This window comes from Pipistrellus kuhlii, unplaced genomic scaffold (genome assembly GCF_014108245.1).
Source record: "Pipistrellus kuhlii isolate mPipKuh1 unplaced genomic scaffold, mPipKuh1.p scaffold_m20_p_8, whole genome shotgun sequence".
In the NCBI taxonomy this organism is placed as follows: Eukaryota; Metazoa; Chordata; class Mammalia; order Chiroptera; family Vespertilionidae; genus Pipistrellus; species Pipistrellus kuhlii.
The window spans coordinates 38,297,344-38,419,239 of record NW_023425584.1 but is presented as its reverse complement, the minus strand read 5'-3'; the positions used below and the strand labels follow the sequence as shown (position 1 = coordinate 38,419,239).

Sequence of the window (121,896 nt, the reverse complement as noted above, 5' to 3'; positions counted from 1 at the left end):
GACAGAGCAAGCAAGCTGGAAGTAAACAGTCACTAAGGAGGAGCAAGGAGAAATTAACTTCCAGCCAAACGTATGAAGAATTCGTGTGTAAGAAAAAGACACCGGCCACATCACGACAAAAATTATACCTGAGGGCAGCAGCGCCACCCTGGTGTGGCTCCTGTGCACCCCGGCCTGGGTGAGGATGCAGGACCCACGTCGGCTTGGCTGTCCCCAACCCGCAAAACTGCACGTCACTGAGGCACATGTGTGTGTGTGGTGACTGAATGCTGCTTCAGGCAGGGAGGGCACCGAGCTGGCCATTAGAAGTGGGGCCGAAGCCCAGGCCCAGTGCGGTGACCTCCACACATCTTTGTAGAATGCAGATCATACCTAAGAATGCGTTTAATAAAACTGTGCTCTTAAACGTTATCTTTTTAAAGAGCCTTATAAAATAATCTTCCTGTCACTCAGAAATAACTTTTTTCTTTTTTTTCTTTTTTTGCTTTTGCTTCAGAATGCTCAACAGTCAACAATATGTTGCGGGGGGAAAATCTTGTTCCTAATCATAAAAATAGTCTCCCAGCTACTAAATCCTTCTACAGCTGTACCTGTTACTGGGTGGACTTGCTTGAAGTATCACAGTAACCCCAGTCATACTGTAAAATGTTACCCTCTTCTTACAGAAGGGGAAATTGAGGCTTCTAAAGGCTAGGCGATCTGGCCAAGGTCATGTGACCAGTCTCTCGTACCCTCAGGTCTTAAGTTGCTTCAACAGCTAGTTGTTTTCAGATCTAAGATTGGGATCCGGAAGGAACTCCATTGAGGTAGGGAAGACAAAAATCAAACTGTGACCATCTTTCAGTGTCTCCGCATCAGAGCTGGGCAAGCCCACCACCCAGGGAGGGGTTATCCACCTCTTGTCCTGTTCCCTACAGTTTGCATTCATCATCTAAACCAGGACACACTTGCTACACGCTAAGTCTTGTACATCTTTAAACATTGAGCAACAGCAGATTTCAAAAGACACTTAAGATGTATTGCAAAAATGTACAGCATTTATTCACATACAGACAAAAAGGCACAAATTCTACTAAATAGTTCAACAAAAAAATACAGCTGTCCTCAACTAGTTTTATAAATACTTTCAAAAAGGGGGTAGAAATAAATACAGGATTGGGCCATGTCATATAAAATAGTCATCTCTACATATACTTTGTTTAATTTCTGATTTGTAACTCTTCATGCACCTTTTTTTTTCTTTTCAATTTTAGCTGAATGGACACCAAGCTAGGCACATAGTGAAAAATCCTCTGTACAAGGTTACAAATGTAATGACAAGTTTGTCCATTTGAAAATAATTAAGATTTGTACACAACACATAGAACCCTTCATTGCGATTTTGTGTTTATAGCCTAACAAATGACATTCCAGGCAACTTTACAAAAGTTTAACTAGCCTACATTTTGACATAATACATTGATCATAATCAAAGATATTTCTTGGTCAGGGTGCACAAGGAAAGATAAAGCTAAAAAAAAAAAAAAGAAAAAGAAAGAAAGAAAGAAAGAAAGAAAGAAAGAAAGAAAGAAAGAAAGAAAGAAAGAAAGAAAGAAAAAAAGAAAGAAAGAAAGAAGAAAGAAAGAAAAGAGCAAATGGTAGGTCCCACACTAAGAAGTGTACATGGGGCGGTGGTAGGGGTTGCTGCTGCTGGTGGCCACACAGACATCCCAGCAGGACAGAGAACTGACCTACAAAGCTATCATTACACCGGAGACACCGTACTCTAGCCATTTGCCTCTCAAAGCAGAAATTAAAAGTGAGCTTTTTATATTTTGTGTGACTTGTTTTCCTTGGGCTATTTTTTATTTTTTTCATTTTATGTTTTTGTTTTTTGTTTTGTGTGTTTTTTTTTGGTTCAGCATAACTTGAAACATTTGAAAGCTTTTCAACCTAAATGTGGGGGGGAAACAGGTAAGGCATTATTTTTGCACAAAACTAGCATTCCTAATAGTGCAAATGAATCTGTGAACCTCTTAAAATGGTGAGAGGTCATACGCTTACTAGAATTTAGGTTTTCTTTCTATGGCTTGACAAATCCACATCCTCGAACTCTCACCAGAGCTGTCACTGTAGTCCAAAAGTTACCGGGTAGAGTCCACCTTCTGTGCTCAGCAAAAGGTTTCTGCTCCTCTGCAAAGTCTGCCTTTTCAATTAGGCTATGAGTGAAAGTACAACTTGGATTTGTAAGAAACTTCTATCTGCAGCAACAGCTTATCTGGACAACAGTCTTTTTCAAAAGGAGCCTTTCAGCTCAAAAATAGTCCATCTAAACCTGGGTCATCCTTTCCCCTCTCCTGAATCAGCTACTACAATGTATTCAAAAAGCTTAAGACTTGGTCTGAGAATGTCATACATACAATGGAGATGCAGCTGATCTACTATTTGATCATCTGACAAAACTTGCATAGCAAGATGGAATTCAATAAGCCTTGTTTGGTGTTGACAATCCTCTGGAAGACTTGAAAGTGAACCGCAGGACTCAAACCATTATTCATCAAGTATCAGAACGTCCCTGCCACATGGAAACAGATGGATAAATGAATCAGGAGTCTGAATACCGACACCAGCAAACTAAGGGGCGATTTAGGGGAAGCTGGGCTTGTTCCAAGTGCCCATAATTCTAAGTCTATTCGCTATTTAAACTTTCCTTCTCTGAAGATTGATGCACAACTACGCTGAATTCCAAAGAAAATGAACAGGACCTTAACACTACCCATTGTCTTAACACAGATGCACCGCAGTCAGTGCGAAAACAGAACATTGTACCCAAATTAATGCTAAATTCATTATTGCTGATAACTTACGAGTTATTGCCATTTGCAATTAGGAAGTCCAAGTTCGAATCAGAGCCTAGAACTGACTCCAGAAAAAACCTACTACACTTAAAACTCTTTCCTGTAGAAACTTGGTCAATGGTAAGAGGTTATCACAACTTATTGCCTTTCTATTGTTTCTAAAATATAGCCTATTTCACGCTTTTTTTTTTTCTTTTCTTTTCTTTTTTTTTCCTTTTTCTTTTTTTCTTTTCCTTTTTTCCTTGTTCTTAAGGAATCTGTTCCAGTTGGGGACCCTGGGAAGTATGAGTCACTGGAGTCTGAAAGTTCATCACTTGAACGTGAATGACTACTGTACTGTTGGAGGCCAGCGGACCAGTGATTGCCAGTGGCTAGGGAACCCCGCCCGGGCTGGCCCACAGACGGCAGTTAGGGAAGAGAGTGTCAAGAGGACTGGTCAATGGGCCTCAGCTGCCCTCTCCCACAGACAGAACTTCCCAGTGACCTCGCTCTGCACCAGGCCTCTCCATCCCGCTCCCTCCCAGGGTTGCAGGCCGAGGAGCCACATTCCCTCATATTCCAGCCCCCGAAGCTTCTCCAGGGGTGACCTTCAACACTTCTCCCATCTGGGACATTTGCACAGAAGTCCCCTCGAGCTCCTCGGAGCTGCTGCCTGCAGACTGCAATGCAACAAGAACATGGTTTCCAATCCGCCACCGTCCAGGAAATAAGTTACAGGCTAGCCAACGGTACGCGAGGGTGTCTAGAACCATATCTGACTCCGTGTAGTCGGGTGACCAAGAGTTTGTGCTTTGGGAAGAAAACAGAGCAATAAAAACTCAGGAGGCTTCCGTAGGCCTCTCCCTCTTTAAAAAATGCACTTCATTCATTCATTCTTAGCTTAGTGTTGAAGCTTCTAGTCTCCGCCGTGCCTCACGGTCGCAACCTACGTGTTTCCTCAACCAGTTGCAAATAGCACACCCTCCTCGCGGTTTATAAATGACTTGGGGGGGGGGGGGGGGGGACAAAACATCTGAACAGCGAGTCGGTGTGCGCGCGGCTCAGGGCCGGGCATCAGGAGGCCAGGATGCTCCTGCGGATGAAGTCTGTCCTGCGGCCCATGGCGCCGCCCGCGGCGGGGATGCACTTCTTCTCCGAGGCCTCGCCCTCCGAGTCGCTCATCTCGCCGTCGGGGGCGTAGCCGTCGCTCTCGGGGTCGGCCCTCGGCTTGCTCTTGGCCCTCTCCCTGGCGGGCCCGCGGCCCAGGCCCAGGCAGGGGCAGGCGGCCCCGGGGGCGGGCGCCTCCTGCGGCGGCCGCTCCCCCTTCTTTGGGATCCGGAAGCCCCCCCAGTTCTTCCCGGGGCTGGCGGGCGTGGTAGGCACTTTGGCTGCGGGCGGGGGCTGGCTGCCCCGCGCCAGGGCGCCGTTGCACTTGGGCGGCCCCTCTCTCCGGGCGCCGGAGGCGGCGGCGGCCCGGGGCGCGGGGTCCGGGTGCCGCGGGGGCGCGTCCGGGGCCCGGAGGGGCTTGTGTCGGAAAGGCCTGTCCCTCCCGTCCCCCTGGCCGGGGTCGCAGGGAAAGCGGGGGTCCCTCCTGCTCCCGGGGTCCGGCGCCAGCGCGCCGTTGCGCTGCGGGGCGGCCAGGAGCCGGGCGTCGGCGAAGGCCGCCTTGTCGAAGCCCAGCCAGCCCTGCGGGGCGCCCGCCGCCCGGTGCGGGGCCTGGCCCGCGGCTCGCGGGTGCGGCTTCTTCAGGGCGCGGCCCAGGGAGGTGCCCATCTGCTTCCGGAAGAAGGCCGAGTGCCACTTCAGGTCCTCGATCTGGGGCGCGTCGGGGCCCACGGAGGGGCTGTTGAACAGAAGCATGCTCTCCAGGGAGGCGGCGGAGCAGGAGGGCGAAGGCACACCTGCGGGGGGGAAAGCAGAGAGAAAGGTTACAGCAGGAGCAAGTCCGAGGAGGACAGGCCCGCGCAATGCAAACGTCCCGCAGACAACGCATGGCCGGGCTGCAGAACCGTCAGAGGAGAGGGGTCCGCCTGGGGAGCAGCCCTGGAGCTGCGGACAGCTAGCAGCTGCCTTTTCTGAAACAGCCAGAGCCACAGAGGAGCCCCTGAAGCAGCATCTTTCCAAGGAATGCATGTCCTTCCACACCACAGCTGAGCTGACAAGGACCCCAGGGGAGGGGAGGGGTGTGGCGGGCCTGCCTCCCAGCAGGGCTAAGGCGAGAGGGAGGGGGGGGGGGCGCCAGGGCTGTGATGCCAGGAATGTGAGGAGCTGTGAGGTGAGTAAGCGAAGGTGTTTAAGCGCCTCCCAGACACAGAGCAAATGTTTTTTTAAATGTTTACTATCAGATGTAAAACCCACTTGTGGGATTAAACTGAAAATGTAACCCAACAGGAGATAAGTGAAACTGGTCTTTTTCAAACATTTTTCATGCCAATCACAGTAAGCGCTAAATTTCACCTAACTCAGGAAAAGCCCACTTTTCCTTAAGTCTTACTGTCCTTTATCATCTGATGTGCCCTCTGACCTTTGCCGTTTCACTCGTTTTTGAAACTAGTGATGAACTAACTACTCAACTCCTCTCGCCACCCACGGAGCCCTGCCCCTGGGTCTGGGGAAGCTGGGTGAGCTCACAGGAAGGGCCTCAGAGCCCGTTCGGGCTTCTGTCCCCTGTGGGGTGAGAACCAGCAGGAAAGTGGGTTCCACCGGAGCCCCAGGCCTGAGCGCCCAAAGGAACCTACTGCTGAGCAGACACGGAGCAAGCGTGAACCGGAACAGAGCCAGGGACTCCAAACACAGACCGCCACCACCAGGGGGGGGGGGGGGGGGGGGCGCCATAATCCTCCCACTTCCTCAAACATCGAAGGCTAGGGTCCACCTCCACGCCACACTGGTGGCTGTTTCTCACCTCCCGAGGGGAAACAGAGCAAGGGGGTGGGGGGGGGGGGGGTTCTGACTCAGATTCTCTCTACTTGACCTGGAATCGCGTCTCTCCAGTCTCCGACGCATGACCTCTGCAGGCAGCCCCTCCACTGGGGACTCTCACCCAGCAGAACAGCCCTCCCCGTCCTCAGTCACTCACAGCCTGAGCCGTGGCCCCTGAATGACACGCGAATGCCATGGCGTCCGCGCTGCTCCACCTGGAATCACAGGCCCAGAGCAGGAGAGGGGCCGCAGAGACAGCGCCCGGCTGAGTCTAACACTGGGGAAGGAGCGACACAGGCCCCGGGTGTGCCCCGTCCTGGCCGCGGCTCCCACAGGGACCACAGGCTGCGCCCAGCTCTTCCCACCGGTGTGTGGGGGCCGGTGGGGTTCCTTGTCTGCAGGACTTGCGAGTGGAGGGATGCGTGACGGCTGTTACACACACAGCCTCACCTGGCTCAGGGTCTCCGCCACTCAGCCAAGGAGGAGCCTCAGCCGGGAAACGCAGAGAGCTGCCGGCAACACCATAAAAAAGGACTCGGTGAAACCCGGCGCACATGCTCTTTACAGCTCATTCTCTTTAAACAACAACTTAGCAAAAGTCCCAGGAAGGCCCAGCGCCCCCAGGCGCGGCTGCACTCCGCCCCTGCCCAGCTCCAACGTCCTCAGAGGGAAAACCCGTGCGGAAACTCAGTGAACAGACAGAAGTCCATTTTAAAGAATCTGAATCGAACTGCTGTCACTTGTGACACCCTACTAAAAATTCTCATTTTAAAAGTCTTGATGATACTAGCTTGATACATTCCTGGAGAAAAAAAAAAATCTAAGATAATATTATTAGTAAATCAATGCTATTAAAAGTATATATTACTTCAAGAATGTCACTTAACACTCCGTAGGCTTCCTTCTCTTTCTTCCACTGACCACTCCACAGGAAGTCCTCCCTTCACGCCAACAGGCTCGGCGATGTCCCGAGAAAGGGCGCGTGGGAACCCAGCTTCCCAGAGGCCAACAGAGAGGAACAAGGTGGAGTTCCCACTGGCCTCTCCTCACATCCTAACGAAACACTGTACCTCTGGTCACCTTGATCTGGTTGGTTTGGGGTGAATCAGAATTCGAATTTCACCACTATGGGGCGTAACAACCTTGTTTCCACGCGTCAGAATAATCTACAACGAGCCAGCCGCGACTCAGCGCAAAGCAAGTATTTCAGATGTTGCCGCTCTTAACTTCAAAGGGCAGACAGGCACAGAGATGAGATGAGGCAAGCTCCCCTCAGAGCTGCCTGTGCCCGGGGTCTGCGATGCTGCCTGACCCACGCTCGGCGCATCGCCTTTTCTGAAAGCCGCCTAACCTGCTTCCCTGCGTTGATGCGCGCAGACCCGTTAGCGCCAAAAGGCAACTTTGGTTCTGGACCCGGCTCTTCTGCGAGCCCACAGAGTCCCAGGGAAGTTACACGGCGGCCCAACCACCATGTATTTGATCTCCAATGATTGCCGTGGTTTTTCCTTTCCTCTTTGGTTACCCAGAGCCATGTTAAACTGAAGGCACCGAATGCATAAATACTCGGTGCTGAGTCTCCAAAAGATGCAAATTCCCCCTACACCAGTGGTCGGCAAACCGCGGCTCGCGAGCCACACGCGGCCCTTTGTCCCCTTGAGTGCGGCTCTTCCACAAAATACCACGTGTGCGGGCGCGCACGAACAGTGCGATGGAAACCGCGTGGCCCGTACACAGCAGTCGGGTTTCGGCCTGGGCGAGTCTATTCTGAAGAAGTGGTTCCATCGCCGAGCCACACTCAAGGGGCCAAAGAGCCGCGTGTAGCTCCCGAGCCGCGGTTTGCCAACCACTGCCCTACACCAAAAAGTCCACTGGGAATGTTCTCTAAACAGACATATGCCTCGAGTGCAGTCTTAAGATACACTGAGCGTATGCTTACAGGCAGGTGCCAGGCTAGGTAACCCCCTATCTTTTTAGGTCTCCCAGGATGCCTTCCTTACGTTGATCAAGTTCTTTGCAATAAAGAAGTTACTCTTTCATTTGAGCCTTTGAACAGTTCCCGGGCGGTAGCTGGCAATACCACCACCACCCTCAAGTTCCATCTGAGCAAACAGAGCGGCTAGGAGAACTGGAGACTCGCTTGGGATTGGCCCAGACGTAGAGGATCAAGGATGCAGCCCGTATGTGAGGCCAAATCCTTAGCCCTTCCCCCTGTGCCCCAGGCCTCAGATGCTCAGAGATTTCCTGTAGTCGGCCAGCCTGTGCTTCTGGGGTTATCCTGTCGGGTACAAGGAAAGGAAAGGAACTACTCTTGCTTTCCTCAGCAGAGCGTGAGGCCTGCGGCCCCGCCTGCCGCCGGAGCTGCGAGGCTGATGCATACCTGAAACTCTTTCTTGCTCCAAGAGCTTAGTGTAAAGATTGAATATCTGTTCCTGGACTTTGCACACAGATCGCTTAATCTTTTCCCTGCGGGTCACCATGTAAGTGAGGTTCCGAACCTAGAATGTAGAGAATAAAGATTCTAAGTAAGCAATGCATTGTAACAGTACTTTGGTGGATGTTCTGTTTTTGGTTTTGTTTTGTTTTTTTACCTGAGGAGAAAATTGTCCTACTAGGGCCTTGAGTGACATCTGAAATCAAAATGTACTTTGAATGCGTTATCCAGTCTCTTATCTCGTTGGGGCTGCTAACAAGGCTTCCACATACACCCCTCCACACAGGATGAGATGGGGGAGGAGCTCCTACCGATCGCCCCAAAGTCCCGCCGCCTCCACCACACCCAGCCTTAGACTCATCGCTACGCGACCCCCAAGGACCTGCCCCAGCACCTGCAGGCGAAAGGCTTTAGAGAGCTCAGAAGCCCCTGCGCTGCACTCTACCCAGCACCTTCTGAAGGGGAAGTGAGGTCAACACAGGGTCAAGGGCAATCAGAAGCAAAGCCCATCCCCTGCACAAGGCTCACTAGGTGAATGCCTCAGTCAGCTGGCACTGAACCACAGTTCCACTGTGCCTGACGGTCCACCCCTGGGGGTCACGTGCACACACTCGAAACTAACCAACACAGACTCAGTCCTAAGCCACCTGGGATCAGTCAACACAGAAACAGAACTTAAAAGATTCGTCAATAAAACCCCTTCAATCCTTCAGTCCTAAGACCTATTGGTAAACCTAACCAGACTCCAGGGGCCTGAATGCACAGATCTCAAAACCCAGCAGAGGAGATGCTATTATAGTACAGGGTCCAGCCTCCTGCAGGACGTGGACAAGATGTCTCCAATCCTCCCTGGCAGCGGTGAGCAGTGACTCCTATTCCCCATCAGCTCCCAACTCCCCTCAAAACCTTATGCTTGGCAATCCCTTCCCCCGCCGCCTGCCTTGAAACAGAAGAGGCCAAAAGTCCTCGCCCTTGTGGTTCGCAGTGAGGATGGGGACCAGCCATGCACACAGGACTGCACTGGCTCCTGCAGACACCGCCCCTGTGTCTTCAGTCCATCCCGAGCCCCGTTGGGTTCCAAGTGAGAGGACATGAGACTCTCAGAGGGGCAGCTCTCTGGCTCCTACGTTTACATCCACGTGTAACGTATTTAGCATCTTCCTAACACTTCCCTTCACTGAAAAAGAATATAAATCTTAACATTAAGGACCTGAGAAGACAGTCTCGTTCCCTGAGTAAATATTTTGGTTCCTCTCTCTTCATCTCACAGCCTCAGACCCCAGGCCAGGAAGTAGGTGTCCTTTATAAAACTCTGACCCACTGGGGACAGAGGTGGCGACCAGGCTATTCTCGTTCATGAGCAATCTTCCACCCAGGGGAGATTAGAGAGGAAGCTCAAAGAGGAAGAGGCAAGACCTAGACAGAGGTCACAGATTCAAAACCCTTTGCAAAACAAGCAGGAGGAATCTGGCCTCCGGAAGTGGGAATTACTTCTGGCTCTGGGAACAGAGAGGCGGCCCTTCTGTTCCAGCTGGATGCACGGCAGAGACACATCTCTTTCTTAAAATTACCCACAGAAACAGAGGCCTGGGGAGCCAGAGACCGGGACATTGGGTATTTATTCAAATTTAATTTCAGGGGCTTCAGCCACTCCCCGGGGAAGCCTCCATCCGGCTGCTAGTTGGGAACTCCCCGTCTCTTCCCCACAACCTCTGATGAGAAACATCCAACCGTAACCCCAAGAGCCAAAGGCCCAGGTTCACTGTCAGTTGGGATGAATCGGCCGCTGAAGGCCAGGCTATTTAGAATAGCGAGCAGCCTAAACGGTACCCCCTGGTGCACACACACACTCCTCACAGGACGGGTGCACCAGCAGCCCCGGTGTGTAGAGCTGAGCGGAGGCTCTGCCCTGAAAGCAGACCCTGCCTGGCCCTTCCTGCACACTCCCCACAAACAGGCCTGCAGGGAGGTACCCCGAAACACCGGCTCACGGTACACCCTCACACCACGTGACACCTGAGTGAGGTTTTCATCAAATGCAGTGTTTGCAGGCCCCAGCAGGGTAGCTCAGTTGGTTAGAGAGCACCACCCTGGTTCGCCAAGGTTGCAGGTTCAATCCCGTCAGGGCACTGAAGAATCAACTAATAAATGCATGAAAAGGTGGGACAAATCGATACTTTTCTCTCTCTCTAAAATCAATGTATATATGTGTATGTTTCCCTAGACAGAATGCTGCCCCCTCACCCCAGAATTCTGGAGTCAGAAGTGGGGTCCAAAAACTGGCCTTTCAGGTTTCCAGGTAATGCTGCTGGCTGGGGGCCATCCTGAGAACCACTGCCCTCAGGAACCCGAGTGCTCTCAGGGTTTTCTTGAATCCCAGGCACTGCTTGCCACACCAAAGCCGAACATGCCTTTTGTTCAGGGATAATGGCAGCTCCAGTTTCACAGGTGGCCGTGCCACTGGGCATTGAGTGGACAGGCCCCAGGACCAGCCTCTCCTGACACAGAGGCAGCGTGTCTGCCTGTCTCAGCAGGCACTCAGCTGCCTCTCGCAGCAAACCCCATTGAGGGGGAAGGATCCCTCGGGAGGGGCGGGGCCTGGGGGCCTTGCTGTCAGCAGCCGGCACTCATCAGCAATCACGTCTTCTTAAAGGTGTGGGTCCCCAGCCCCTCCTGAAAGCCATCCCTATCCTTTCTGGTCCGGGTACCAGGAGTGCAACGCCTCCAGCTGTCTTTGCAGGGAAGAGCAGTCGCCATTACCAGGTGTCAGCAGTTTGCATTTCTAATGAAGGCTGCTCAGGGGTCAGTGTGGGACGAACCCCGATTCTCCCGGGTGGCACCTGATCCTGTGTGCCTGCTATGATGTTCTGCTGTGTGAAGTAGGCAGAACAAAGAGAGCGTACGTTATGATTTGTTCGGATGAGCCTCTGGCCTGATATACTTCTTGTTTATGATTGCAAAGAGCCCTGGACTCTCTGGGGCATGACAAAGGTTCCATCTTCTAAAGCCCCACCATCACAGGCCTCATGGCACATTGCGGAAAATGTATTTTTCATTACAATAAGCCCGTTTTAAACTGACACTAAATACCCTAAAATCTGTTAGGCTCTTTATTAAAGTAAATGTAAGTAATGCCACACACACACACACAGAAATCCTGATTTATTCCCTGTTTCTCATACATAATTGGCATCATTCTACTTAAAAAGCAACAGTGATGACTCCAAAAAGATGTTTAGAATTTAATTATAAGTCCGTGTTAATCTGAGTAACTTAAGCACAGAAAAGAGTTAGTACACCACAAACATTTTCTACACTTTTATTTTGTGGTGATTGAGAGACAAACACAGTCCAAACATCAGACTTCTCGTCCTCCCTCCTGAGGACTATCTGACTCCGGGCTCACGCACCCAGGACAGCGGCCGTCACGTACTGGCTCCTCGCCAGGGTTCCAGCTTATCCCTCAAAATACCCTTTCTCAAATTAACAAAAAACGCCACACATCCATGTGGTTGGAGGTGAGGTCTTCTGCACACTCACCACCAGGGGGCGTGTGGGAGCACGAGAGCCTCAGCCCTCCCCCCTCCCTGCTGGCCTCACCTGACCCCAATCCTAACCTGCTCCAGGAAGGAGTGTCACCAGCTGGCCTTGGGTCGTGTGTAGACCAGGCCTCCAATGACCACTTAAAAACACCTGCACACCAATGCCACCTCTCCGGGGGCCAGGCAGGTCCCTCTGGGAGATCTGCATCTTTTGGTTCATTCATCCATTCGCCCTATGCTTGGCCTACACTCTCACTTCCCATAGTCTCTGAGGCAGAGGCTCCCAGGCAGGTGAATCACTTCCTGCTGGGGGCTCAGGGAGGTGCGTTAACTGTTTCAGACCTGGCTGTGGTGCAGGCTGCTTCAGGCCAGAAGCAGAGTCCAGCTGTGCGCTAATGCATTTAATCAGTCGGGAGCTGCCACAAAAGGTGCTCTAAGATGCATCTCCAATTAGCAAGCCTCAGTCAGAAGCTACCTACTGGGAGCAGGAGGCCCTGGGGGGAGACAGCCCTCCTAATTATACCTGTGCAGGAGGGAAGCCCACCTGGGACTCCCCGGTAACGGTAAGGATGGAGGCACAAAGCAGCAACAGCTGAAGGAAGCGGCCATGGTCCCAGGCAGCCCACAGCCGCCTCACCAGCAATGTGCAGCGATACTGTGCGTGCTGAGCGGGACGGGACCCCCACAACCACACAGGACACACCACAGACACACGTGACACGGACACACACATGCACACGTGATATATACACACAGCCTCGGGGATGACGTAGCACCTCACTGCCAGGAGGACCTGTGGCAGACGCGCGTGTGTAAGTGTTCGTACCCGCGCCAGCACCCACAACCTGCCCTGCCCCTCAGCACAGGGCGCCCACGAGCCAGCCAGGAATGGGGTGCAGAGACAGTGCCCCCCACGCCTCTCAGAGCCACGTGACCAGCACCCGGTGTGCCTCAGGCTGAACGAGAGATCTTACCCCCCTGCCTGCACCACTGTTCGGCAAGTCTAACTGGTGTCCTAACTGTTTGCAAACTATTCTGGGCCACTCCCTTGGTCGTTTCCCTGGGGCTCAGATGACTCTAGCTCTAGAATGGAGAGGACACACACCCCATTGGATCTTGCAGAAGAACAATACTGGGATTAACGGGGAAATATTTAAAAGGAGGTCACAGAGAAGCCCCCCGTGTGAGCTTCCCAGCCCGGGGACACTACACGGACACACCCCCATGCTGCAGTGTGTACAGGGTCTGAGCGAGCGACCGGCCGCCACGCTGGCTCTGCGCAAGCGCGGCCTCTGAGCAGTCCTCTTGGCTAAGTCACTACAAGGTGTCAGTGTCAATCATTACCCTCTCCAGGTCCTGCCGCAGGTGCGTGAACAGCTGCAGCCGCCTAAACAAGACATCCTGCTCCCGCTTGGCCAGATTGTCCTCCTCGTCTCTCTTTGGGGTGATGAGCGGCTTGTTGAAGTTGACCTTCCTCTTCAGCTTCCAGTACTGGTACAGGAAGTCCACCACCTCCTCGGGCAGCCGCAGGGCCCTGGCCACGTCCAGCAGGTTGACGAAGGTGTAGAAGGCGTCCTCCAGCTGCTGCAGCTTCTGCTTCCGGACGCTCACGCGGTGGGCCTCCTCCTGCTTCTGCTCCAGGCTGGCGAAGGGCTCCAGCGGGCTCCGGGGGGAGCGCTCGGGGCCCCCGTTCTCCTGGGCGGCCCCCGCCGCGAGGCTCCCCTCGGCTTTCCTGTGGGAGCTGTGCTTCGGGCAGTAGGACTTGAACTTGACCTCATCGTTCTCCGCCAGGATGGTCTTCATCTCCAGGCCCCGGTCGAAAGCGCAGGTCACGTGGAAGGCCGTGCGGCAGTTCTTCACGGAGCACTGGCGAGGAAAGGAGGGGGACGGTTAGGCGGGCCCGTGGCGGACGCCCCTCGGTGCCGGGCCCCCGCGCCCGGCAGAGCTGCGCCCGGCGTGGCCATGACAAAGCCCCGGCGTTCCCGGCACACTAACCCCGGAGTGTGTTAAACAAGGGCAGGCCGGGGCGTTCAGGAAACTTCAAAGGGAAGGTTTCATGGACCAACCCTGCCTCTCGGACGAGCCCGTGGGCCAGGGCCCGGGGCAGACCGCCTGCACGGGGCCGGGTGGCCCGAGCGGGGCTGGCGCTCACGCTCCACGCCAGAGAACGTGTGCCCAGCTGGCAGGGTGCACGCAGAAGCACCGCTGTGCTTTCTCTTTGGGCCTGAGCTCTCTCGTGTTTGTGTAAAAGGCCGGACGACAGGAATCTCCCCGGGAGGAGTGACAACTAGTCGGAGGTTTTCCGGGAACCTGAATGCTCGCACTCACCCGGGGCCCAGCACAAGCGGGACACTGCCTCCCAGCCCGCCACTCCTGATGAGGCAGGCGAACACAAACTCCCACAGAGAAAGGAGAGCGGGAGGCAAGGAAAGCCCAGCCCAGGGAGGTCGGGACGAGTGTCCACACCCGTTGGGACCCCCGCCCGATGCTCCCGGGCAGTGGGAGCGGCACTAGACCACACGTCCTGCCTGGCGGTGCTGGCTGCTCCCAGCGGCCCCCGGGACTGGCTGTGGTGGCAGAGAACCGCCAGGGGCCTGACCCCCGGGTCAGGAGGTCGCCTGGAGGACAGGCGTCATGGCTGCGCCCCCTCCCGGGAGCCTCCCATTCACCCCAGCATCAGGGCTGCAATCTGCAGCTCAGAGGGCTGACGGCCTGGCAGGCGGTCTCCCGTCTGATGTCACCGGGTGAGGGACCAGGGAGGGCAGAGCATGGCGCTGGGGCTCTTCCCCCATCATTGCAGCGTGTAACAGGTCATGCTGTTACAGGTCAGCATGTAACTCACTGCCACTCGGGATTTCTCCCGTTGTTATACCCACAAGTTCGGAAAACCCAGCTCCCTCCGCCATTCCCTCCTTACCAACACTTAACAGCCAAATAAGAGAAATCTGTCTGTAACTTTACCTATAAACCACCTCAATCCCCGGGAACGTGTGAAATCGGCAGGCCGCCACCAGCAGAGCAGGGAGGAGGGCTCGCCAGGTTTGGGCCTGGGTCTGGCTCACACCGCACTTAGCCCGGGCGCCCGGCCGCGGAGGAAGGCGCTGCAGCGCAGGATTTACACAGGACTTTGTAAGGACGCCAAGCAGCCTTCCTTTGGGTTTTCCGATTCAGGTTGACTCAGCAAACAGATGTTACAGAACCATAAACCACAGCCCTCACAGCTGCAGACATTCCGGGGAGGAATTCTTTAATAACATCAGCCCACTCTGTGCAGATATGAGAAATCACCGGCCTTCCTTGGCCTCTTCTCTTCCAAATTAACGTTCTGGGAAAAGAGGTCAACGGCCACAAAATCATCTGATTATCTCTCTTCGAAAGAGAAACAGAGACCCCTACCTCCTGTGCGGACCAGGATGGGAGCTGGGGAGGGCACAGACCCGGCCTCACGGGGACTCACGGCAGGTAACTGGGAGGAAAGGATTTCCATCTTCTTGGGTTAAAGCTTGTTCCTGCAAGTTCTCTCTCTCTCTCTCTCTCTCTCTCTCTCTCTCTCTCTCTCTCTCACACACACACACACACAGAGACACACACACACACACACACACACACACACTAATGCGTTTTTTTTTAAACTCTAGGCTCTTTGCCATGTGTTAGTTTTAAGCAGATTCTATTCAAATACACAACTCTGCACTGCTTTCAAGGTCTGCAGACCGATCCCACTAGCTGTCTCATGCCTCACCCTCTGAATATTTGTTCCATTCTGGATTCTCAGACACCAGTATATAACGACAAATTTTTAAAACCACCAGTCAGTGGGTACCGTAACGAAAGAAATATTTATCAACCACATACAAATCGGTTTTGCCAAATGAGGTCATTTTCTTAAAACCCATGACTGGCAGCTGGACCGAGCTCCTGGAGTGTGTGCCTGCTCGGAGTGTGACGGGGACCGAGGGGGAGCCGAGGGGAAGCCCTGGCCCTGAGCTGGCCACAGGCGGCGTCTGCACACCTCGAGTGGAGATGCCAATAACCTAAGGCCCAGAAATTAACTTCGACTAGTTTCAGACAACATGAAAAAGGATAGCTGTATGTTCTCTCCTTAACTCTATCTACCTGTAGGTTTTCTACACTTGTCGGTGTGCGGACAAAGAAGCCAAGGTTTACATAAAAGCCACAGTGCGTGCTCACGGTGCCAGAGAACCAGGCAGCCAGGCTGCGTTCGGTGCAGCACCGCGTGGTGTCCCTCAGCCAGCTATGCCAGCTGCTGCCACGTCTCACCTGAGACATGACCTTGCACACCTGGGAAGCCAGCAGCCTCAGGGCAGCTGGAGGCGGGTCACCTGCTCAGCCCGCAAACAGGTAAGAGGGTGGCTAGCCCTTCAGGGCCAAGGCTGGCTCTTCCCCGGAGGCGGCTGCCAGGCTGGGAGCAGGGAGGGTGCCCGCAGACAAACTGACCGTCCTCCCTGCTCAGACAGAGCCCGAGTGGCCCTGTGCCGGCCTCGCTGGCATTCTGCTTACACAGAACACAATCTACCCACATCACAGGACCAGTCCAGGCTGGAGCCAGTCCTAGCCTCCCCATAAGAGCGGGAGACCCCCATCCTGCTTCCTGAATTCACCTGCAATTTCCAGAGTTCACAGACACCGCTCCCCCCCAAACTCCATCCTGCTTCCTGCAACACAGGGAAGGAGAAGAAGCCGCTGGGGCTAGGCCATACCTGTATGGAGGCCCCAAACTTCTCGTTGCAGAGGCTGCACACCAGCGCCCACCGACTGCTGGGGATGTGAGACACCTTGGTGATGGGCTCCATCTTCTCGGGGCTGCCGATGCTCACCTAGGGCCCGAGGAACAGCGAGAGTGCGCCGAGGCCGTCAGACAGGCCGAGGCTGGGTGCAGGTGGCAGAACCTGAGAGATGTGCTACCTCCCGTGCTCCACCCCCCTCCGCCAGACGGGGGCCGGGGCACTCGACCTCCATGAGGTGCACACCCCCGACTTGAACGCATCAGGACGGCTCAGGGGACAGTTCGGGGGCAGGAGAGCCCAGAGCCCAGAGTCCATTCCCTCCACCCTGAGCACCTGGGGGTCATGTGCCTCAGGAGCGCCTGTTCCCAGAACGCCCAGATAACCGGGGTGCCCGTCTCAGCGCCCCCCACAGCGGGGCCCATCTGACGTGGTCAGGGCTGGAGGTGGAGCACGTCTACACAGACGGACTTCAGCGTCTGTCTCACTAAAGAGAACCATCCTCTTGCGACTGGAAAGGTTGCTGCGCAGTGGAAAACTACCAAGTCACACAGGCTCCTTGGCATGGGGCCTGGGCGGCTGAACCGGGTCCCCGTTAATAGCAAACCACGCGGCCCGGCGCTGCCGGCACCCGAGGCATGAAGCCGCAGCCCCAGCCGTCCCCAGATAATCGTCCTCCGGAGGGAAATGCACCAGGAACCACACACCAAAAAACGCTGAAATTTGAATCGAAAATGATATTCTCCACAGTGAACCATGCAAATTAAATTAGTCAAGGTCTGGGACTGGAAATAAATTACACCAGACCTGAAATTAAAAAGGTTGAGGCTAAGGGAGAACTCCAATAAAAGTCACAGAAACAGGACCCAGAGCCGTGGCTCCTCACCGTGGTGCCGTCCCATGGACCGGCGCCAGGCGCAGTCCCGGGGAAGGGCTGGGCGCCCGGGCCACCGCCCACAAGCTGCAGGGCTGCCCCGGGGCCCTGGCCCAGTGGGAGGCCTAGCTGTGACGGACACCCGAACCGAAGCCTGACCACCGCCCCACGCACTGCTGCCTGGGTTAGTACGGCCACAGTGTGCACCCCCTGGCTAGCAGGAGGTGCGGGGAGATTCAGATAAAGGGGGAAACAAACGGGTGGCACTAAAAAGGTGTCCTTTTCCTCATCGGCTACCACGGGGCCTGTTTGTGACCGGCCCCCTCCTCCACCCCGGCTAAAAGGCAGAGCCCCCGTGAGACCACACTCACCTCGGGGATCCACAGGGCACAGCTGACATGGACCCACTTGGTCCCGCTGCGGGTGGGCTTCATGGCTCCGCCCTTCTTGGGGCACAGCAAGCACTTGGGCTGCACCCCCAGGGCACAGGTCCGGCACAGCCAGCTGCCCTCGGGCACCTTGAGGATTCCGTAGCAGGCCTGTGAGGCCAGCGCCCCCGGGGAAAGGAGAAGAGAGAGAGAAAAGGATTCATTTTTCTTTCCCATGATACCTGTTACTCTTACAACACCCAGAAGGTTTATATCAGGACAAGTGGCTAAACAGAAGCACTGCTCTGCCCACCACACAGGGTTCCTCTCCCTCCAGGTCAGAGCCAGGCGGCCTCACCCAGCAGCGGGGAGGGGTATGACGTCTGTGGGTGCAGTACGACGTGCTCACCGCCAGGTGACTGAACTCTCCCCGAGGACAGACGGGTCTGGGAAGAGTCTGCTCTGCTGTGTGGCCAGGCCGCCATGGGCCCCCCAGCTCTGAACCCTGACCCGCAGATCCTCAGGGCAGGGCTCGGGGTGAAACGGGGGAAGCTGCCCCCGGCCTCCTGGCGAGGGTGGGACTCAAAGTTAGAAAACAACACAGGGCACCCGGGAGCCGCCCGAAGCGATGAAACGCGCTGACCATGAAACACCAGCTAAGGAACGCTACCGGCTGATCCCAACACTCTCCCAAGTGGACCCGCGGGCCCCGAAAGGTGAGACTTTCTAGACCAAGAGGATCTGGTCTTTTTAACTGACACTTAGAGCAAAACCTGTTCTGCACAAGAAAGCCAACCGCAGAAATCAAGGCTTTTTACCAGCAAAGCCGCCAAGATGGCTCAAAGCTCGAAAAGGCAGAGTGTTAAACAAATGAGGAAACAAAACCATGATGGTAGCAGGTCCAGAGCCTTCTCAACACCACTGCCAGCCGCTGTCCTCAGATGACCCGGGAGTCAGGAAGTCGGGAGCCAGTCGCGGGCTCCAGCCCTCCAGACAGGAAAGCAGCCCAGTGCCGTCTGAGAGCGCAGGACGCAGAGAGGAAACCGCAGGGATGAGAGCGGGCGGAGGCAGCAGCCAGACTGAGCTCAGGGCGCGATGTCAGCGCCATGAATGAGCCACTGTCAACACAGACTGCCGGGAAACAACTTTAAATAGAGCGAAATGACACCAGTAAGGTTTCCAGCACCCAAAGGTTCCTATCAGGCATTCTAGAGGAAGTCACATTTGAAAAGATAACTTTTTTTTTTTTACTAGAAAAGCAAGTCTAAACAAAATTAAAAGATTAAATAAAATATGCCTTTAAGTCAAGCCCTGAAGAATGCTTCAAAGGAAAAATGAACCACAAGGAAAGCTAAGGAAAGACACAGCGTGGTGATGGCAGGAGGAACAAGACCAGGAGAGGGGGGTGGCTGGGGGCCCGGACACCCCAACTTCCAGCTCCAATGACCCTGAGCAACCCCCCTGATATCAGTCACTTATCTATGAAATGGGGTTTGAGAGCTTCCAAGCAGAACCCCTTTTTTTTTTCAAACAAACAGGGGCAAACTAAGTAAAATAGGAAAAAAGCCTGAAAAGTCATCCAGGTTAATAGCACCAGCAACAAAAACAACGATGGCAGTCACGGTGCTCCCGGTCTTGTCACAAGGAGACCCTACAAGGAGTCCCGGTCTCCCCAGGAAGTTCCCCCAACGACGGGCAGCCCAGGGCTGCGGGCGGCTCCAGCGGCCGCAGGGAGAGACCGTGTCGCTCTCGGGAGGAGCGGGACAGGACACGGCAGGCCAGGCTACAGGCAGAGGGGAGGCCAAGAGGCAGCACATCGTTCAGAAAACAATGACCCAAGAAGTCCCAGAGCAAACCTGACTCTTCTACCAAGAAGTCGCCGAGCAATCTCCACCGTCTAAGTTGATGTCGGCATAAACAGGTGAATTCAAAGAAAGGACCTCAGCGTAGCCTTTTAAATCCTAACAGTGTATGTGAGTCCCCACAGAAATCCGAGTCACTGCGTGACTGCATTAAAAGTAAGTAAAAGGTGAGAAAGCCTGAGGTTGGCCCAGTGTCTACCCTTACGGACACCTCCAGATGACCTTTCATAGAAGGCAGCGAGCGACCACCAAACCCTCCCGGAACCCATCAGGGAGGACAGGAAATCAATGTCCAGGAAAGGGAACTCCTTCCTCTTCTTAACAGCTCAGTTTGCACACTAACACATCTGCAAGTGTTATGGGTTAAACCGTATCCCAAAAAGAGATGCCCAAGTCCTAACCCAGTGCCTCGGAAGGCAGCCTTATTTGGAAACAGGGGCATCGCAGATGTGGCCAGTTAAGACGAGGTCACGCTGGGGGAGGGTGGGCCTCGAATGCCACAGGACAGGTGGCCCTGTGAGAAGATGTCAGGTGCGCAGACACCCACAGGAAGACCCACCTGGCGAAGGCAGCGACACCTGTGCAGCTGCAGGTCCAGGAGCACCAATGATGGTCAGCAAACCACACAACACTGGGAGAGTGGGAGCGGGGGAAGGAGCCTCGGGTGATGGCCCTGCCCACACCTGGCTTTCAGACTTCTAGTCTCCAGCGCAGCAAGACAAGCTTCTGTACGTAAGCCACGCAGTTTGTAGCTCTTCGTTATGACAGTCTGGAGGAAACCGGTCCAGCTAACTACCCACCTTTTCAGTGTCCTTAATACCTGAACTCAGGTGCTGGCGCCGGGCAGAGGGGCACGTACATTCTTTCTAAGGGAACCTGACCTCCATGGGCAGGGCTAAGACCATGTAAAGGAGAGAGTCTCACAAAGGAGTCTACGCTTCCGGTTGTAAACGTGTAAGAGATACCTCAAACACGAAGGACGGGGCAGGAACAGCGAGATGCCGGGACTCCCTCGGGATAGCAGGCGAAGGGCCCCGTCAGGAGGGAGACCCAGCCCCTGTGGGCGCCGGGGGGCGGGTGGGCTCAGGCCTTGCCGCGCACACACCTGGTGCACGCAGATGTTGCATTTGTCACAGAACACCATCTCGTTGCCGTCCTCGCCGTCCGGCGACTGGCAGACGTCGCACACGACGTCCTCGTCGTACTCGATGCCCAGGCCCTCCTCCGTCTCGATGGCGTGGTTCATGTTGTCGGAGCAGCGCTGCTCAAACTCCTCCAGGACCCTCTCCATGGTGCCCTCGTCCAGCTCCGGCATGCCTGCGGGCAGAGCCGGCTCAGTAACCCCAGCCACCGGCATCACCCACCGGGCACCGTGTGTTTGCACGTGTGAGCAATGGGCAGTGAACACATAATGTGATAAGTAAATCCATCCTGAGCGCCCCGCACGTTTTCTCTATTGCGTGCCCTCAGACCCTTCCACGGGAGATGCTGTGTTGTAAGTAGAAAACACGAGATAAACCCCAAAAGGGATCGAGGCTGTTCAAGGCACTGTCGTTCAATAGTCATGTCATCGCAACGTTACACATCAACGACCCTGGGAGTGACTTAGAGACCCTGGCCTGTCCCTGTGCTGTGGGGTGTTTGTTTGAAAACTTTCCTTCCTTTACTACTTGTGACGGTGCCCTGACAGCAGGTTCCTCCGTGAGCACTGGATGCTCGTATCCGGTTCATCCCTCTGCACCCTCTGAACTGACTACACCGAGAGGCTCAGTGAATCAGACACACGAGCAGCCAAAACACAAGGACTGTGGGCAGCCCAGGAGACAGCTCGTTGTGAATCAAACTGCATTCTTAGGCAAGAAGGATCCAAAATACATCCCCAGTGGTTCTCGTGGTTATGGCCAGTGGTGGGATGAGCCTTCTATTTTCTTCCACGTGTGGATATAGTCCAAACTTCCTACCATGAAAATACTCACGTAGACAGGAAAAAATAGGCTGCAAATGCTATTCAGATAGAACACTGAAGCAGCAAGAAACAACAGAAATGTCATTAGAGCCAACCACAACTTCTGTGCACTATCGCAAGTTTAAAGCCATCAAATTAACACTTCTTGGGTTTTTATGAAAATCTGAGAACCACCATGATAGAGCTGATGGTGTGATAAGCCTTAAACGCTTATTCAAAAAACAAAAAGCACCTACCATCGCAAACCCTATTTAACTATGAGACAGTCTCTGCGCGGCCAGGCGCTCCCAGTATGCAGTTCTCAAAACACCACTGGTTTTGAAAATACAATCCGATGCCCTGTAATTAATTCTCACCATTAAAAAGACTATTAAAAACATGTGTTCAGTAGCTGCCTATGGACTGGGCACTTCCCTCCGACTGAGGAGTCAGCCTCAAAGGCACCAGTGGCTCTGGCTGTACCGGCCTAACACAGGCCACCTGGTCAGTCAGGGGAACCTGGTCTCTACAAAACTGCTGTGAAGCAGGCGGTGGATGGAAGAAGCTGAAACAGATTCACCCCTGAGAGCTCTGAGAAGACTCCCGGTGTTTTGCACCGAGCTCAGACTAGACTTCACCGTCTTGCTCATCAGGACACCTCGAGAGACAGACCCTCAGCAATCAGGAGTGCGGAGGGCAAACCACAGGCCACCCGGTCTCCACCTGGACCTGGAGATGCAGTGAGTGTGGCGCAGAAGCTCTGCTCTCACACAGCAAACGAGCAAACTCCAGGAAGAGCCGGCTGGGCGGACCTGGGCTTGGGAAGGGGAGGGGCGGGGCAGGGCTCCGGAGAGGACAGATCCCTGAGGAAAGAGGCAGGCGCTCCAGCTCAGGCGCAGGACCTGGTGAGGAGGCATCACTGCGCTGCGGGGGTCTGAAAGGGAGCCGGGCTGGGGGGCTGGAGTGGACTCGGCGCCGGGGCAGATGCAGCACTGGGAAAGGAGTGCCGGCCCTCTGTGGTCCAGGGACCGTCACTTTGTTTCTCAGGCTTCCGTGCCCATGGGGTAAAGAAGATCAGGGCAGGGAAGGTCCCTCACTGGCCCGGTCCCGGAGTCCATCTCAGCGGACAGCGCTCGTTACAGACAGCAGCACGGGCCTCACCCATCTCCTTGAACTCCTCGTTGGTCAGCTCCAGCCACGCCGCGTCCATGTCGTTGAGGTCGTACCGACACACACCATCGGCCAGCGCACGGATGTCCACGTAGCCCAGCTCCGGGGGCTCGGAGCCCGAGGAGACGATGTATTTCTTGGGCCTGATGAACATGAGGGACTTCTCTTCCGACACGACCCTAGTGAACAGCAAACACAAGGCAGACGGGTCATCCTTCCTGCCGCAGCCAGCCAGGCTGTGCCAAGGCCCCAGGGGAGATTCTCCCTCCCCACCCCCAACCCAGGCCATCGCCGGACTAACAGGCTTAAAGGCCTAGCGTTGTCACTGCCAGTAAAACTAAGGAGCCCTAACGCACCCAAAGGGAAAGACATCCAGGTGCAAACCCTGCAGAAGTCTTCAAAGCCTGCTCCTCCCACTCAGCTTCCCCGACACCCTGTCCCTACCCCACCCCACCCCCCACAGCGGCAGGTGTTGTGGCTGCTTAGGCGCCCAGCGTTGCCCATTCAATCCCTTTCCTGCAACCAGAACCACCCATCCTGCTGGGCGCCAGGCACTGGGTTCTCGAGAACATGGAGGAGCAAGAGCAGCCGCCGCTGATGCTGGGAACCAAGGGAAGCCTCTGTCTGACCTCAGCCATCCCTCAGCGGCCCCAGAACCAGAGTGAGCCCGGCCCGGGACTCTCCCAACATCCCAGGACAAGAACCCGCGTTCCCTCTCCTCCTCACCCTCCCCTCTGCCCCCACCTAGCCCCTGAAGCAGTCTCATCCACCATGCCCCCCGCCCCCGGCCCGGATGGCATGAGAGATTGCAGACCCCCGCTGGGAGCCCGCACAGCCCTCCACATCTCTGTTCAGCAGTTGGCAAGTTGTCCGAAGACTGTGTCATGGTTTTCGTCATCACCTTTGTCATTACTAAAGTGATTTCATCTACAGGACACGGAGGTGGGCTAACTAGACAGTTGTTTCTCCTACTCAACCAAGAGCAGGCTTTTATTCATTAAAAAGGTCCATTGGCTATATAGTAACCGTTATGCTGGGCTCCCAAATGTCATGAGCAAATCGGTGGAAAGTTCCTCGCTTGGGGGCTGCCAGGCTGGTGTGGTGCCCCAGGCGTGCACATTGGCAAACACAGTGCTCCCTGCGAGAGCCCCGGGACGGCCCGCCCACAGGCCAGGAGCCCGCCTATGGAGCCGCCAGGCCCATCTCTACACCTGCAGACCTAGGCGGACATTTGTCGCAGAGATCCCGAAGAGCAGGGATCAAACTCGGTCACTGCCAGTGCCTGGAGAGACACCGGGTGGCTAAGGTGAGGTGAGGTGAGGGTGAGGGTGAGGGTGAGGTGAGGTGAGGGTGAGGGTGAGGGTGAGGGTGAGGTGAGGGTGAGGGTGAGGGTGAGGGTGAGGGTGAGGGTGAGGGTGAGGTGAGGGTGAGGGTGAGGGTGAGGGTGAGGGTGAGGGTGAGGGTGAGGGTGAGGTGAGGGTGAGGGTGAGGGTGAGGGTGAGGGTGAGGTGAGGGTGAGGTGAGGGTGAGGGTGAGGATGAGGGTGAGGTGAGGGTGAGGGTGAGGTGAGGGTGAGGGTGAGGGTGAGGGTAGGGTGAGGGTGAGGTGAGGGTGAGGGTGAGGTGAGGGTGAGGGTGAGGTGAGGGTGAGGGTGAGGGTGAGGGTGAGGGTGAGGTGAGGGTGAGGGTGAGGGTGAGGTGAGGGTGAGGGTGAGGGTGAGGGTGAGGTGAGGGTGAGGGTGAGGGTGAGGGTGAGGGTGAGGTGAGGGTGAGGGTGAGGTGAGGGTGAGGGTGAGGGTGAGGGTGAGGGTGAGGTGAGGGTGAGGGTGAGGGTGAGGGTGAGGGTGAGGGTGAGGGTGAGGGTGAGGGTGAGGGTGAGGGTGAGGGTGAGGTGAGGGTGAGGGTGAGGTGAGGGTGAGGTGAGGGTGAGGTGAGGGTGAGGGTGAGGGTGAGGGTGAGGGTGAGGTGAGGGTGAGGGTGAGGGTGAGGTGAGGGTGAGGGTGAGGCGAGCTCCCATGGTGAGGATGCAGAGCCCAGGTTGCCCCCTCCTCTCCCCACCAGCAGCCCAGGGTCGGGGGAGCTGATGAGAGGACAAGCACAAACTGGCTGCAGCTTCTAGTGAAGCTGAGTCACTGAGGAACCTCAGGGGAGAGTGGTTTGTGAGTCAATGGAGACAAAGTCCCACAAGAACTGGGCAAAGTCACCTAATCCATTCTTCTCCCCAAACTCCCCTCCACACCCCTGACCTGGCTGCCCCACACCTGTCCCTCCTCCAAAGGGGGAGTGGCCACCATGGGACCCAGGAAGCCCCCTTTGCAGCGTGAATGTGACCAGGGGTGGAGATGCAAGCTCAGGAAGAGGGACAGCCAGGGGTGCAAACATCCGAACCCCAGCCAGGCCTCCAAGTCACTGTCCTGCGGGCCCCCGTGACCTCAGTGCTGAGGACCCGCCGCTGTCTCTGCACCGGGCTGAGGGGCACACAGGCCCCGCGGGAGAGGCAGAGCCGTCCTCCTCGGGGCGCGTCTACCTGGCCACGGGCTGCGGGATGGTCCCAGGGCTGACTGGCACCTGGACCCCCTTCTCCCACTCCTGTCTCCAGGGGTCTGCCAGCACGTAGTACTCGTCGGGGTTCAGCTGGTAGGAGTCGTGCAGCTTCATGGCGGTGATCAGGTCTGTCCTAAACACCTGGAGAGGGAGAGACGGGGTCACGGACACTTGATATTTGCTTTCCTACTCAGAGCACTGGCAGCTGCAGGGTAACCATGGAGCTGCCCTGGAACAAGGTCACTGGATCAACAGAGAACCAGTCTGGCCTGTGACAGGAAGCCCTGAGCCTGCCGCACCCTGGCCTCGGGCTCGGTGGCTCCACGTCCACGCGGCAGCTGCTGGAACAGCATCATCCAAGCAGCTTCCCCGCACTCTCAGCCCACGGAGCGGAGCGCTGGGGAAGCCGTGGGCGGGGTCCCGCAGGGAGGCGTGCTCTTGGTGGTGTTTAAGAACCACAGCTCCACTGACCGTGTGGCAACTTCAAACCCAAACCTGGAACCCGGAACCACCAGGGCCTCCCCTTCTGCACTCAGCCTCGCCTGCCCCACCGCAGGCCCCAGGGCATATGGCGGGGCGTCTGGGAGGTCCGGGCCCAGCTGGCCTGTGCCAGGCGCAGAGGAGCCTGGGACAGAAGCAGTGACAGGCCTGGGAGCCAGGTCCGAGAAAGGGCCTCGCAGCACGTGCACAAGTGCACACCTTTCCCGGCACAACTGCTGTTTGTGCCGAGTGGGGAGGAGGCAGGAGAGGGAGAGAGGGGAAGAAGACAAGCAAAGCCCTGCCCTCTCCTCTCCCTGCCAGAAACAGAGCCACAGAGTCTCCAAAGGACCCTCAGCCAAGACGGCTCCTCCAGCCTGTGTCGGCCCCGAGGGGACACACAAAGGCGTCCTGCCTCGGGGCCGGAGCCGGCCCCGTCTCCTCGTCCACGCCCGTCTCTGGGCGACAGCGCTGACCCTGGCACCAGCGCCGCCCTTGGCAGGAGCGGGCCTGCATCTGTAGGCCACGCTCTCTGTTTACACAAGTCACAATGCCGGGCGCGCTCCCCCTGAGGAGGACAGGGGGTTCTTTCTTGTGCTGCGGAGCGCGGCTCGCATTCTCTCCCTGCGAATAGGGCCGTGTTTGTTTTTCCTGGTGGCTTTTCAAGCTGGTGATGGCTTTAATACACTTCGCCCCAGCCGAGTCTGAGGCAGTGTCTGAGCTCTCCCCAGCACGCCACTCCCGCCCCAGGAACAGCGAGAACCCCGTGCAGGCCCCACAAAAGCACAGGAAGATCGACTTCCTTATAAGCACTGATCCCAAAGCAGGTGCCCCGCCAGGCCAGGGCCTCCCCGCCTCAAAGAAAAAGTCCTTTTAAACAAAGGGATAGGTCCACAGCTTCAGGAAGACAATCAGACTGAAAACACATTCCAACTGAGTCCTGTAAGTGGAAAAGTCAGGCGTGTTCCGAAGAAGGAGAATCAAACCGCAGTGAAAAAAAACGGCAGCCCACCACCCCCTTACTTAGACAGGATGGGGATGCTCAGAACCAAAGCAGGTGCCCCCGGATGGGCACCCAGGTCCCTGGCAGAAGTCAGCGTCAGTGCTTCAGGTATAAAGATGTCTGAACTCAGAGAAATCTTGGAAAAAATCTGGAACAAAACATGGATCAGGCACAAGGCAGAGTCCAGGTGCCCTGGCGGGGGGGGGGGGGGGGGCTGGTGTGTGTTCCCTAGCCCCCATTCCTGCCCTGAAATCACAGGAGTACAGAGGAGAGACAGCAGGGGAATTAAAAGAGGAGCAGCAGACCTGGCCACTCCAGAGCTACCAAAAGGGAAGCGGGCGGGCAGGCTCCGGGGGACAGCCTGAATGAGCCGGGGGGGGGGGGGGGGGGGGGGGGGGGGGGGGGTAAAACCTTCCCCAAGTTCAAGTGTCTCCTGGGGAGGTTCCTACAATTCCAAAGGATGAGCACTCCTTACTCCCTCTTAGAGAGGGAGTCCCTGCTACACTCACACAGCACCCGCACACCCCATTCAGCCAGAGAAGCAGGCGGGCTGCAGGTGAGGCTGTGGCCAGGCGTCCGTGAGGTCACCCCGCCAAGAGGCAGAACCAGACTCTCCCCCTTATGACCTGCTCGCGTGGACACTGGGATAAACTACGCCTTTTCTCCCAGGATGTCCGTGCTCGGGGGCCAGCAGAGGTTTTCAGAGGAAACCCTCAGGGCTGGTAGGAGCCCCCAGTCAACAAAAGCCGGCAGAGAGACGCCCCAAAAGACAATCTTAAATAGAATGACAGGTGACAGCGAGACAGATGACAAAATGGGGAGCAGGAGAGACGTTAAGATGAGAAACAAACTGGAAAAGAAGGGGAAAGCCTCAAGCATAAGCCCCAAAACAAAACTCCCAGAACTATACTGTTGTTGCCAAGTAAGCCACAGATCTACGGCTAAAACGAACTTGAGGCTGGCAGTGACTGGCAGCCGCTGAACTCGCTTATGTCCTGGCCAGAAGGAAAGTTGCTGGGAGCCAGCAAACAGGGAAGAGAAAGGAAAAGAAGAATATAATCAATGATAATAATAGCTAACAGTAACTGAGCACTTTTTATGTGCTTTGTATGTGTTGACCTCTGTGTAGTAACCCCTTAATCCTCACATAGGTAACCACCTATGTTGTCCCCATCTTACAGAGTTGGAAACTGAGGCACAGAAAGGGGACACAACTTGCCCAAGTTTCACAGACAGACACAGTATCAGCCTCAGGGTTGTATGTCATCACGTGTTCTCATGCACACGTGTCAGACATACACGTGACACGTGTCACGTGTCACGCCAGCATTCGGGAAATACCTCGGAAGGCTTCCGATCTTCATGTCTGGAGCAGGAACCTCTCCTGTGCTGGGACCGAGAATTCTGGGACCAAGTGGTGGACAGGCCTGAAGACACAAACATCCACAGAGGAACGATTAAAAGTGCAGAAATCACCGAGTGCTCAGTTTTATTTAACCAAACTCACCAGGCCCACCTGCACACCCGCCACGAGACAGCCATGACGCTGGGCCAGAGCGCTGGACACGCAGAGCCGCGCCACGCCCAGGGCTCATGCGCTCAGGCTCACCGGCGGGGCCCCGGCACAGCACACAGGAGGACACAGGCGCTGGGCCAGAAGCCTGCACGTTTGAAGTTAAGAGGCTCAGGGTCTCCTGATGCTAAATACCAACTGGGAAACTTCTTCCCGAGTTTTTAGGAAACGTTCTGTATGCGAAGACTAAGATCTTTATGCTAAACCCTAAGGCCAACCTCAAAACTTAAAGCAGGAAGCAGTGGTGATTCTCTCCTGGTGCCCCTCTCCGAGCCTCTCCGCTCCCCAGGCCCAGGCCCAGGCCCTCCCGGCTCGAGCTGATGGTCAGACCTGCACCTCACTCTCCTCCAGGTGCATGTTCACCTCGAATGAAGACATCACCTCAGAGCGCCCCAGAGCTGTCACCTCAGCGACACAAAACTGGGCCCAACCTTTGATCCACACCTGTCCTCCCCGTCCATTCTTAACCTTGTATCACATTTCTACTTGAACTCAGAAATCTAAGCCACCCGAGGCCCTCCTCACTCAGGACAGGTAGAATTCATGGCAAAGTTGTATTAACTCACTGCCCATTGCCTCGGACTCCCAGTCAGCCCCCAATCCCCGACTGCCCATAACGTGCTGTATAGACACTGGCTGCGGCCTCCTGTTTGTGGGTGCTCCACCTACAGTATGTCTCACCTCCACCCTGAACACATACCTACATTTCCCAGAAATTAACAGCCCCTCCCCTCCCCCCCGCCAAAAGCCCAAATCAGAGGGAACTGCCATTCTACTGTCACTCAAACTGGAAGCTCTTATCTCTACGGATCCCAGAGATAAAGGACAGAACCAAGTGCCCATTAGACCTTGGGGACACTAACAGATAAGAATCTGCACGTAAGCCTATCGTCGGATTTGCGATGACGGAGACTGAAGGGGATCCAACGCCAGGCTTCCCTCTGGCACCACCCACACTCATCAGTTCTGAGGCCTATAAATGGGGCAACTGTTAGGACAGCAGAATCAGACCTCCTACAGGTCGCCCCTGTAGCCACGCTCAGTAAAGCGTCTTGAAAATGCTTTTTTAAGAAATAGGGAACGTGAACTAGAATGTTTCACACGCACAGAGAAAGAAATATTCCGGGCCCCTGGGGTGAGCCCAACGTACAGAAGTTTCAAATCCTGTCATCACTGGAAAAAGCAAAGGCAGAAGTCAAGTTAGGAACCTGGAGAGGAGGGTGGGTGGCTCATGCCTTAGACAGGCCTGTCTCACCCTGGGGTCCTGAGGCCCCTCGGCCGGCTCAGGGCTAAAAGGAGACAGGGGACCAGCCAGCAACTCCAGGTAGTGCAGGGCATCTCAGGTCTCAGGAGGGAAAGAGCGGTTAGGGCAGGATCCTTTCCTCCCAGTTACTATGGAAGGGTTTATAATGAAAAGGAACAAACCCAGAAATTTAACAAGGACCATGCATCCCACTGCTATCCTGTAAACCTCACATGGGGTGGAGGGAGGCGAGTCCGTCCTTTCAGAGCTAAGCAGAAGCCACACTCCTGTCATTGGTGGGCTGGGGACCTTGTTGCCTTTTCTTGGGCATCTGTCAGCATCCCTCCAGCGTAGTTTCCAAGGTCCCCAGGAGCCTGCAGCCTTGCTGGCATGGAACAACCGAAGGAGTGACGGTCATACAGAAACTGCCGCTTCTCTATCCTTGAGCAGTGCGTGTCTGCACCACACTCACTTTGTAAAACAGAGAGCCGAAGGCGCTGCAGATCTGGCAGCTGACAGTAATACTGCCCGAGAGAAACACCGGTCCACCCAGAGCAGTCCATTCCTCTTCCTTTTAATGGACGTGATGCGCAAGACGGGAGAGAAGTAAAAGTTAATCCTGTTAAACCCACTTTATAGAAAGTGAGGCTGGGGGGGAGGGAGCTAAATTTCAATTATCACTGATGTGAAAAATGTCCTTAGCGTAATTATAAAGGCCAAAACCCAGAAACTTAATTATGGGCCAACAGACGACATGGATACACAACGGTGGTATATCCACAGTGGAACAGGACCCTGCACCAAGAAAGGAGCTTCCGAGGCAGGCCGTGTGGACAATGTTGGAATAACTACATGGAGAGAAGGAAACCAGACAGTCTGTAGCGTGTTACTCCACTTACAGAAAACTCTGGAAAATTACACTTCTCTCCATCGACAGAAAGTGGATCATCTGATGAGGGGAAAGGTGGAAGGGAAGAATGTCCTTGAGTTTTGAGGCTGTAAACATGTCAGAACTCATCAGCGTATCCACTTGTAAGGTGGGCAGGAGATAGCGGAGGGTTTCCTATCATCCACTAACAACAAGAAGGAGATGCTCGCTTCTACTTGGCACAGGCGGCTGCATACACCCGAGACTCTGCAGCCCACCAGTGGGGTGGGCCGGCGGGCCCCGTTGCTGGTGGTCTCTCCCTCCGGACCTCTGTGACACAGCAGATCCTCAGTAAGTGTGTTTAAAACTGGACAAGAACGTGGTGTCGTTGTTCAGGACTGTCTTACTCAGCGAGAGCCATCCCTGTCATTTCTGAACTGAAGGCACCGGCACCGAGAACACGCTTCCGTTTTGCCTATCAGAAGTTAGGTTTGAGCTCAAGGAAAATAAAGCAATGATACACGTAACGGCAGCCTGGTGGGGCCACTGCCTCTGGGTCAGAATGCAGCGACACCCACAGGTTCCCGGGGAGCCCACAGCGGAGACTCGAACAAGTGTCCGACATCCCTGCCCAGTCCTCCTCCCTCAGCCAGGCTCTCTCCGGATGGCTCTCGGATGGTCAAGAAGCTCCCAGAATATGATCCAAACAAAAATAATTTGCATCCCTTTGTAATTGGGGGGAAAAAACAAAACAAAACAAAACTAGATAATGCTGAATGGGAAAAATTGTGAAACCAGAAATGAGAGTATTTCAAACCCTGAAAGACCAAGGCTTATCTCAGCAAACACCTGCCACTGGCTAGTTCTCAGAAACGGTGGGTTGAGGCCACACTGGGTGGGGCCCCGTTCTGCTTTGCTCTGAGGGCTAACATTTAAAGGCAGACTGAATTTAAGAATGTGATGAGTAAGACTTTGTTTTAATTTCTTTCTGTTTTCAGGAGGAGCTGGGAACTCTCATCTGGTGATGATGTGATTATTTTATTGACCACACACAAGAGAGTACCCGAAGCTAAGTCCACACCGTGACAAATGTAAGCAATTTGAGAAATTCTTATGCTGTTAGCACATGTGTCAAACACAAGGCCCGCGGGCCAAATCCGTCCCGCCAGGCCTTGCAATGTGGCCCGCACCGCGCTGTCATCACTGCACTCTGCTGCGTTTCCATCACAATGACAGTTTATGACTGTTCAGTAAACCATTCGGCCCGCGATTTAGGCTGGATTTTAGATTTTGGCCCCTTCTCTGATTGAGTTCGACACCCCTATGTTAGAGTAACAATATTGTATATTAAATACCGTAAATGATATAAGTAAAAAATGTCTTGTTTTAATATCCCCACCTCCCATTAAAAAGTTACAAAGGCTCGCAGGTGGCAATACCGTGGGCACAGATCCTGTGGGCACCAGCTTTCTGATAGTGCAAGTGTGCTCCTTTGAAATATTAAAAATAGCCACACTGAGTTGCCCTAGATCTCAAATAAGGAAAAAAACCTCAAGAGTAAACCTAATATGTGCTGCACATGACTTTCGCACACAGCAGCTCATGTGTGGCGAGCCTCCCAGGTCGTGCATTGCATGGAAGGTTCAGAAATTATAGAATGAATGGTGGCCTGGGTGTTCACACCACAAAATGCAAATGACAGAAGAACCTCGCCTCGGACCCAGGGGTGCGTCTCCTTGTGTCTCGGACCCTGTGTCTCAGTCCCTGTGTCTCAGTCCGTGTGTCCGGCACTAGCAAACGAGATGCTGGTGTCTCCAATCCGTTAAGCCAGCTTAACAAGGTAAGTCGCTTAGGACTGGCAAGCATGAAGTCCAATGGCCGGCCAGCATCAGCGGACAGTGCAGACCCGAGAGGCCCCATGTGTCACTTCCAGGGAAGGCCAGCCTAGCCCTGTGCAAGTCAGTGAGAGCCATGGACATCCCTATCGGAACGTTAGCTGAGCTAATGCAGTCACTGGCTGTTCACTGTAACGGGACGACAGGAGGCAGCCTCGGATACAGCCGCTGTTTCTGTCAGGGGCTGACCGGATGCCTACCCCAGCTCTGCCTTCCCAGCACAGCTCAGCTCCATCCTCCAAGTCACTGCCACCTTCCAAAACAAGTAGCGTAACACGTACATTCAAAGAACTGGCCCAGGCACGTTCCGACATACTTAGCGCCCTGGGTTCTTCAACCAACCGGCACACACGACTGTCTCCCAGCCCCCAGCCCTCCCGCGGAGGTCCCAGCCCCAAGGCCACAGAGGTTAGTCCTTTCACAGGACCCTTTGTGCCAGTGGCTCCTTGAGCCCAAGCTATTACCCTTTTCATCAATGTCAAAGTCAAGCCACAGCCGGGACCGGTTTGGCTCCGTGGATAGAGCGTCAGCCTGTGGACTGAAAGGTCCCGGGTTCGATTCTGGTCAAGGGCATGTACCTTGGTTGCGGGCACATCCCCGGTAGGGGGTGTGTAAGAGGCAGCTGGCTGATCGATGATTCTCTCTCATCGATGTTTCTAACTCTCTATCCCTCTCTCTTCCTCTCTGTGAAAAATCAATAAAATATATATTTTAAAAAGAATTAAAAAAAAAAAAAGTCAAGCCACAAGTTGGGTTTGAAAAGGGGCAAAGCCACCTGTGGGCCTTGAGGAGACATGGGTACAAGTATACATTCTGCCTTACCTCAAGCCAAAATTCCCACATTTCCCACTGAACTATGCAACTCCTGTGGAAAAGGAGCAAACTAAAGGTACAGTCACCCGGGAGCAGAACTGAGACCGAGCGCACTTTCACGCAGAAGAGAAACCACCGAAGAAGACGTGTGTAGGGGTGACCAAGCACAGCCGGCCAAACACAGAGAATGAAGACAAGCTATCTAACGCTCGATGGGAACCCAAGTGCAGTGATACAGGAAGTATGTTTCCTCCGCTACAAGCGAGGGTGCCTTCACTGCCGCCTGTGCGCTGGAGGGAGCCCAGGAGGACACCCCCACCCGGCGTCATGCTTGCCAGCCATCGGCCTGCATCACCAGCGGCAGCTGGTCGGTGTGAGTCTGACTCAGCAGTCTTTGCCCATTCCTGTGACAGGAGGGGGAGCCGAGCTCAGCGGCAGGACTGACCGGACACGAGTGTGTCCCAGCGGCACAGGTGTGGACCCTGGGGGGGAGCCGAGCTCAGGGCAGGACTGACCGGACAGGAGTGTGTCCCAGCGGCACAGGTGTGGACCCTGGGCGGTGCCTGGCTCCAGACCCCAGCCACGCCGGGCGTTCCGTGGGGAGGTGGACCCAGCCCTGAGACGGAGGACGTCAGACAGAAAAAGGAAGCCTCGCTTCACAATTTTAGGAAAAACTCTGACCTATCAGCACACTTCTTCTCTCTTCGTGGAAAATAAAAGAACCAATTTCATTTCCCTCTGGGTCTCTGAGAGAGAGACACATTTTAAAACAACCAAAACACACACACACACATACACACACACAAAAAAAACAAAACAAAAACAAACAAACAAACAAAAAAAAAAAACACCACTTGGCTCCCTTCTCCTGGCCAAAATGGCCAAAACCGGTTTGGCTCAGTGGACAGAGCGTCGGCCTGCAGACTGAAAGGTCCCAGGTTCGATTCCGGTCAAGGGCCTGTACCTTGGTTGCGGGCACATCCCCAGTGGGGGGTGTGCAAGAGGCAGCTGATTGATGATTCTCTCGCATTGATGTATCTAACTCTCTATCCCTCTCTCTTCCTCTCTGTAAAAAATCAATAAAATATATTTAAAAAATGAAAATAAAATTGGCCAAATGAACAGTCCTCTTTATGTTCTACTATTTAATTCTTGTCTTACTTTTACATGAAAAAAAAAAAAATATGAGGATGCTGATCAGAGCTGTTAACTGGCCTGAGATAATCAGCAACACCTGATTCCTGCCAAAGCCAGAACACGATGTCTTAATGAGCCTCTGCAGCTTTATTACCGATCAAAGGAGATCGCTTTCAGGTTCTGGAAATGCTGAAACTAGCTGGTGGATCCCATTTGCACGTTGGCAGAAACCCCTCAGGGCTGAGGATCCCAGGCAGGAGAGTGGGAAAGGAAGGGCCCATTTTCCCTGGCCACCCTCTGGCACCGAGCACAGCTTCAGAGGCTGGCAGGGCCACCCGGTCCCGGGAGCCCAGCAATTACAGGCGCAGCCTGAGAACACCGCAACGCCGCTCCGGCCAAGAGCAGGGCTGGCCCCGCGGGGCACCCGGAGCGGCTCCGGCAGCTGGAGGGAGGCCCGCACTGGCACGGAGCATGCCAGTCCACTCCCCGCGGTGAATACCACTCTGCTGCTCCCTGACCCGCTCCCGCCCGAGGCCAGCAGCGAGGTGTGGCTGCGGCTGGCGCTGCGGCCCCCCGCCGACGTCAGCGGCTCCCTCTCCTCCACTTGGACACGCTCTGCACTGGGCAGGCGCTGCTGCCAGAACCGTCAGGGCTGCAGGCTGGAGAGCGGCCACTGCAGGCCCAGCCCTCCTTGCAAGCAGCCCTTCTTCCAAGCGCCCAGATCCGCTGGGGCCGGCGCGGGCCTGGGGTCCTGGCTGCAGTGGCAGAAGGCACCTCACTGCACAAAAGGACGGGCGGCCCCAGGGCAGGCAGCTCTGGTGCACAGGGCAGTGGGCGGCAAACGGGGGCTCGAGAGCCACATGCGGCTCGAGAGCCGAGGTTTGCCGCTCTGTTGACTGATGAGTTTGCCGACCACTGACCTAGACTCTCGATTCCAGTAATTGCAGGCTGTTGTTGTTCCTTGTGATGAAGCCCCTATCCCAGTCGTCAGCAAACTCATTAGTCAACAGAGCGGCAAACTTCGGCTCTCGAGCCCCCGTTTGCCGCCCACGGCCCTCGGAGAAGTTGGAAAGGGGTGGTTCCGTGGGTGGCATGCCTGTTTCCTAAGGCTGGGCATGCCAGGGTTCTCACCACTGCCCTCAGGCACCGTAACTGCCCTACACGAGGCCTGGATGGACAGCACGGCTGTGAGGCATCAACGCCTGCTCTACACCAACTACGAAGACCTGCCACCACCTCCCAGCAGCCACTGTCCTGCCCACGTCTAGTCCCGTCCAGCCCGACTCTTGGCTCGAGCAAGCGCTGCGGTGTCTCCAGCTTGCTCGTGTCTCTGGTGAACCCCCAGGACCCTCTGAACTCCGACCTGAACCATCTGCCCCCCACATGGCTATGAGCGCATCAGGAGGAGGAGGAAAGTAGCCCGTCCCCAGAAAGGTGACTTCTGATGGACACACTGTCAGTGGGGCCTCGGCCGCCGCCTCCTTCGTGTTTAACTGGAGTTTGGGAGCGGGGAGGGCTGCATGTTTAGATGAAGGATGCGGTTTTCTGTGGCCACAGTTATGGGCTGAACCGGGTCCCCGGCATTCCCTCAGAATGGGATGTATTTGGAGACGGGGCCTTAACGGGGTGACTAAGTGAAATGAGGTCTACGGGTGCCCCTGGCCCAAGCTCGCTGGTGTCCTTTTGAGAAGAGAACACGGGGGCACACGGACACGGGGGCGCCCGCACACAGAGGGCCATGTGAGGACACGCGAGGCGGCAGGCGCCTGCACGCCCAGGAGCGGCCTCGGAGAGAAAGTCAACCTGTCCACACCTTGACCTTGGATTTCTGGCCTCCAGGACCGTGAGAAAATAAGCCTCTGTTGTTCAAGCCCAGCCTGAGCTGTGGTTACTGCGGAGCAGAGGGTCCCCGCCCAGGGCTGCACTGTCCGATACGGTCATCGCCAGACACACAAGGCTTTTCAAATTGAAATTAATTGAAATTACATAAAATTTTAAAATGAACTTCCCGAGTTACACTGGATTAGGACATTTCCATCCAATTGGGCAGCTGGAGTCCCGAGAGGGGAGGGTCTAGTTCTGGGGGAACATTCCAGAACCTCTGCGAGCCGGGCTGTCCTGGGGGGAGCGGAGGCGGTGACGGGGACGGAGCGAGCAGGAACCTGCTGCCCACAGGAATGGACACAGTGCTCAGCCTTCCACCTGCACGGCTGGTTGGAGGCTGCTCGTAAAGCCTTCCTCTGATTAACTAACCAAAAAGCAGATTTTTAAAACTGCTGCAGGACTGATGCGTGTCCTCCACCAGCATTTACTGAGCTCTGGTAAGTTCCGAGGACCCTTTGATGGGCACCACGGGAAGCAGACAAAATTACCTAAGCATGTTCCTGCCTCAAGGAGCAAAGAGCCAAGCAAACATCACACAGGCAGTGCGGGCTGGATAGCTCAGAAGGCACCGTGCGGGCCGGACAGGTGGCTCACCGCCTGCGCCCGGGCTCAGGCCCTCAGGAGCTCTCCCCGAAATGAAGGAAAGCCCTCTCTCTGGAGCCCGCCTCCTGGTTTTTCCTTCCTTCACACTCACTCCTCCCTGAGCCAGACAGCAGCGTTCCCCCAAGTGCCAATCCCTCAGCTGCTCCCTGATCTGGTCACGGCTAAACTTACCCGTGCCCCCAAACTAGGGCCCCCGCCCGCAGCCGCCAACCTGCTTCCCACTGCCCCACGCCAGGACCAGAGTGCCAACCAGATCGGGTGTGTAAGACGTTTGTATGTTCCTCGGCCCCTCCCTCCACGTTCCCTGTGGCTATCAGTGCAGACCCCTGGCGGCAAAGCCCTGCTTTCTAACATGCAGCTTTTAATCTACGGAAAACTGGGAGACAGAAAACCAAAACGATCCTGTTCGCCTAAAAATTATTCCATCGTTCTACCTCCATCTCCTCCCTGGGCCCCTGCCCCCCCAGCAACCTCCATCTCCTCCCCATGTCCCCTTTGCCCCCCAACCTCCATCTCCTCCCCATGTCCCCTTGGTCCCCCAACCTCAATCACCTTCCCGGGCCCCTGCCCTCCCAACCTCCATCTCCTCCCCATGTCCCCTTGGTCCCCCAACCTCAATCACCTCCCCATGTCCCCTTGCCCTCCCAACCTCCATCTCCTCCCCATGTCCCCTTGGTCCCCCAACCTCAATCACCTTCCCGGGCTCCTGCCCTCCCAACCTCCATCTCCTCCCCGGGCCCCTGCCCTCCCAACCCCCATCTCGTCCCCGGGCCCCTTGGCCCCCCACTCCTGTGAACTGTGCCTGCGTTCACCGTTTGCAGAGGGCACCAGTGATATCTCTGCCACGGCCCAAGATGCCATCTGCCTATCAGAGCTAGAGTCTATGTACCCCTGACTCAGCACGCTGGCCCCATGCCTCTGCCCTCACACAGGAAAGCAAGTGCTCTCTCTGGGTTCCTCTAAGGCAGAACACCTGCCGGCGGGCTGGAGCTCAGGCCCGGTGCTAGGGACAAAACCCCTCGGCATCTGAGGGGCGCTCCGCAGCAGCCTGCTAGCTGCTCAGCACACAGACGCGGTGTGGCATTTATTTTGGCTGCCTGGAAGCCAACTAACTTCTGGTTCTCAGCTGCACTGTGAAAACACGAGGCTGCCAGCGGGCTGCGGTGCAGCGGCAGCCGCATCACATAGCCAGTCACTCTGGGGAGGGGCCCCCACTCGCCCCCTCTGCGGACCCGCACTGAGCACGTCACACCCCGCCGGGCAGGCCTCAGTCTCCCTCCCTATCGGGTTGAGCTCATTAATAATTAACTGGCTTCGGTTAGGTTCCCTTCTCCTAAAGGGCCGAAGTGCCGTCAGTGATGTTCAGGAGGAGCACACAGGCCAGTGACTCCTGGAACTGGCTTCCTCGTCCTGGGGTGGCAGACAGGAGCCTGAGGAGCGCCCGCGCAGCCACGTCACCGGGGAGCTGTGGCTACAGGCCTGCAGCATCACGCCAGGTGCTTGGCCAGGCCTGGGCGTTCGGCGCCCTGCCCGACAGGCAAGACCTGCCTGGGAGGCCCAGGGCCTCGGCTATTTTTAAAGCATTCCATTAAAAAAAACAAAAAAAAAACACCCATGTTTCTGCCCCAAACCCTGGTGGGCTCCGAGAACAACAGAGCAGGACTCACTGCCATTGTCGTCAGAATCCTCACTGCTGCTGGGAAGGCGACCTCGTTTCATGATCTCCCCGGGAAACAGCAGGCGGCCTGCAAAGCAATGAGACAGCACTTAACCCGAGATGATAAGACACAATCATCAAGTTGTGCTTCAGAAGGCAGCCAGGATTTACGGCACACAAAAGCAAACAATCGGCTCCAAGGAGCATCTGAACGGTAACCGGCGAAAAGCCCAAAGATACATAATCAGGTGCAATCATTAACCGAGCAGGTTCAGGACTGAGGGGGGAGGGCAGGCGAGTCACGTAGCAGGAGTCTCCCCGAGGTGCCGGGCTCCTCGTTCATCCCTGTGACAGCATGGCAACTACTCCAGGAGCCTCTTCAGCTGGCAGTGGCAAGCGCTGCAGGAAAAACCCAGGCAACCAACGACCACGGTGCTTCCTCTGCAGACAGGCTCCTGTCTCTGGGAGGGGGGCGGTGTGCCGGAATGTGTGAATATTTACACTGCACTGGGCATGATTATGCTTCTCAGGCATATTTCACTGAAGCAGCCCTAAAAACCGAATAACCTAGATTCCGGGGAAGACAAATGGGGAGGTGGGACTGCAGAAGCCTCCCGCAGCCACCTCCAACCCCCAGCGGTGCACAGCTGGGACAGGAAGGGACCGGAGAGCCACAGGATTCTGATTCGAGCCCTCTCCTGACACATTAGGAAACTGAAGCGAAAAAATAAAAGTAAATAAATAAAAACAAGGTCGCTCTGTGGGTGGGGAGCTCCTAATCCAGTCCATTTTCACTACACGTCACCCCAGCTCCTTCCAGGAGGTCCAGGAGTCCAGCCTCGCGCAGCACACTAAGAAACCAGCTGTCCAGACGCCCAGCCCACTGTGCCAGCTCCTCGGAGACACAGGTGATGGCAGGCCTCAGCCGCATCCGGTAAGAGGCAGGCTGCATTTAGGAGAAAGGGCCATGGATGGAGCCTCAACGGCTGGTCACTGAACTCAGATGGACTCACAGGGCAACTATCGAAAAACTTTCCCAAACTACAACTATTGATCACCTCGATGTATCTTTGGGGCCCTGGTCTTACTGCAGATCAATGGTTCGCAGGAAGGGAGGGGGGCTTTTGAGTCACAGGGAACCGCAGCATCAGAATGTGGTGTGAACAGGAGTGTGGCCACAGGATGGTGTGACCCACAGCATCAGAATGTGGTGTGAACAGGAGCGTGGCCACAGATGTATGGAGAACGATTGTGCTAGTACAAGACCCAAGAGAAAAACCCAGAGCTCTTCTCCAAACGGACCTGTGAAACAAGCAGAGCCCTGACGGGGTTTGGCTCGTAGATCGGGCGTCGGCCTTCAGACTGAAAGGTCCCGGGTTCGATTCCGGTCAAGGGCATGTACCTTGGTTTCAGGCACATCCCCAGTGGGAGGTGTGCAGGAAGCAGCTAGCTCATTGATATTTCTCTCTCATTGATGTTTCTGACTCTCTATCCCTCTCCCTTCCTCTCTGTAAAAAAAAAAAAAAAAAAAAAAAAAAAATAATTTTTTTTTTTAAAGCAGAAATGATCCCAGGATGGCCGTTCCCACCTGCAAAATAGACCTATGCAATTCACACGAATATTGAGACCCCTAATCTCTAATTCCAATATTTTATATTTTCTTTCTGAGACACCACCACAGTTAGGATGTGTGGATATTTGTTTGGCAATGGATTCTTCAAAAAACACTGAAAGAATTTACAGAGCCAGGACATGAGTCCTAATCTGGGTCATGAGTTTTCTTATGGGCCAGGGTTTCATCCTGGGGGGCAGGTCACAGTCCTAAACCCGCCTACCCCCTTGCAGAGCCCCAAACACCCATAACTAACACCCAGCTGCCTTCCGCTGGGCCTGGGGCAGACCCACAAATACCTGTGGCCCACTCCCCCTGAAATGCTCACCTTCTGGCCCTGTCACCACGTACACTAACTGCTCACAGGGACACCCTGCTCCCCTCTGGGCCCCACAGGAGGCAGTACAGGAAGGAAAGGGAGAGAAAGGAGCACTCATCCCAAAAGCTGCAGCTCCCAGAGTCTAATTGTAAGCGAGTTTAAAAAGAAAAGAAAGAAAAAAACAACAACAACAACTAGAAAGTGCTACCTAAAGAGGAATTCCTTAAAGTAACAGTGTGAAGCAGCAGGACACAGTGGGAGCTGGTGTGAGAACTGGAGAGGAGGAGTGGGAGGCTGAGAAGGCCCCTCCAGCCACCCAGCGACAAACAGACAGAAAAACAAAGGCTGATTACACATCCTTGATGCAGACAACTTAAATGTACCTGCACAGGAGAACACGGAGAATGAAGACTCTTTTTGCATCAAAATGCCTTCCTCCTCTCAAACCAGGGGAAGCACTTACTGAACGAACAGTCACTCACTGAAAAATGCAAGCACCGCCCCAAAGCACTGTCACTCTTCTCCTAAACACACATCAACGCTCTCAAGCAAGATGATGCAAAGTAAAGAGTGAAAATAGTACTTTTCTTCTAATGAATTCCATTTTCATTTGCCCTGGAAGATGTTGAGTGATGGAGCTGAGAGCACTGTAATGTGCTTCTGTAGGAACCCCGAGAGGTGACGAGGTGAGTGCTGGGCACAGTTTCCTCCTCACTGGCTCTGGTGTACTTACACACTGACATCAGGCTGCTGTATCTCACCTGGGGCTACTTACGACATCAAGAAGTCAAAATACACGTAACGATCTTTAGGAAACTCGGTACAGTTGTTGAATAAGAGCCGTGCAATAAGAGCCGGTGGGAGGGAGCAGAGGGCCCCTGCACCACTACCTTGCTGCCTCTTTCAGGGCAATGGCTGACTATTATCTGGACGGTAATAGTTTAAGTAATAATCAATCACAGGGTTACTCTCAACACTGCGGAGAGAGCTGCAGGAGGATGGCCACAAGCACATGAATCTCTGGGCCGTCAGGAGGCACGAGAAGAAAGCGAGCGGGACGTCCCGACCGCGAGCAGCGCCAGTGCAGCTGAGAGGCACGGCCACAGGAGCTCAGGATGGGCAGTGGTCAGCGCACGCTGTGGGACAGAGGCCGCTGGAGTCCGGAAGGATTCTGAGCAAGGTCGGGGAGACCAAAGGGGAGGGAACTGGAAGAGGAAGCACAACATTTTGGGCAAAGCACTACCGTATCTAACAACATGTATCCAACCTAGCACATCACTCTGGGCAGTCTCTTCGCACTAAGGACCTTACTATTTCTATACTAATACACGTCCCTTACTTATCCTGTGCTCCATTGCCAAAGCTCGTTGATTCACAATGTATGAATTCTTCAAGTCCACTGCCCCAGAGGTCTGTCATCAACCACTTATACCTACATTGCTGAAAGCACCACCCTTCCATTCTTAGTGTCTACAGTTTCTTACCCTTTCCGATTATTCTAAACTAATCCTCCCTCTGAGTGACCTCATCGAGCCGTGCTCCAAGCCAACCTCTCCCTTTGCTCCACAATGCAAACAGGTCCAGGCAGAACACAGAGGTCTCCTGCCACCTGGCCCTTCAGCCCCGCCCAAGCCTCTCTCCCAACTTGACCAGCTTACCTCGGCTGGGCCAGGCCTCTGCCCTGGAGACACCTCCTCCGCTGCCTCTGCTAATGCGGTTCCTCTGCCCTCTTCTCCTCACCTACCCGCTGTAGAGAGGGACATGCCAAGCAGGGAGGTGTGGTGGCTGCTCAGAGCAGCACCTGCTCAGGAAGCAGGCTCCTCCCCTCACTGGCCCAAGCCTCAATATTACACGCAGATCACTCTCTTTCAGTCTCTTCTGTCACTCAGTTAAAATGCAGTGGTGGGTCAACTAATATCAATCCAATTAAACGTGCGTGGAGTTTGATGCCAGAGACACAGTGAAGATGCGGATGGACACAGCAAGCACACGACTAGACCAGCAGCTTCAGTGTGGCCACTGCTACAGGTTACCGGATTACCGCTGATTGATTTTGGTGGGACGTGGAACGTGTCCATTAGATAGCAATGTACCTGACAACCTTGAAAGTGAAGTTTCCTTTGTGGGGGGAGGAGAGAGACACCAGTACTAAGAGCAGCCATTAGCTGCAGGAACCATCCCGAAGGTGGTTCAGGAATGTGTAAGGGAACAAGTTCAGTGACCAGGGTGCGGTCCCAGGGAGGCATGACTGGTATGTGACTCCAAGAAAGAATGAGAAATGAACTCACAGGGACATGGAGAGAAGGGCTTTCACAAAAGAATTAAGATGATTAAGATTTTGAGGATGTTTATTCAACACTTTTCCTGGGAAAGAGGGACCCATCTGAGGAAAACAAACTTGTCCAGTTACCAGAATTTCTGTGGTTGAACAGGGACCACTTATCCGGCCATAAACTCTACAGCTGTAATAAGAATTATACCCTGGTGATTTTAATTATCTTATGGCTCATACTCAGAAAGGCTAGCTTCTTCCTCAAAATATCAATTTTATCTACTGTTTCCATTCTTATTTATTTCACTCTCAAGAAGTCCAAGAAGGTTCCGTTCAAGACCCCTTATATTTCTGGATTATCCCCAAATGCGACGCTCGGCATCACAGTAACCTTTGGATGAACGACTGGATTCCCGTACGTGAACTGTATCCAATGCTCACAGGCTTTATGGAATGTGAGAAGCTTTCACTTTAATATCTAATTGACCTTTAACTGGAGTAACTTCCATTAAATTACTTCTAAATTTATTGGTGTCCTTCCATGCTTTGTGAAAGTTAATCTAATATCTAAATGTGGTAGATTCAGCCCTGCTGGTGTTGCTCAGTGGTTAAGCGTTGACCTATACTCCAGGAGGTCACCATGCCATTCCCCATCAGGGCACAAGCCCAGGTTGCAGGCTCGATTCCCCAGGAGGGGACATGCAAGAGGCAGCTGATCAATGATTATCTCTCATCATCGTTGTTTCTATCTCTCTCTCCCTCTCTGAAATCAATAAAAACGTGTTTTAAATGCAGTATTTAAAAATGTATTTAGAAAATGTATAATATAAAAATGTTAAAGAATGTATTTTCGGTCACCAAGGAGGGGGGGTCTCACACATAAAGTATTTTGTAATGAACTACTCCTTTCTGTTTGTTTTCTAAGTTCACACAATTTGAATACGGTACTATCTTTAAACACCATGTAATTGGTAATTTGATTCCTAAATTGTTGATCCTAACATATCCACCCCAATGAAAAAAAGACTTACATTTTCTTAATAGGTCACCTTCTAGTTCCCTGCGGAGTACGCAGTACTCAGAATACCGAAGTACCCAAATGCAGTGACCACTACTTCACAGTAATTTCTGGCCCTAAGTGAATGTGAAGGGAATCCCGATGATTTCCTACCTGTCTTTGGTGTTTTTTTTCTCTAATACATTTTTATTGATTTCAGAGAGGGAGGGGAAAGGAAGGAGATAGAGACATCGATGATGAGAGAGGATCGCTGACCAGGCTGTCTCCTGCACACGCCCTGCGGGGATCGAGTTCGCAATCGGGGAATATGCCGGTCGGGAATCAAACCCAAACCGTGACCTCCCGGCTCATAGGTCCAACACTCAACCACTAAGCCACTCCAGCAGGGCTCTTTCCTCAATTTTAAAACAAACATTAATTGCCTAGATAGACGTTTTCAAATTGGCAACATTATCTAATTCATATGCTCTCAGAGTCTAAAAATAGTAATGTGACTATAATTCAAACCCAGATTTCTCACTTCAATCAAAGGATTTATATCCATTCGGAGTGGCACAGTAGTTTCGGTGTTCTTCCTTGCACAGGGAGGTCACCAATTGATTCCCAGTCAAGCCACACGCCCAGGTTTCAGGCTCAATCCCCAGTAGGGGGCATGCAGGAAGCAGCCCATCAAGGATGTGTGTCTCTCCCTCCCTCCCCTTCCTCTTCTCTGAAATCAATAAAAACATGTTTTAAAACAATAATATAGATTTGATTGAATTGACAAACTGCTTAGACCTTAACTGTTAAAAGTTTTAACCTTGTCTAAATATTTCAACCCCAGCCCCCCAAGTGGAACTTTAAAATATGTGTCCTTTATGTCATACATCAAAATTTGTTTAAGGAGCCGAAACCGGTTTGGCTTAGTGGATAGAGCATCAGTCTGTGGACTGAAGGGTCCCAGGTTCGATTCCGGTCAGGGGCATGTACCTTGGTTGCGGGCACATCCCCAGTGGGGGGTGTGCAGGAGGCAGCTGGTTGATGTTTCTCTCTCATTGACGTTTCTGGCTCTCTATCTCTCTCCCTTCCTCTCTGTAAAAAAATCAATAAAATAAATTGATTTAAAAAAATTTTTTTTGTTTAAGGAAAATGCTGCCCAAGCTACTATTGTAAGCCTTTGCAAAGTTGTCACACTTGAAAATATTCAGCTGAAAAGAGTTTATGTTAGCAATAAATAACCATCTCTCCCCAAAAAGTAAAGATTTTAAAAACTGACCAGATAAGCATCACTACAACATTTACTCCTAGGAACATTACTAATAAAACCCAAGTACTATCATTAATTAACTGCAAATTCTTCATAAATTATTTTGAAACTCAGACTTTAAAAGTCAATAAAAGTGTTTTTCAAGATTTTAAGGAATTCATAAATTTGAGTGGTTTTAAATGAATCACCAGCAGCCACTGCCTGCCAATTTATAAATAATCCAATTCCTGCTTATGTGCCCAAAACAATCTGTTAACCCCTCCCAGGCCTCTGTAATTGCTGACTCAATCAGTGTCAACAACTGAAAAGCAGCTACAAACATTCTAATCATTTGTATTTGGAATGTTTTTTGTTTGTTTGTTTGCTTTCCTGGACAGAAAAATAAATGAATTCACACCCAACCGATGAAGGCAGTCACCAAGGCCTCCAAGCTGGAGCTTCTATTCCTGGTTTCATGTACTCAGAATCCTTTCTGTTAGGTTTATATGCTCATGTATGGAAAGATGCCAAAGACATATTAAGAAAGAAACACAGGCAAACTATAGGGGGGGTGGGGGGGCCAGAGGGGGAGAACCTGAAATATAATATGGATTAATTTATCCTTAAAAAGGGAGGAAGGAAGAGAATACGTACACCAATTGCTTGCATAATCATGAAAAATCACTGGAAGACCATAAAGACTAATAGTGTTTAATCGTTGAGAAATATGGCCAAAGTGTTCTAGACAGAACGGGTTGGGAACTTTTACGTCTCGTTATGATCATTATAAAATTTCTCTTTGTTACCATGATCCTGTGCTACACTTAAAATAGTAAAGATTTAAAATCCAAAGCCTTTCCTCCCTGCTCCTCTCCATGTGGAGAAGACCCTGGGGCACAGCTTCTTGGCCCCATGCAAGGCACCAGCCTAAAATGAACAGCCATCAATAAAGTATATATTCCACCTCCTTCCTGGGATGGGTATCAAAGGCTTGTCTTGCTTCAAAAGAATACCCGATGGAACAGTGCAGAAGGGAAAAAATTGAAAAGGTAATAGGATAAGGCTGTAAAATGCTACTCTCAGCCATTCATTATGTAGTTCAAAAGCAAAAGTTTTCAAAATAGAAGAATAGCCAATGCCAGAAGCAAGTCCCTAGAAATGTCTGTCATAATAGGAAAACTAACCCAGACTGGAAAACTGGGATATAAACTACCTTTAAAGAATAAACACTCAACTTCTTATGCATTTTAAGAGTAGTACTATTTGGAAGGAAAAATAAACGTAAAAAAAGCTATGTTCTAGAGTTGACTACCAACCACCATTTCATATTAAGGTCATTCTTTTCAACAATTCCAGACGTGACTTCAGAATCCTACTTAACACACAGTGCTCCCACTTCAGAATTCATAGGAGATATAATCCTACTCCTCCTTGCACACTTTTTGGACCGTTTACCTGGTAAGACCTAGCTCTTCAGAATAGATGAAAATAAAATCTTTTCTAAAGCATTTCACTGAAATCAGAAGTTTGTGTTCCATTCTGTGTTTGAGTCTGAACAAGGCCTAATTTACATAACGCATATGTACACATCTGGAAACTAAAAGTTCACTGAAAAATAACACTTTAGCCCTAGTCCATTTTTCTCAGTGGAGAGACGTCGGGCCACAGATGGAAGGGTCTCAGGTACCTCGGGCATGTACCTCAGCTGCAGGCTCGATCCCCAGCCCCGGGTGGGGTGTGTGTGGAAAGCAACCAATCAATATGTCTCTCTGACACTAATGTTTCTCTCCCTCCCACCCTCGCCCCATTTCCTCTCTCTCAAACTCAATGGAAAAAATATCCTCCGGTGAGTATTAACAACAAAAATAAAACTTAAAAAAGAAAAAACTAAGTGTTCAGAGGAGATGGTTTCTGAATGAACACAGTTAAGGGTGCGGATAGGAAGGCATCGACAACCCCTATTCCACCCTTGGAAGAATAAGTCAATAAATGCAAAGTGTCTACAGGGGAATTTTAAAAGATTTTTAAATGTTCAAACCAGATGTTCTTATACAGGATATACAAAGCAGCTTCTGCGGAAACCAGATTCAACCAGCTAATGACAATTACACTGCACACAGATTGAAATACAGCTGTTTTTGAGGAACTTTGTTCCTTGATTATAGCCGGGTGTCAGAAACTATCAGTTACCACTAACAATGTTAAGTCTCCAAAAATTTTAAAGTACTGTTTTAAAAACACACAAAAGTCTCTCCGTGTATGAACTGGAAGACCTAGATGGCACACTGAACAAAAATTGCATTTATACCTCATCTGAGTTGCGTATGAAAAGAAACATGTCATCACAATGCACAAATCTTGTTATGTTCATAGAGACAGACGCACAAGGTGGACTCAAACTCAGCAGCCGGGTCTGGGAAGTATTCTCTGGGTTGAAAGCTGATGAGACTGCCCCATGGATTGTATCTACAGGAAAACTTCCCAAAAGAAGCCCATCAAGTCAGCACTGTGGTGCTAAAGAACATTCCAAGGATAATTAAACCTGCCTTTCCGAATTTTAAAGACAAGCGCACTGAATTCTGGAGAGGTGAAGCAGCATGAGTCAAGACTCAGGTCCAGGGCAAAGCCAATCCCCGAACCAAAGACCAGCCCCCAAGGTGAGTGGGTGCCCGCCCCTTGGCTTCCTCCCCCTGGAGGCCTGCTAGGATTTAGGAAGAAGTTACCTAGAAGACGGAGGCCATGCCCTGTCATGTTGTTGGGGAGCAGACAACTAAAATGTAATCCGTGAACAACAGCCTGTGAACTTGGAAATGCAAACACAGTTTCCTGGCAGGCTGATGTGGCGAGGGTTGCAAAAGCCATGCTGCCTGTGGAGCTGGAGGAGTGTGCAGCCAGAAGTTCCTGAACACGGTCAGGGGGGAGTCCCCTGAGCAGCAGGCACTAACTTCTGCTGGGCACACACACACACACTCCCTGCTGGAGAGAGGGTATCTCCCTCTGCAGGAACTGCTTCATAGGGCATATCCCCTTCCGCGGATCCTTGGCCTGGCCCCCTTGGCGGTGCAACTACCCAGTGAGCTTTCTCTCCTAAGTACACAGGGTCCCTGTGATACACCCTATCCTCAAGGGGGATCCTGGGACCAAAGGGTTAAAAGCCTCCGTCCTCGGACTAGCCAGCTCCCTCCATATTTATCACACTTCTGATTTCAACTTCTGATCTCAGGTCCCTGCCGGAAAGGAAACTGAGCCCTGACAGAGACAATCCGGTGACCAGGTCAGGCTGTGTCTCACTGTCAGTCTGGGGCTGGGGCTGTTTCTGTCCTGCCCCTGAGTTGAGAATGGTTTTCGCATATCAAAACGGTCTGGGGTTGGGGTAGAGGGTATCAAAAGCACATTTCATGACTCACAGAAATGACACAGAATTCAAATTCCACTGACAGTAAATAAAATGTTACTGGCACACAGCCATGTTCATTCATTCCCCTTTTGCTCACAGGCCTTTGTACTTAGGATGGCTGAACAGTTGTAACAAAGGCTGTCAGGCCCACAGCCTAAAACATTGACATTTACTATCTTATCTGGGCCCTCACACATTAAATAAATAAATAAATAAATAAATAAATAAATAGTTTACTGATGCTTGTTATAAATCAAGAGACTGGGAGCATGATGTTTAGAAACTAGTATTCTACGTGTTCAATGAAATGTCAATTACCAGGTCCTGGACAGCTGACAAATACCTTAATGCTTACAAAGTTAAGGATCAGACACACTTTGTCCTTAAGAAGTCCTTAACTAGAACAGACAGAAATCACAAGGGGAATTGAAAGGGGGAAGGGTGTACTGAGCAACTTAAATAAAGGCCGTGTCTAGAAAACGGAGAATTCTCTCCAAAGGAAATCCCCGCAGCTCGTACTTTGGGGCCAGTGTACACTAAGTTGTAAAAACTTCTAACAAGCTTCTTATCTGATTTTCAAGTCAATAACCAACAAGCAGAAAAATGACTGTTCGAGACAGGGATTTTGACGACAATCCATGGTTAACAGTGATATAAAAGGATCAGGCAGAAATCATAAAAAAGAAGTCCCCAAAATGTAAACACTAACCTGGGATCCAAAGTACCCAGCGAGTCCCTGAAACGACAGGTACATTTCAGTGCCCCTGGCTTTCTTCTGGGGGAGCAGTCCCCACAGGTTTAAGTCTGACTTTTAAAACAGTTACGAGCCACGAGCACTCAGCCTACACTTCATAAGTGCGTCATTATATTTCAACACCAAAATAACTGATGTGCATAAAAAAGCTGGCCATGAGTCATCAAGAAAAATCTTAAATCATGTTTAGAGTACTTTGGACTAAACAAAAGCAAAGCAGGCAGCTCACACTCCAACCGCTGTTAACCTTGCCAACTCCTGCTCCCTGCTCTGGAGGAGGAAGGAGTAAAGGAAACAAATGCTTGTCTCAGTCTTCGGTTTGTACCTTCAGCACTGACAGCTTCCCTGAAAATAAGTGCTTAAAAAGTGTCTTAGAAGCCGTTGTGAAGTTTCAAATTAATAGTCTCATATGCAGACATTCATTGATCAATATTAAAAATATGTTAATGCCAGTTGGGAATGCTTTCAAAACGACAGAAAAATATGGTTTAATTCTCTCAAGAAATCAGTCCAACAGAAGCTACGTTTTTAAAAATGAACTATTCCAAATGTCCTCAGTCACCTTAGTATGTCTTCACCTTAAAAGCCAAAGTCAGTGGTTAAATGCTGGACTGGTTGTAGCGTAACCAAAGGTTTGGTCCCTGAACATTTGTTAAGTGCACATCATATACCACTGGTCTACCGTTAAAAGAGGATTCAAAACGGAAGCACACAATCCCTTCGCCAACAACCACGCTTTCTACTCCACCATGTCTGGCCATCTTTATTTTTGGTACTTTCAGGTGAGGAAAGACATCCTTAGTAATCATTCAAGGTCTAGACTAGTTAAGGCTAATGAAACATAGCCAGAGTCAGGGTGGCTATCCTCTTAAGACTAGATTTTTCTCTCAGTTCCAAGATCCTTCACTATAACTAAACATATAAACAGGCCACTACTTTCACTCAGAGGTAAAAAGGCCCACCAGGCCACTCCTGCATTTATTAGGAATGTGGGTAACTGTCACCATCACAGCCCACCAACTGGGAAAACATAAAAATCTATACTCTCACACTCCCAGGCCAACAGTCCGAGTAAGGACACCACATACTAAGGACACCCCATACTAAGGACACACTGCATACTAGTAAATGGCAATAGATTTTTCAATCAAGTCTCGACTTTCTGAAATATCATGAACTAAAATAATAAACATTAATTGTTCAAATTTTAAGTGCATGATCACATAAAGTGCTGCAACATCTTGAAAATGGGGAATGTATTATAGACTGAATACCAGAACTGTCAAGTAAACAGCTTACCGTCTCAGGAATTAAAATACTTTCCCAATTAAAGTTCCTACCAAACTTTTGATACCACGTAAGAAACAACTCTAAGCAAAGCCGCCCTGTATTTTAACTTTTTTTTTTTTTAACTAGTATTGTTGACTACAGTGCCGATGTTCTAACGTATACGCTTGGACAGGGAGGCGAGGAAGAAGCTTAACACTGATATAATTCAGTGTTTGGACAATCCAGCCAAACTTTTGAATGCCAACCCAAATAAAGAAGCAAGGTGTATTGGCTAAGATGACATGTCTTCCTCCGGAACATGTCTATTTTATTAATCTCGTGGGAAAACTGAGCCTGTAAATTCCAATTCTGACGAACTATTAACTGGGATGGCGTAACAGGTGCCCTTAATACTAAGGAGGGAAGAGCTTCACCAACAGGAAGGAAGGAGCAGAACTGTCAGACTCATATGCTTGCTTCCTCCTCAGGCATGCAAACCCTCCAGACAGAGGATGTCATCGGTGTTTGATGAGGATGTTTGCTGTTCCAGCCAGCTCAGTACTGAAACCAATCCTTTTTCCCACAAGTCTGTGGGCAAATTCATCAGGCACGTTTCTTTAGAGCAGTGTTTTTCTAACAAAATCTCCAAATCTAAGACTTCCAATAAATTACAATAAAATGATACTTTGATTTCCAACTTTTTAAAAAATCCCATCACGATCAATTTCAAAGGCTTGCCTCCTCCATGTCAGAGGTTCTAGCAAAGTCTTTCTGTGGGTGAAAGTCTATGTATGGAGAATAACCAGGCCCAATAAATGAGCCTCGACCAGACGTGTGATAGACAAAGCTGCTGTCGTATTTGGGGGCCAACTGAGGAAATCTAGGTCCCAGTGATGAGATGAAAACTTACCAAGCTGACAGGAAAAAAACAAAACTCCTTACATAACTGTATATACAGTATGATTTCATTTCGATTAAAACATGCACACATATGCATAGACAATTATCTGGAAAGCAATACAATGAAGCTCTGGGTGGTAGAAATAGGTGATTATATTTGCTTCTCTGTGTTTTCTAAGTTTCAACAATGTATGTGTAACACCGCTTCTGTAATAATACTTCAAGCCACCAAGGGCTCATTCAAGTCAAAAATCAGTATTTATGATGTGCCTACTATAGGTGAGACACACAGAGATCTGCTTTTATTCTCACCAAGGCCTCCAAGTTTTTTCAGTTAATCCTTCTCCCCAAGCCTCTGGGCTAAGCAACAGTCGTTTTTAAAATGTAACATTTCCTTAAACTCCAAAGAGGTGTTTTTTTCCTCTCTGTTCTCTCTCAGGCACACTAATAATTTTTCACCGTTTTCCCTTTATAGCTACTCTTTCAACCCTGGCAACAGACATAAAAGCTAAAACACTCTTCTGTAGGCTGAACGCCTGTGACAGAGGAGGAACTGATACAGTGGGGGGGTGGGGGGAGGATCTTTCTCTCCAGCTTATTCAAAGTTAAACATGTCTGTGGCAACTTTACTTACTAGAAAGCAGTGTATGATCTATGATCTTAAGATGGCATCAAGATCAAGTTCTACTGCATGTCAGGCAACACCCTTTATGTCTGACTAGTGAAAGATGAAGATAGATATGGGAAAACCTAGCAAATAACCTGAAAACTGTAATTGTTCTAGATGTGGAAATGGAAGTGCTGGAATCACACACAAAATATATTTGTGTATAAAAAAATACACAGGTTTAAGGAAGAAAGCACAAGGCCAAACAACCAGAAAGTCATCTTATTTAAGTGGCATTACATGAGTCTGAAATACTTGGGACAAAACAATTCTGGGTTGCAGTTATTTGCTAGAAAGTGTCGCCTACCAGAATATCCCAAGCTTCTCTCCAATCCGTGCTGCTGCCCTTTGCAACAAGTTATCCCACCAAAAGTGTTAACTATGGTTACATTTGAAGGCTTCCTTTCTCCACTTGGATGCGATTTAAATATCGATCAGGGGTAATTTGATGAAAATGCAACTTTACTATGGTAACCTCTAACCACTGGTGATCACTACCTACATCAGCTTTCAGGGAAATAATTTTCTCTGAATCTTAAAACTAGTTCATTTATTAGCCTTGAGCTACAAGTAACTAGAGAGCTAGCCTTTCACAGAGGGCTTTCTAAAATATATATATAATTAGATCACATCATAAAAACCTTGGGGTAAGAAAGCCCCAAGCATCCCCATGAATGGAAACCTCAGACTATCTGCCACTTTCCTGAAAACGTAGCTGTCTTAAGTCCTTCAACTGCAGTTTATCACTTTACAAAAAGAAATGTTGAATTCCCTCTTGACTGGGGTAAGCGGAAGACCACAGACCCGGGTCCCCGCGGAGCCGCGGTGCAGCGCCCGCCTCTCGGTTACTAGAAAGCCCCGGCTGCTTCTGAACCATCTCCGAGGGAGGACGCCTTCCTAACGGGTCTGGAGGCAGGTTCAAATCGCCCGCTTTTTTGTCTGCTCGCTGCATTCACCGGCCCCGGGGCCACGGCCACCGCCGTGCGCCTGGGAGGGGCGGCCGCGGGGAGAGCCGGGCGGAGGTCCCGGGGTGGGGATGGGGACACTGGGGGACGGGGCGATGGCGGGGTGGGCTGGGGGCGACCCGGGGTCGGGGTGCGGCCGCCGCCCTGCACGGAGTGCTCACCGCGCAGCGCCCGCCCGCCGGGATGCGCGCAGGCCCGCGCACCGCCTCCTCCCGCCCTCCCCCGCCGTCCTCCTCCCGAGGCGACAGGAACCACAGCGGGGGAGGCGGGGAAAGTCACTCCCGGCCCCTCCGGGTGCGGGGATGACACCTCCTCCCGGCGCGACCGGGCGCCGCTCCCTCTCCCCGCAGCGCCGCGCCCGCCGCCGCCCTCGCCGTTCGAAAGCGGCCGCCCCCGCCGCCGCCTGCGCCCGCCCCCCGCCGCCGCCCCACCAATCGGCGCGGCCCCGGCGGCCAATCACACCGGCCCCCGCGTCCGGGAGCCACTAGCGCCGCCGCAAACGGCCGCGCGGCCCCCGCCCCGCGCGCGGCCCTCCCGGGCGGCACCTCCGGGCCGGGGCGGGCGCTCGGCGAGCGCGGCGGCGGCGGGCGGCCCCGAGCGCGCTCGGCTCCCGCTCCCGCTCCCGCTCCGCTCCCGCCCCCAGGCAGTTCTGGAAACTGTGATCACCTCTGTCACTGGAAGCCATCCGGCGGCGAGGGCGGCGCGGAACCAACAAACACACGCCCGCGGCAGCCGCCGGAACCGGCGCGGGGACAGCGTCGCGGGCTGCGGGCCGGTCCCGGGGCGGCGGCGCGGCGGCGGCCCCCACGGCGCGGGCTTTGTGCGGGGCTCCCGCGGCGCGGGCGCGGCGGGCCGGGCATCCCCGTCCCCGAAGCCCCCACCTCCACCCCCGACCCCGACCACCGCGACGCCGCTGCTGGGACCGTTAGGTGACGTTCCGGCCGCCGCGGCCGAGGAAGCAGCACCCCGGCCGCCCGCCGCCCCCATGTCCACCCCGAGCCGCCGCCGGAGGCGGGCTCCAAAAGTTGGCCCCCGGGCCGCCCAGCACCTGCCCACGTGCCGCCGCGGAGGCTCGCTCGCGGTTCCCCCGGCCCTCTTTCCCCCCCCCCCACCCGCTCCCGGCCGCCAGGTCACCTATTACCGGAGGGAGGGGAGCGAGGCTGCTATTTAAACGCCCGCGGAAGTTGAGGCACCCCCACCGGCGGGTGCGGTGCACCTGCCTCCCGCCGCCGCCGCGCTCCGCCACTTTGAGCAGCAGCAGCCCGGTCCCCGGCCCCGCCTCCTGCCCGCAGGGGGAGGGTGAGGTGGGGGGGGGGCGGGGAGCGGGAAGGAGGTGGAAGGGATCGAATTTCTCCAGCAAATGGGACCGTTCCGACAGGATTCGGTTCCCAGGTCAACATTCCACATTCCATCCCTCTCCCGAATTTTGCAAGCCAGCGCCAACAACCCGGAAAGCCTGCCTGCTGGCTGCCAAACATCAGCCCCCCAACTCACACACACACACACACACACACACACACACACACACAAGCACAGGACACGTGCACCGAAGGGCTTTGCAACTTGCAGTCCCAGGGTACACACACTGCACGTTCATTTAAGGCAGCGAGTACTCAGCGACCCCACCCCCACAATTTGCAGATGGTGCCAAAGGTTGCAATTTGCAATCCCGCTGTAAGTTCACGGTTAATCGGCACTTTGCTCTCCGCCAATGCAACTCCTTCCTAATTTCACCGAGGAAGGGGTTTTTACACTTTAACAGGCAGTCTCGCTGTAAAGTAAAAGGTCTGATCGCTGGAAACCCAATTTGGAAGGATCTAATTGCCAAGCTGTCCCTCCACCCCCCTGCTCACTGCCCTTGAATTGATGCAATGAATATTTTGGACATGTGGTGACGCGGTGACAAGAGCCGGGGCTGTGGCCACCCTACACAATGTACCTCTACACACACACACACACACACACACACACACACACACCTATATTTAGACAAACATAGTCGTCCCCCTCCCTCCCCGGTCACACACACCCTGGATTCATGTATGTATGCGAACCTGCGTTCTGCCATTGCCATCTGTCTACCAAGTTGCTACTATGCTTTCCACTTTCATGCAGCCCTAATGCACTTTGGGGCCAACTATACTCGGCTTCTTGCTCCTGAAACGCGTTTCATTGATGCTTCACCTGAAAAACCGCATGTTCTTCACACATCCCAAAAGGGGAGGGGGGGGGGAGCTCTAAGTGTTCGCCCCCCCAAAAATTGAAAAAAAATAATAATAATCATAGTCAAACTTACTGATCCAACATAAATCAATCCTCAGGCTCCAAAAACCATCTCCTCCTCTCCTCCTCCTCCTCCTCCTCCTGCTCCTGCCCCGGCCCCCGCCCCGGCAATGCCCAAGTTGCTGGTGGGATAGTAAGGCTGCGCTCGCCGGCTGCCTGCCCGCCCTCCCTCCCTCCTCGCTACGTATCGAGAACCCAATCTTTTGGCGCCATATTAATGACGTACTATATTATTTCCACTAGGCAGCGACCTTCGGCATTCAATTACTCCCGAGAACTCCCGAGCGAAGCAACAAAACCATCAAATATGGCTGAGCCTCCCGGCTCGTCCTGCAGCCGCCGCCGCCGCCGCCGCCGCCGCCGCCGCGGGCCCGGGACGCGCACACGTCCCCACGCGGCCCCGCGGCCACGCGCCCCTCGCCCCCCGGCCGCGCGTACCTGCTGCGGAGGCTCCGCCGGCGCCGGCTCCGCCGCACGAGTTGGGGCCGCGGCGGGAGGGGAGGGAGCCGGGCGGGCCCCTGCGTTCGCCGGCGCGCACACACCCGGCGCTCGCGCGGGGAGGCACTCTCGGACGGGCGTTGGGCTGGTTATGGAGGAGGAAGGACTGTGTGAATCGAACTCATTTCTGGGTCACTGCTGCCACAGGGGGGAGCACTCTAATCCCTTGCCAAAACGAGAGGGTGGGGACAGGGGGCCGGGCGGGGGGGGGGGGGGGGGGAGGGAGCGCGGGGAGCCCGCGGCGGCGCGGGGGGCTCCGCGTCCCCGGTTAACTCTTTGCGGGCCTGCAGACCTGCGTCCGCGGGGCGGGCCCTGCGCGGCCGGGAGAGCCTCCTCCGTCACCCCGCCTGCGAGCCCAGGAGTTCTGGAGGTGTCTCCCAGCAAAGGAAGTGGGTGTTGACTTTGTCCCCTTCTAACTGCCCCAGTCCCGACTCTTGTCCGACATCACAGAATCTGGACACGGATTCTTTCACATTAGTTTAAAAGTGGCCCTGAAGGCACAAAATTTGGGTGAAAGGTTCTATTTTTAGACTCAATGGTAAAATAAATAACTCTTTTGTAGTAACAGTTTCACATTAGAATGACATGTTTAAATACAGAGGATCCCATGTTGGAGCCGGAACACGTCTTTCCCTAAGTTAGTATCAAACTGATCATTGCAGATGAGCATTCATTCATTAGAAGAATGTTATAAACCGACACCGCCTTTCTGTTACACAGCACCACATCCCTGGGCATCGCCTTCCAAATGTGAGAATTGAGCCCAAAGCTAAAACTGGAGTTGCGGACAGATACAAAATTAGTCATCAGAGATTCATTTTGGGGGTAAAAATGAGTGGTTATCAATTTTCCACCGAATACAGACTTGCTTTTCCATGGGAAGGTTGACATATTTGTTTCATGGACCCCCGCCCTAAAGACATATGAGGCTGCATATTATATTCAGCCTCAAAAGGAAAAAGACCTCCGTGGGGATTAAAATTCCCATTCAGTAAATAGGAACACTGATCACTAATTACAAAATTTAGTATCTAACCCAAAGGGCATTGGATGCATACTTCTGAATATATCGGGTTTGACCTCACACAGTCACACACCAACCCATCCGCCCACATGAGGAACCTAAGAACTGATGAACGAGGCAAAACTAATTGAGCCTTTCCATTATTTTTCAGAAAACAAAGTAAGCCAAAGGAAATCGTAAATATAGACATAGCCGTTTCACTGGCAAGAGTAAAAGACACCACATCGGCCCAATTCATGTGCTCACTTAATCCTGTTCAAAGTGGTCTCGGATGTGAAGGACTAGGCTACCATTCTTACTATTGTAAGTACTGCATTGCAGTTATTATTTTCACTGGCTCACCTCACACAAACTCTACTGCAGAAGTGAAGTACACAGGTTCAGAGTCAGACAAACTCTGCATTGGCCTGCCTCTACCTGTTACCAGTGTGTATCTGTTGGGTAAATAACAGTACTCTGAGCCTCAAGAGTAATAAAATGAGGGTCACAACCCCTACCTAAAGGGTTGTTAAGAGGAATGAGATAAACCCATAAAAGTGCCCAGCAGAAGCCCTGGCAGTAGGAGGTTATCGATTCCCTCAGCCATCTCTCCAATATCCCTTTCTTGGTCTTCTCTCCATGGAAAATTGCAACTTCTAAATTCCAATTAGACTTACTTCACTCATCCCCCCTAAAATATCTAAGTTGCACTCGCCACTGGTATTTTACATGTCTTTTACTGACTGTCTCCAATCCCAAAACATCAGGCAACAAAATCAAAGAAGTGAATAAAATGGACAAGAAAATTAAAGAAGTAAAACGGCACCCAAACACCCCATGCAGACAGATACACTGATCAGGACGGATGGTTCCAGAACATCCTTTCAATTATGCCAATTCTTCCGAATGGTTATGGCTGAGGCAGTGTCATGCGCTATAAATAACGCTGGACCAGAAGACCCTGGACAAATCTCTTTGCGTCTTAGTTTTTCCATTGAGATGATAGACAAGATCAAATTTAACTCCTAATTTCTGATTGCTCTTACCTAGCTTAAAAAGTGATTATTTAATGAGTAGAAAACAACTTGAATGGAGAAAAAATATGTTAAAAAAAAAACAAAAAAAAACTCATTAAATCACTAGCTGCTGACATTTTTAAAATAATAGGTGTCTTTTGCCCTCAGACCTCCAAAGAATCTTATTTCTAAAATAGGAAAGGTGGTGACATGGTTTGCCTTCTGGCAGCACAGACAATACATGCTAGAATAAGAGGTACTAAGCTGACAGTTAGGCAAACGAGCTGCTGGTTCCACTCTGTCACTTAGTGTCTTACCTTACCAAATCGCTGAGGATTGCCATTTCCTGATCTCTCAAATGGTTTTGTTAATTCATATTTTATTTTCAGAGATGAAAAGATAGTTAAGGAAATAGCTACTAGGTAGTCAGTTTAGTTGAAATATTAAGATTCTAGTCTTTTCTGATCTGATCAGTATTCTTGGTGATAATTACAATCCTATATGTTCCATGCATTTTGCTGCAGACATACACAGTTTAATTATTTTCTTCCATATAATGGATTTTTATGGAATATAAATTTGGATATTCATATCAATATTTCTGACTGTGAAACCATTCGTAATTACACTTATAAATGTTTACTTACTAATATCCTTTGTGTCTACTCTATAGGTAAAGAATTATAAGGTCTTGACAAGAAATTCAGAATTACTTACACTTGAAATGAAGTAGATTCACATGCTAAAGTACTATCTCATTCCTTTTAGAGAAATGAGCAAGAAATTCTTACTGACAAATACCATTGCCAATTGGTATACATTACATTACATAGAGAGAATTTTCTATTGCACAAGTACTCTCCTGGATAAAATGGGTTGTGTTCTAAGAGTTTATTTGTACTTTGATTGTAACTTTGAATTTATGCCCCAAATAAACCCTGTTATGAAGAGAGCTTAGTTTGTTAAGTAATTTTAAAAAAACAGTAATTTTTATAACTGAATGACAGAAAAGAATAACTTTATTACCTTTTTTAGATGATGTTATTCGGTTGGGAGGGGATCTAATTCAAGGAAGAATACATGGGTACTCTGAACAAGAAGAGTGAAGTTGGGAACAATGTTCAGCCTATGCCTGAACCACATGAGAAGAAACAGGAGGTCACAGGTAGGCGATCAGGACCAGAGCTCCCTGTCAGACCAGTCCGTGAGGTCACCGATCCCAAATAGCCAGGTAGGTGGTTACAACATTCAGTTGTAAGAATGATTGGAAGGCCAATAACCAAGATACCTTTTTGTTGATGTCAGTACCAACTAAATTTTTTTTTTTTCTTGAGGTTCTTTCTTCTTCTTTTTCTTCTTTTGTCTGCTTTGGATTGTTTACATTTTGTTGGTTTCCATACTTTTAGCACAAGTTAAGATATCAAAGACAAGTCTCACAAGTGGACAGGAGAGAAGATAAATTAGTTCAACTAGATGAAGTGTCCAAGACATTGGACATTTGAGGAGGTTTTAATCAGGAAAAGATTTTCCCTAATATTGAAAATAAAAGATGATAATGGAGAGAATTTTGAAAATTTAGAAAGGCGAAGGAAGGAAATAAAACTCATCTATTATAAATATTGCCACATATAATATGTTCAGTCTTTTTCTAGGCATTTTTAATAAAATCGCAATAATTTCACACATTCCACTTTACAATCTTCCTTTTCACTTACCTCTTTCATTATTTTCATCTCAGGCCTGTACTTCATTAAGTAAACATTATTTATTTATTTTTTTAACTTTCAGGTCTTTGCCTGCATAACACACCTTCCTCCACTGGCCATGTCAGCCCCACGCTCTCATACTTACTCGCTGGGCCTTGTCAACCATTGGAAAGTGCCGCCATCTTTAACATCAGATTGAAGTCTCTCATTTTACTCTCTTTGAGACTTCTTCCAAAGCTTAGGCTTCTCACTCGACCTTTCCTTTTATCGGAATGGTCACTGCAATTCAGCCCTCCAGTCTGCTCCTCTGACTGGATACAGAGCTGTGTGAACTCCAAATATGGTCACCAGGAGCTGCACCTGAGAGCGTGGGGAGACACATTATTTCCAGCCCCACCCGAGGCCTCCCAAATCAGAAAGGGGGACCCAGCAATCTGTGTTTTAACAAGCCCTCCACACCCACATCTGAGAGCCACTCATGTGGATCTCACTCCCGTCCTCCACACGGGAGCACAGAGTCAGGCACCCGACAAGGTGGCCAGTCCCTGGCCCACCTATTCTCTGGCCACAGGCCAGTTGAAACATAAACAAGTTTTACGGTAAACCACAGGGTTCTGAGGAAGTGAATACGTGGGCCCTAAACTTATATGTGTGCGCAGTGGGAGGAGGGTGGTCAGAGATGACGGCTCAGAATAAATGACCTGAACCTGAACCCTGGAGGATTATAGGTGAGGAAGGGGGTGGGAGACCAAGAGTTGGTTTTTGTTGTTGTTTTTTTTAACAAAAATTCTGGCTTCTGTGTGGAGAATGGATGGGTGGGGGTGAGACACAGGTGGGGAGGCTAGATATTAATAGGAGGCTTCCACAGGGACCCGGTGAGATAGGGGCTTAGACGGCAGACACTGACTGTGTTGGAGACGGCAGGCACACCAGCCTGTGATGGAGGAGGCACAGCTAACTCAGGCCCAGCCCTCCAGAGGTCTCCAGCTTGCTCTGTTCAACACGTGCTTGGGGCGGGGTGAGAGCTCCTTCAGGGATGCCTCTGGGACACCTCTGGAGGGCTCCCAATAAGTAGAGGCCATGGTGCTGGGCAGTGAGGGAATAAAATAATCGGTCTGCCTGACCGCACCTTGCTGGAGCCTGCCCAGTTCCCATCACAGGTCAGTTAGCGACTTTTGCTTAGACCTGCACACAGCGATGCTAATCACTAAAGGAATCCAATCGGTAGCCTAGGAATGACTGAAACTGCCTCCCCCGGGAGATAAGGAAGGTATGTGCAAAATGATGACTGTTCATCAAAAAGACTTACAGAGTTTGTTGACCAAAAGCAAAGAAGTCTCGCCACCACCCTGGGCCCCTGCTGAAATCCAGGTGTCCTTGGTCATAAGCCACCTCCTGACCTCAAGCCCCTCCCGCCCCCCCCCCCCCTGCGCCCCCGCATGAAGAAGCCTGAATTCCGTGGTTGTTTTTTTTTAAGATGGTTCTTTAGGATGCTAGCCTGCCATCATCTCAACTTGCTGGCTTTCTGAATAAAGTCGCTTTCTTTACCCCAACTCCTTGTCACTTGACTTATTAGCAGTTGGAGGTCTCACTGATGACACCGGGCAAAGGTTTGGGGGGGAAGGGGGCTGGGCCTCTGCAGGTCCTTCTGGGCCCTGGTCTCCCAGCCCCATCCATCCCAGGCCCCTCCTCCCTCACTTCCCAGGGTTGCTATTCCAGTGCCTCTTGATCCCTCCGCTCCATTTTTCCTCCTCTCTTCCGAAACCCCTTAATGGCCCATTATAAGCTGAGCCCCAATCATTAGCAAATGAAAAACTGACTTCCCAATTCTCTGAGGCGAAGGGGGTGAGTGCTGGAGGATGTGGGGGGAAAGGAAGCTGGATGGAGGTGCCCCCCATGGTTTCGTTCCAGTGCTAATGAAGCAAAGAAAAGGAGGGAAAGCAAGCAGTTTCTGTTAGAATTGTTTGAGAATTCACGTTTCCCCCCTGTTCTGAAGCACATTTAGTTGTAGACAAGAAGTGATGGGTTGGATGTCAGAAGTGAGGAAGAAGTTGGAATGAAAGGTGACCCACAACAGCTGGTGATTGCCAGAGGGAAGGGGGAGGGGAGATAGAAGGTAAAGGGGGGGGAAATGGTGGTGGAAGGAGACTTGACTTGGGATGGTGAACATACAGTACAATATCCAGATGATGTATTATAGAATTGTATACCTGAAACCGGTATAATTTTATTAGCCATTGTCACCAAAATAAATTCAATAAAAAAGAAATTAAAAGAAAAAAAAAAAGAAAGGTTTAGAGAACTGAGTGGCATTCGTTGAGCTCTGAGCTCTGGGGTGCATGAGTGAAAAAGACAAGGAAAGACCTGTCCTCCTGCAGCTTATATTCACTTTCACAGTGAAAGAAATGAAAGAGTGGGGACATTGCTGAGTTCGATTTGAGGAGACACCCCATTGAAAATGCCTAAAAAGCAGAAGGGAAAGGCAGGCTACAGCTTACAGATGAGCTGAGGCCATGGGAGTGGAGAAGATCACTCAGAAGTGACTACAGAGTTCGAAGCAGAGCCTGCCTGAGCTGGAAACGAAGGAGTTGTATGAAAAGGATGGGCAGAGGAAGCTGCAAAGCTTCGATCTGAGGACAGTCCAGATTAGCTGAACTATTTTAGCCTTCTTCACGTCCAAATCAGGATTTCTAAGCACCATTCGAGAAAGCCATAGACTTATCGGGTCCACTATGTGCTCGGCCTCGGCCGCCTCCGGGATGTCCTGAAATCACCATTTTCCCGGCCAGTAATCTCCCACTGTGCTCAGGATCTCTCCCCGAGCTTCCTCGTGGTCCTCAGCCTGCCATCCTTCCTCTTCCGCAGCACCATTAGCAGAGCTCCCGACTCCTTCGTCACAGGAGTGACAGAGGCCATCGCACAGGCCCAGCTTTGACCTTCCACATGTCCCCTTCTTTCCTGTCACAAAGGCTGAGAGATGACCTTCCGCGGGCTGAGAATGCCCTGGGACTGGCTTACTTTCACTAGCCTCTAACTCAAGTCTAGCTCTTCTTGCCCTGGCTGGTTTCCCTCAGTGGATAGAGTATCTGTCTGCAGACACTGAAGGGTGCCAGGTTCTGTTCTGGTCCAGGGCGCTTGCCAGGGTTGTGGGCTCAATCCCCAGTGCAGGTACATAAGAGAGTCAGCCGATCAGTGATTCTCTCTCATCATTGATGTTTCTATTTCTCTCGCTCTCCCCCTTCCTCTCTGAAATTAATAAAAATATATATTTTTAAAAAGATTAACTCTTCATTCAGGTGGGTACCTCCTTCTCTGGCAACTGAGTCCTTCCCAAACATTTAAATGTACTCATAGAAACCCTCTTAGAGCTCTCTTCCTCTTTCCTCTTCCTTCCTCCTTGCAGTCACACGTGTTGAAGAATGGTCTGCACTCATTCTTGGGCCCACTGCATCCTGAATTATGCTCCCAATCACTCCAGAGAAATTGCTCTTGCCAAAACCACCACTGACATTCTTGGTGCTAAATCCTGTGGCGATTTGTCACCTTTGTTGTCCTTAACATCCCACTGGCACGTGACATGGCTGTCCACACATGCCCTGCTCTCACCTGGTATCCATACACCAACAGACTCTGCGTTCTCTCCTACCTGCCTGCCTTTTCTTACCCTCTTCCAGGTTTCTCTTTCTCTTTGGCTAAAGCAAGGCCTCAAATAAATTGTTTTTGAGTACCTGAGAAGAAGCATTTTTTGGGGGAAAAATCAACTGAAAGAATAATTCTGGTTGAGGCATTTTATAAGGAAAGAAAAAAAAAAAAAAGAATGGTTCACCAACCATGTTTAGAATGGAACTTTAAAAAAGAACATCTGGTTAAAGATTATTAGGCTAGTCAATCAGCTGGATGGGTAACCCTAGCTTCCCAGAAGGAGTTCTCAGTCTTATTAAAGTCTGTCAGAAAACTGTTCACGCACTTTATCAGGAATGCTAATTGCTTCCCAGAAGGAGCTGTAAATTACATCACACACCAAATTTCTGTCCCAGACCAGGTTTGAGCCCATTTTCTTTCTCACTTTCCGTCTCCTAAAGATTGGTTTTCCTTAGGGTCCTGTCCTCAGCCCTCTTTTTGCTTTCTACATACATCTCTTGGTGATCTCCTCTAACCTCATTATTGCCACACACACACCACCCCCACAACACGCCTGTCTCTATGGCCAGTGTCACGCCTCACCTTTAGACTTGAATCTACCCAACAGCTTCCTAAACACCCCATTGGATTTTCCACAGGAAGTTCGGAGCTCAATGTCCCTCCCACTTTGCACCTCCTCATCTGTCCCATATCTCAATTAGCGGTATCACCAGACACAATGGCCAACCCAGGAGCCAAAACAGTCCTTGACACTTGCTTTACCTTAACTCCTCCTCTACCACCATCACCAATCAATCACCAAGTCACTTCATCAGGTCTCACCTCTGCATCCCCACAGCCCTTATCATCGTCACAGTGATTCATGCTATTGCCTAACAGTCTCCTTGCCTCCAGTCCTCTAATTCATTCCCTACTTAGTAGTCAGTGCGATCTCTTTAGAGCAAAAATATCACATTTAAAACCCATTAAATGCCTTCTCCTCCCCTCCACCCTCCCCCCCTTTTACTCTTATGGATAGAACATGTCATCAACATAACCCATAAGGACCTTCATTTTCCAATTCCTACTTTCTTTTTCTAACTTTCCTTCCAACAGCTCCCTTCCATCCGCCTGCCATGTAACTTTTCACATTTCTTTAGTGGTATGTCCCTTTAGAACCTTTGAAAATGCTTATCCCTGAGCTTGGATCATTCTCCCCTCTCCACACCCTTTCTCTTGGCTCTAAGTCACTTATGTTCTACCAAATAGCCTTATCCTATTCCCTAACCCCCACCCTTCTCCAAGCTTCTATAACATTCAGTACTATCACTGCTAATACACCTTTCTGTGTTTTCTAAGCTTTTGCACCCCTCACTTGAACTGGTCATTAAAGGACTGTGTCAGTTGTGTTCTCTACTGTGTTCCTAGTATGGAGCCTAACAATTGGTAGGCAGTTAATAAATGTTTTGAATGTGATGAATGAATGACCATTATATTTGTATAAATAGTCTCAAAAAAAAAAAGATTATACCTGTCATTTTTATTTTCGTTGCTAAAAGTAATAAATGTTATGTTTTATTTTATTTTTTAAAATACAATATATTTTATTGATATTTTAAAGAGAACAAAGAAGAGGAACATTGATCAGCTACCTCCTACATATCTCCTACTGGGGATGTACCCACAACTAAGGTACCTGCTCTTGACCAGAATCGAACTTGGGACCTTTCAGTCCACAGGCTAACGCTCTATCCACTGAGCCAAACCAGTTAGGGCTAAATTTATGTTTTAGAGAAGCCAAAATCAAAATTAAGGTCCCCAAAAACACTATTACTTAAATACAATCACCACTAAAATGTTGGTGCATATATTTTTATATGATTGTATATATGTCTCTATATACATACATTAAAAAAAGGGTGGGGGGATCCTAGCTTGTTTGGCTCAGTGAATAGAGCGTCTGCCTGCAAACTGAAAGGTCCCTGGGTTTGATTCTAATAAGGGCACATGGCCAGGTTGCTGGCTCGATCCATAGCAGGGAGCCTGCAGGAGGCAGCTGATCAATGATTCTCTCTCATCATTGATGTTTCTCTCTCTCTTTTCCTCTCTAAAATCAATAAAAATATATTTTAAAAAATAATGAAATAGAATAAATAAGGGGGAGTCATAATTCCCCAGGCCTGTTGGGGTGATCGATGTCTTTCTCTCACATCTATGTTTCTCTCTTTCTCTCTCTCTCCTTCCTTCCCTTTCACTCTCTCTAAAAATCAATGGGAGGAAAAATGCCCTCAGGTGAGGATTAACTAAAAAAAATGGTTAATCCTGTAATTCTATTGAAATTAGTAATACTGAAATACTAGAATTCTATTCTGTGACTATTTTTGGATTTAATTTTTCCATATAGTTGGGCTTTCCCATTATTACAAAGAGGTCTTTAGTGAATATCATCCCAGCTATATACTCTATGATTAGGAAAATAGAATTTTATTGACAATATAATATTCCACCATATAAGTGAACTTTTCATGAGTCCCGATTTTTTATTGTTTACACTTTTGTTTTTCTAAATCCTTACTTTTACCAATAAAGCTGTGAGAAATACTCCTATACGTAAAATTTGGTTCAAATATTTAACCATTCTTTGGACAGAATCTGAAAAAAGTCAAATCACTAGGTTAGGAGGTTTAAGGCTCTGATCTCATTTTGCCAAATTGCTTTCTATAAAACATGTTATAACTAAGATCCCACTTTCAGCGCCCAGTGGGCGTGAGGTGTCTTCGCCAGCTGCCCACTACACTCCATGGAGAGCTGGGGCATGCCTTCAAGGAGGCACACCCCACCTCCCTGAAACAATAAAGGCAACCTGAACACATACACGAATACCACGATGGTGTGGAGATAAGGAATTCTATCAGATGCTGAAGTAGGTGGAAAAGGTTTCATAAAAGATGTAGAATAATTAGTACCAGGAGGGGCAAAGAGGAAGAAATGGACACAAGAGAAGGAGACTCCTGAGGTGAGGAAGGTGCATGGAGCATCTCTGCCTGGGGGGTGATCAGGAGGGGCACCAAAATCAGTGAGTGTTTTCTATGTATATGCCAGGTAGTGGGCTAAGCATTTTACATGTAATATTCTATTTACTTCTCACAATCCTGAGAAATAGGTATTGTGATTATTTTCCTTCAGGTGTGAGTGATGTGAAAAATTAATGTTCAGGGACTGAATTACTTGCTAAAGATCACGAAGCTTTTGAGGGGTGGCAACCAGCATGTAAATCAAAAGAATCTGGCTCCAACGTTCATGCTTTTAAGTACATCATTCAACTGACTCATCAGCAAGTCAGAAGCATGTACCTAATGGAGAATGGTGTCCAGGACTTGCTATCAGTGGCTGAGTCATCGCTGACATTCAGTGGATGCTTGAGGAAGGAAATGAGAGCAGGAAGTACTCTACATGCTAGGGCTTGTTTCAGAAAGCTTGTTTCAGACAGAGGTCTAAATAGCTAATTTAAAATATTCGGCCATGACTTAAACGTAAAACTATAAAACTTTTAGGAAAAAGCCTTCATGACACCAACAACATAATCCATAAATAGAAAAAAAAAATGTTTTTTACCCTGATACAATGAAAAAACAAGCTATAGACTGGGAGAAAATATTTTAAGACCATATATCCAACAACAACAAAAAATGGTATCTAGAATAAATGGAGAACACACAAAGCTCAACAACTTAAAACATTATAACAACTCGTTTAGAAAACGGGTGAAGAACATGAACACGTTTCCCAAAGGGGATACGCTGGTGCTAAATGAGCACATGAAAAACTGTTCAACATCATTAGCCATCCGGAAAATAACGCAGATTTAAACCACAGCGAGCTAACCCTGCGCTGTTATCGGAATGGCTAAAATGAAAAAGAGGGGCAACATCAAATGGGAACGAAGATGGGGAGGAGCCTGATCACATTGGATCGCATCGCTGGCGGGAATGTAAGTGGTCTAGCCACTCTTGAAAACAGTTTGGCAGTTTCTTATAAAACTAAACATTGCTACCACGGGACCCAGCGATTGCCCTCTTGGGCATTTATGCCAGAGAAATGAAAACTTGTGTTCACATAAAAGCCTGTGGCAGCTTTACTCAAATAGCCCAAAACTGGACACAACCCAGATGTCCTTCAATGAGTGAATAGTAAGCAAACTGTCGTACATCCGTATCATGAAATATTACTTAGCAATTAAAAAACAAAGAGTTCTGCCTGCTAGCTCAGTTGGTGAGAGTGTTGGCCTGATATGCCAAGGCTGTGGGTTCAATCCTCAGTCAGGGTTGTACACGAGCCAGCCAGCGAATGCACGAATAAGCAGAACAACAAATTAATGTCTCTCTCTCTCTCTCTCTCTCTCTCTCTCTCTCTCTCTCTCTCTCTCTCACTCTCTCTCTCCCTTTCTCTATGTCTCAAATCCATCAAACAATAAAAATAAATAAAGGAAGAAAGAACTATTAATCTATACACAAATCTCCAGGAATTTATGCCGAATAATAATTTTTAAAAAGCCAATACCAAAGGTATTATGCTGTGTCATTCCATTGTGTGGCATTCTCAAAATAACAAAATTTTCAAAATGGAGACTAGATTGGGGGTTATTAAGGATGAGGGAGCCAGGGAAAGAGGAAAGTGCATGTGACTATAAAAGGGCTACATGAGGGATCCCTGTGGTGATGGAATTGTTATGTATCTTGATTATATCAATATTGATGACATTTATTTTGTACATGAAGGCATCATACAATGATACTGTACAACAGTTTTACAAAATGTTACTATTGGTGGAAACTGGGTAAAAAGTACACAAGTTCTCTCAGTATTCTTTCTTGTTTTTCTTTTTTTTTCTTCTTGAGTATTATGCTTTATAACTGCATGTGAGTCTACAACTGTCCCAAAATGAGAAGTTTACTTTAAAAAATATACCACCAACTAGTAGAGAAAAAGAAATTTAAACATTAACATATTCCTAGAAAGTAACCTAATCTAAAAGGTAAAGGGATTTCCCTATGTCATTCAACAGAGCCACGTGAATGAGAAATCCCTTTGGCCCTAAGGTTATGCTCATGTACACATTCCTAAGGTCCCTGCTCTGGGCAGGAAGGCACGTCTTCTCAGCACTAGCAGAAACAAGAGGATGGGCAGGGTTGCAGAGGTAGGAAGAGAAAAGGAGCGTTGTAAATGGAAGAAAAACAAAACAAAACAAAAGAGTGTTTCTTCCTAGAGCCCTTTATAAATAGTCTCTGTCACCTGGTTTTCTGCTTTCTACCCACATGGCCTAAAGGAGTGAACAAAGATGCCCTTTCTATGGTAAATACTCACCGGGGCTCCGAGGGCAGGGGAAGAATCTAAATCTTGCCTCACATCAGCCAAATCTGACCTAATCTCTTGGACACAGTTCTGCACTCTAGTCCCAAGGTTTCACCCTGGATGCCCTCCTGTCCCCCTTCCCTCCCCTCCCCCCCCAACTCATTCCCCTAGCAGCCCCACCACCCAGAACAGAGCGTCCGCGCAGACATCTAATATGTCACTGCCTGACTTCTAATCCTGGGTCGAGCCCACTAGGCCACTCTGTAACATTCATCTCAGCTTTAAAAACACGAGAAGGACGTGGTTGGCAAAAATCCAGGCGTAATGAATGCTATGTTCTAGAAACAGAGAAATTGAACTATTTCCATTTGAAAGTATGAGCTGGCAGGAAATCAACAGAGCCAAATCCTCTGGGAAGGAAAAATAACAAAACCAAGCAGGCTGGTTAGTTAACTTGCAGGTCTGTAAGGTGGGCAGATTTCTTTACGCAGCAGTTTTAGACTTGAGAGACCTGTCATCCAAGGCCAAGAATATGAAAAATCTATAATAATAAATGGGTAGTATGCTAATTAGACTGGACATCATTCCAGACGTCCTTCCTGATGAAGCCCGGGCTGGAGGAAAGCCAGCCCAGGTCTGGGTGCCTGTGGGTGGCCCAGGAGAAGCCAGCCGGGGTCCTGGGTGCCTGCAGGAGCTGAGGGAGGGAAGCCCAGGTCCCAGGTGCTGGCAGCCAGGGGAAGGAAGGCCTACTCTTGCATGAATTTTCGTGCATCGACTTCTAGTGTTATATAAAACTTTGCCCAAATGCTGGGGTCATCATTTCTTCCTCCCCTCCCCTCCCCTCCCCTCCCCTCTCCCCTCCCCTCCCCTCCCTCCCCTCCCCTCCCCTCCCCTCCCCTCCTCTTCTCTCTCTCTCTCTCTCTCTCTCTCTCTCTCTCTCTCTCTCTCTCTCTCTCTCTCTCTTCCTACATTTCTCTAGGTCATAGTCATCAACAGCTGTCTATCTCTTCTGATACCCACCCAAAGAGAATTTTTTTCTTTCTTTCAGTTTCAGTTCCAAAATTTGTACTGGTTAGCCTGTTGCATTAGTATTCTACCTACATTCACCAACCGATATATGGTCAGAAGATGATTCTTACAGAAACCACAGGCTTGTATGGTGCCAAGAAGACGATTTTTACAAAAACCTTATGGACGAAGAGGAACTGGAAGGGGAACAGAAAAAGAAGCCATTTAGTGCCCATGGGACATTAGTGTCCTCATGCTTTCTTTTTTCTGCAAATCCCTTTTTCTCTTGTCTATTTCTGCCTGTTAAAATCACACAGGCGTTTCAAAGTCTGGCTAAAATGTCACCTTTTCCACAAAATAAGTCAGTTTCTGCCATTAGACCATGAATCCTCAAGAGCAGAAACGGTGTATTTTTTCCTTGCTATGCCCTGTTCCCCTAAACAGGCCTCAGAATTTGCGGCTGCTCCTTGAAAGCCTCCCTGGATCTGTCCATTCAGAATCACCTGCCCCCCTGCAGGCTTTGGAGGAACTCTGTGGGACCTTCCTTCATGGCAGTTGCCATCTCTGGCTTCTATTGAAGACACCTGAAAACACATTTTTCTCCCTTTCCAGGGTGTTGTATCCTTGTAGACAGGGTACTTTGCACATAACAGCTAGTAATTCCTTGTTAAATAAAACTCCCCATCCCTCCCCTCCCAAAACCCAATTAGCAATGTGTGAAATCCAAGGGTGGGACATGGCAGCACTGAGCCACCCACCACCCTGGATCAAAGAGCAGCCCCTCCCTCTGCACACCGGGACTTCTGAGGCTCCCTTTCCACACCTTGATGCCACCCTAGTTTAACTAGGCAAAGAGCAAGAACTCGGAGTTAAACACACAAAAAGACAATTATTAGGAAACTTTAGAGTGCTCCTGCTGGGTAGGGAGTTCAAGCTCGAGATAAGTTATGGTAAATTTAAATCTTAATATTATTACCAAAAATGCAATGCGAGACTCTGCTACTCCAAACAACCATGTTTGGCTGTATTTTTCTTTTTATTTATTTATTTATCTTTAATTTTTATTGATTTCAGAGAGGAAGGGAGAGTGAGAGAGAGATAGATACATCAATGATGAGAGATAATAATTGACTGGCTGCCTCCTGCCCGCCCCACACTGGGGATAGAGCCCATAACTTGGGCATGTGCCCTTGACCAGAATAGAACCTGGGACCCTTCAGTCAGCAAGCCAATGCTCTATCCACTGAGCCAACCAGCCAGGGCAGCTGTATTTTTCTTTCATATCCACAAGTCATATTACTACAAGGTGGTACATTTGCAGCTTTTATGCTCACGGACCTCTGCGGGATTTTACTGTACTTTGTTTTACAGCCACACGGAGTCCAGGTCAGCCAGCAGTCCCTTGCACAATCAAAGAGCGAGTTAATAAAGAAAGGCCATTATTCCATGTGCTCAGCTTCTTTGCACTGAGCAAGAATCATGCTGTGCGTTGGTATTGAGGGCAGAGCAGCACATATTACATGCACAGAGTGCAGTGAGGAAGGGGGATGGGTGGGGACAGGCAATCCAGGCCGAGCCCTGCATGGCTCCCTGCCTCCCTTTCCCCACCCTCTGGCCCTGACAAGAAAGAGCTCATCCCCGGGAACCAGCTTAGCCATCAGGCAGGAGCAAGGGTCAGGCTCAAGCTTATTTGGTCATCGTCTGGCCCATCAGCCAAAATCTCTCTTTCCCCTTCCCCACCTGCATCCAAAGGAATTTATTTTCTCCAGGGTGACTTTCATGCTCAGAAAAATTGTTCAGAAGCTACTTTGATTTTGAAATTAATATTTGACTTTACAAAATGAAAACCCAAGGAGATTTTTCTATAAGCTGGTATATTCAACTTATAATTTTGTAGATATACAGCTACCTTTCAACCACCACTTCTAAGGGGGCTTTTAATTAATGTTTGGTCACATTTGCAAATGTACTTAATTGACCTACTTTAAATATTTGAACTACATTTGTAAATTTAATATATTTTATTTTTAAAAAGTACTTCAGTTGTCTGACAAAAAAGAAATTTTTTCCAAGTACTTAAGTAATTCATATATATCCAATAAATTAATCTTATTTATATGTTAATTTTAAGTTCTTTTAAACGTCTAATATTACATTTACATTTTATAAGATTCCCACTAAAAATCACAAGTGTAAATAAATTACTTAGGTTACATTTACATTACAATTACATTTTAAATAGTACTACACATTTACTATGTTATTTAATAGGTTATATCCTCTTAAACATTTTAAATATTTTAAAAATTAAATACACAGATTCTTTTGCATGAAAATATGAATACAATACATTTCATTTTCTTAAAGATTTCTCTGTATAACTGTAACCCTTCTCAGTGTTTGAAAACATGCTTACCACTCTAAAAAATATTTATATCTCAAATTCTTTTGATCATACTTCCAAAGCTGGTTAAATTTCATATGAGGTCTGGAGCCACAAATACTTAGGGGAATTTTTCTCATGACACCATTACCAAGAGGAGTCCCTTTATACTCTTCATATGTCATTACCTCAAAACTTAAGAAGGAGACTTTCCCAGCCTCCAAAATGGCCCCCAATGCCTCCTGGGTATATACACCATTCTGAACAGGGCTGGCCTGTGTAACCAATAGGATTGTGTGAAAATGATGGAGAGACACCTCTGAAGCCAGGTCAAAAGACATTGTTGCTACCTTGTTGTCTTGGATGGTTTGCTCTGGAGGAAGCCAGCTACTCATGCAGCCCTGGGGAGAGGTGTGTGTGGTAAGGACTGAGTCCTCCAACCAACAGCCAGCATTAACTTATTAACCAACAGCCAGCCGTGTATATTACTCAGCCATTTGGGAAACACGTTCTCTAACCGCCTCCCTCCCCCCCCACCCCCTCCCCAGATAGCTGGCCAACAGCTTGACCTTTTGAGACACCCCACCCCAAAATCAAGTAGTTCCTTCCTACTCAAAAATACAAAAATCACTAAGCTGCTTCCAAATTCCTGGTCCATAGACACTGTGAGATAATAAACATTATTGTTCTTTTAAGCCTCTAAATTTGGGGTTAATTTGTTATGTTAATAGATAACTAATAAGGAATGGTCCTATTAGCCCACACCCCTGAATGAGAATCATATCAGTATCTAATATGCAAGCCTACTAGCTCCTATCACCTCCAATCAGGTGACCACACTATTTTGCTTGGATTGAACTGTTTATGATTTCATCTCATCCTGAATATATTCCTATTCTATCTGTTTGGTCCACAGTGATACAGAAACTTTAAAGTAAGTCTAAATCTGTGTGCCATAAGCCTATTCCTGACTTTACTGTCCCAACTTCAAGGAGGTGCATCTGCCGCCACCTAGCATCACAACATCAAGAGTTCATATTTTGGCAATAAAAGTTGGAAGCATCTTTCCCAAAAATGTACGGCTAAGGTGTCCACAGAGTCTGATAAACACTCAGACTTACTATGGCTAGAAAAGAACTCTCGACTTTCCTCTCCCAGCCTCCTCTTCCCCATCTCCCATGGCTCTGCAAATGCCGCCGCCACCCACCCAGTGCCGGTACCAAACCTTCTTTCTTCTCATTGTTGTTCTCCTTCTCGCTCGACCAACAAGCTTAGACTCTGCCTCCAGAGTACACTCTGTATTTGTTGCCTGCTCATCTCCATTCCCTTCAGCCAGGACATTGCAAATAGCCGCCTGACTGTAACCTCTGTTGCCTGTCTCTGTAAGCATTCACATACAGGTCTTAGTGTGACATATTTCATTTCTTTTGAGTAAACACTTAGAAGTGAGCTTGTTGAGTCATATGATAAGCACCTGTTTAATTTTATAAGAAACTGACAAACTGTTTTTCCATTTTGCATTCCCACCAGTAATCCATGAGAGTTCCAGAGGTTCCGCATCCTCTTCAGCACTTGGGTATTGGGTTTTGCTTTTAAAGCCATTCTAGTAGTGTGTGGCAGTCTTTTTTTTAAATTTTTTTAATTTTTAATTTTATTGATTTTTTACAGAGAGGAAAAGAGAGGGACAGAGAGCTAGAAACATCGATGAGAGAGAAACATCAATCAGCTGCCTCCTGCACACCTCATACTGGGTATGTGCCCACAACCAAGGTACATGCCCTTGACTGGAATCGAACCTGGGACCCTCCAGTCCGCAGGCCGACGCTCTATCCACTGAGCCAAACCGGTTTCGGCGTGGCAGTCTTTTTTTGTTTTGTTTTTCAATCGAGACAAACTTCACATACCATGAAATGTACAGATCCTAGGTGTACAATTCAATGAGTTTTGGTAAATGTGTGCACCCATGTAATCAAGATGTAGAACATGTTTGTTACCCTAATAAATTCCCTACGAACCCCCTTCCAGGAAGTTGCTACCCCTAGAGGCGGCCACTTCTGGTTGCTATAATTATAGATAAGTCTTGTTTTTCCTTAAACCTACAGGAATAGCATAGTATATATAACCTGTGTCTGGCTGGTTTTACTCAACATAATGGTTTTAAGACTTGTCCATGTTATTGTACGAACCCGGTAGTTCTTTATTTTTACTGCTGAGTAGTATTTTATTAATGTGAACATATCACAATGTGTTTATCCGCTCACCTTTTGATAGATGTTTGGGCTGTTTCCAGCAATTCCATTCCTAGGTATTCACCCAGGAGAAATGAAAGCATATGTCCACACAGAGACAATAATAGCCTGCTTCTTGCCTTGATCCACCGCAATCCATAGAGCAACCAGAGGGATCTTTTAAATAAATTATTCCAATCCCATCACTGCTCTGCTTAATACCCTTTAGTGACGTCCCACCCCACTTAGGAGAAAATCAAACTCCCTGAAACCCAGGTATCGCTGACTCTCAACCCTGGCTGCACCGTACACAGGAACCTTCTAGCACCTTCGATGCCTGGGCCCCACCGCAGAATAAGGGGAGCTGGCCTCTGGGGGAGGCACCGAGTGAGTCTCCCCAGGAGACTCTAACAGGTCTCAGGTTTGCCTGCCCCTGTCCGCAAGCCCTGGCCCTCACCTCTGCCATTTTATCTCCTGCCACCTAGACACACCGGCCTCCTTTGGGCTCTGGGAACACAGCAATTTCAGCCCTCCTCTCGGGCTTTGTGCTGGAGTCTGTTCTGCCTGGAATGTTCTTTAGATCTTAGTGTGCCCAGTGCTTTCTTGTGATTAAGGTCTCAGCTGAAATGTCACCTCAGAGAGGCTCTTCCCCGCATCCCCCCACTTCAAAATCTAAATGAGCCACACACTAGCAGGTCCCTTGTTCAAATGCTCTGTAGCACATTTATTTCTAATATTGTCCTGTCTGTGCATTTTTCCGTATGTTTATTGTCTGGTTCCTCCCTCCTCCACTTACCTCCCTAGACTGTAAATCCCCGGAGAACAGGGACCTTGCTGCCTCGCTCGCCACAGGATCCCTAGCATTTATTGTTATGACTGGCCCGGGGTGACAAAGGTTTAAGAAATATTTGTTGAGAGCATGAAAGAAGACACAAGTGAAATGTGCCTGTTACCTGAGAGCGAGGGCGAGAGGGAGGGCAAGAACCAGAAGTGTTCTTCTGACTGTCTTTCCCCCCCGGAAAAGAGAGCATTGGTTTACAGGAACAGGAAGAGACGGCGTAGCCGGAGGAGGTTAGACCGGGAGCTCAGCTCAGTAGGGCCACAAAGGCAGAGAGGCTGTTTTCAGCTTTTAGTATCTTCTGCCCTGATCCGGTGCTGGGGCATCGCAGATAACTCAATGCATACCCTTCCCCTCGCAGTGAAGGAACTGTGATCTGCTTTGAGGGCTAGAGGGGAGGGGGAGGTACAGTGAGGGGAAGGCGTGAGGAGGGATCACTGAATCTAGAGAAAAGGAGCCAGAAGTTAGGGAGCTGTCACCAACTGAAAGCATCGCATTCAGTTTAATCAATGGCATTTCAATCCATTGTTCTGTTCTATGCGTCATTTCTCTTCATAAGCACACCAATATGTTAATGCAATACTTTTTAAAAAAAATTTTAAAGAAAGGAAGGACACTCAGAGGAGGAAAGGTGGGAAAAGTTAGAGACATGGTTGTGTTAGACAGAGTACTGGACACGCTCAGGCATTTGCTTGCTTGTCACAACCCTATGTGAAATAAAATATACCCCAGCCCGTGTGGCTCGGTGGTTGAGCGTTGACCTATGAACCAGGAGGTCAAGGTTTGATTCCTGGTTTGGGCACATGCCCCGGTTGGGTGCATGCGGGAGGCAGCTGATCAGTGATTCTCACCATTGATGCTTCTTTCTCTCCTTCCTTTCCTCTCTCAAATCAATAAAATATAATTATAGCATTTTACTTATAGATGAGGAAACTGAATGGAGCTTAAGAGAAAATGCATTCTCTTTTAAAGACTCTTAGCACATAAGTAGTATAATAAGACTGGATAAATAAATACACAAGAGAACTCATCACATACATAGATGATATTCACTATGGAAGAATATCCTTCTGAGATAAGCGTGACAGACCATGCTGCAAAATGATCTTGTCAGGTTGGAACACTGGACTGAAACCAGGGGTTAGATACAAAGTGGTGGATACAGAGATACGGGAGGGGAGTGGACTGACAATTCTCTGGGAAAAGGGGAGTGGTGGATGTGGGAAGAGACTGAACATAAACTGTGCACCTATGGATGAGGACAATGGGGGGGTGGGGAAAGGGCAGAGGGTGGGGTGGGAACCTGGTGGAGGGGAGAAAAAGTGAGGACCTTTGTAATAATATGAACAATAAAGATTGATTTAAAAAAATATAAAAATAAAATAAAAAACAAAGTGGTGGGTAAAATCTAAGTCCTGCAGTACAGGGACACAAAGAAAGAGACCTGCTTTGGCTAGAGTTTGTGCAAAAAAAGAAAAAAAACTTTGTGGATGCTAGTTTAATATAGGGCAATAGTAGATATTAAAAATGTGAACAAGACAACCTTTAATCATTTCAGGATGGTCCTTACCTTATCTGACTTCTTTCTAGTATTTATCACTGGAGATATTTTTAAAATTCTCTTCTCTCCTGGCTTCTGTTACATCTGATTTTTTTCTGGCTCTGAAGCAGGTCCTCATGGAATGCTAACACTACTAACACGATAGTCCTCATTTACTGAGGGTTCTATGCCAACCACACATATTGTACTATTTAATCCGCCTCTTAGCGGCACTAATGAAATGGGCATAATTACCTCTCCCATTTTACAGATGAGAAAACCTGAGTGATTTCCTCAAGGCAGAATTACCAATGTTAGTAGCACCCAACTCCAGAATGGCCTTGGAGGGCATGCTCTTCTCTGCTGTTCCTCCTGCCCAGCCAAGTTGCTTCCAGAACTGCCTTTTCCTTTGCTCTTTGCTTACATAGCCATGTTCCTTAGAGTTCCGTCCTCAGCTCTCAGCTCATCTGACTTCATTGCCTCTCTGATTAATCACAAGGAGACAAGAGCCTCTGATAAATCCTATCATTTCTTCCCCAACAGCACTGACCTCTCCACATTCTTCCTTGTGAGTAGATGTCTCTCTAAGCTGCAGAGGTGACTGGACCCCACCCCAACCCTGGCCTGAGAGAGAGAATAATGATTGGTTTAAATCAAACAGGACACTCCGTCTGCCCCCTCTTTCAGTGACTGATTTAAGCTCTGGGAGAGAGTCAGCTGAGGGATGTTTGAGAAAAGTTATCCTGACTCTTAAACAGAAATATGCATGAACAGATCATCTCTCATCTATCACGGGGCTGCTGCCTGCATGTGGTTTCTAAGGCTCCACCTTGGAGCCTTTAATGCAGTTTTCAGGAGTGTAAAAGCTCCGGACACCAAAATATTTGAGAACTGCTGCCTAGTTCATGCCAGCATCATTCCTCATCAGGGTTATTGAAACAGTTCCCTGAATGATTTTTCTGCTGCCAACCCACCCATGGTCAACCTCAATAATCCATTCTCTACAATGCTCCCAGGATTTAGCATGATCTTCCTACATGCTTGTCAGATCCCGGCTTAATCCTTCAATGGCTCCTGTCTTTCAGGGGTAGCACCTAACACCCTCCTCCTCTTGTTTTATTTGTTCTTCTCTGTTCACCATAGCTATTCACAGTTAATTGCAGTCTCCTATCAGAAATGGCACTGGTTATTTCCATGCCTCCCCACCTGTTCTGTATTGTGTTTTGTTTTGATGTCTGGAGCGGAGGGCATTTGGTACAATGAATTGGTTACAGAGTTAAGATGGAAGAATTAAGAAGTCAATAAGGACAAAGAGGCAACCGGAGATTAGAAGCAAAAGCAAGTCCCAGGGCTGGAGGACTAAAAGGAGGAAGTGGTGTCACTAGACCCCAAGGGCCAGGGTTCCCCAGAGACATCTTAAACCATGACCAATCTGTTCATGTTCACAGATGTATGCAAGCATCACCACCATCTTAGAACATCTGCATCACCTCAAAGAGACATCTCATGTCCTTTAGCTGACCTCCTCCCCACTCCCCTGCCTCTGGACAGCATCCCACCCCAACATCTCCCCCCCCCCCCCCCCCCCCCCCCCCCCCACACCGAACAACCCTAAGAAACTACTAATTGATCCATGTTTTGGATTTTCATATCAACATAGTCATATAATATGTGGTCTTTGGAGACTGGCTTCTTTCACTCAGCATAACATTTTCACATTTCCTTGTGTCAGTACCTTTCCTCTGGACAGTCCTTTCTAAACACAAATACTAGACTGGCCTGGCACTGGGATGAACCAATCTGTTAGCTTTGATGAGAATATTCCACCTGCAATGGTTCCTTGCTGGCAGATTTCACTGCCACCTGCTACATGTGCCTCTGTACCTAACAACCACCAGCTGGCATTGAGCCTTCTATGAAGATGAGGAAATTATGAATTATTCAGAATTATAGGTAGCATCCCCCAAATCACTGTATGATTTTTGAGCAATAGAATTCATAAGAAAACCACCCAGACCATTGTTTCATACAGTTCTACTTGACTTCCTGGGCATACCCATCAGGGATGTCCAGGCTAGTGATAGGGCTGATGCTTATGTGAATAATAGAGGCCCGGTGCACAAAATTTCATGGTTGGAGGGCCCCTCAGCACAACCTGCCCCCTCTCACAGCTGGGAGTCTTCATGGGATGTCCTACTAATGACTTAGGCCTGCTCCCTAAGCCACAGTCTGGCCTCCCTCTGCAGGAGGCAAACAGGCCAATCAGAGGAAGGTGCCACCCCCATCACCCTGCCGCTGGTGGCTGCCAGGGCTGCCTGCCCCTGGCCCTGGCAGCTGCTGTGGCTTTGTCCAGAAGGATGTCTGGAAGAATGTTCCACTGTCCAGTCTAATTAGCATATTACGTTTTTATTATCATAGATAATGCTTTACCCATTCAGTGTTTCTCAGTGTAGTCCCAAGACCAGGAGCATAGGTATCACCTGGGAACATGTTATAAATGCAGGTTCTCAGGCCCCACCCCATCCCTACTGCATCAGAAATTCTAGGAGTGGTGTCCAGCAAATCTGTGTTACAACAAGCCTTCAGGTCTGAGGACACTTCAGTCTGAGGACCACCAATAAGTTGACAGGTATAGCACTATCAGTACTGGCACATGAACACAAATAGCTGACTCATACTCTGATTTGTATGAAGTATGTATATACCCAGTGCATGAAGAAAAACACCATTTGAGCCGGGACCGGTTTGGCTCAGTGGATAGAGGGGACTGAAGAGTCCCAGGTTCAATTCCGGTCAAGGGCATGTACCTTGGTTGCAGGCATATCCCCAGTAGGGGGTGTGCAAGAGGCAGCTGATCGATGACTCTCTCTCATCGATGTTTCTAACACTCTATCTCTCTCCCTTCCTCTCTGTACAAAATCAATAAAATATATTTAAAAAAAAGGAAAAGAAAAACACCGTTTGAGGGCTAAATAGCAGATAATACTTACACTGAATGTCTGCAATGACATGATAGACAACCAATTTTATTACTCCAGATTCTCCACCATTATTTCCTTTTTAAAAATAATCTATAATAATAAAAGCATAATATGCTAATTAGAACAGATGTCCTCCCAGATGATCTTCCAGATGAAGCCAGGGCTGTGAGGGAAGCCCAGGCCCTGGGTGCCAGAGGGAAGCCGGTGCCGGCAGCCGGGGAAGGAAGGCCTATTCTTGCATGAATTTTGTGCATTGGGCCTCTAGTGCTTTGATAAAAATTTACTAAAAAAAAAAATCCTAATATGCTTGTTGCCTTTACAGAGTTTATTTCCACTTCCGATTGAGAAGATCTTATAGGACAGATTCCTAGAAGATGATGTTTCTACAAATCACAACAAATTAATTCCTGTATCCACTCCCATCGGACATAGGCCACTAAAGATTTCTTTTCTAAGTGAATGTTTTGTCAGTGCGAAGACAATACCAGCCAGGGCATTTTCAAAGCAACTGGTAACACAATGCCCGTATTGATGAAATACCCAAGAGTTCACTTTGGACACGCCAGGGACTTTATCTATCCTTTGTGGTTAAGACCAAACACTTTTTAGGTACCCTGAGGATAGTAATTTTCTCTTTCAGCATAGATTGGACTCATGGTTAGCAGTTTTGAAATTCTGCTCAAATATGCCTTAAATACTTCATGAAAGTGTAATTCTGATAAAAGCAATTTCATTTGCCAAAAGTCACTATTGTGTAGTTCTATTGAAATAGTAGCTATTATTTCCTCAGCATCTATTTTCATTTTGCTTTCAATACCATTAAAATTGATTTTTAAAAAGTCTTGGAGACACATGTGGTACTTACCACACACAGCCTTCCACTGTTATCATTTCATGTATCCCAGCCTCATCCCTCAATTAGACTTACGCTCCCTGAGGGCAATAGCAACTACTTGTATTATGTATTTGTTTGCCCTCATCATGTCTATCTGGTATCTTAAATATAACAGACATCCATAAATACATGTGTATTGATCAATAGTTTTGATAACTTGAAACACCCATTCCTTTAGTCAGGAGTAGAAACTTTCTCAAATTAGGTCAGTTAAGGAGAGGAAACAACAAACCACTTCACAGATATACAAGGACATAAGCGAAGCCCCGTTAGACCATGTGGGACATAGAGCCATTCATTTGAACCCAAGGCTAGTCTTTTCCTCTGGGGACCCTCGGGCTCCAGGTGATGATTCTGTCTATCTCTTTGTTTGTCCAGCTTCTTTAGTGCACTGACCTCTTTTTACTTGTGGCATCTCCATTCCCTGAAAACATGAGCTTATAGTTGCTTTGGTTTATCATGGACATGCCCAACTACAATTGACTTGAACAACATGGGTTTGAACTGCACAGGTCCTGGTACATAAATTTTTTTTCAATAAATATGTAGTCAATCCTCTACACCTATGTAGTCAGTCCTCTAGCAACTGTGATTCAGCCAACTAACTGTGAATCAAAATATAGTTTTTGACCTGTGGTTGGGAATCTGCCAATGCAGACAGACAACTGTAGGTATTGAGCTACACTATCTATCTATATCTATCTATATCTATATCTATATCTATATCTATATCTATATCTATATCTATATCTATCTATATCTATATGCCTAAGCAACCATCTGACCATCTGACCGGTAGCTATGACATACACGACCACCAGGGAACAGATGCTCAATGCAGTAGCTGCTGAGCTATTAATACAATGACCTGGCAGCTATGGTTCTCAGGTGATGAACCTGGAACCAGAGAAGATGGAGCCCTATTCCAGCTGAGAATTGCCCTCTTGCAATCCAGGACCCCTTGGGGTATGTTGAAGAGCTGATTTTGGCTCAATCTCTGCAGGCCAGGTCGAGGGATCCCACAGTGCACAAATCTGTGCACCAGGCCTCTAGTCTATACTAATAAAAGGGTAATATGCTAATTAGACTGGATATCTTCTGAACATCTTCCAGACATTCTTCCAGACAAAGCTATGGGGGCAGGGGTTGAGGAAGAGGCAGTTAGGGGCATCAGGCTGGCAGGCAGAGGTGATTAGGGGTGATCAGGTAGGCAGGCAGGCAGGTGAACAGTTCTGGGTTGCAAGAGGGATGTCCTACTGCTGGTTTAGGCCCAGTCCCTCAGGGATTGGGCCTAAACTGGAAGCCAGACATCTCCTGAGGTGTCCTGGACTGAAGATGGTACAGGTAGAGCTGAAGGACCCCCACCTGCATGAATTTTGTGACCTGGGCCTCTAGTCTATATAATAAAAATCTAAGCGACCATTATGGTGGAATGACTAGAATCACCAGTTGCTATAATGTGCAATGACCACTGGGGGGCAGACTCTCAATGCAGGAGCTGCCCCCTGGTGGTCAGTGTGCTCCCACAGGGGAAGCACCACTCAGCCAGAAGCCATGCTCACAGCTGGCGAGCGCAGTGGCAGTATGTGGGAGCCTCTTCCACCTCCGCAGCAGTGCTAAGGAGCAGTGATCCCAGCTTCTGGATAGCGAGTGCAGTGGCAGTGGCAGGAGCCTTTCCCACCTCCTGTCCAGGCAGGCGGTAAGGAGCAAAGGGTTCCAGGCTGCGAGAGCCCTGGACTGCGAAAAGGATGTCTGACTGCCTAAACTGGCAGTTGGACATCCCCCCTAGAAGTCCTAGACTTCGAGAGGGCTCAGGCTGGGCAGAAGGACACCCTCCCCCAAACCCCCTCCCGGCCCAGTGCACAAATTTCATGCACCAAGCCTCTAGTTTTATATAAGGCACTTGAGCTTCCATGTATTTTTGTTTCTGCAGGTGGTCCTGGAACCAATCCCCCGAGGAAACAGAGAGATGACTGTAACTAAGTTTTGTAGGAGTGAAAAGTTATATTTGGATTTTCAACTGCAAAGGTGGTGGTGCCCCTATCCTTAGCACTGTTCAGGGGTCAACTGTATTTTATGTCAAGAGCCTATTAACATCTAATTGCTTCTATGTATTGGCTCAATTCCAAATTTTGTAGAGACATTCTGATTAGGGCAGTGTTCAGCTCACAGCCATGACTGGGAGGTCGGAGGAGCTGAGGAATCAGCATATAGAGCTGCCGCTCCAGGAACTACAGGTAGGACAGGTTTACTAATCCTGGGCAAGGACCTAACAACTGACACATGTGATCCAACTTTTCTATTATAACCTATAACTAAAGCTACACAATAGTGGTAACTAGGTCACAGATACACTTCTTCCTCAATCCAGATCAGGCATTGGCAACTATGGCCTTTGGCCAAATCTAGCACATTGGTCTGTTTCTGTAAGAGCTGAGAATGATTTTTACAGAAGGAAGAATAGGCAACAGAGATCTTAAGTGACAAGGACCTAAAATATTACCTGTTGGGTGAGCTTTTTATTTTTTACTTATTTAATAAACATTCACTATGTTCTACTATGTTCCAGGCACTGTTCTCTGTGTGGGAGACTCAGCGGTGTCACCTGGTTTCTGCATGGGAGGGGCTTAGACTTTGTTGTGGGTGAGAAGAGGTCAGCATGAGAGAGAATAACAGAGGGAGAGGGCTTGGCCAGGGAGATCCTGTCTGTGGAGAAGACAGGTATGCTGAGGCCTCAGAGGAAAGAACCAGCCATAGGGAGGAAACATAGGCTAAGTCCCAGAGGCAGGTAAGAGACTGTCGTAATTAGGGAGCCCTACAGAGGCCAATGGAATAAGGGCAGAATGTGGTAGGAAATAAAGTTGGGAGTAGTATGGCCCTTGAAGGGGGCCATGGAAGAGGACATGGTCTCATGAATGGCATAATCTCACAAATATCTTTTAAAATATCTCTCAGGCCGCCAAGAGGTAGACTGTACGGAAGCAAGAGTAAGTTCTACTTAGGAGGTTATTGCAATAGTTCAGGTGAGTTGTGGCTGTGATTTAGATTAGAATGGTGCCATGGGAATGGAGAAGAGTGGATGAATTGACGAGGCTAATGGATTGAGTATCCGAAGAGAGGTATGGGCATGACTCCTGGATTTCTGTTTGAGCAGCTGGGTGAATGACGGGGCTCAATTGATCCATACAGTATCACCTTTTGTTAACTGGGTAATGGAGACTCCGGAACTAAGATTCTTGCTTACGTATCAGGAAAATTGTCAAAGCCAGAAAAAGAATTGTTCACAGTATTGAATTTTCTTAACTTTTACATATGCACTTTTCTACAGGGGATAATTAAATGAAAAGCACTTCTTTGGCAAACTCCAAACTGTCTTAGAAAATTGCAAAGTGGTTTTCTTCGCCTGTGTGCGTGCTTTCTGATAGGAACAGTCTCTCAGGGCTGCCATCGTGTCCAGTGACTATGTGGCTCTGTTTCTCCCTTTGGGAAAAAGCTGTGAAAAGGCAGAGAACCACAGGTCCTTGTCTAGCCCTTCCCTCTACCCCACCAGGCCTGTGTGCAAGGTGAGAACCGGCATCCGCCTATGGTGCAGAGACTTGTTTTGAAGCATTTGAAGAGGAAGCGAATGCTCAGGGGAAGCCTTAAGTTTCCTTCTACTTATAGCAGTTGAATTGCAAGAGCTATCTCTTTACCATTAATCACCAGGTCTAGTGTGAAGCCGGCCAACTTCAGAGAGTTAGTTAAAAGAGGTGACTAATGACTCAACTCTCTCCTTATCGCACTCTCTCTTCAGGACTGATCTCACCAGACACTCGGGCTGCACCGCCGGCTCTCACTAGAGCTCTTCCTGGGCTGCAGTGTCCAGGGAGCTCTGTGGTTAGAGAGGCGTCTCTGGAGGCCTGGCCGACCGGCCAAAGGAAACCTTCAAGCCAGCTTGGGCCATGAGTGGTGGGGCCGAGGGCGGAAGAGTGAGCATATCAGTTCTCTAGAAACGTCACAGTTGACTGTGAAGGTTTAGGCAGGAACTAGAAACCTCAAAAGGCCTTGGTCATTTTCTTTTAACAATTTGACCTTTATTACAGTGAGAATCTCTTTTGAAGTTAGTTCTCTAAAACTCTGCTGTTAGCCTCCACTCACTGACTCCTGTAAGAACTTATTTTAGAGATAAGCTGTCGTGATTACCCCTATTGTTCCAGCTTCAATGGCCACAACATCCAAGACTGCATTTTGATTCTTTCTAGCTAGTTTATTATGGGTCTTAGATTATGCTAAGCAATTAATGGTTGCCTTGAATCCACAGATTCACTGCGTAACCCCTGATTATAATCAAGTATCACTCTCTCATGATATTCCACTGGAGCTGTTGTTCAAATCACACGTAAATCCAATGATGTTCATTCTCACCCCCGCACACCGGGCTGTCTCTGCTCCCCTCCAACGCAGCTGCAGGGTTCCAGGAGGCCCTTGGCCAGCACCAGTCAAACACATTTATGTAGCAAAGCCAGTAGGGAAAAAGAAAGGCTGGAAATATGCCCAGTTAATGCCAATGAGCTTGTTTAACTATTTGGGGCTATATCTCAAAGTGTAAGTGTGTTGCGGTGTGTTTTGTAAAGTAGTACTTAAAATCCACTGAGCTTTCAAAATAACTCTTTCCTATTAAGCCTGAATTGAGAAGTGGGGTTAATTTGCCACAGTACTTTTTTGTGTGATTATTACAGGACTGGCAGGTTAAAATGAGTGAATTGGCAAGGTTCTGTAGCTAATAAAAACACACACAAAAATTGTAACATTCAACTGCCTCAAGGTTCCTTGTGAGGAAAACATTAACCATTCCTGATAGGCCAGTTTTTGAGTTCAAGCTAGCACATTAATACATACTTAGGGAAAGATACCTTTCAAGTGACATCTGGTCCAACATTCCCCATCATAAAAGACACAGTTCTGTTATTCAGAGATTCGCAAGTAATAGATGAACTAGTAAAATATAAATTTCATGAATCAAAATATATTTAATAAAATTGGGGGAGGGGTGATAATTATTTTGCCAGCCAGGCTATACAACTTTTTACTTTATTAGAACCACATGTGAAATATTATAACACAGCACTGAACTCTAAGAGCATATTGCCATTTGTTTAATGAACATTGAAATACCTACTGAGTTCTAGAGACCATGCTAGGGAACCGAAGGTAAAAGCCCAAACAGGTAATTATGTCTGAACACTTGTCAGAAATCCTATAACTAGACTCACCTAGGTTACATCAGATTGGTTAAAACTACCAGTCTAATGGCATGTGGTTGAACCTTGAAAATTGTAAAGGAATGGGTCCATCACTGTTTTAACGCTTAGAAGCTACTGGCCATCTGTGTACACTATTAGCCATTTCTCAGCTGCCTCAGGAGTCTCTCCAAGTTAAAACTCGTTACATAGTTCTATTACCCACTCAAGGACATCTGCCTTCAATTTTGGCAAGCTCAACCAAAGTGGAAGAAAAGAACACTTTCTGTGTCTGAGCAAAGGTCTCTTCTGTGTTTAGCAAAAAAATAAATAAATAAATAACAACAACAACAACACACACACACACACACACACACAAACACACACAAACAAACAAACAACATACTTCCCCAGCTAGAAGGAAGGAAAGAAAAGTGTTTTTGTTATACATAAAGGAGGATGGGAGCACAAATCAGACCCATTTTTACAATGTATTCCATTGACCACTGACCTCATGACACTTTCTTTAAAAGAAAAATTTTTTTAATTGATTTCAGAGAGTTAGGGAGAGGGAAAGAGAGATAGAAACATCAATAATGATAACAGAATCAGTAATTAGCTGCCTCCTGCACACCTCACACTGGAGATGGAGCCCATAACCTGGGCAGGTGACCTGATTGGGAATCGAACCATGATCTCCTGGCTCATAGATCAATGAGCCATGCCGGCTGAGTTCCTGTGACCTTTTGACACACTAAGTGAGTGGCAAAGAAGTCAGGGGTCAAAGTTGGGAAAATATATTTATCAAATTCATAATTATTCTTGGTGCTATGCTAAACTATATATTTGGGGGATTACATATAAACAGACAACACTGATTGGAAAACATGTAGGATTAACACGATAAAAACTCATCAGTGAATGGGAAATATGTATCTAATCTAAAAAATTCAGATTAATGTATTTTAGGGGTGTCAAATGGAAGAGTGGGAAAAGGGAGGACAGACAGCCAAGAATGAGGGAAGTGTTAGAATATATCAAAATCTTATTGTTGCCTGAAAAAAAAATAAGCTTTTTTAAAAAAAAGAGTAAGTGAAAAAGTGGATAAAATAGAATGCCATGTGTGTGAAAAAGGAGGAAAAAAGAGTGTATCTATATATATTTTTCTTGTATATACATAAAATATATTTGGAAGGATACACAAAATCTAATTATACTGGTTGTTTGCAGGAATGGGGGTTGGATGTAATGGGAACAGAGAGAAAAGAAAGATTTCTTACTGTATATACTTTTGTATTTTTTAAAATTTGAGTTACAGGCCCTGGCTGGGTAGCTCAGTTGGTTAAAGTATCATCACATTACACCAAGATTGTGCGTTTGATCTCTGGTCAGGGCACATTTAAAAAGCAACCAATGAATGCATAAATAAGTGCAACAACAAATTGATGTTTCTCTGTCTCCCGCTCTCTCTTTAAAATCAGTACATAAAGTTTAAAAATAAATAAAATTTGAGTTCATAAATTATTTTTTTTAATTATTATTATTATTTTTTTAAAATATATTTTATTGATTTTGTACAGAGAGGAAGGGAGAGAGATAGAGAGTTAGAAACATCGATGAGAGAGAGTCATCGATCAGTTGCCTCTTGCACACCCCCTACTGGGGATATGCCCGCAACCAAGGTACATGCCCTTGACCGGAATCGAACCCGGGTCCCTTCAGTCCCCAAGCCGACGCTCTATCCATTGAGCTAAACCGGTCCCGGCCATAAATTATTTTTTTTAATTAAAGAAATTGAACTTAAAAAGTTGATGGGTCAGAAAAAAAATGTCCTGAATATTTCTAATATGGAATAAAAAAACTGATATGCATGGATATACACACTCGTACAATACTGCACAAGAATTTTGTACCCTAATGCCACTAACTAAACCCTACATTAGTAAGCAAAAAAGGACATGACCGTGGTAGAAGGTCCAAGTCCGTTACCAAGGTCCAGAAGCCAGGCACAACTCCCACTGATGTGAATAAAGCAGAACCAGAAATCAGTTACTGCAGAGGGGAGTCCAAGTCACCCCAATGTTCTGGAATAATCTCCTAAACTTCAGGGTCTAAAAGATTTAACCAGGAGGTTCCAGTTTAGCTTACTCTCCCAACCTGTTATGAGGCATGTTGGAAAATCAATTTGGTCAGCTTCTTTCTCCTCTGTCCTACTGAAATCTCCATCCCAAGTTTAACAATGAAGTAGAGACCTGTGCAGTGTAAGAACTGCTAATCACTCAGCTACCTCAGGAAATTCACTACCGACCATGAAAAGATAACAGACAATCCACTGTCAACTACACAAGAGACAGCTTTTTGGTAGCTTCATGAAGGCAAGAGCTCACACTAAGACTCAACACCTTTGTCTGTCTGGGCCCATCGTCAAAATCTTACATTTCGCAGGAAATGCCTTCTCTGAGCAAATAGGTCAAGAAAAAGGCAACCTGACTTGTAGAGCCCAAGAGATTTTATGAGCAAAACGAAGAAAGATCCAGACATTGCCCTCGTAAATGCTCCAGGAGGATAAAAAGGGAAGCAACCTCCACTAGCAAAGCAGTTACAATAAAAGCTTTCCCACATCGGAACACATTCTGACCGTTCTCAGAGCCTCTGGACACTTAATCCTTTCACGGGCATCACACACACCAGAGGGGACAAGAGCGCGAACAGAACACCCCACCGAGTTCCAGAGAGAAAAAGGTATGGAAATTCAGAGGAGAGGTGTTTTTCTGTGTGTGTGTGTGTGTGTGTGTGTGTGTGTGTGTGTGTGTGAAGTTTTAACAAAGAAGTAGTGGGAACAAGAATGAAGATGCTAAATGCAATAAGAGAGAACTATCCAGGGAGAAATATGGGAATAAACGCAGTGCTTCGTAGATGACGATAAGCAAGCATGGTTCTACTTTGAAAAAAAAAAAAAAAAGAAATCAAAGGGGGGAAATCAGAGAACATATGGGGAAATAACTAGAAGCAGCTGAAGGGACCGACCTGGGAAGGAGAGAGGAGCTTAAATGCACAGCACTGTTTGAGAGGGTGCAGAAAGGCTCCTTCCCCCGCGAGAGCCCCATCTGCTCTGAAAAGATCGGCACCACCACGCAGCCTTCCTCATGGTATTCGCTACTCCAACCTCATTTCCCCTCTTTTTTTTTTTTTTTTTTTTTGTGTGTGTGTGTGTGTGTGTGTGTGTGTGTGTGTGTGTGTGTGACATTTCTTTTCATTCAAATAGGCTGAAAATCTCTCTTAGGAGAAACTTGCCAAATCCGGTTTCAAAAGCCTGTGAAAGACTTGACGCTGTCGGACGAGTTGTGTGAGGGGTTGGCTGTCCCGTCAGGCAGCTCCGGGCTGTCCCTGCAGAGCCACCGCGGTGGCAGGCAAGTTCAGATTTAGCTCCCCAGGTTGGAGGGAAGGGCTCAGGTTACTCCCTCATGTGATCCAGTTGGCTTGGCTTGGCTTTGCTCTGTGGCAGCAAACGGCATCTCCAGTCCCAGCCAGCTGTCACCAAGTTGCCAGCGGTCAAAGGATGCCCCGGCTCTTAAAATAGCCCAAGAACCCGGACGCACCTTTGCCCAGAGCGGCTCCGAGACCGGCCACAGGGAAGGCCGGATTGGAGCCGTGTCCTCGCTCAAAGTGCACGTTGGCTCCGGAGCCCAACAATGGTGATGGAAGGCTCAGGGGAGAGCGTTCAAGGCCTGAGAGGCTTCTATGTGGGCAAACCTTCCCCTTCTTTCTCTCTTTCTTTCTCACTTTCTTTCTCTCTTTCTTTCTTTCTTTCTTTCTTTCTTTCTTTCTTTCTTCTTTCTTCCTTCCTTCCTTCCTTCCTTCCTTCCTTCCTTCCTTCCTTCCTTCCTTCCTTCCTTTACTTTTTCTTTCTTCTTTCTTTCTTTCTTTCTTTCTTTCTTTCTTCTTTCTTTCTTTCTTCTTTCTTCTTCTTCTTCTTTTTTTCTTCCTTCCTTCCTTCCTTCCTTCCTTCCTTCCTTCCTTCCTTCCTTCCTTCCTTTCTTTTCTTTTTCTTTCTTTCTTTCTTTCCGGCCTTCTAGTAGATCAATGACGGTTTTTGTTTTTGTTTTGTTTTTCGGGGCCCTCTCTCTCCATCCTACACTGATTTCATTTTTTAGTGGTTTCCATTAATTGAGGGGGGAGAGGGTGTTAAGGAAAAGAAAGATGGGATTTCTCAAACACATTCAAATAGAGACAACGGTATCAACTGCCAGAGCCTCTGTCGCCTGGCTTCATCTGGTAAAATAAACAGCCAGTTTTGTTCCACCTTTGATTATTTTTAAGAAATACCAGACAATAAAACATTTCACGTATTTTACTAATGTATCTTTAAAAAATAAGAGTTTCCTCCTCCCTGCCCCCAAAAAAGCAAAAAACAAAACAAAACAAAACAAAATTATAATACTACTATCATGATACCTGCAAAAATTAACAATAATTCCTCAACATGATCAAATCTCCAGTCAGTCCCCACTTTCCCAATTGCCTTCACTTATATGTTTTTTCTTTCTTTCTTTCTTTCTTTCTTTCTTTTTTTTTTTTTTTTTTTTTTTTTTTTTTTTTTTTTTTTTTTTACAGTTTGTTCATTTGGCTCAGTATCCAAATGAAATTCCTACATTGCAATTGTTTAATAAGATTGTTAAGTCTCTTTCTGTTTCCTTCCCATCACTATGTTTGTTTTATCCTGTAATTTTTTTCTAATTGAAGAAACTTGGTTTTTTGACCTATTGAGTTTCCCACAGTTTAGATTGTGCTGACTCCATCCTCACAGTGTTTTGTTTTTTATGTTCTACTGTCTCATATATTTCCTATGAAATCATAGTTAGAGCCAAAGGCTTGATCAGTTTCAAGACTGTTTGTTGTTGAAAAGGTGACATCACAGGTGATGCTGTAGAATTAATTGCTCAGTCTCTTCCATTCACACAGAAGCCACATCTAATCCATAGATGGGTAATTCTGATCTTAGTAGAACTTTTCTGTCTGAATGACTATGATGTTTGGACTCTGATTTGAGAATGAAGCACTTCCATATAGCTTTCTTTCTTTTTAAAAAATAATTAATAAGATTACTTTTAATTACATGAACATAGTTGAAGAAATTTTTGTGAACACATATACCCAGCATCTAGCTTTAAATAGTAATATGTTGCATTATTGGCTTTATCACACAGTCACTCATCTACCCACTCCTCTATCCATCTATCAGTTTTACTTTTTATATTTACTTATTTAAAACTTCATTTTTATTGTTGATGCTATTACAAATGTCCCCATCCTCGCCCTTTCCCCCTCCCTGCTCCTTTGCCCTCTGGCTATCACTACAATACAATGATGTCTGTGTCTATGAGTTATGCATATATATTTCTTTACTAATCCTTTGACATTCTCTCGTCCAATCCCTCAAACCCCCTCCCCTCTGACAGCTGTCATTCTGTGTCATGTATCCATGCCTCTGTTTCTATTTTGCTCATCATTTTATTTTGTTCATTAGATTCCACATATAAGTGAGAGCATATGGTATTTATCTTTCTCTGATTGGTTTATTTCACTTAGCATAATAATCTCCATACAGCTTTCTTAATATCAGTCCCTTGTCTTGGAGCTTAAGCGTGATGGCGAGGCTAAATGGAATAATACTTTCATAGTAAAATTTAAAGGTGCTTCTTGGGTCTCCACATCTCTGACATCAGTAATTAAGATGTGATCAGGTCTGTCCATTAGCTAAGTGGCTCTCACCCATCAGCTTTCAAGTTTAGCTGATTCTTTCCTGAAAAATACTTTTAAAGGCGTCATTTCATTTACAACTCACAAAACACCTATGAAATGGAAATTCCTAGTGCAAACTTCACCACACTGGCACCTTTTACTTCACCTGAAAACATCAAAGCTGCAAATGTTAAATTAAAGCAAATGTTAATTCGCATTGAATGTAATGTGAATATTGATCCTATTATCAAGCTTTGCTGGACTCCCGTCACTTGGCTCTGTGGAGGGCTCCTAAAATAGTACAACACTGAACCTGTAATTTTGGAGATCTTAGCCCTTCAAATTGTTAGTTCAATGGATGACACATGCATGCTCATTGTTCTCTGTCCATTCTCTCTGGTTTTGGTGCGTGGAAGTTGCCCAGGAGGGGGGAGGGGAGCTAATCCCAGGGAGTGGAGACAAAGGGAGAGAAGCAGAGGAAAGAAGTAAAGAAGAGAGAAGGTTCCTTGACATAATAAGACTTACCCAGAAACTGCAATATATACAACTTGAGCCAGAGGGAAAGAGTAGATTTATAGTGTGTTTCATTACTATACCCTAAGATTGTAGCAACAGAGGAAGAAACAACAAGAAAAACACTGAAAGAAAATAACAACTACCAAAAATATTCTGACAGACTGCTCATCTCCTTCTTGGTAATGTTGTCTTTGGTGGAGTCTCTAATGTGTGGAAAGGAGGGTGATTGAGGGAATGGGGGTAGTGAGTACACCCAGAAATAATTTTCAAAAGTCCTCGATCAAGTTCAATAGTGTCTTGCTAAACCTCAAGCCTGGTAATTTATACACACTCTTACACACAAACACAGACACACTCTTCTGCTCTGGTCCTTTAGCAAAAGAGAGGGCAGCTCGCTTGTAGCTGAAGAGAAAGCTCGCATTACAAAGACTTCATTACTTTTACAAAATATGCACCCAAGGACATTTACTGGTGCACTGAGACCTATTACCATAAATAATTAAAACTAAACTATTCTTCTCTAAATAAATGTATAAAGTACATTGGGTGATTCAGAGCACTAAGCTTTCTCAACCCACTGCTTTGTGCATGGATAATGCGAGAACCTACCCAGGCCATTAAAATCATATTTCTGCTTCATCCACAGAGACTTTATAAAACAGACTTGGATGGAGCACAAGAACTTAGAACACTAAACTCTTTCTTTCTATTTACTCTTTTCCCCTCTCCAGTAATTATTTATGAGTAAATGAAAATGTTCAGAGCCATCTTTGCATGGTGGACCCTCACCACAGTATTTCCCACAGATACTTTGACATGAAGTTCAACAAGCCTGAGCAGCAAGCAACATGCCATTGTCAAGCACCACTGCCCATCACAGAAGTAATTTGTGTTGAGGAGTTTCCTTCTGGAGTCTTCTGTACTCAGAAAATATAAAATGTGGAGCCATCAAAATGTTACCAAGCCCTGGTAACATTTGGCTCAGTGGATGGAGCATCGGCCTATAGACTCAAGGGTCCCAGGTTCAATTCCTGTCAAGGGCATGTACCTTGGTTGCGGCACATCCCCAGTGGGGAGGGGGGAGGCGGTGCAGGAGGCGGCTGGTTGATGTTTCTCTCTCATCGATGTTTCTAGCTCTCTCTCCCTCTACCTTCCTCTCTGTAAGAAAAATCAATAAAAAAATATATTTTTAAAAAATGTGACCAAGAGGATTCCATGACCTTTCACCCAAAGCACATTCATATTTTGCTCGGAGACTGGAATTACATTTCTAATAACTTCCCTCTCTAGACAACCCAGGACACTGAAGGTTGTCTAGAGAGGGAAGAGCTGCTTTAGGGTCAATTTCTATAGTCAGAATTCTCCTTAGTTGGTTGGTCAACTTCCAGGCTTATCCTGATTTGAGTTTTATGAAGATGAGTAGTGTTTCGGAATCCCAGAAACCTTGATGTCCCACAGAATTAGTCTGACCCAACTTAATTCTCACAATGGAACTTTAATTTCCAAAGCAGCTTAGAGAGAACCTAGCCCACGTTTTTATTCCTGAGGCAACTTGAAGCAAAAAGTAAACCTTTCCTTCTTCCATCCCTCTGAAATCTTTAAATCCAGGAAAAAATCTGATGAAGAATGCAGGCTCTGTGCTTTGCAGCTGTGCTACCCCCCAAACTGGTGAGCACTGATGTGGTCCCCAAATTTTGAAAAGTATTCAGGCCAGATTTCAGGAAAACTCGTGTCAAATAAACATCATGATCGTGATAGGATAAAGTAACAACTAAATGGAAAGGGAAGATATTTGAGATATATATGGAACTTCATTTTTAATAATGTGAAGCTAATTTTCAGTAATCAAAGATAGGTACAGAACAAAGTACAACCTTTACTTCGCCCAGACTTTCACATCCATCCTCTACCCATTTCTTTATGAAAGTTGCAGTCATCACAGGTTTCTGATTTGCTCTCCTCCCTTCCACTTTCACCCTGTCCCCCACCCCCAGTTTCAGCAGGTTTGGGAGTCTAGGATGTTCAAACACATGCTTTAAGTCCACCATCTTGTCTTGATCTCTGCTTGTTTTCCTCCCCTACAAAATTCTACTTAGAGAGATAGTCTTGAAAAGGCATTCAGACCTATTGAGTGAGTCAAATTGACTCAATTAAAAAGCCTCATTTGATAGATCTGTACTACACCTTATCTACGATGTTTGATCACCCGATCCATCATGAGTTATATATAATAACAGGAGAATCATCAAAAGGTGACCACCCAGAGGAGGCAAATCAGTGAGGGTGTTAAGAGGCCAAGGAGCAGGCAAAGAGAGATTTTAGAGACATCAAAAGGCCTCCTCAATCCAAACTGTCTTCCTTTATTGATTCCTACCACAGCTGCTTCCACTACAGAGTTTGAAAATGTCATAGTGCCCTCCCTTTGGGCTAAGGAGGGTTGGAGAATATGTGGCATCCCTGCCTTCACTCCCCATCCCACCTTCAGTGAAGACAGCACTAATCAATCATGATTTTGCTTTGCTGAACTCAGATGTTCAGCATACTCCCCAGCCCTTACATACTCCTCAATGCACTGCAGAGCGCTACTATTAACAGTTGACACTAGCCCTCTAGAAGAAACGATTTCCTTTTCTGAGGTTAGGCTTTGATGTCTTAAAAACTAAATGAAATGTCAGACACAATGTCATTCTCAGACACAAAAACTCCAAAGATCAAACGTTTACATCAACAGACTGTAAGACCTACTAAAATGGGAAACTATTCGGTGGAGAAGAAAGAAAGGGAAAGTTGAGGCATGATGTGGCAAGGAGCATCTCTCTGTAAAATATTCTGAAAAGGGGAGAATTAGACTGTAATATGAATAATCACACTGGAAACTGTCTAACTGGTACAGATGAAGTTTTCATAAAAGAGTAATTTTTTTAGAATGAAAACACAAGTCTTTCAATCCATTTGTTACTATTTTACTTAATCGGAGACTAATGGTGTAGTTTTACAAATATTTAACATGTAGATAGAAAGAGGAGATCAGGAAATAATTTTATTTTCAATAATAATTTACCCATTCTCACCTCTCCTGTGAAGTTTTCCATGTTCTACAAAATGACCTAGATATTTAACAAATATCTATTACTTAACTTAGCATAACTCTAAGATTGCAAGTTACCAAAAAGACTAGAAATGATTTTCAGGCAGACATGTTGTGTCATTAAACAAAATTAGCCATCATCTCACATTATTTCCCTTTTAACTGTGTTTAGAGCATATGTATAGCAACCTGGATACATGCTCATCTTTTCCCTGCGAGTTCTAGTTCCTCAGGCAGAAACTTGAGGAAAGTTTAGCCTGAAAACCCTTCTTGCCACAATCTGGTTTCCTGATCTCCCTGTGAACAAATGCTTGGACAAGGCCAACCACGTGTCCCCCAAGAAAGAAATAATTGTTTGGCATGGGGTGGTTGAAATTGAGATTATGGAGAAAAGTATTTTCTCTCTCTGGAGAGCAGTAAGTTTCTATTGATAATGAACTAATCTAAATGCCTAAGCAGAACATTAACATCAGTTTTTGCATTGGTGTAACTTGCTGATCCAGGGCTTCCCTTGAGTATTGATACTATGGTGTAAATGTTTGTGTTCATTTCTAAGATAAACTACTGAAACATTCATTACTAAGCATAAGTTTAAGTACATATACTTTTGCTTCTTATTTTTACACTAGAGGCCTGGTGCACAAATTCGTGCACAGGTGGGGTCCCTTGGCCTGGCTGGCGATTGGGGCAGCCAAGGGGCCAATTAGGACAGGCTGGCAGAGGGAAGGGACCACGAGAGGTTGGCTGTGGGAGTGCACTGATCACCAGGAAACAGCTCCTGCATTGAGCGTCTGCCCCCTGGTCGTTAGTGCATGTCATAGCTACCAGCTGGTCATCTGGTCATCCGGTTGTAACAGTTGCTTAGGCTTTTTAAAATTAATTAATTTATTTTTATTGATTTTTTTTACAGAGAGGGTCTTTTATCTGTATTTAATGGCACGTTCTCTCTGGCCTGGGGATGCTCATGGGCAAGGGTAGACCCTGCATCTTCCACCTCTGTACCAGGAAGAGGTAACCTTGACTGTAACAGTGATGTCTACCCTATCCTCAGAGTCATTCAAACTGAAAACCAAAGTCCACCAGACTGCTGCTGTTCTCACTCCAGTCTCTAAGGATGTTTTAAGCATAACATTTACAAATCTTCTCAACTTGCTGCCCTACTACCAAGTTTCAACAGATGATTCAGCTCGTCCTTGGTGAGCGAAAGGCAACTCATGGGAAATGGACTAAAAGAAGGAAGAACATCTCTCCTTTCCTTGAGCAAGAGGAGAGACCTGCAAAGACTCTCTCTCCTAACCACCCTTTAGACAGGTTCCTCTGAGCCTTCTTCTTGATTGGGCCTCAACAGGATCCCTGTTGGGCTCGCATATCCACTTGTGGCAAGAATCCTACTAACTGGTTCTAGAGAGAATCCCCCACCCTCTGAATCTGATCAAATTCCACCCCTGATACCTGATCACTCCGACTTGCCTTCACAAGAATGCTGCTAGGTCAGTTTGACAAGAATCACTCCACCTTTGATGTCTCCTCTTAGAGACATTTTTCATCCACTGACTCCCCTTCCACACACTCTAATCCGTGGCTATAAATCTCCACTTGTCCTTGCTATTCTCAAGTTCAGCCTAATCTCTCTAGTCACCTATTGCAACAGTTCTGGATAAAGTTTTCCTTACTGTTTTAAATGTCAGAATAATTTTTTCCTCAACAGTAAGTACTCCAGGCTCCCACCCTGAGACGCAGCAGATGGCCCACCAGGTCCCATCTTGCCTCCTGCGGGCCGCACTCTGTGCCCACCTGGGTGCAGACAAGTCAAGACAGGATCTGCACCAGGGAGCTCCGGGCACCAGGTCAGCGGAGGGTGAGGGAGAGGCGAGGTCTCCTCCTCTCTCTGGGTCAGAGAGCAAGTTGGAAATCCCAGGGGCAGATACACTTTGGGGCACCTGTGCCCAGCGGAGCGGACATTTCACCAGGGTCACTAGCAGCATGGGCGAAAGAAAAAAAGCACAACAACAACAAACTGAGCGATCTGTTCTGAAGCATATGAGGAAAGCCCCTGCGAAATTTCCAGAAATAGAGGAGGGAAGACATAAAAGGACTACAAACAGATCGGTGATAATTTAGTCACAAAAAGGAAATGTAACTTCCTTTTGAAGTTACACACTGTTGGGGCCAATATATATGGGTTGCACATTCCAGAAATTATAAATAACTAGAATAATCATTCGTATTCTAAAACGCAAAGAAAAAAAAAATATGAGCCTATTCGTTACTTTAAAAAGCAAAATAGCCCAGCCAGTGTGACTTAGTGGTTGAGCATCGACCCATAAACCAAGAGGTCACTGCTTGATTCCTGGTCAGGGCATATGCCTGGGTTGTGGGCTCCATTCCCAGTGTGGAATGTGCAGGTAGCAGCCAATCTATGATTCTCTCTAGTCACTGATGTTTCTATCTCTCTCTCCTTCTCCCTTCCTCTATGGCAGTGTTTCCCAAAGTGTGGTACGCGTACCCCCAGGGGTACGGGAAGAGTTTGGTCGGGGTACGCGTTGCACCGGAGTTTGGTGGGGATATGCATTGCACCGTGTTTAGCTGCGCCTAATTTTACGTTCTCATGAGTATGAGGGGTACTCAGCGTTACAAAAATTATAGAAGAGGTACACATATGTCAAAAGTTTGGAAAACTCTGCTCTATGGAATCAAAAATTTTAAAAAACATTTAAAAAATAAAAATGATTTCTTGATATGACATCAAAAGCACACGCAACAAAAGAAAAATGGGCAAACTGGGCTTCATCTAAATTTAAAGCTTGAGTGCATCAAAGAGTAAATAGGCAAAAAGGCAACTCACCAAACAGGAGATAATATTGCAAATCACATGTCTGGTAAGAGATTAATATCCAAATTATATAAAGATATGTTCAGGGGAGGAAGGGAGTCATCATTAAAAAGTTCAGAGTTTCAGTATGGAAAAATAAAGAACAAGTTCTGGAGATAGATGTGGTGATGGTTGTACAACAATGTGAAAAATGTACTTAATGCCATTAAAAATGGTAAATTTTATGTATATTTTACTATATACCCCCCCCCCCCCCAACACACACACAGAGGAAAACTTAACTACCCAAGACCTGGAATTCATTAAACCAATAAATTAAGAAATGGTTATGGGACTCTAAAAGATTTGTCAATGTTTAAATGATTTCCTTTAAGGAAGATGCTTTCCTAGAGCTTTACTGTCTCTTCACAGATCATTAGACACTTACTTGTTCAAGCAATCAAAAGTAGGCAAAGGAAAAGATGAGTAAAAGAGAGAATACACTGGAGGCCTTTGCAAAACTGTGTCTGACTCTTCACAAGGCCACTGAGTATTCTGTTTATATGGTTTCCAAATGTTTTGTTTTGAAAAATACTCAAAACTTACAGATGCAGTGCAATGAACTTCCTTAAACCTGTCATTTAGATGCATCAATTTGCTGCATTATCTTTATCTTTCTTTCTCTCTCTGACTGTATCATTATTTTAACTTTATTATTGCTTTCAATGAACTAATAATAATGACAGAGTAGAATGCAAACATCATGATTCTTTATCCCTAAATAAGTTTAGCATGTTTTTTTTTTCTTCATAAAAATTACTTGGTATTGATCAAATGATCAAATTTGGAAATTTAACATTGATGCAATACTGTACAATGTATATACAAATGTTTCTTTCACGTCATGTATAGAAAAATAATGATCTTTTCTATACAGAATCAAAACCAGGATCTGCATTTATGTGTTATGTTCTTTAATCTCTTTTAAATCTAAAACAGTTCTTCAGTCTTTTAGAACATGCACAATTTTGTAGACTGTAGGCCAGTAATAGTTCATCCCTTAATTAGGGCTGGTCTGATTCTTTTCTATGATTAGTTTCATGCTATGGTTTTGGGGAGGAACACTACATGGGTGATACTGTGTCCTCGGTATATCACATTCGGAGGCTCATGACACCCGTTTGTCCTTTCTTCCCTGTTCTTTCTATCCTGGTGAAGGTACTGTCCTCCGGGTTTCTCCTCTACGAGGTCACTTTCTTTCCCCTTTGTTATTGAATGTGTGGGGAAGTACTTTAAGAATAATTAAGTATCCTGGCAATGTTGAACTCAATGGTTTTAATATTCATTGATGAACCTGCCCTGAATCAACTATTTCTATGATGGTTGCAAAACAGTAATTTCCTAACTCCATCATCTCTTTTACCGAATGTTGCTTAAAGTGTAATTTTTTTTTGTAGCAAGTAAACTTATTATTTTACATGGCAAATATATAGGAAATAAATTCTCATTATGGCCATTACTGTAAAAAAAAAAAAAGTGCATCACATTTTTTTGCCTACACAAAATATAAAAAAGAAAATAAAACAGGTATGAAAAAATGAACAAGTAACTGACTTTTTTCTTTCCCAAAAGTAGAAAATTCATTAGGATGAAAACACCCATTAAAGACTACAGTAGCGTCTGATAAAAGAGATCTAGTGGTTAGAGAGTGGAGGAAGCATTCTAAAGGAGTCTGATCATGGGAAGGGGGTTTGATCCCGGGTCAGAGGCCGTGTTCGGGAAGCAACCAATCGATTTTTCTCTCTTACATGATTATCTCTCTCTCTCTCTTTTCCTCCCTCCCTCTCTCTCCCTTCTTTTTTAAATCAATAAAAACATATCTTTGAGTGAGGGTTTTAAAAAAATAATAAAGTAGTCCAATTATAAATAACCAAGCTAAGAATAAACACCCAATGGTAACAATTAGGGATTAGTATAAGATATCACTTTGGTTCTGATATTTATTTCTTTAAAGCTTATTTTAAGTATTATCTTGAAACTAGAGGCCCAGTGCACGAGATTCATGCCCTAGGGGGGTAGTCAAGGTGAGGGTGGAGTGAGGTCCCTCAGCCCGGCCTGCCCCCTCTCACAGTCCAGGAGCCCTCTGGGGATGTCTGACTGATGGCTTAGGCCCACTCCTTCCCACCCCCCAGCCCCACAGGGAGCAGGTCTAAGACATCAATCGGACATCCTTAGCACTGCTATGGAGGTGGGAAAAGGCTCCTTTCACCACTGCTGCACTTCCCAGCTGTGAGCCTGGCTCTGACTGAGTGGCTCTCCCTCTGTGGGAGTGCACTGACAACCAGGGGGCAGCTCCTGCATTGAGCATATGCCCCCTGGCGGTCAGTGTGTGTCATAGCAACTGGTCATTCCATTGTTTGGTTGATTTGCATATTAGGGTTTTATTCTATAGGATGGGATAAAGTAATTTTAGCTGTTTTTAAAGTACACTTTGTATTATTTTTTTTTATTGAATGTGCTAATATTTTTTTCTACTTTAAAAAGAATTTTTTTTTTATTGATTTCAGAGAGAAAGGGAGAGGGAAAGAGAGATAGAAACATCAATGATGAGAGAGAGTCGTTGATCAGCTGCCTCCAACATGCCCCACACTGAGATCCAACCCAAAACTCGGGCATGTGCCCTGACCAGGAATCAAACCGTGACCTCCTGGTTCATAGGTATATGTTCAACCACTGAGCCACACTGGCCAGGCAGTTTTTTTTTTTTTTTAATTTAAATACTTTAAGCTTAGTTAGACCCTGACCCACAGAACTAAGGGATCATTAATCACATAACAGCATGATTTAGTAATTGCACATTATAAACCAGAAAGAAACACCTTCAGATGCTGAACTTGCAAAAATGAACGTATTAAAGTGAGAAAAACCTTAACTCAGTGTTTCTAAACCTCACTAGCACACCTGGGAGCATTTAACACGCTCAGGCCCAGACCCACCTCACCTAGTCGCAGCAGCTTAGCTCAGTCCAGTGAAAAAAGCTCGAGGAGTACAGCCAGGTTGGGCCCATCTCCCAACCCATCACCTACTGAGGAAGCAGTTAGGCCGTGGGCTGGTCAGGCTTCTTGCTCACTTCTCATCTATGGCTTTCTCATCCCAGGCTAATTAATGTCTATTGTTCTTCCCAAAGTCCCTTGGGAGCTGGCTAGAGGGCCTTTTTCTTTCTTTAAAAAAAAAAAAATATATATATTTTATTGATATTTTTACAGAGAGGAAGAAAGAGGAATAGAGAATCAGAAACATCAATGAGAGAGACACATTGATCAGCTGCCTCCTGCACACCCTCTACTGGGGATATGCCCACAACCTGCCCCTGACTGGAATCGAACCTGAGACCCTTCAGTCTGCAGGCCGACGCTCTATCCACTGAACCAAACCGGTTAGGGCTAGAGGGCCTCTTTCTGCAGCTGTATGCACCTGTCCTGCCTCTGACAATTTCTCCTTTGGGGCAGGACATACAATAAATATTTCCATTTATCCTGATTCCTTTTCTGCAAAGAGTCCCTTCCATTTTAAGAATTTTCCCATACAACAAACGAAATAATAATTCCTAAATGTAGGTTGTTTATTGAGATACTAACAAAATTCACCCTGTTGTTTTCCCTTCCCAACCCCTGTTCTTTGAAAAAATAGAACAATTCTTTGCATCTCCATTCTATTATTTTTATTCATGTGGGCTTAAGTTCACTAGGATTCAACATTCCTTGTAAGAATCCCCAAATTTTCCATCTGATACTTTTCTTAGAGATCTCATTGATTTTACTAAGGCAAGTATATCATGAGACATATTTACATGCATATATATATGTGTATAAAAACAAACATACTAGTAACATGCAGCATAACATTTAACTGCTGTAAACTCATGTCATGTTACACTTCAGGGGAACTGGTTTGTGCAACCTCAAATTTCCCTGTTTTGCACCAGGAAAAAAATTCACCCTATAAAATACATTTAAAATTAAAATCTAAGCCGATAAAAATCTAAATTTTTTGGTTTACTAAACTCAGATTGTAACAAGCCCAGCAACAGTCAAATTGGAAGCATTGGGTGAAAGTGAAACAGAGGAAAATATACACATGAACAGTTATGATAACTTCTGCTGATTAGTAGTTATAAGAATTTATTGAAATACTTCTAAACCCCAATATAAATATTTTAACACCATTAAATAGATATTTGAGGTAAGCCAGTGTCAGGAACTCTTATCCAATCTAAAACATATTCCTAAGTATCACACTTCAGCAAACGTACGTTCATGTAAGTAAAAGTGCTGGGAAAGTGTCATTCTTTGGAGTCCAAAACAAGCACAGGTAGAATTTTAAGAAGGATCCTATCTGATCAAACACTTCTGTCTTTGAGCAGATCGAAGCATTTTGCTGCTCTGGTCAAAGTAGGTAAACCTGGATGCCAACTGTTTTCAATGATCTCCACCCAGGGAAGATTGACCAGCCTGAGTCCTGACTGGATGACATTAGCATTGCATGTGGAAAGAGAAAAGCACTTTGGAATTTTTCATCCTGTACGCAATTTGCCATTTTCCTTTCATTTGTTCACTTTTTCTCCACCTCAGAAACATAAACAACCACAGGAAGAAAACTGCACCTAAACTCTTGGTGTTTAATCATTTTTTTTGTAAAATGAGACTATGATTTCCAACTCCACATTCATTGTTTCATAATACCATTACAATAAACTAGCTGAAAAAAAATGCCACCACACTAGTTATAGTGGGATTTAATATATGCAGTTAAATACTAGAAATTCAGAAGCTAAACCAGGTTAAGAAGGCCTGGTGAGATTCATGAGTAGGTAGTTTGCCCCAAGCACACCTGGTGTAAAGCAACTTGATTTTGCAGAGGCCATTAACAGAATGAAATATTATGTAAAACAGGAATTACAAAGACACAAACAAAAGATGTAGAAGAAAATCTCCGGATCTAGGAAATACAGTCTTTGGATAGGGAACGCTTGATGGCCCAGATGTCGTTTTTCACGGCTTGAATTACTCTGCACCAAAATTCAACTCCGCTTAGGGGATGCTGTTGGAAGAGTTTCTTCCCACAATGGTCCTGGGACCTTTGGCTTCAGGAAAGAAACTACAGTGCTTCTCTAATGCTCATTTATTTGCCTTTAAAGGTTCATGATTCCATGCAAATTGCTACTTTCCTTTTCAAGTGGAAAAAAAATGTGTCTGGTGAGTTTATGGCTTCTCCTGGATAGAACCGTGCGGGGCTCAGACAGCTGCTTGTAATATCCCCCCCCCCCCCCCCCCCCCCCCCCCCCCCCCCCCCCCCCCGGCTCTTCAGCGCCGCCGCCATCCCCCTGACCTAGCATGGCGCTGACTCCGTATCCATGACTGGGTGTCTTTGAACATAAGGTGTGCAGCAGCTTTTGAGAACAGATAGAGGCCAGGCTGAAACCACAGCAACTGACTGCAGTTGTAACAATAGCACCAAATGCAGTGGCCTTTCCACCCCAGAAAATGCCCAAGCTTGTTGGAGTCATCCAAAGACAACGTCCAAGACCTCTGGTTCCAATGTGACAAATAACCTCATTTAAGGTTTCATTATCTTCTGGACACCTGGTTTGGGCATGGTGAGAAGAGAAAAAACTAGTGATTCTCCAGTTTTCTTATTTTATTTGAAAAAAGATATTATTTTAGCGAACCCCATTACTTAAGTACTATCTGAGTTCGACGATGATCAACATTTTGCCAGACTTGAGAAGAAGAAAAAAATTCCATACTCAGGAGAGCTATAGTAATGAAGACAGTCACCATGAAAATGTGATGATCTTATTTGAAAAACTGTGCAAGAGAAAATGGGAAGGGTGGTACGGATTACTGGAAGTGGCCTTGTCTCTGGCCCCGCATTCAGCTCTGTTCACTGCTGTAAAGGGAATTGCTGAATGGTGAAGACATTTTTCAGTTGAAACAACAACATGAGCACCGCCTTCACGGTGGGTTTTATTGATATGAGAGCCTGACTGGAAAGTGTCCCTGAACTTCTGCTAATACTGCTGCAGGGTTCTACCCTCGAAGGATCATGATGGATGTGAGAATGAGGAAAAGGAGCTCCTCTCCCTCAGAGGCATCGAAGGAGCCCAGGATGAGGCCTGGAAGAATTCAGGTTCTCTTCCCAGCTCTGCTCAGTGAGTGGCTGGGTGACCACTCAGAGAACCAAGTGCAGGCACACCTCGGAGATGTTGTGGTTTGGTTCCAGCCCGCTGCAGTAAAGCGTGTATCGCCATTAAGTGAGTCATAACCTTTTTGGTGGTGGAGGGTCTTGCCTTCAGTTTGTAAAAAATGCAACATCTGTGAAGCACAATAAAAGTAGGTATACTTATACCATATAAAACAGGAGTTAAGTACAAAAAAAATGCAGAAGGAAATTACGCAGAGCCCAGGAGCATATAAAACTGAAGCAAATTAAGGCTTAAAATGGCTGTCTTGCTAAAAAATAATTGAGCCTGAATCCGATCGACCTCTAGGTTTGCCACTTATAGGAGATGGAGAAACAAGTTAAATGACCACAAAGAAACAGTCAGCCAAATCCAGAATGGAGGGTATCCCGCAGGAAAAAACGAGCCATTTCCTATAACAGTTTGGTGCATAAAAAGGAAAAGGTGATGGAAATGGGTAGAAGCAAGGCTCTTATAGAATAAAAAAGACTTGAGAACCACAAACAAATGCATCATGTGGCTGAGTTTTGGATTCTAATTCAAACAAACCAACTGGAAAATATATCTTCGGAACAGCTGGGAAGATCTGAACATGGCCTTGGCATTAGATATTAAGAAGTTATTCATAATTCTGTTAGGTACAGTAATAGTGTGGTGGTTGTGCTTTTAAAGAGTGTCTTGTTAGAGATGTGGACCAAAGTATTTACAAGGGAAATGACATAATATCTGAGAGTTTCTTTAAAACTTTTTAGCAGAAGGAAGGAAATAAAGGAAAAAGAAAGGAAGGAAAAGAGGGATGGAGAGAGGGAGGGAGGGAAAGGAAGAAGAAAAGTATGTGGGGAAGGAGACAGATAAAACAAGATTGATCAAATAATGTTTGTGTAAATCAGGTAATTAATACATGGGGGTCCATTATTCTTTTCCCTCTATTTTTTGTTTGTGCTTGAAAATTTCCCTAATTAGTGAAAAATTTCCATAAAAACAGGATTTTAGTGGCTGCTTTGGTGCCTTTGGGAGGATGTGATATTGATGGCACTCTACCTGTCCTTTGGGATTTATAGGCTGAGAACTGTTCATCCTAATTTAAAAGAAATTATGTTTTAGCACTTACAGGACACATGGAGGGATGGTTTAGGGTTGGGCTCATGTCAGTATTGCTGTGTGTCACAATTCACTATTGTTGAAGGACTGTTCATTTCCTGCTTACTCACTGCTTCTGTAACACAGTATTTCCTGTAACACAGTAATTTCTTGAATTTTGTGCTTTATGAAATAGCATTTATAAATTAAACACTTCATGAGTCCCCAAGCTGAGATATATAGACGAAACAGAAGGAGTTCTTAAACTTCCAGGCTGCTCATGAAAGTTCATTTCATTCTGAGAACATACGCATGGACTTAGGTAAAAATTCTAACCTTTGCTATTTAAGGTGAGCAAAACTTGTCAGTTCAAGGTCTCAGTCCTGAGCAAATATGAATCATGGTGCTCTACCCAACACCATAAAGAATTTAACCTTATTCAATGACAAGTTTTGGTTTCTTCTAGGGCCTCTGCCCATAGAAGCAAAGGCTACTGAATAGTAGTTAGCAGGGTTGTGAGTTTCTTGGGCCCTAACCAGATATCTCTCAGAATCTAAAATTCTGTCAAAGGCTTCTTCATAGAATTTTAATATGAAGAAATTAGACATCAAATAATTATTTGAGATCTAAACTTGTCTAAAAGAATATTAGCCAAATTTTTGTACACTAATTTGCTCTTACAGGTTAATTTTTAGCAGAATTCTAAACATTATAGCACAGCCGTTAAATTACCAGTTGGTGTTGCTCAGTGGTAAAATGTTGTCCCATGCACCAGGAGGTCTCCAGTTTGATTCCTGGTCAGGGCACATACCCAGGTTGCAGACTCAATCTCTCTCTCTCTCTCTCTTTCTCTCTCTGAAATCAATAAAAACAAATTAAAAGTTATGAGTCGACCAAAATGTGCTTAACTTTCACCAAAATTGGAAGAAAAGTAATAATTCTTTAAGTGTCTTTAATGACATCTCCAATAATATAGCTCCAAATACTTATTCTCTTTTGCCAGAGGCCAGCATGGGAAAACTAAGGAAAGTCATCGAGAAGCCAAGAATAGGTGCTAGAATGGAAACACCACAACATCTAATATACATTCAGATATGGCCCTTAAAACAATTGGCCTTTGCTTCTCACTATACTTTTTAATGGAAATGCAAATGTGCGCATAATTGTATAGATAAGGAAGTTCTACAAAGTGATCACAAGTATTTACCCACTACCCAAATCAGAAACAAAACATTACCTAGCAGCCTCCCTTGTATACCAATCAGTCGCTACCTCAGCCCCACTGTAAGCCTTATTCTGTGCCCTTCTGGCCCATTTTATTTTTGCCTATTTTAAACTTTGCATAAATGGAATCATGCAATATGATTTTCTTTATCTACCTTCTTACACTCAGCATTGTAAACTCATCTATATTGCTGCAGGTGCTATTATTTTCATTTAGCATTCATTGTATGAATACACCACAGTTTATCCATTCTCTTGTTGATGGACATTGGGGTTGTTTCCAGTTTGGGAAGTAACAAATTGAGCTGCAACGAAATCCAGCTATCTTCTGGTGCACATATGAATGCATGTCTGTTGAGTATATGTAGACAAATTTGTTTTAATAAAACCTGAGATTTATAGTACAGAGACCATATTTTCTTTTTCTTTGTAGTCCCAGGACATACTAGTGTCTGAGTAGATACTCAATAAATCTTTGCTAAATGAATAGATAAACAAATGCTTTCTGTGGCCCATTGTATTTCCTTCAGGACTTAGCGCCACAGCACCCAAATTAGTGTATTTTGTGGTATCATTGGAACCTTCCTGTTTATCCACATATGTCAATTTTCCTTTCAGTTAGGTTTTATCACAGATGTGTTCTATTATTTATGTGCTGTAACTGAAGTGACTGATGCCCTGCAGGCTTTTCAAACAGTAACATGCAGATGAAGACTGCCCTCTGCCTAGTGCTGTTTACAGCTTGCTTTTTGCTTTGTGGACTGCCTGACACTTTTGCTCAGTCACTTATCACTGAGTCTGCATTTTACATTTATCTGTTATTCTTTCTCCGGCATACCATCACCAGACTTTTTTACTTGAGTTATCACAAGTTGGTTACATAATATTTTTAAAAACGAACTTTAAACTAAAATTTTTACTTTAATATTTTTGCAATGTAGGCGTGGGACAAAAGAGAGCACGTTGGGAAGCTATATTTATATGAATGGGAAATGGTATGTTATATGCTGCAGGTGCTGATATGTAGACAAAAGAAATGACTGGTGATATTAGTATCTTACCTTATTTTCCTCTCCCCAGTTCAGAAAATGTTACTTTTCATTGTGGGTGGCATTCATTAATATAATGAGAAAATGCTGGAACCAGACAGAAAAATATTACAAGTTCTTTCTAATGCTACAGACATTGACAAAGTGCCCAGGTAGTGGACTTCCAGAGCATAGTGGGACTCAAAATTACGTGACCCTTATATCATAGTCATCTAGAGCAGAAGACCTAACATTGTTGATAGCTCAAAAGAATTAGCTCTAAACTCATTAAATATTAGAAGTAAATATGACTTGTCACAGATTTGTGCTGAATTCAAATATCTCCAAGAAGAGACTGGCTCAGTGATATCAACCCAAAAGTCTGTCAAAGAAGGAAGACATCTAAAAAGACAGTCACTATTGATGGTTTGACCAATTAACTTAGAAATATTCTTGACATTTTTCCTCTGGGAAGAAAGACTTGGGGTGACAGTTTTTAGTATTGCTGTTGTTCAGGGTGATGGGATTTTCTTCTCCATTGTTTTCAAAGCTTTAAGTAATGAGAAATGGCCTTGAATCTCCTTGCATGCATATAGCTCCTTTCTGGGTCATTGTACGGTATTTGTAGTTCTGTCTTTTTTTTTTTTTCTCTTGAAGTCACTTCGATATCTCATCATCATTTAAAAACTACTGTTCCCAACAGCCTCTCCAGTTGTCTTTTAGATGACGGATTACAATCAAAAGAGGGGAAAAGTAAAATAAAGTTTTAAATAAGCCTAAGAAGAAAAGGGGAAAAAATCCAAACCATTTAAATCAGTGCCATAAAACTATTTTAGAAAACCAGCTTTCTATATTTTAATGCTTTCTATGTCTGAGACATTTCTCCAGACTTTGGTGCTATAATTGTAACACCATCTTGACACTTCTACTTTTGAGCCACAGAGATTTTGCCTTTTCCTTTCTCCAAGAGAAAAAGAAGCTGGAGCCAACTGACCTCGATGTATACTCATGATCCCTAAGCGATGGGGGCAGCGGGGAAAGGGCCACATTGGATGAGCAAGTCTAGGTCCTGTGTTCCTCGACAGCATGTGCAGTGGGCAGGTGGCCAGGGCCTTGAAGAGAGGTGCATGGCTGACATTTAGGCCTATTCTGATGGGGTGTGGATGAGGTGGGGGAAATGCCTGCAGGATAGAAGCCAGAAGAAAGATTCCTTTGTGGGATTCAGAAAACAAAGGTCCCTGCAGGCATATGAATTGCCCCTTCGGAGTAGACTCTTTAGAAAAGAAAGCTCTCTTCCCAGTTGATGTAGGAGGATATCCGGGTAGTTGCCAGCCTCTGCTGGAGCCCTGGCCCAGGTGCTCAGCACAGGACACAACCTGTACATTCAGGAGTGGCAACCACTACCGCATGGGCCAGTCTTTTGGCTGTTCCACCCCAAAGCGGGCATTTGTTCAGGTCATGTGTGAGCCACTCCTGAATGATGCTCCAGCCAGCCCTACTAGTGAGGCATGAGCAGTGCCCTGAGCACATACTTTGGGATTGTTGGAGAATGGGACTGGGAGAGGAGGCAATAAATAGGCTCAACCTGAGACCTTCTCTAAAAAACTAAACAGAACAACAACACAACTAAAAAGGGAGCTGCAGTAGACAGTTAGGAAAAATATTTATAATAGATAGAAGAAAGAAAAACATATTTTCTAATTGCTTCTCACATGCCAGGTACTTTATTTAAAAAAAATATTAAATTGATTTTTTACAGAGAGGAAGGAAGAAGGATAGAGAGCTAGAAACATCAATCAGCTGCCTCCTACACACCTCCAATGGGGATGTGCCTGCAACCTAGGTACATGCCCTTGATCGGAATCGAACCTGGGACCCTTCAGGCTGCAGGCCAAGGCTCTATCCACTGAGCCAAACCGGTCAGGGCGGTACTTTATTTTTATAAATATTACTTCTTAATCATGAGGAAATAAGTCCTTAATCAGATATCATCTGCTTTCTCCAAATCTATTGCTAAACAAGATTGTGTCAGTTGCTCATAGTCACATGGCTAATAAGTGGCAGACTCGGGCCCCAAATATTACAACTCGTAATGACCATCTCTTTCAGTGTTCACACACTGACACCACCTGTCCCTGGATTCAACACAGGAGACCTGGGTCTGAATGGTATGACAGAGAGTACTGGTTGCCTTCCAACATACCTTCTCTGCTTCTTTGTAAAAGCAGAACCGAGGTTAGCTGAGCACATGGCCAGTCAGCAAACAGAGTAGGTTTCCCAACCTCTCTTGCACAGAGGTCACGTGATTACATTCTGGCCAGTGAGGTATAAGCAGACATGCCAAGTGGAAATTCGGGAGGCAATGCATCCTCTTTGTCTCCTTTCTCCTTAGAGCTGCCTGGAAGATGAATATGATCTAGAGCCACGATGTTACTTTGGGAATAGACATTTAATATGGCAGAACAAAAAGACTGACACAGCCTGGGTCCCTGACGGAGGCTACCCACCTTCAGACTTCCTTTATGAGAAACAAGCTATTTAGTTTAAACCACTATGTAGTGTCTTTCTTGCTTATATACAAACCAAATCCTAACTGATATGCTGTCTACCACCTCATGGATCCACCACATCACTGACTTCTTTCCTATCCTTCTACCTCAATATTCTCTGGTTCCACCTTTTTTATATCTCAAGCCGATTGTATGTCAGATGTGCTATTGCTTTTCTCTGCGCCTGAGCCTTAGTTAGGACTCTCCATACTAATAAGTTTCTCTGACTTAAAATTTCAGTTATGAGAGGTGAGTCCCTTCCCTAGAGAAATTCTCTAAGAAAGATTACCCTTTTCAGCAAAAAGCTCAGCCTACCAAGCGGTAAGACATGCCTTTGACAGATCCCCTAAATTGTCACCACACCCTCCCCCAGGAAGTGGGCCCTAACTTACATAACTAAGAGGCACTTGTCACCTGCATGCTCCCCAAGGAAAGTCTGTGTCTCTAGATGACTTTCCTCTGCCCAGAAAAACAAAGGGTCACGTTCTGACTCCCCAATATACAAGCTTCATGGACAGGAATGTCACATACATTTGTGTAGGTTGCACATTGCATAAGGGCATTTGCCCAGAGAAGGGGGCATAGATAGGTCTTAAAGTTCCCTACAGTCTAAGAGATTCTGTTATCTACCCAATCAAACATAGTCATAGTCCAGACTCATGTTCTTTACCACTTTGTTGTGTTGTCTTTAATATCTGGAAATATTCTGTTCATTTATTGTTTGTTTGCTTATTATCTGACTTATTCTCATCCCCACTGTTCTGGCAGATGAGCTACATGGAGCAGGAGCCTTGCCTATCACCCAAGAGTTCCTGGCACTCAGTAGGTTTTACTATTACTCGTGGCAATTTAGGGCTTTGGTGACTCACTCTTTCTCTCATCAAAAGCTTGGCTTCCCCTTAGGCCACTTATCACATTTGCCTCTGAGACTCTGGTTTAGAGGATACGAAGATGGGAAGACTAAAGAAAGGCTGAATGCCACTGTGTACATGAAGAAGCAGTGCTGGTTTCTTTGCGTTTATGCCTGAGTTGAAAACAGCAGTTATGTTATTTTACCCATTCAAAACAGCATTTTAAAGGCACATCTGGAAGTCATCAGTTCAAAGCTTTTTGCCACACTAAAAGAAACCTACCAAAGAATAACCAAGAGATTGCTGCCCTGCTCTGAATGGTGAATGGAAACCCACAGGTGACTGGTGAACCTTTATTGGGTTTGTGTGGGGAATCCCAACAGCCATTCCTCATGTCAAGAACCTCTCCCAAGAAGTTGCATTGGTAACTCTTCCCTTCCAACAACGTGCATCCTTCCCATGGCCTTCACATTCCAGGATCCTTCTCCTGGCGGAGCAGCCAGGGCACATATTTGGTGTTTTCCTGAAAGCTATGGTCATTCCTTTTAAAAATTAGCTTTCTTTCTGTTTCATATAGGCACTCTATCATTCAGGCTTAAGACTAATAAAAAAAAGGAGAAGTAAAGGGAGAAAAATAAGTAGGGGAATGTCTGCTTATGACTGCTGCTGTGAAATAATAAAATGCCAATGACATTCCCCTACACAGAAACAGAACAGAGATGCTCAAGCGGCATTTTCAGGATGTGATAAATGTCCTTAAAAGTAAGGAGTCGTAAAAAATAAAATGGGATAGAAAACAGACCAAGAAGGAAAAAAGTATAAGATGAAAAATAAGTAGCAGGAGAAAATCTTTTCTGATCATTCAGAGAACTCATTAAATAACATTTTAAAAAGAAAAGTAGCTCAATATGAATTCAGTACCTTGAAACTTTAGTTAATCAAGCATATTTTTTATAAACAATATTTTTGGCCTTTGGTCATTTCATAGAATGTAATACGATAGAGAGGCCTTGGGTAGTAGATGTCTTATAGGGCCCAGTGGCTCAGCCTACCCAATCACCTAAGGTGGATACCCTAAGTGAATCCCTTTGTGGGCTGTGTGCACAGTCCTGTAGTTGAGCCTTGATTGCTGTGGGTGTCACTGGGAGGAATTGACCTCCAGCCCAATTGGCTGTGGGGACCAGCTGCAACTACAACTACAGTGGGAGAGCTGCTATGCAGGAGACACTCTTATGGAGCAGGACTTGCTTCAGTGGAGCTTTGGTGCTCACTGAGTCTGCCCCTTGAGTGTGTTGTTTATGGATGTGAAGAGTTGTAATCTGGTATGGTCTGACACTAACCAGTGAGTACACTGGTTCTTGGATCTCCAAGGAGGTGCAAAGTCAGCCACTGCCTGTGGCCTCTATTGAGCTACTTTCCATTCAGCCAGCTTTTGGACAGTTCTGAATGATGGTTGTTCTGTATTTTAACTGTGACTTTGCTGTGGTTATGGGAGGCAGCGAGTACAGGCATTTTTGCCTACACCGCCATCTTGGTTCCCATATCAGAAAAGTAACATTTTTATAAGATAAATAATGAACATATATAATATAATCCATACATGAAATATGTAAAAGGTATAGTAAAACAAATGTGTGTATATCAGAAACAAAGAGTAATGTTTTCAAATAGAGAAGACAAATGAACAGATTCATGAATAAGAATCTGGTTCAGAGTTTTACCTTAGGATAATAATTTCTTTGCTTAAGTAAGATTATGGATCTTAATTAGCCATTCATAGTTAAAGTTATTATTTAAGCTTGACTTTCTGCTTTTAAAAAATCCTTATATATCTTTGAAAATGACACCATTCACCAATGCTTATCCTAGATAATAAAAGCTCAGTGACCCTAAGGGCAGAACAACCAGAACGACCACTCAACCAGTCACTATGAGGTGCGCTGACCACCTCTCGGTCCCTCCTCCCAGCCGTCAGGCTCAGATTGCCCGATGGCAAACTGGGGACCCTGGTGGGTGGCAGCAGGGGGTGGGCCAGCTGCAGGCAGCTGGGGAAAATGGCTCTGATCACAAGTTAGGCCTAGGGACTGTATCCACGCACTAATTTCGTGTGCTGGACCTCTAGTAAGTGATAAAATTGGAAGGTAAAGGCAACTCAAAAATGGTTAGAGCTTAATGTCTGTGACACTGTGTAAGGTAAAAATTAGATCTGGCCTTGAAATCAGGGAGACCTAGATTACTCCCGACTCTACCACTCACTCACAAGGTCTTTAAAGAACTACGTAAATTATGAGCTTTGACTTCATCAGCTTTAAAACAAGGTGATTATTAGCCATCAAACATAATTGTCGTCAAAGTCAACATAATGTATTTGGAAGCATCTTGCTGGGCACACAAATATTCAAGAAATGTTGTTCTCCCCAGTTTACTGCTCAGGAAATGAGGCTACACTGAATTTCTGCATGCAAAATAGTCAAAATTTTAAAATATTACAATCTGAATTTTCTGAAATAAACCTAAAGTTAAAGGCATTTAAAGGAAAAAAAATTAAGATTAAATTTACTATGGGAAGCCAACAAAAGGCAGATATCTAAGTATTTCCTTGTAAAGTATAGAAGCTTTAGAAAACATGTTATTCATGGTATCATGATATCAGGATTCATGGTTTCATAGATCAGGATAACTATCCTGATTGCTATGTTAGTTTCAACTTTCTCAGCTTACCCACTCAGAACAGGCTAGCTGCAGCAACCATCAAACTGAGCTGAAAGACGGGCTGCTGACTCACAAGCTCCTCTCTTGAAAATGACTGCTATTTCATGAATCTAAACAACTGCCACAAGTGCTCCTGCCCATGTGCGACATTTTTACAAACTTCCAGGTTTCTAACTGGCTAAGAGAGCTGGACTACCAGCCACTTTGCTTAGTGTCAACAGTGAAGTAGCTCTAATATAGCCCCTCTCAAGATTATTAGTTAAATTCCTCAAAATTAACTAATTACACATGAACACAACCAATTACTTTCTGACATAAAATGGAAAGACGATGGATAGAATAGTGAGTGACAAAAACATATTTTGAGGGACTCAAGACTGAATGGAACCATCTAGAAGGTCCAAACAATACAACACTTATGGTGTACAACCTTCTATCTCAGCCAAAATAAGAACTATTTCAAATAATCTAATAAGAATAAGGAGCTCCAACAAAATTCTGAGTTTTCACATAAGGGTGACTACACAGGTTTTTTTGTTGTTTCAATGGCAGATCTTTTTTTTTTTAATAATCTATTTTTATTGATTTCAAAGAGGAAGGGAGAGAGATAGAGAGATAGAAACATCAATGATGAGAGAGAACCACCAACCTGCTGCCTCCTGCATGCCCCCCACTGGGGATCAAGCCCGAAACTCAGGCATATGTCCTTGGCCAGAATTGAACCGAGGACCTTTCAATTCACAAGCTGATGCTCTATCCCCTGAACCAAATCGGCTAGGACTTAATGGCAGATCTTAAATTTAAAAAAATAAATGTTTGTCCTTGTTTCGCTTGCTTTGCTGATTAATGCACAAAGTTGGCAAATATAAACTCCCAAGAAGCCACCAGAATGATCTGTTGATCAAGCATGGCTAAGTTTGCTAAACCTGCTGCCATAAGGGAGACTACCACCTCAACAGAGTCCTGGGACTCTCAGAGGGGAGGTCAGAGGCAAAAATGTATAGGGGTTGGAGTGTGAATCTTTAAAGAAAGGATCAAGTTAAGCATGGGAAAAGTTATGATATGGTAACTTGGGATTGATGGACACAGCTCTGAGAGCTCCTGCAGAAGTCCTGATAAGTAAACAGAGAACCATTTGCCCAGCTAATCGATTGTCCTGAGAACAGGGCTGTTTGCCCAGATGAGAAATTTATTGTTGAAATAAATTAGTTTGGGGGAATTTCTTGATGCAAAAAGTGAAATGTCGTCTTATTCCGTAAGTTTATATTCCTGGGTGAATTTCCTAGAGCAAATAGTAACTCATGTTGCCACAGGTGGTCTTAGTGCTCAGACCTGATGGTTAAGATATGTAGATGCAGGTAAAATAGGTTCCCATTGTGGATTAGGAATCCCACACTGGCAGAACCCCAACACTGAATTCAGTAGTGAAATAAGAAAAAGAGAGGGGAGTATGGGGGAAATCAAAAAAGGGGTCTGTACAATTTCAGAGACTTGGATAAAGTTACCTGCTTTCTCCTGAAAAGCAGGATTGAGGGACATCAAGTTCAACTTGTACTTCAAATGGTCCCGGTATATCTGAACTTCAAGGAGCAGAGACCAGAGAGAGAAGATTCAGCTACACCCTAGGTAGACCAGATCAATATATCTGATTGGTCTGAAATGCTTAGATGTGATGGTGTATTCCTTGAGGTTGGACCTGCCCGTTCATATTAAATGTTCTGCACATAACTGCAAAATAAATGAGGTTCTACTAAAGGCTATAGATTGGTCTCCCCCCAAAAAGCTAGATAGACCTGTAGATACAGGTTGGCCTGTTTGGTAACAAGTCCATATTTCTATTAACCACAAAGGGAAGGTTGGACTAAGAAAAGACCATGACAATGCTTAAAGGACCCAGAAACACATGAGGTAAAAGAAAGAGCAGAGATGAGAAATTTATTGTTGAAATAAATTGGTTTTGGGGGAACATTTGATCATTACAAATACCTTGTGATCATACAGTACCTTTTAATGTGCAAAGTGTTTACGTTTATCTTATTTTATTTGACCTTTACTACATTCTTGAAAAGAAAGGAAAACAGTCATTATTTTTCTGTTTTATGGCTGGTGAACTCTGCAGCTCAGAGATGGTTACGTGTCTTGCCCAAGGTCAAGACCCTGTAAAATTGCAGACAGGACTCTTGGGCTACGATCTTCTTAAGCATTTTGCAACTGCTGAGAATTGGAAGCAGAACTAAAGCTGTGAGAGGAGTGAGAGAAGTGTTTCTCTGTACCCCTCCAACCATAAGGACCAAGGTTTGCCGAGTTGTAAGTTCTGTAAATAGATAAGAGTGTACTGTGAACTGAAGCTAGAAACGGAATGGACCCCGTCCACAGTGCCTGGGCGCCCTGAGCATAGCTCTAAACCACCCGAGCTCTGCGCCACCATCGTTTAAGCACAAATTACTGTTTTCATGCCAGAGTCCTGCCTGGCCACGTGTTTCCACAGGCAGCAAAATTTCAGGATCCCTGTCTGGTTGGGCTTAAGTTTTTGGCAAGAATTTCCCTTCTCTTGTGAACATCTTGGAAAGCTTTTAACTGAGCACAGAGATGTTTATTTTGAGTAGCAAAAGGGACTAACTAAGTCTAAAAACAATCTCTACCTCTCCCACCAAATGATTACTTTTAAAATGGAAGCGATCTTGCTACCCCACCGTCTACAAGGCGGTGAGGGGGCTCTGAAGAAGCCGGTGGCTCCCACAGGGACCATGGGCCCTGGCGAGGCATTAGGAATGTGGGGTGAGGGAGCGCTGAGGGAGTGGAGATGGGATGCAGTGTTAGGTCTAATGGGGGAAGCGTGGTCTATAGTGGAGTTAGATCAGGGCTGGGGAACATCTGGCCTGTGGTCCTCGAAATCATTTGGTCTGGCCCTGCCAAGGCATTAAGGGTGAGTTCATAAAATGTTTGATCAAATACAGCAGGTTAATTTCTTTTTTTTCTTTTTTTTTTTTTTTTTACAGCAGGTTAATTTCTAAGCTAATAATTTTGTATGGCCCGAGAATGATGTTATAAATATCCAAGTGGCCCCTGTCAGAAAAAAGGTTCCTCATCCCTGAGCTAGACAAACAACCACAATGCAGCTGCCTCCCAATTGCCTGCTCATTTCTTGAGGGCCTTTTGGAAGAGTTTTCACACTGGCTTTAGCAGGGGTCATGTCCAGGCAGAAAACATAATTTGTTAGGCTTTAAGGGTAGTGGCACATGTCACATGGTCAATAACTGTTGAAGCTTGTTGAAATAGAATCATGTTGTTTCAGAACTAGAACATACCTTAGAGTAGGGGTGTCGAACTCAATCAGAGAAGGGGCCAAAATCTAAAATCCAGCCTAAATCGCGGGCCGAATGGTTTACTGAACAGTCATAAACTGTCATTGTGATGGAAACGCAGTGGAGTGCAGTGATGACAGCGCGGTGCGGGCCACATTGCAAGGCCTGGCGGGACGGATTTGGCCCGCGGGCCTTGTGTTTGACACATGTGCCTTAGAGTAACTGGCCCAAGTTTCTCATTAGAGAAGAAACTAAGATCCAGAAAATCCTGTGTCTTTCACAAGGTCACCCATTATTCAGCAGTAATCTAGATCTGTCAGGCAAGGCTTGTGATGCCTGGGGTCATTGCCCCACTCTGTGACACAGCTCCCTGAATGCTAACTTCCTTGTGGTGGTTTAATTCTCTCTTCTCTCCACAATGGACTGTCCGCTCTGTTGAAAAAAACTGTCCAACTTCCAGCAGGGAAGGGACCTAACAAAGGAAAGACTCCCTTCACTGAATGAGCAGGGGTAAAACGACCTTTTCTAAAAGTGTTGCTCAGAGGCCCAGACATGGAACTTCCCCTTCAGGTACCCAGTCGAAGGGACGTGATGAAAAGGGAGAGAACTGAACTTCCTGAAAGTGACAAAGCAGGTCTCCCTGCAGATTTGGAGACAACTGGAAGAACACTGGTTTAGATCAGAATGAAACCTCAATTTCTTCATGGAAGAAACTGTCAAAAATTTATGACTGGGTCCTTAAAGTTATTTCTTGCCTCTGCTCTATGCAGAGCCCTTTATGAGCTATCCATTAACATCGAAGGGGATCCCACAATTAATACAGATGGGGTAAAGTTAAAAATCAGTGTGGTTAGGGAGGCAGAAGATTGATTTGCCTTGGATCAATGCTGTCTTTATTCTTCTACAGCAAATTCAGGTGCACAGGCTGAGTAGAAGAGGATGCCTCTGGGATTCCCCATTACTCATAAGACCTTAAACTCTTCGTAGTCAGTTTTCCCAATGCTTGCCTCTCCTACAAGTTTACAATAAACACCATAGTGCCTTTGCCATCAAGTCCCATGACTTTCAAGTAGACATCCAGTTGTTGGCCCATGCTTGATGACTTTGGAGAGCTTTTCAGTCTCTCTACATTCATTATAATCTTCCTGAGACTCTGAGTCTCCCTCCAACCCCCAATCACAGTGCATAATTTTTCTTCCTTCTCTTAAGAGAGCGATAGCCATGAGTTACGTTTCCCCTTACTCCTGAAGGAAGGAAGCGATTCCTGTTTGGGAGGATCCTTGTCAACATTGCTGCTCGAAGCAAAGTATTATTTTGCTTTTTAGCTCAACTCACCTTCCTTCAAATGGGGCTTGTTTTCTGGAGATGCAAAGAAATTCTGACAAGCCAGGAATCAAACTAAGAGGCAGAAGGTTAAGAGAATTAAATCACCTGTCTTTTGGGTCTAATTGCTGCAGCTGCAGAACTTCCAAAGGGAAAGCAGGAACAGGGGAAACAGGTCAGGACTCCCAGTTGAGCTGACGATGAAAAGCACCCAAGTCACCAGGGCTCTGATTTTCTATCCTTCCCCCAGACAGCACCCTCAAAACCCTGAGGAGCCTATGCTCCACTTGGCTGAATTGCGATGGACTGAATGTTTAAATGTTCAAATTCATAGCTTGAAATGCTAACCCCCAAAGTGACAGTGTTAGGAGGTGGGGCCTTTGGGAGTTGATTAGGTCCTGAGGGTAGAACTGTCCTAAATGAGATAGTGCCCTTATATGGGAGACCCCAGAGAGATTCCGCACCCCTTTCACACTTTGTGAGGGTTCAGGGAAAAGACAGCAGGCTCTCCCAGACAGGGAATCTGCCAATGACTTGATCCCAGCCTCCAGGACTATGAGAAATAAATGTGTGTGGTTTATATTGATATTTTGCGATAGTGACAAATAGATTAAGACATAAATGCAGACATGTTTCCTTTTTTGGGGTAATGATGTTTTATTTTTCAGGTAGGGACAGTCTTCCTAAGTCCTAATAAGTATACAATTGTTGAAATTCCATCCCTTACAGCTTAGACTTCTAGGAACCAGTTAGGGGTTTTCCTTCCTCTGACACTGCTGCTAGAGTTGCAAAAATTGTCCCTTTTATGCAAATTCAAACAAAATAATTCAAATGATGAAACTACTGTGGTTTTTCTTTTCCTCTTTGGATTCCAAGCTTACACTGTTCTCATCTACGACCACACAACTCTTAGACCTCTCAGAGCAAACAGACACGCTATTGTCGACAAAAGAACTGGAGACATCAATCCCCAGCTCTCTTGCTTTTGTGAAATTGTTCAATAAGTTGGCAATTTTATTTGGAGTACAAAATAACAAAACCTGTTTTAAGTTAAAGAAGTGTGTGCGTTTTTTTAATTTTTTTAAAAAAATATATATTTTTATTGATTTCAGAGACGAAGGGAGAGGGAGAGAGTGATAGGAACATCAATGATGAGAGAATAATTGATGGGCTGCCTCCTGCACACCCCCTACTGGGGATCAAGCCCAAAACCTGAGCATGTGTCCTTGACCAGAATCGAACCTGGGACCCTTCAGTCCTCAGGCCAATGCTCTACATACTGAGCCAAACCAGATAGGGCTGTGTGTATATTTTTAAAGAAGGTGTGGGAACCCCTTTCATGTCCCGCGTGGTTCAGGGTTCAGGTTCAGGGTTCGGTTTCTGAAGGAGGCCACACACAAATTAAAGAGACTAGAAAAGTATTAATTTGGTGATATTGGGGGCCAGGTGGGAGCCCACCTCTAGGGGGAAGACTACACCCCGGCAATGGCCTTGCTACCCCTTTTATTAAGGTTTGGGATCCAGCCATAGAGGCAGGCAATTCCAGTAATAGCCAATCAGCAAGGACTTACATAAGACTGACAGGTGGAAGTTGCTTTAGCTACTGTTGTCTCAACTAGACAGTGAGTGAGTGGCTCTGACCTTTCAGAGCTTCCAAGGTTAACCAGCCTTCTGGGTTCCTTGTTCACACCTCTCTGCCAGTGGGGACAATAGTCGGTTTCCGACAAGAAGGTGTGTCCATGAAATCTTTAACACACCTCCTTTTCAAAGGTGGGACCTAATTCCCCTCCCCTTGACTGGGAGCTGGACTTCGCAAACTACTTCTGATGAACAGACACGGCAGAAGCGAGGCTCCGTGGCATCCAAGGCTAAGTCATTAGAAAGGATGGCTCCTGCCTGGCGCTCCCTCTCCTGGATCACTTGCTGGGGAACCAGCTGCCATATCGTGAGAACACTGGAGCAACTTCAGAAGAGGTTTCTGTGAAGAAGACCTGGGCCCTTCCCCCACAGCCAAGTTACACGAAAGGGATCCCCTAGCCCCATCAAGCCTCAGAAGATGGGGAGAGATCTCAAGCTGCTCCAGACTTCCTGATCCACAGATACTGCCAGAGATAATGAATGTTTATTGTTGTTTAAGCTACTAAGTTTTGGAGGAATTTATTATGTGATAATAGATAACTAATACGGGAAGCAATTAGCAGAAGATACTGTTCTATTCTTGAAACCCTGGAAATGAAAATACCAATTATCGTACAATCAGAGGATTCTTTTCCCCCAAGCTACTTACATTTCATTCTCATTCATTTGGATCCCATAAATCCCACCCAAAATGCTTTGAATCTCTCCATTTCTTTCCATCTGTTCACATTTGAAAGGTGGATATGCATTATTTACATGTGGATGCATAGACGTGAATGGAACAGGAATGCCCAAAAGGGTTAAGAAAACTGAAAGCTATCAATAGATACAATTCCCTTCTTATTAAATATCTCACACCTTTCATCTCCTCTGAAATCCTCTCTGTCTTGGAGAAAAATGCTTCAGTTTTGGATTGGTGTTAGCTTGAAGGTACTAGCTTAGTTTAGTAATTCACCTCTTGAGTGAATTACTGATAAATCCTCATTTTTTTGCCCTCTGGCAAGATTCTCTTCTAAGACACAGTTCTGACTGTATCACCTTTTCACTCAAAAACTTTCAAAGATTACTTATTATAATCTGCATGGAGGTCACTCATAATCCCCCCCCCACACACACACACTCCATATGTGGTTATATATATACAGGGCTCAAAATATGACAGCACCTGGGAGAATGCTTTCTAAACGGCAGGTATCTAGAAGTATGACATATCCTCTTCCCTGATATCCTGTGATACCGAACAAGGTCTTCCATTTCCAAAGGGTAACCTGGGGTCAGTGATACTTGTTTTCCTTGGCTACGCGATTTAGTGGAGTCTTTGGGGTTTATTGTTATTTCCTACATAACCCAAGACTGTGTATTCTTCCCTATCTCTCTGCCAATCTTCATCCTGGGCTTGGAGATCCTAACTCATTTGTTTTTGTCAAGAAGGACATTTCAGAAACAAAGGCACAGCCATCTCTAGTCATGCTGGCTGTTAATGCAATCTAACTGAAATGATGGATGGGAGTTGGTGACCAGCATCCTTCTGTAAAACAACATAGGGAAATAACAATGTAGGGCATCCAGTCGCGTTTGAATATCCAATAAACAATGGGTAAACATTTTAATGTAAGTATATCCCAACTAGTGCAGAGAATATACTTACATTAAGAAATTATCTGTTGTTCAAATTTAACTGGCACCCATCCTGTCTTTGCTTGTGAAATCTAGCAACCCTAATTACACTCACTGCAGCTGAAGGTCTGTGAAGGGCATTCTCTCAGGGCTGCCACCCTAAGGGCTCGGAAAGGAAAGGCAAAGGGTTGGAATTAGAAGAGGATCTGAGAAGCTGAAACTCAGACATCTAAGGAAAGGGTCCCCACCAGCTGCTGCCAGAATCAGGGAGGGGGTGGAACTCCTCTGCAGCTGTCGGAAAACGACAAAGCATATTCAACTGCTGCTGCTCAGGGGAAGGCGTGCTGCTGGACAGGACCACAAGCGGACAGGAAGTCACAGGGAAGCAGAAAGAAAACACACCGGGTGAAACAAGTCCCTTCTTCCTCCTGCACCCCTGCCGTCTCCCTCAGCTCCCCCCATCGCAGAGCCTCACAGGGGGTCACAGGCAAAGCAGAAATGCAGAGCAGAACATTGAAGATCGGGTTTGGGATTAAAGGTAAAAAAAACAAAAACAAAAAAAATGAGTAACTGGCACAAGTGTAGAAGATGACAACCAATTAATGAGATAACGAATTAATCAAGCTACCTACCGGCCTCCTATGATTTCAACACAACGCCAGACTTACAAATTTCATGGTGGATGGTAATGGGGTTTGGGACCTACTACCCCAAACAGGGCACCGTAGTTTATCGAATATCTTAAGCGGAAAAGATTTGGGAAACCGCAGGTGTTGGAAGAATTCTCTGACCTTCTCCCTGAGGCAGATCATGAGACCTTCACATGAGAG

General features: G+C 47.1%; 1 protein-coding gene across 12 annotated transcripts; it reads right to left on the bottom strand.

Annotated features, from left to right (window-relative positions):
- Positions 1–1,858: 1,858 nt before the first annotated feature.
- On the bottom strand, positions 1,859–55,699 carry JADE1 (jade family PHD finger 1). Of its 12 annotated transcripts, none has more exons than XM_036423756.2 (11): positions 55,491–55,692; positions 38,382–38,459; positions 28,040–28,125; positions 25,202–25,359; positions 22,667–22,854; positions 20,666–20,877; positions 17,702–17,869; positions 16,433–16,549; positions 13,056–13,577; positions 8,116–8,233; positions 1,859–4,717 (listed from the first exon to the last, which is right to left on the bottom strand). In XM_036423756.2, exons 2-11 carry the CDS (start codon positions 38,431–38,433, stop codon positions 3,891–3,893), a joined length of 2,448 nt encoding a protein of 815 aa, XP_036279649.1. In that variant the 5' UTR covers positions 38,434–38,459; positions 55,491–55,692; the 3' UTR covers positions 1,859–3,890. The 12 variants fall into 12 exon arrangements, with proteins under 12 accessions (XP_036279649.1, XP_036279652.1, XP_036279651.1 ...); XM_036423759.2 differs by lacking the exon at positions 55,491–55,692 and adding an exon at positions 55,279–55,412; XM_036423758.2 differs by lacking the exon at positions 55,491–55,692 and adding an exon at positions 55,066–55,160.
- Positions 55,700–121,896: the final 66,197 nt, after the last annotated feature.

What these genes read in the sequence shown, in the direction of transcription:
- JADE1 (XM_045576920.1), bottom strand. An exon ending in ATTTATAGGCCTCAGAACTG is followed by an intron (nt 28,126 to 29,232) that starts ATGAGTGTGGGT and finishes TTGTGTCTTCAG; the next exon opens with GCCTGTCCACCACTTGGTCC. An exon ending in GCAACATCTGCGTGCACCAG is followed by an intron (nt 17,870 to 20,665) that starts GTGTGTGCGCGG and finishes CTGGCCTCACAG; the next exon opens with GCCTGCTACGGAATCCTCAA.